General features: G+C 48.4%; 1 protein-coding gene across 1 annotated transcript; it reads right to left on the reverse strand.

Moving 5' to 3' along the window:
* Nucleotides 1-9,705: 9,705 nt before the first annotated feature.
* On the reverse strand, nt 9,706-93,649 carry FAM78B (family with sequence similarity 78 member B). The gene is made up of 3 exons (XM_088016833.1): nt 93,387-93,649; nt 19,041-19,965; nt 9,706-9,749 (listed from the first exon to the last, which is right to left on the reverse strand). The coding sequence occupies exons 1-2, from the start codon at nt 93,647-93,649 to the stop codon at nt 19,443-19,445; spliced, it is 786 nt and encodes a 261-aa protein (XP_087872959.1). The 3' UTR covers nt 9,706-9,749; nt 19,041-19,442.
* Nucleotides 93,650-144,179: the final 50,530 nt, after the last annotated feature.

Genomic DNA, 144,179 nt, shown 5'->3' on the forward strand with positions numbered 1-144,179 from the left:
CTCCTGCTGGGTCCTCACGAAGACTGGGAGCCAAGACTGGGAGCCGGGCTGTGTACCGTGGATTCCAGCCCTGGGGAGACTCTGGCCCACCCCAAGGATCTCAAGTCCCAGGCCGATGGCGGATGGGATATGCAGGCCTGTGTACCACCTCACCAGCTCACTAGCTCGCAGATGCAGTGGGAGGGTCCGAAAAGGAATGGTTTTGCTCCAGTGTAGATGCTCCCTCCGTGAGGCTGCAGTAACTGCCCTCAGAGCACTCGGTTCTAAGGAAGGCAATGATCCTAGAATCTCCTATTCATTCACCCAGTGACCCTCTCTTCTGAGGCCCTGGACTTATGGTATTGCTCCTGACCTCAAGAAACTCACAATAAGCGAACTGCCGAGCAGCCAAGGTGAGTACAGCGGTGTGTGCCAGCAGCCGGAACGACTGAGCCCTGCAGCAGGAGTGGGGGCAAGAGCGGTTGGGCCTTCGCACAGGGGCAGCTCGTGCCCCATTGCCAAGAGACTAGCAGGACCTGTTCACAGTCCACGGTCTTGCCACAACCCCATGTGTCCTATACGTGCTTCTCATTATTTCCTTCCTTCCTTTGCCCAGCACGAACTCACCTCCATCAAAGACCCAGGAACTACTGAAGAATTTTCATGGGGAGATTGCCTACCCAGCCAGGACATCCTCGCCTCTGATGGAAGACCAGTGGGCAGGGCCAGTTCAGACGCAGTAAGGCACTCAGATGAGTTCCTGGCAAGCTGGGTCTCGAAGACAAGGCTCATTCCACTCTAACCCCACTGGGCTTCTGTAGTTCCTCAATCATGTCCACTTCCTGTTCACTCCAGCCTCAGGGCCTTTGCACTGCCGGTTTCCTCTTCCTGATAATCTCCTTCTCTAGGTGGTATCCGCCTGACACCCATTTCTTTCAAGTCTATGTTTAAATGCTACCTTCTCCTAAACCTTTCCTGACCCTCCTATTTGAAACCCATCAATCTATATTTTCATTTCCTGCTATATTCTCCTCCAGAGCACTTATCACTAACATAGCCTCTATTTTGGTTACTGATTTTACTACTATCACTCTGCAGCCTCCAACTAGAAGTAAGCAGAGTTTTGCCTGCCTTGTTCACCACTGGGTCTCCCACCCCTAAAACAGTGCCTGGCACAAAGCAGGTGTGCCTGACATGTTTGTTGAATAAATAATGAAGGAATGGGTATTTCTGGGGGCTGAATAATTGGACTGAAGGGAGGCTCATCTTGCACCTCTGCTGAGGGGTGCTGCCTGGCCCTTCCCTGGTTGTGGGCCACAGGAGAAATCACTGGGAAACTCCAGTGCTTGGTTTCCAAGCCCCTGCCCCCTGGACTCTGGGACCCATGTCCTCTTTCATAGCAGATTCACGCCCCCCTACCAGACTCCAGTCACAGGCTTCCTCGTGGGCTCACCTGGGGGCTTGGTACTAAAGAGGGTGTCCTGCTCCTCTTCCCATCCCCCACATAGCAGCTACTCCTAGTAGGTTTGTTCAACTGAATGGGCCCTGTTCTCTGAGGGGCCACCTCATCACATGCAGTATTTCCCTAGCGTGACTTGGCAACAGAGGTGTTAAATGGGGATATAAGAATGTCCTTATTCACAGCCTCTGGTTTCTGCCTCTGTGAACTCACCAGCAGGGAGATCTCTCCCTAGAGGGGAGGAGGCAGTGTGGAGTTGGGGTCCCTAGTCAGCTTTGGTGCTGTTTCTCCCACTGCTTTGGGAGGTGGCCTCCCTGCCGCTGGGATCCCAGGCTGTGTGGTTACTGAGCGACTCAGTGCCCCAGACCCACCACCCCCAACTTCTATTTCCTACTAAGGGATACTGCTCCTCCTGGGGTGGGGGAAGCTCTCAAAGACATGGGATTTGGGGGGCGGTCCTTATAACCATCAGTTTAATACATTGTAATTCAGAAGATAGCCCAAGTCAACTCAGAAGTGCTCAGGGACAAACTCTCCACCTGCAGTGTTTGCTGCTGCCTTGTGGACCCCTCTGTTTGGGGTGGGAGCGGTGTGTTAGGAAGGAAAGAACAGCTCCCCACCAAAGACCATTTTTCGCTCTCTCAGAATCTTAACAAAAGATCACTACAGCTTCGGTTGGAACCCATTTCTCTCTGTCTTTCCTCAGTGATAGGAAAATAATTGGTTCCCATCATCCTCACTGTAGATGCTCTCGCTAGAGTGAACAATTGCTACACCTCAGACGGCGCTACTGGGTGGAGACACAGACACGTTCCTGAACTTTGCGGATAGATTCTATTTAAACTATTTTGTGTCTTTGTCAGGCTATGCACATGAAGTTTTAGTTTGGAAACTATGATCATTGTGGTTCTAGCTTCTCCCACATGCTTCTTGCTTATTCTGGGATTTGTTTCATCTTCTGTCTGGGTTCATTCTCTATCCTTCCCCATGAAAATGAGGCTTGCCCACTTCCTTCATGTTGACCCTGGGCTTATCAAGTATCTTTGTGTTTTGGGTGGTTTTGTCCCACTTCCCTTGGCATCTTGATGGTGAGAAACCGCAGAAGCAGGAAAGGGACACTTCTGCACACCCTCCAAGCTGGGAGGATGGCTGAAGAGGCTACTTACTGTCTTCCCTGGTTGTTCTAAAGTCTCTCACCCTGACCGTGGGGAGAGGAGAGCAGGCAACCTCCGGCAGCTCTACGAACCATTTTGGAAAACAGAGTATGCCTCTTGTCTTAGTCAGTTGGGACCGCTAGAGAGAGAACACCATAAATTGGATTGCTTGACCAACAGACATTTCCTTCTCACAGTTCTAGAGGCTGGAAGTCCAAGATCAGGGTGGCTGCATGGTGTGGTTCTGGTGAGGGAGCTCTTCCTGGTTTCCTCACTTGGGGGAGAGAGAGCGAGCGAGCGAGCAAGAGCGAGAGCAAGAGAGCACAAGTGAGTGAGCTGGGGTCTTTTCATCCCTTTATAAGGGCACCAGGCCCACCATGGAGGCTCCTTCCCCATGACCTCATCCAAACCTGATCACCTCTCCAAGACTAAAATACCCCCCAAACCTAATTACCTCTCAGTTTCCAAATACCATCACTTTGGGTGATATGCATTCCACATAGGCATTTTGGGGGACACGCTCAGTGCATAGCACCTTCCTGCCTATAGTTTTTATCTTCTAAGCTTTCCCAGAAGCTGAATTCAGTCTTACTTACTAGGTTAGACTCATGGGCTCAGGACCAGCTGCCTTTCAGGCTAGCTTGACACTTCTTTCTTCTCCATGGTGGGCATTCTCCAATGGCTGAGATAATAAAGGGAGCCAGAGGCCTGGGATGGGACAATAAATCCAACTGCTTGTTTGTTGCCACACCCACACCCCTGGGATCCGTCACACGAATGTCCTTTTCTCCACACAGAGTGCTCAGAAGCTCCTGGCAAGGACCATGTCCCAGTGCTTCTTCAGCACATTTTGTGTAGTTATGTGCATGCTTTCATAGAGTACCTGCAAGTGGGCTTGCTCTGAATCCAGTTGGAATCAGATAATTAGTTTATAGACACAAAATATATACTGTTTTAATTTCTCCAACTTGAGTAAGGATTGCTTTGGGAGTTGTGTGCAGCATGCTGTAAAAATAAGTCCTTTTAATTATATTTATTTCCTTAATGAATCACACCGATAGTAGGTAAGTGGAGTGTTGAAGCAGCCCACGGGGTTGCCCAAAAGTGTCATTTGTCCCATGCCTTCTGATTTATAATGTAATTTCACATCCAGTCTTATCTTCTGTTTGCAGGGAACTTTTCTATGTTGCATACACCTAGTAAGAGGGAATGCTGGGTCTCAGTTTTGAATCTTTGGGCTTCATGTCTTGTGCTCTTTCCATGTGCATTGGGAACATCATACAAGGGAGTCAGGAGAGCCTGACTCTTAGTAGCCATGTGGCCCTTGGGGGCCACTTGACCTTGCTCAGCAGCAGTCAGTGAAGGCTCCACAAGTTGCCTGAGATAGGAGGTGATCAACCTGAGACTGCCTTGGAGAGAGTGAAGTGATCCTTCCGTGGCCCAGGGCGCCTCCTGGTGCATAGGTTAAATGGGAGAGGGCATGATTACTATTGTTATTAGTAAATGTAATTGGCAGATGCTTGTTGGCATATGGCCCAGATAGAAAACCACCTGGAAGCTGATCTTCCTGAACTCTTGATCCCCCTTCTCTGTTCTTGTCCCTTCCCATTGAACCTCTCACCACATAACATAAAATTTCCATATTCATTATGTCTATCACCTGTCTCTCCCTCCACTAGAATGGCAGTTCCAGGAGGGATGGGTTTTTTTTCTGTGTGATCCTGAGGACTGCTCAGCATCTAGAATAGTGTCTGGTACATGCTGGTCACTTAATAAGTATTTGTTGAAATAAATAAATCTCTTGCTCTGCAGATCACTCCAGTGGTCTCCTTACTTATACAAACAGGGGCTTCAGGGAAGGGGTAAGGCAGAAGTGGATTAGCTTGCCTAGGAGACCTGGGCCTTTCTGTAAGTCAGGGAATGAGAGGCAATTCCCTTTCCTAGGTTTGAAGTTGGGACATCCATGGGGATCTCCAAGGGACCCATACCTGGGCTCAGAGAAGGAAGAGTGCTAAGGTCACTGACTTGGGTGGGTGGACAGGGCTTTAGGTTGTTGAACTGGGTGTAACATAGAGGCTTAGAAAGTTGTGAGGAAGGTGGTTTCAGCACCACATGGGATGGATTTTAGAAGGGCCTCTGGTTCCCAGCACCCTTGGCATCGTTTCTCTTTGAGAACAGTGACTGAGCAGAGCGTGGTGTCCAAAGCCGTACCAAGGTGATAACTTTTGTCCTGGGCACCCCAGCAACAGTGAACTGCTATCTTCCCTCAGCTGGTGGGAAGGGAAGGCAGGAATGCATGAACATGACCGTGTTCTTTCTGTGTGGTGTTTCGGCTCTCTTTGGGATGAGTTCAGGACACAGCGTTCCTGAGAAATTGGGGGTGGGTGGGTTGAGGAGCCTCAAGAAGGGATTACTGAACTCTCTGCTAACAGGGCCTAAGAAAGTTCGGGTAATTAATTTGAAAAATAAAAGAAATATGATCATATTTGTGCCATAAGTTGATTAGGCAGGTTGTACCATTTCTTCACATAGGTAGCAATAAATATATAGTTTTTGTTTGAATATTCTTTGTTCCCCCAAATTTCTTCAAGTGTATGTGTGTGTATATATATATTTAAATCAAATACATCATTGTTTCCTTTTCTAAACCATTATAGAGTTTAACATAGAATTTTACAGTTTCTTTTAGCGAGAAAGAAATACCACTTATTTTCAAGTTTGCTTCAACTGTCACTATGTTCCCAACCCTCATTTATACAGTTGAGCTTTATACATGTACACACACACACACACATACACACACACATACTCGGTGTATTCAGCCATCACCAGGGCAGTGTTTATTTCTTAAAATAAATGAATTAGGAAAAAGTGCCAATTGCCCTTTCACACAGGATATAATTCAGACTATGCTTTTTACTGGAGAAGATACAGGAATCCCGTTTCTGAAATGTGCCTGTAAGGCTGCTTCCCACAGAACTGTGCATGTCCTGCTTGGCTCACTTGGTGGGGGGGGTGTCCTAGTTATAAATACATATGTTTAAAAATGTACCACCCTCACCCCAGGAGATACATGATAGATAAATTTTTTTTCCCCACTAGTGGAAGCCACTATTTACCATTCTTTGAGTATCTGGGTCTCCTTCTTGCTTTTCCTCTTTTGAATGGTGAGAGAGAGAGAAAGAGAGAGAGAGAGAGAGAACAAATATGAATTTTTGACTCCTAGCCCTCTTAAAACTGCTGACCCCTCAGAAGGGTCCCATCTCTTGTGGCAAACAGCCATGATAGCTCTGAATAAAAGGTCCAGTAGAAAGAACAGCTGTTAGCCTGATGACTCCAAGCACTTGCCAGCCAGGTGCTTACTTCCAGCAGAAAAGCAGGGTGAGGAGGAGGTAGGAGAGGCAGGCGTGGGGTGCGGGGGGGGGGAGTGCTGTGGCTGGCCAGGGCTGGAGAGCTGTGCTCCTCAGGTCCTTCCCACCTGCAGAGTGTTCAGAGTCCACGAGCACGCCAGGATCTCCATCCCAACTACACTTCCCATTGTCACCCAGATAGGTCTGACCATTAAAAAACATGACTCGAGGGAGAGAAGGTGATATCCCAGAAGGCTTATCTACCTTTGGGAGCTCAGACTCTTCAAGTTATCTTGTTTTAGTAGAATCCTAGGTGGCAAGTGTTGAACTAAGGGGAAATCATTTAGCAAAGGCAAAGCAGAAACTGGTCAAAGGGTGCTCTAGAGAGGAGTAGTGGTGGGGAGGGGATAAAGGGCAAGGTTTGCCCTCTGCTTTTCTAGAATGTTCTCCTCTCCCCAGTTTCACAGCACTAAGTTGGCCTTAGCCCACTACTTGTCCTAGTGGTCAGGACTCTTGTATCTGCCCTCTGTACGTCCCAGAGCTGCTTATTCTGAGGCCTCCCCAAGGCTTTAAAAAAAACAAAACAAAACAAAAACCAGCCGCTGCATCTTTAATGACCAAATTAAAGAGAAAAGATACTTTGTTGCTGTTGAATACATACTGTATTTAACTTTTTTTAATCCCAGAGAAGTGAAATGCAACATCTGTTTGAGTTTATGTAACATCCAAAGACTGACGACTCAGAATTTCCTAATTAAAGTCATTTTTAAGGCACTCTGCAGAGCCAGCTTTCGTCTCTTCCTTGGGTGGCTTTTTCTCCAAACTGCAGCAGAATACCTGGTTTCTCTTTCTTCCAAGAGATACACACATGCTCATGCTTTTCACCTGCTCTTTGTCCAGACAACACCGAAAAACAGCACAATTCCAAATGGGAAACAGTGAAGGAAGGAAATACATCTGTTGGAGGGCATGGGGGGAGGTGGGGCACAGAGAGGACACTTTTGAGTAAATTAACTGATGGGGTGGTAGCAGAAAAGAGAAGGAGCCGAAGGGAAATGGAACAGGGTGGGGTGGGCCAGGTGGCTGGCAGCCAGTGAAATACAGGCTACATTTCCCAGTGAGGTTTAAATTAATTTAGCTGTTCCTTCTTCTTTTTCTTCTTCTTCTTCTTTTTTTCTTTTTTCATTTGTAAAGTTCGGGCCAGTATAAGGGAGGAGTGTCCACATTCTGGAAAGTGTACATAGGTAAGTGTGCTTGCTTGTGCTCATGTACTTCTGAAGGGTTGATCTTAGAGATAAGTATGGCTGGGGGAGGGCTCTAAAAAGCTCCCCTGATAAAAAATAATCTCCCTTACTGGCCCACTGCTGTGCCTGAGATACCCACCATTAGAGCCACTCCTTCGGATTAAGGCATTATCTGTAGCCCCAATTAAAACATGAATGTCACCTGGGAGGGGTAACCCTCAACTCTTTAGCACCCACTGACTGAACTGTCTGTCACCTATCAGAGAGTAGGACCCTGAGAGATGGGACATAGGGCAGGGACATTCTGACTAATGGGGAAAGAAGGCTTGGTGGTATGGAATGCAGGAGGGGACAGGCTGGGCAATGGAGGATGTGTGTGAACTAGTACTAGCCCCAGGAAATTACTCAGATGAGGGAGATCAAGTACTAAAAAAACCTCTTCCCACATCCCAGGTTTCCCTGGACTGTGTGTATGTGTGTGTGTGTGTGTGTGTGTGTGTGTGTGTGTGTGTGTAACAGTTTTGTATATATTACAACATTCTTGTGTATATATCTAATATGGAATTCACCTAGGCCCATTTAGGAACATGGTACATCTCTATGGATCTCGATGGTTTGTATGCAGCTGATGCACATCACACACATACACACATTCATACATGCATTTACTCACACTCAGTGGAAATCTTGTAAAGTGTGAAGGGGGAGATGTCTCTTCTCAGCCATTTGGGATTTGGATGCTTCACAACTGTTGGGGAAAGAACTGGCTTGGGGTAATGAGACTCCTTCCTCTGTTACCAGTCGACCCTCATTCAATTCAGGTGGCTCTGCAGAAATAGCCAAGCCTTGGGTTATCAAGACTCAGCACGGGCCTTCCCATCAGGATTGGGATTTGGAGACATAAATGTCACCCAAGTGCCCTTTAAACCTTTGGAGCTGGGGAGTCTGGGGCAGATGGAAAGAGAATCTGGTGGGGAGTGGGTTTCTATTCCTAGAAAAGCTGGACACCATTTGAGAGCCCCCGGGCTGGGTGTAGGCACCAGCCTCAGGGTGCAGAATGGTGGGACCTGCCAACTCTCCAGGGATCCACTCAGGTTGGTTGACCTGATGGGTAAGGTTGAGTGAGGAGGAGGGGCTGGAGAAATGGGAAGAGAGTCCTCATTCCCCAGTGGCCACTCCCATTCTTGGCAAGGCAGAAAGCTCCGGAAATAGAGGATGAAGGATGTGATGGGTGGGAGGGATGAAGGGAAAAAACACTAGAAGTGCTTCTTAACCCTAGCCTCACATTAGGATCATCTGGGGGTACTTTTAAAAACACCCATGCCCAGGCTCTATCCCCAGATTCTGCTGTAATGAGTTGGAGAGGGGACCAGGTATGGATGGTTTTTAAGCTCCTCAGGCATCTCTGATGTGCATGTGGCCTTCAGAAGGTGGCACCAGAGCAGAAGGAAAAATCTAGATCCGAGGTGGCCAGGCTGCAGCTGACTGCCCCCCGCCACGCGCGCACACAGAGCAGGGGAGGGGTTATGCTGTGACGGGGAGGAGAGGGCGGGATGCTGGGACCTTCTACTTGGACAGTTGACCCTTCTCTCTGCTGATTTGTATGGCTTTATCGTCTCACTAGAGCTGGTGGTTTCTAACCCGACTTCTGGCTGAAAATCTGGTTGGGGTGGAAGTATTTGGGCAGAGAGAGAGAAATCCCCCCTCTGTTTTTTCTGTGGCTTCAGAGAGGAGTCACTCACTGTGCTCTACGGGGCCAAGAAGACAGATTCTGGGGCTGGACGCCTCAAAGATGGGAGTGGGTTTTCTGCTGTATAATAAATACATATTTCATAAATGAATCAACCAGTAAGGAAGCCAACCAATAAACCAATAAATAAAATAATGCACACCAGTTTTGCCCTCTTAGGGTGGCCCTCCCCTCCCCCCATCAATCCTGCTGACATACACTTTGCCCTTGGTCACCTGAAGACACCCAGCCTGGTCATGCCAGGGAAGCAGGACTGCTTTGGCCCTAGCTCCAAGGATCAGAGAAATCTCAAGAGAGTATCCACGTTGGCCCCCCATGTGGAGAAGGGAGGAAAAGGGGAGATATGCATTCCCGCTGTTTCAGACCCAAAAGCGTAGGGAGGGAAGGCAAGAGTTTGGCAACCAAGGCCGGGCCATGTTAGGTATCTGAAGTCCAGGCTGACCAGCTCTTCCTCCCTGGGCAGCTTCACTTTAGAGGGTCGGGGATGGACTTGAGATCTGGATGGACCCAATCTTTCCACACAAAAAGATACAGCAGACACAGCTCCCACTTCAGCACAGCCTGCCAAGGGCCGAGCCCAGCCCAGCCCAGCCAGTCCATGGGGAGTGCTGCATGACCCGTGCTTTGGTAGGAGGGGTACAGCTCACGGGATGGGAGGATGGCGAGGAGACAGGGAGAATAGCGCTCGTTTTAATGGGAAATCAGCTGTCCAGGTCTTCAGCTTCTAGAACCACCAGCCATGGCTCATTTCCTCCTCTTTAGTCTCTGCCATGTGGTTCTGCTTGCTGGACGTGCCTTGTCCTACTAGGTGACCTGTATGTGGACATGGAAACGTGTAAATAAGACGGGCATGAAGACAGTGACCAAAGAATGTCATTCCTTAAAAGCAGACGGTTATAATCTGGGCTTTATAGATATCAAGGGGACAGCAACCCTGCAATTTTATGCGAAGTTATTGGGACATATTTACATATCCATTTCTCTGTAAAGATGGTCTATACTGTTTATGTGGGTCTTAAAAAATGATTAAAAACTAAAATAATATTAAGGGATTCCAGATCATCCATAGGTGTTACCCACCAGCAAGGCACAAAGGGATCTAAAGAAATGGGTGGGAATTCCAGACCCTCCACAACCCTGCCTTGTTTCTCAGCATCTGAAGGCACAAGGAGATTTGCAAGACTCGCTGATTCACCAGAACCCTGTGGCTTACCCCATAGTCCTGTGCCTGGGTGCACTCTCCAACTGCACTAAAATTTCTCGAGTGTAGGTCTATACTACTCAACTTGAAGTTGTCAGTCAGTTTGTCTTTTTAAGACAACTTGCTGCCACTATTTTTGTGTGTGGGTGGGTATTTGTATATATCACTTTATGTAATAGTTATGGTCCTAAAGAAGGGGGTGAACTGAATCTTTCAAATAAAAAGAGTACTTTTGAATGCATGGAAGGAAGAGTTGCTCCGAGGTAAATCCAAGCACCAGGCATCCTCCTCTTTCTTCCCTGATCATTTTTTCTGCTTTGTGTCTTTGGATTTTTGATATACTGGCTTTGCTTACAGGGATGCACAGCAGAACGAGTTTTTCCAACAACGAATGAACACCGTTGTGTTTTCAGAATGTCTGCATGGTTTCAATTTCAAGAAGAAAACAAATCCCTAGTTCTTACAGAGGTTGTCAAATAAACTTGTTCCAGTTGTTTGAAGTTTGCAGACAACCACATTATATGTACAAATGGGGACTTAATAGCCTATAGGCCATTCTAGAAACGGATCCTCTATACACCCTGTACCCTAGACTAGCTGCTATGCCCTAGTGTCCACAGTGCCTTTCCCCGCCCCCTGTAGTGAGTGAGTGGTCAGAGGCACTGATGGTGCTAGGCTCTGCCGGCCCTTGATATCGTGCACGGCACAGAACGACAGATGTGGGGGATGATGGTGGAAGTTGGGACATGACGTGGGCACTTGTGTGCAGTGCAGAAGCCTTGAGACAGCCTCGGAGGCTGTGTGCTGCTCATGGACCATACTGGAGAGAAGCCTGTGTGCAAAAGTCACATCATTGTGACAACTGCTTTATATGACCATTATATTCATTATTATAATGTTCATATTATGTTAACTGTATTCAACTTACTATACAGTATGGGTGCCTTTGGGTTAGCATAATTTTGATACAGGAAATATTTTAACTGCATGGTTGAGTTTTATCTCTCAGTTTCCCCCAGGGAACTCTGCCAATATGTTCTCACAAGCTTAAAAATTTTGGGGGGTGACTGTGGCACTGAGAATAGGCCTTCTTCCCATTTCACAGATGGAAACGTGAAGATGCCTTGCATGAGACCTGCATATTAAGGTCCATTCAAAAGGACTGGTCTCCTGGTCCCTGACAGCATCCTGAGCATTTGAAGGAGGGAGCTGGCTTGGGAAGTGCCTCCTTCTTTCCTGAAGAGGAAAGGACAAGATCATTTTGAATCCAACAGAGTTTAGAGCTGCTTATTCTCTCGCAACAAAGGCCCCTATTTCCTTTCTGATGAATGTGCCCAAAGAAGGCATTTTCCTTTGTTTGATTTTGTGCGTGCTCTTGGGAGCAGGGTTTTTTTTTTTTTTTGCTGTTTTCAGAAGACCCATGACATTCTTCAGGTGAGACAGCAGATGAGTCTTCGTCCCTAAGGCATGTGTGTGTGTACATGCATGTGTATATGTGTGATGTGTACATGCATGTGCATATGTGTATGCACGTGCGTGTGCATGCACGTGTACATGCATGTGTGCATGCATGTGTATATGTGTGTACATGCATGTGTGTGTATGTGTACGTGTGTATGCACACACACACTGCACACGAAGAACTAGGTGGTGTAGAGCCTAAGTCCCTGTTCATCTGATATGCATATGCAGGGCGCTTCTTTCTTTCCTAATTAATGAGAAGTAATAGCTTTCTATAGTTTCTGGTACGTGAGGGAGTGAAGTGGGAAATAATTTAATTGGCTGTCTTGCTTTCAAAGCCCAGTTTAATGAAATAGTTCTCAGCCTGAAGTGCATTTATTATCTTTCCTGTTATTTTTCCAATTAACATTTCACTGGATCGTGTCTGTGTGGAATATTCTAATTGGTTTGGGGGTGGGGTGAGGGGACAAGAGCAGATGGAGAGATAACCAGCTGTTTCTCCTGTCACCAGAGCCCGTGTATGTGTGGATGAGGCTGTAGGCTCTCCCTAGTGCCTTTCCTTGGAAGAGATCAAACAACACGACAGAATGCTGCTTGTCACCTCACCCGTCCTTACCAAGTCCTCGGGCCAGAAAGGCGTCTTACCCTCACAGGCAGACTTAGGGAGCACTTGCTAAACTTCTGGGGTTACTTGTGATGTATGGCACCAAAGGAGAGGATGACTGGTGCCCAGAGCTTCCTGTGAGCATCGTCTCCCTCTGGGCAGGGGCTCTGTTTAGTCTGGCACATAGGAGATGCTCCGTTTAAACACTTGCTGGGGGAATGAGTATCCTGAGGGATCTCACGGTAGCCACCCCCACCCTCCCTTCCTGTGAAGAAAGCAGCATGTAGACGGTGGCACAGAGAAGGGCTGGGAGCAGGGTGAGGGAAGCCAGGCATCCAGGGCAGACACCACGGGGCGTTCGTGCTCAGCAAGTGCAGAGTTGCTCTTTGCACAAAACTGCATCAAGGGCCTTCTGAAATTTTTGCACCCTGGTTGGTTCACCTTCATCCTGAGCCTGGCCTGAGGCAAAGTATTCTGTCCTCCTTCCTGTCTCCTCCCTGTTGCCAGAGACATGGGGCATCAGCTGGCCTGAGACCGGCCCCCCATGCAGCCATCTTGCTGTTTGAATGCTTCACATGCACTGTCAGAGCCCCCCATGGTCCCCAGGGATGTCCGAGGGCAGCTGGGCCACTGCTCTGGTCTCCCCTCAGTGCTGTAATGCTATAGCATCTATTTTCCCTTCTCTCGGCATTTCTGACCCACACTCAGCAGCTTTAAGGACTGAGCCACATGTTCTGGGTTAGCTAAGGACCCCTGGGAGCCTGGAGGGAGAGGAGAGGCTCCTGCGTGTGGCCATGTGGCCCGCTGCCCAGAGGCCTGGCTTCATATTTATCCCGGTGAGAAGAGCGGGTGGTTTCTCTTCTGGACCACTCCCCAGTTGGGCCAGATTACCTCTCTCCTCAGAGGGCCCATGGTGCTGGGCTCGGCTGGGGAGGGGTGCAGCGGGGTATGTGGGGCCAGGGGGCCTTGGGAAGCAGTCCTGAGGCAAGCTGCGTGGCTGGTCCAGGTGAGGCCATGTGGAATGGGGCCACAGCAGGCAGGGTGGGCAGAGAAAGGGGCCATAACCACATATGCCTGCCAGGTGGTGGGACAGCCTGGGGGGGTGGAACATTTGAAGAAACATATCCTTTTATTTGCATACTCAGAGCCAGATCTGTAATGCGACCTCCAAACTGTGGTGTCCTAGCCAAGATCTGGGGCATCAGAAACTGTAGAGACAGGACAGTGGGAGATCCCCACCCCCAACACTATATATATATATATATATATTTTCCCCTCTGTATTAGTGGAAACCCACAAAAAGGTGTGTGTGTGTGTGTGTGTGTGTGTGTGTAAAATTATTATTATCACCATTTTCTGCCTCTGTATCTCTTGCCTGAGCTCACAACAGGAAAAGGACCCCTGCCCCTGGCTGGCTTCTCTAGGTGGCTTAAACCAGGCAAAGTGTGCTGGGATTTCAAGTTTGGCCCAGATCTGATGTTCAGCCTCCTTTCCTTTCCAAAGGCTTCTTGGAGTTGCAGCTACAAATTCTGCCCAGACCTGCTTCCTACAGGGCTATGTATCCTTTCTTTTCCTGACTGCCAGTATCCAGGCCTTTCCAGCAAGGTGTCTGGGGGCAAGGGGAGGGGTGGGGAGCTCAAAGCCCACCACCGACCACTGAGGCCAGGCTTACTTGGTGGGCAGAGTGGGTTTCCCTGAAATGGTTTTGGGCTTCCCAGTAGATGGAACTTGAAATCGTGCAATTAGCTCTGGGCCCTGTGATTCCACCAATGTGACAATACCTTACAACAGGCAGCATGTTAGACATTTTGGGAGTGTTTCCAGACATCATCCCCCTGTGTCTTCCTGACTGTGATATTGGCTGGGTTGTATTAGTGGCTCAGTTAACAGAAGAGGAAATGGAAGCCCATGTGAATTAAATGATTTGCTCAAGGTCTAGTTCACCAGCTGGATCGCAAATCACGCTGAAGTCCTGGGCTCTGGCCTCCAACCTTAGAGCACCCCAAAGGGCTTCCCTTCCAATGAGGAATAGGAGAGAAATCACCTGAAGGCACAGAGCCTGGGATAGCTGAACCCAGACTCTTCTGGAGAGCTAATTCTGTCTTAAAGTGCATCCAGGGATCAATCAAAAAGGATCAATTTCTGCATTCCTGCAAAGACACCCCCTCCTACTTAGTCAGCCCTGCTCAAGGAACAGCAGTGGCTGGACAAACAGAGAAAAAATGCTTGCATTGAATGAAGGAGAGAATGTTCCATGAGAATGGAGTGCAGGTATGCAACCAGAAGACTGAAGCTCAACTCCTCCGTGCACTACTATTAGGGTGACCTTGGACAGGTCACTTGACCTTTCTCCTCAAATCCTTCATCTGTAAAATAGGGACATAGGGCAGCTCTCACTGGATGGTTGAGACAAAATGACAGAATCTGTGTCTGTGCTGTGTACAGTGTAACATACTAATCAGAGGGGAGTCGTTGCTGTTAATAATAAGAAGAATAGAAAGATTAGGCCAATACTAAGATTTCCTCTCTTCAACGGAGCTCTTTTTTACTCTATGTAAAGGATAGGAAAAACCCTTTGCGAACTATAAAGCACGGTATGCCTGGAAGGAATCGTTAGCAGGACTGAGGTTAGCAGTAGGATGCATCGTGGGAGGGAGCACGGCCCTGGCCCTCAGCTCCCCAGACATATTCCTGTAAAACTGTTTGAGGATGGCCAAATAACCTTGTCTGTCCTCTGGCCACTGAGCTGGCAAGTCTCCTGCAGGCCTTCTAGAGGCAGATGTCCTACCCGGGAAACTGGAACCAGATGTACTCAAGATCTCAAAAGAAATTAATGGCAATAAGACTCTGGGGTAAAAATATCTGTGTGCACTGAGCTTGCTCACTCAGCTCCCTTTCTATCTGAGGATCATTTAGGCTTAATTATAGAGTTCAGGCGTTCATTGGGTTTTTGATTAATTTTCTTTTCAGCTTGAGGAGTGTGTGAGTGTGTGTGTGTGTGTGTGTGTGTGTGTGTGTGTGTGTGTGTGTGTGTGTGTTTACATCCTTCTTTGAAACGCAGTTGGGAGCTGGCTCTGGCAGTGTCTAATTGTGCCCTCAGTTTTAACAAGAACGTTCGATGTGCCAACCAGAACTCCAAAAGCCGTTGTTTGCACTGCCTCCACCCCAGGGGCTGCTCCTGCCACATCGAGGGATGGTGGCTGGCAGGGTCTCGCTCAGCTGGGACCTCAGCTGCGGAATGCCCGCTTTCCTCCTCCTTTTGTGCTTATGGGTTGTTGAAGGGGCTCTGAGACCAGGAGAGCCGACTTCCTCCTCTACTAATGACCGGGGCTGTGCTGAGAGCTGCCAGATGACCGCAGCTCCCCCACCCTGCAGCCTCTGACAGGCATTCTTGGGGGGGCCAGTCTCCCTGAGGATTACAAGGTTCTCTGCCTAAGAAAACAGTGTTCGTCCTCTTATTTTTAATACATCCACTCAGTAGTTGGTAGGGACTACATGGCCGTGGAGGGGAAAGTGGCATGCTTTCTCCCTTCCTTCTCTTTGGGTGCCCTCCAGGCAGGGAACGCGTGGGGAGGCTGCATAGTGCAGTGTCCTAGCATGGGATTTGGAGCCAAATGGCCCAGTTTGAATCCTAGCTCCTGACATTTCCTGTTTGTGAGCCCTTGGATAAGTCACTTAACCTCTCTGGATCTCAATTTATGGTCTGTAAAATGGAGACAATAATGTCAACAACAAAATTACACTCCCTGCAAGACTGTCTGAGAAGAGGCATGTAGAAGCCTTTGGTAAAATACTCTATAAGTCACAGTTCTCTTATTTTACTGCTCAGAATTGCTGCTCAGAACGTGATTTTGCCCTATGCCCTTATTCCTAGCATGAGGAGACAGGGTTGTACAAAAGCCCAGGGAACGGGAGGTGGAGAGAGGACTAGCCTCCAAACCTTCCCATGGGCTGTGGACCAAAGCACTGACCTGGGAATATAAAGTCCATGCTGCCAAGGGCCAAGATTAAGAGTTCAAGCTCAAACAACTGTCATGGGTAAGAGGGAGTCTGGAATATTCATTTTTTGACATAACAGTAACAAAGATTTCACCCTATTTTTAAAAGGGGGAATTCAATTGCGTCTAGTGCTGGGAAGGTGAATGGTTCAGGGCTAGACATGGGAGAGGACAGTGGGTCTCAGGTAAGTGTGCCCATGCTGTGCTTTGAGATCTGGGAGACCCAGGCTCTTCTCTTGGCTCTGTTGCTAATTAGGTCTGTGACCCTGAATAGACGAACTAATTTAACTGGACCTCAATTTCCTTGAGATTGCGGAAGAAAAGATCTCAAAGGTGACTACATTTAAGATCTATTACCTGACAAAATGCTCTTTCCCACAAGGAATTAAACGGTCTTGTGCCACCAGAAACCACTGCATTATGTGTGTTTAGAATTAAGTATAGTCCTAAGACCACCCAACTAAAACCCGATCAAGGCACTGAATGAGCCTCTCTAAACTGATGGCCTCTGGCATCAGACCCCAGGGGCTCTTGGGGGAAGAAAAGCCTGGTGGGAGGATGGGGTGACCCCAATAGAGATTTCAAGGTGAATTCTCTCTTGCTGGAGAGCCTTTCATTTGGCAATATCCTGACTAAGCTGAAAGGTAACGATCTAAGGATCACAGAAAGAAAAGGGACTGTTTCCTTGCAAAACCACTTTAACTTTAAAATAATCAGCTGTGGGGTGATGGAGCATTCTTCCCGGCTCATTCCAGAACCAAGAGACCCAACTGCACAGCTCGCAACAGTATCACCAACAATAATCATAATGTATATTTGCCCAAGGGCTTTTAACTTTATAAGCACTTTCCTCTCTATTTTTCTCATTTTGTTATTACATAATTTTCCACAAAACTGGCCAGGTCATTTCTTTTGAAACTCCGAAAAGTGCGACTTTTCAGCAGGAACAAATCTAGCTATGTATGCTGCCCCTTGCTTTTTACAGATATGCCCTTGAAGAAGTTATGTTATACGTAAATGTGATTGTGGAAGTCATATCTTGGGCATGAGGAATTTAAAAACAGAAATCTTGTACAGGATTTTGTAATTCAATGATCATTTCTCATTAATCAGTGGTTTGTTGCAATTTTGGATTTTTAAATATCAGGTTTTCTTAGGATAGGGCCACATGGGTTAAATTCCAGGATTGGTGTCCTGGCATCCCATCTAATTCAATCAGAGGGAGAGTTTGTTGTTTCAGATATCAGAATGGAAAATAGGCAGGTTTATTTCAGCCATGGAGCTCTTTGGAGCTCCCATAAAAAACAAGGAAGCATGGGAAGGACAGTGGAATCCAAATGTAACGGCTAAATTATTTTTAAATGGAATGTCTCTAGGTCTTCTGTGAGTCACTGATGTGTCATTAATGTGCTATTATAAATAGCTCAGTTTGCCATCAATAACTAATCTATAAGAGAGTAGCTGGTGGTTGGGTGTGAGGTTAACATTACATGATTTCAAGTGGATCTGTTAACCCTCTCTCGTAAATAAGCACCATCCCCTGGGACTAGAACCTGAAAGAAATTAGACTTAATTGCATTTTAAATAAAAGTAATAAAAAAGTCCTCCTGCTTTTTCTTCTCCACTCTCAGACTGTGGTAGAAGACATCATTGAAGCCAACCATAGGACTGTAATAATTACTCTGAATGTCAACTCTTTCACCTGAAATTAGGCTGCCGGTGTCCATCCACAAAATCTACAATGACATTGTGACAGTTTTAAAATTATTTTGCTTGGGGGATTTTGAATGAAGAAACTGTGTGTGTGTGTGTGTGTGTGTCACAATTTGCATGATTGAGAATAAAAGGAAAGGCTCTTTTCTGGGTGATGTAAGCTAGAAGAGCTGGAAAAGTCCTTATTGTAAAGACTGGAAACTCTCTAAAACGTTTGATATTGGCCTGACTAAAGGAAATGGTCTCTCATCCTTGATGGTGGGATCTCAGCCATATAGTCTTGCACAATGTGAGCAGCTCAGATTTTCTTTAAAGAGCTCCGAAGTTAAGCATTATGAGGCACTTCCTCACAAGTGCTCATGCAGTTAAAGTTGAGCTTCTGTGAAATCAAGCTCAAGTAAGCATATATAAAGTGTATGTACTGGGCTACAAGGACATATGTAGGGACTGCTGGCACATGTGTTGGTCATGCTACCAGCATCCTGGTGTGTATGCTTGCATGTGTGCATGTATGTACATGTGTGCATTCTGTATGTTGACATCCTTCAGAAGCTAAAAAGACCCCAAAAGAATGAAAATAGTATTCTTATTTGTTAAAATGTTCTCGAAATCCTACATGGATTCCATGGTTTATAAACAATTACGTTTTTGTAAATTTAGGGCTGGTAACAGGAACAGGATAAGCAGCTGTAAACAAAATCACAATTAATGTTTCACCAAAAAACATGGTGAAGTCCCCAAATATCATAGCTTCTGCAGAATACAGGAACTGTCTATCCAAATACTGTGATTAAGGATACACAGAACAATCAGATTTTGGAAAGAGGTGGGTAGATGGAACCATTGAGGCACCATCTGTCTGTTCACATCAGAACCCTGGACAGTTCCCAGGAGGCTCCCCCTTCAGAATGGAGTGAATATCAATATATCTCTAGTTCTCTAAATGTACCTTTCATTCCACTGAATATGTTGAAGATCTGATTGTCTACTAATAAATTCATAGGTATTAATTTGTAGTAACAACTTATTTCTCCTTCTCCCCATTCTTTTTACCACCCAACTTCCATTCCACCCCCTTCCCCGAGCACCCTCCAGTCAGACAGTGGGACTTTCTGTCTTACAAACACCTGGTGTGGATGTTTTCACTCCCACTTCTAATTGGTTGGGAAGCAGCATTTGCCACAGGCACTGTTTAATTTTGTTTCCATCCCCTGCATCTCACAGGAAAGAAATGGTCAGTAGTTCAGATAAAAGAATCATCCTGGTCAGCTCCAAAATATGGCTACTTGCATGGTAATCACAGCAAGTCTGTCAAATCAGTGATTTCTTTATTCCTAAAAGGAAGGGACTTTTCCTAAGGATTATGGTTCTACCACCCAAGAAGCAGCCCTACTCTTCATAAGTGGCTGCAAATGCTGGCAAACCAAGTGGTCTGCTTTGGCTCAGAAACTCAGTTTGGCTCCTGCCACCCCTGGCAGCCTCACTGCATGTCATAGCGTCATGTGCTCCACACACAGGCCAGTCTGCTTCTACTTAGGAGGGATCACAACCAGAGGTGGTCCTCGCTTGGGCCTCCACATGAGAACCTGGGCATCGTTGGCATTGGGTTTCACTAGTGCATTGGGGGGGATGGGTTCCATCCGGCTCAGGATCCGGGGCTGCTCCTGCTGAGTCCTGCCCACCAGCCGGGCCCGTTGCCCCAAGAGCTGAAGAGGGTCCACCTCAATGTCCACTCTCATCCTCCACTTGATGGTCTGTAGAATGATCTTCTCCTTCGTGGTGGTATTCATGGCCACCAGCCAGGTAGTGAAACTTTGGTCCCTCTTGATCCTTGTGAGCAGTGGCACATTGCTGTCACTCACTGGCACTGCCCATGTCACACTTGGGTAGAAGTTGTCATTCATGCTGACGGAGAACCTGGAGATCTTGTTGGTGGGACCAACCAGGGTCACAGTTTCTGTGGTGTTCCCGTACCAAGGGTAGCTCACCCCATCTGAATCACTGATGGCTTTTACTCTCCCTTCCCTCAAGTCAGGTAGTTCCCAGCTTGACCTGGCAAAGCAGAAGAGATGCACAAGAAAAGAAGAGGCTGAATGAATTTTTCAAAAGCTGGAGAGGTGCCCACCACTTACTAACACCGTCAACTTGGGCAAAATGAGAAGTTCAGAGGGGAATTCATGTCAGAATTCTATGAATTCAGGTCAAGGTTCTATGCTGTGCTGCTTCAGGATTAAATAGGGACAAATCAAAACAACACAAAGATTAAAAAGCAATACCAAAGCAAGTTAAATAAAATCACAGCTGGTCCAACTGGAAACAGGAAGCTCTGAGAGGCATTTGTGAGCCCCACAGAGGCATCAACTAGTTGGGATGGTGAATTGTAATCAGCTGGTTAGAGGCATTCCATTTCAAGAACCACTTTCTTGGGAAGTATGAGTGTGTGTAAGGTTTGTTGGCAAGAGGTGGTGACAATTTGATGTACTTAGAGGGAAGTATCAGGTGTAAAGGAGGGCAAAAGGAGGCAAACTTTCCCAGGAAATCACAGTGGTAGAATTTCTACTCAACAAAGAAGGTTGCTTAAATTCCAGTCATTGGCCAGTCTAGCACTTGGCAAACAGACGTAGAAACTGATAACACAAGGAGATCATGGTCACCTTGGGAACCACCTTAATGCAAATGTTGTGCTGTAGGCTGGCATATGTAGTCTCTAACTACGTGCTGTTCTCCCACTGACTTCAGGCCCAGCCTCGAAGTCCCATTGCTCAGTTTAGTAAACCTGCCATTCTGGACACTTTGCTATTCCTCCTGGCTGCACCTGACTTTAGCCCATGTCTTAGCCCATGTCTCTCCCCTCTGCTCACCACTAACACCACCACCACCACCACCACCATCACCATCATCATCATCATAGCTGTTACTTATTGAGCACTTGCTCTATTCCAGCAACTGTCCTAAGTACTTTAACTATGTTATCTCAGTTAACGTTCAAAATATTCCACAAGATAAATGAATTTCTATTTCCATTTTACACATGAGAGGGTGGAGGTTTAAAGATGTTAAGGTCCACACCAAGGGTTCTACAGTTTGTAAGAGGTGGGAATTGGGAATTATCTGCCTCCAGAGTCTATGCTTTTAACGACTGTAATTTACTACCTCCTGGTTCTGGAGAAAGCCAGAATGGAGGAGACTCAGGCTGTCTGTGTGATTGCAGCTCCCAGAACAGCCACAGAGAGCTGGACTGAACCCAAATAGAAGCAGAAGTTTAGTCAGCAGAGCCTGGCCGTGCATTCTCCATATATCCACTGCTGGGACTGGGAATGATTCTCAGTGACAGTGCAGAAGAATTTAATAATTAAAAAAAAATGAGATGCTCCACTCATCAGCTAAGACATGGTATCCTTGTTTGATATAAAGTTCTTCCTCTTATGAAGTGACAGAAGATCCTACAGGGCTTTATACGAATGGCTTAAGAGAGGGTTGCATTGTCAGGTTGATGCTAAAATGTCTCAGCATCCTTTACCGTCACACGGGGACATGGAGACACTAATTGCTGCCCCTGGCTGGCCCCCACAGCACCCCCTGTGCTAGTCAGCCCCAGTCTGAAAAGAAGGGAAGGCCAGGCTGCCTGGGGAGGAGGTGGTCCCACAGCTGCAAGAACCTTTTCTCTTGTCTCCATGCCCCTGGTAACTGCTGGGCATAACTGCAGTGTATCATGATTGGCAGAGTTGAAGAAGAGGAAATGCCCTCACGTAGAAAGTCAGTGAGAGCCCATTTTGCTGCACATGCTCATTGTAGCTGCGCCGATGAGTAGCTCTCCATGATAATGCTACAGCCCCCCAATAATGCTACAGCCATTCCTTACTGTACAGAGGGGCATAAATGTTGTTTGAGTGGGATATAATCATATACGCATCAGAGGTCAGGTGAGACCCAATCTGCTAGTTGGGTTTATGAAACAGACACACTGGAGTCAGCTTCTTGCCCCCAGCCAAAGTGTGGAGACAATTATTAAGTCACCAGGCATTTACTTTCTGTGTTGCCTCAGCTCTGTTCTCCATTTAGGTTATAGTGACCAGGCCTGCTTTGGGGTCTTTTTTTCCTTTGTGGGACGGGAGGACAAGCATTCTCAGCAGTATAAAATTGTACCTGTTCTCCCGTCTAAGACACTGTGCCAACTGTGGCACATTGGTTGGGGAATTTTTCATTCTGGTTGATTCTTGGTTTTTGATTCTGTTGTAACACTGTCCTTTTCAGGACTGGCTATCTTGCTGGTCGATTAAGATATGTTGTCTATAGTCTTCACAGTTCATATTTTTGCCCCCACCTTCCTGCCTAGAGGTATGTGAGCAGACTTAAGCCCAGGGTTCTAGAGGTCAGTCATGTGAGAAATTTACAAAGCTTAGTTTGGTCCCAGATTTTCTGCAAACAGAGATAATACGATAAAGTTGCACTCTTTTGCCTGTCTTGGGAGAGAAGGAAGATACCCTTTTCTTGTAGGATTCTGTGGAATAGAGAAATAAAACAAGCTTCTTAATCATCACATCAAAGCAAAGGCACCTGGCTGAGTCTAGTGAATGGGCGTGGTGACCTTGGGAAGCGGTGTACTCAGTCCATCCACATTGCTGCGACTTCTGACACTGCTCTATTGGAAATCCTTTGGGTCTTAGGCATGTTCTCTCCCACAGCCCCAGGGACTGAAGGACTCCATCATTAAGGGAAGGTTTGATTTTGGGTAGCCCAAAATTCATTGTGACATAAGTCTAGTGAATAGGTTTCTTTTTCAAAAATATCATATTTTTATTTATTTTATTTTATTTTATTTTTTTGCATTCTAAGGTAGTGGCACTTTTTCTTTTCCCCCAGAAAGAGTTATGCCTATACAACGCATGACTGGTTTATGTAGCTGATAAACTGGCTTTGGTAATGGTTTTCTTTTCTTTTTTTTTTTTAAGAGTATTTATTTATTTATTTGACACACAGAGACAGAGAGAGCACAAGCAGTGGGAGCAGCAGAGGGAGAGGGAGAAGCAGGCTCTCTGCTGTGCAGGGAGCCCAACGCAGGGCTCGATCCCAGGACCCTGGGATCATGACCTGAGCCGAAGGCAGATGCTTAACCACTGATCCATCCAGGTGCCCTGGTAATGGTTTTCAAAGAAGTTCCTGATAAATTCCAAGCGTGATAGTACCCTGGAGTCACTCTGACCATTTAAGAGGACTACTTTGAATGGGATGCTGGAGGCACTTCAAATTCCACGTGTCCCAAAGTGAACGCACCACCTCCAGCATACACTTGGGCCCTTTCCTCCTTCTCTGCCAGAGGTGACCCACTGCTCACCCAGTCTTCTAGGCCAGAAGTAAGGGTTATCTTTGGCTCTTCCTATGCCCTCCCCTAGACTGTTTGAGGTATTGCATCACTGAGTCCTATGAATTTTGCTCCATAAGTGATGCTTGAATTTATCTCCTTTTCTCCATCCAGCTGTCCCTGCCCTCATTTAAATCCAAGCCCTTAGCATCTCCCACCTGGTCTACAGGGAATGGTCCATAACTGCCCTCTCTGCATCCAATTCTGATCCCTTTCAAATTGATCTTTTAGCTGCACTGGTGTTCAAACACACAGACATGATTCTGTCCTTTTTACACCTAACACCCTTCAAAAGCATCATTGGCATCACCCACATGATGGGATTCAAGTTCCTTAATATACGGCCCTCCATGGTCTGGCCTCCCTACCTCCACACACCATGCTGTTTTAACCTCTTCCTTTTTGCTCATGCCATGTCCGATGCCTAAAGCACTCTTTCCCCTGCTACAGTCTCACTGGATCTAATCACTCATCCTTTGAGAATCATTACATACATCACCTCCTTCAGAAAGCCTTCTTTTCCATGCTCCCATGGATATATCCAGCTCTTTACAGCTCTCAGGTTATATTATAATTATTTATGTGTCTGTTTTCCCCATTAGATTATGATTTCCTTGAGGCTTGGGATTGTGACATTTTTGAATCATTAGTATCTCACACATTGTTGACATATAGTAGATCTTAATACATTTTTGTTGAAGGAATAAATATTTTATTTGAATCACTTTCATGCCTGTATACCCGGAGCTTGGTAGAACTTGTATACAACAAAGTGCTTTATCACAGTTTTACCTTTTATATATTCCCTCACCTTTAAAAAAAGACTAACATCTACTATTCATGTATTCTATTATGAGAATAGCACCGTGCTTAACACTGAAAGTTATTTATCCTTGAGGGGGAGGCAGACAAGCCACACACAAATAAAAATGAATGAACTGGTGAATATAAACGTATTTAGTGACTGTTCATGCCATTATATACCTACATACAAAAGTGAATGACACAGACTCGGAGTGATACAGGATGTTGGAGACATGGACGTCCATGCTGGCTATAGGGGGAGAGCTTTGTGGAGGAAATGGGATATGAGCTGTGGAGAACAAAGAAAGGCACACCCTAGTGGGAGGTTCCACCATGGGCAAACATGTGGCCTTAAGCATGAACATGGAGTGTCCAGGAAAGAGAGGGCACCTGGGAAATAGAGACAAGGCTGGGTGGGCAGGGCAGAGTCAGTCTGTGAAGTAGCCTTTAATAATGGGCTTAGGCACTGGCTTTCATTCCCGGGGTGGTGGGACTTTTGAGCAGGAGATGATGTGCCAGGAAGAAGGGTGATGTAAGAAGGAGAATTAGAGGGACAATGGGAGGGAACCTGCGATGTTCAGGAGCTTTTGCAACACTGTAGGTAATCTTTAATGAGACTTCCAGCTAGGCTGGAAGGAACGGAGGGGAGGGGCTACGTATGAGAGATGCTGCACAAGTAGGTAGTCTCTGGCTCGGTAACTGATTGCCTATCAGAGACAAAAAGAAGGGATAAAGTAAAACAACCAGAAGAGCCACACACAGTTGACTGGTGTGTGTAAAATCATTCTCAGAAGTAACAAGGTGTGGTCTCACTGCCTCTGACATTCCACATATGTCCCTGGACCCACCCACAGTGGTATTTCAGGGTGCAAAGCCCTGACTCCTCCACGAGGGAGTGAAGATGGAGTCACGTTTGTCTTTGCATCTATGCCCAGAACATGGTGGCTGGCCCAGGGAGCACACATGTGACTCCTGTTGCCCCTTGTGTCTCATGAGCTCTTCCTCACCATCCTTTGCTGATTCTGCTTCATCTCTCAACCCTTTACCTTTGGAAGGCGCCAGGTCTTAGTCTTTGGTCCTCTTCTTTCTGTCTACTCACATTCCCTTGGTGATTCCAGTCCCATGGCTATTAAGTACCATCTACATCCTGACAACTTCCAAATTTCTATCTCTAATCTGAATTGCTTCCCTGAGCTCCAGATCCATAGACCCAACTGCCCACCTGCCAACAACTTTGGAGTCACTCTTGACCACACTCTCACATTCCATGCACTATTGGCAAATCCTGTTGATGCCATCAAAATCTATCCAGAATTCATCTCCTGTCCATCCATCACCTCCATTGCCACTACCCTGATCCACGCTAGAGATGTCTCTCCTGGATTGCTGCCCTAGCCGCCTAGCCAGTCTCCTCCTTGCTAAAACCTCTGTTCTGCTGCCCTGGTCCATTTTCAACATGGCAGTCACGGTGATCTTGTGAAACAAATGTGAAATTATGTCAGTCCTCGACCCAAAATGATTCCACAGCTCCTAAGCCACTCAGGAAAAGCCCAAGTTCTTCAAAGGACCTATGTGGCCCTACATGATATGGCTCTCCATTTCCTCTCAGCCACCATCAACTTTTCTCTCCTTCTTGCCCATTCTGGCCTCTGTGCTGCTCCCCTGAGCATGCCAGCCAAACTCCCACCTCATGGCCTTTGCACGTAGTCTTTATTTTATCTGAAGCATTCTTCCCTCAGGATCTTCAGGGCTTGCTGCCTTGCCTCCATTATTCCTGGCTCAAGTATCATGTTCTCAGTGCAACCTTTCTTGTCAACCATATTTAAAATTGCAACTTCCTGCCCCAGCACTCCCCATGCCCTGACTCTGCTTTATTTTTCTCCACTGTCTAATACACTATATTACTTACTTTGCTTATGGTCTCTCTCCCCTCACCCTGCAACTCAAAGTTAACCCCAAAGAAGGTAGGGACTTCCTGTTTTATTCACTGCCATATCTCCAGTACCTAGAACAGTGCCTGGCACACAGAAGGAGTTCAGAATCCCTTGTTGAATAGGTAAGTATTGAAATGATCTTAAGTGAAAGATAGGAAGACATTGAGTTTCAACTGGGAGGTGCAGCTTTTGTGGAATTGCAGAGTTGGATCGAGAGCTTGGGAGAAAGGGCTAGAGGTATAAATTTGGCAACAGTCTGCATGGAGAGGATTGGCTGATGGTGATGGTGAGACCACGGGGGATGAAAGAGACACCTTAGGGGGCTCGTTCAGATGGCCAGGAGACAAAGAGGAACCTATGAAGCAGAAGAGCCAGCAAATGGGGACAACTCGCTTCCAAAGTCAAGAGAATTTCAGGAAGCCATCATTGCCAAAAGTCACATGAATTGAAGAGAGTGGGGTTAAGGAAAGACTATGAGATTTATTAATTATCAAGACAGCAGTGAAGATATGCTGGTGGAAGTCATCCTGTAAGCGGTTACAGAAGGAATGAGCAAGCACAAGAAAAAACTGGGAGTTCAGGTAATTCCTTCAAGAAGTTGGGCAACAAAGGGAAGGAGAGAGCGAGGTGGGGAGCTGGTTGGGCAGAGTAGCCAAGAGCAGGATTTCTGGAGCCAGGCTGCCTCAGCTTGTAAACCAAGTGCTACCACCTACTGGCTGTGTCAGTTAGGCAAGTCACTTGCCCTCTCTGCACCAGTTCCCCCACCTACAAAATAGGACACAGTAATAGGATTTACTTGATGTACTTGGTGTGAGCATTAAATGAGATAATGGATGCAAAGTATGTAGCACTGCATGTGGTACAAGTGAGATCTGACTTTAGGTGTTAGTAAGGAAGAGCAATGGGGACAGTGTTGGGAAAGAAGGAAACTTAACAGCCACTGATCCTTCCGTGGGCAAGCACCCAACAGCAACCGTGTGAGGCAGATTTGATGATACGCGGGTCACACACAAGGAAAAGAAGCTCCAAGCAAACTGTGCAAAGTCCTACCAACGGCAAAGGGCAGCACCGGAATCTGAAGTCAGGTCTCTCTGACCCCAAACCCTGCTTTCTCTCCTTCACCACGCTTGTGGAAAAGCTCCTTAATCTTAAACTTAAATGAGTTCTTCATCTCATTTTTTCTCTTTGCGCTCAGTGGTTTAGGTGTCAGTCCCAAGGTGACAGCTGGCTGGCCTCAGACAAGCTGCTCCTGTCAGCCTCAGGCTCCTCGTGGGTAAAATGGGAAGGAAAATAACTCCAGGCTCCTTACATATCAGAGCTGTTACAAGGATCAACTGGAGTGATGGAATGTGAGCAGACACTTTGTAAACTATAACAGGCTAGATCCACGTTAGTATCTCGTTCCCCTCCTTCTACAATCCTCTCCTCATGGTGATAAACACAGTGTTTTCATTTTAGACACTCAGTCATTGACCAAAGGTCACAGCTAATGGACTCACCAATGGGGCTAATAATGAAAACATCGATTATTGCAACCTTCATGCTTTCTGCATCCCATTTTTAGAAGAAAAAGGCAAATCTCAGTTAAACAGGTTCATGTGAAGCATTTCATTCAAATAAGTGGTCCCTGGGTTGAGGTCCAGGTTCCAGCCAGTTCTCCCAGTGCCCATGAAGGGCAGAGCAACCTCTCTGAAGGAGCTCTACTTTGCTCCCCCTGAAGCCTTGCGGTCACCAAGGGGATGGGGGGCCAGTAGCAGCATTCTTGAGGACAGGGATAGGCCAGGTGTTCAGGGACACTGATGTCCCCTGATGGATGGGTGGTTTCAAGCCTGTTTCAAGCTCCCAGGTAGGCTTTGGTATCCAAGATGACACTGCCCCTCAGCCGAGGCGAGAGGAGCCCCTGCTAGTCTTATGCTTTAAGGGACCCACTCTGGTATCTTCTGGCTATGCTGTTCCATATTGAGCAAGGGCCCTGTGGGGCTAAGAAGACATGCCCACCTGAAGCCTGTTTCCCTCCTTCTAGACCACAGTCTGGGTATCTGGGATCTCAGTATTCCCAGCCATATGGCCCCAAACGTGCCACCAGGGTCAATGCAAGCCTTTTCCCTGTTCTGTCTTCCTAAGGGCAGTCTACTCCACCTGTGTGGGCCAAAGCTTGGCTGTTTGTTGGGGGTGCACATGGAGTTTGGACATATGTGTTAAGCATCCACACGCATATGTGTGATTGTCCATTATCTCTCAATATGGTAACAAGCCAAGGTGGGAAGAGGAGTGGGGCCAGCTGGGGGTCAGCTATTCCTGCGCTGCTACACTCTAGCACAGAATTTTGAGGAGTCCAAGAATTCTAAATCTGAACTTTGCTTTCTAGGTTGTTATAAAGGTGTATCTATCAGGGTAGGAAGGCAGAACTGATGTGATTTAGCACTTAGTCTGACTTACACCCTTAGCTTTCCATTAGTTGACTTAGAATTAAAATTAATATTTAGAAATTAACTTAATATGTGGGCCTTCGTTTGTGTTCTCTCTTTGGACCCTACAAATAAATGTTGGGGACAGGTGGAGATCTGGAGCGCCGTGGCTTCGGAACCCTGGACAAATCAGAATTCTCTTTTGGTTTGTGCGCTTTTACTCACATCTGTTCAGTCTTAACATTTACAAAGTACTCTCAGAAATAGCTTTGCACCCACTTCTTACATCAATCTCATGAAGTGGGTATCAGTCTACTTTCCATTACACAATAGGGAGCTTGCTCAAGGTCATACAGCTAGCAATGGGCAGAGCTGAGTTGCGAATCGAGGATCAGATTCAAAACCACATGCTTTCCTCACAGTGACTCCCTGGTACTAAATTAGTGGTCCAATGGCTCTGAAAAAATAATGATAATAGTCATGGGTGATATTAGCTGACAGACACTTGCTATCACCATACCAGTTGTTAAAATATTGAAACATTTTTTTAAACAACTGCTAAACCGACACCCTCCACCGTTCCCAAGTGCCTCCTCTCTAGCTACGCAGGTTCCTGCCCAGGGCCCTGGATCTCTCCAAAATCCACCAGCCAAAGGGTTAATGCAGGCAGGACAGGGGACCTCGGAGACCCCCACTCAAGCTCCAAGGCTGGATATCAGCCCTGATCATATCACAGGCACTGCTCTGAGAGTCTGTGGTCTGTCCACCTTGCTGAGCCTGCTCCTACAGGAAATTGGCTGCTGTGTTAAGTTCACTGTGTTCTGATGCTGAGAAGGGACTCCCGCCTTCTCTCTTCATCTTCATCCCTCAAACTGATGGCATTACCACTCAGAAGTATGGAAAATTAAAGAGAATGTCATGTTTTCTGAGGATTCAGGCTTTTCTCCATCTAGTACTGGGACGAGCAGTCATTGCCACATCCCAGAGAGTCTGCGGCTCAGGGTCACTTCTGATTCGGCAAAGGCAGTGCCCAGCACCTTCATGCCCCTAAAGTCCCTCCACACGAGTTGCTGGAAGCAGTGGGTGAAGGGAGATGAGAGGAGGAAGAGAAGCCCCCTTCTAGGAGCAGGTGGGGGCAGGGCTCAGGGCTGGGGAAGGGGCTGTGGTGGGAGGTGGGGGGAAACAGTTCAAAGCCGCTGCCCTGTGTCACCTGGTGAGTCCGGACGCCCACGGCCTCTAGGCAGCCTCTCAGCCTGTTCAGACACCAGTCCCAGCCCTGGCATGGCTCCCGAGTCTCAGATGGTTTGCACCATGATTACAGAGTAAGTTTTAAAATTAGGCTTTTCCTCATTCTGCACTGTTTATGTCAGACTCCAAGAAGCCTCCCACCTCCTCCTCCGCCCCTTCCTTTCTGACCACATCCTTTTTTCTTGGCACACAGGGAGGTATTTTTTCCCACAGCAGAAAAGACAATTTCCAGTGTTTTTAAAGAGCCTTCCGTGTTGGGAGAGGCTCCATGTTTAAGTGAAAGGTTTCTCTTGCAGCCACACTCATGTTCTGTTTAGACTGGGTTTCACTAGCATTAGAGACAACTTCTTATTACGTATTTATCCTTCACGCCTGGGGGGTCAGTTTCTCTGGCGGACCCCCTAGCCCAGTGGGGTTCTCAGAGGCCTCTGCTGGCTTGTTTATATTTGACATGCCTGAGGTCTTGGGTCAGTGGCCAGTTTTCTGGGTCATGTCAGGATGGTTCACCTCCGACTCCAATTCCGAGCTTCTCGGAGCAAAGCGCCCTTCCCCACAGACAGCTGCAGACCGGGGCAGCGGAAACAGCGAGTGCCCTCACTCACGTGTGTGGGGCAGGCACGCAGGCCCACGCTGTGTCCCGAGGGAGCACGGTGTCTGCTGTTTGGGCACAGGCCCTGTGCTAGGCATGGCGGGGGTCTGTGCCCAGCCTCCAGGGGCTCACTGCCTACCTGCACTCAGAGGCTCCTCACCTCCTCCTGTCCTTTGGAATGAGGGTTCCAATCCTCCTCCCAAAGGCAGCTCCAAGGACACAGCCTTGAGTTGTGCTGTGGTGCTAAGACCATCTGGCTGGTTCACAGGCACCAGCGTCCAGAGTTGCACAAAGGTCAGTGTGAGCCCCCCATCCCCAGCACTGCCTCCCTAGGTCAATGGCAGCCACCCCTCAGCCTACTCAGCTCTGGTCCAAAATGCCTCACACTCATGATTTGCAATCCTGTTACGTAACTCATCACTTCCTATTACAGAATAAATACAGTTGTTTTTTTTTAAAGTAGTTCTCTACACCCAATGTGGGGTTTGAACTCACACCCCAAGGTCAAGAATTGCATGCTTTTCCAACTGAGCCAGCCAGGTGCCCCCAAAATAATTATTTTTTAGAATATGGACAAAATAAAAATAAAGGGAAAGACCCATAATCTTGTGATCATAGGTAACTACTTTTAACATTTTGGTGAATCCATCCAATATGGATGGATAAAATTTCTCAATTTTAACAAAGCATCTATCTGTAGTAGCAAAATTCCCAAATGAGAGGAAGAAAACACATGTCCACCTTCCCTCTCCTCTTGTCTATCATTTGTCCAGCTTCTAGGGATGAAAGCAGACGATTCAGTTGACTACCATGGCTGGAGTGTGCAGCCCCCCTCCCCCCCCCCCCCGGCCCTTCCAGCCTCTTCCAGTGCCTTGGGGTGGAGCTCATGGACGGTGCTGTCACATGGAGGCACTCGTGCTGATGGCTGGTGGGATTTTCAGGGCCTCAAGAGGGGAAGAAATCTGATTTGAGAAGAAAGAAATGCAGTGGGTATTCGCTCAGGATGAGCTGCCCCTCCCAGAACATAGGATCGACCCAGTTGGTTTTCCTGGGGCTCCAAAGACACTGTGGGGACTCAGGCTGGCTGCCCTGGATCTAAGCTGGGCCTGGGGCTCCATTCACTCTCCCCTCTAATCTTCCTGATTGAGTCTCTGGTGCCACCTGCAGCTGGGGAGCCACCACGGCTCCTGACAGGTGGTTCTGATCTGCTGGTCGTCATGCTTCCAACCTGTGTATTCGGGATGGAAGGAGACATGGCTCCCACCTTCACCCCGCCTGGTCCCAGCCCCAAGCCAGCCTTCCCGAGGCTCCTGTGCTCTAGAATCCAGCTCCTGTGGTGATGACAGGCCTCTGACCCTGTGAGCACCCAGAGTCTTTCTTTGCATTTGTTCCTCCTGTTCCGTCACTGACTGGGGGGAGGCGTGGCTGGCTTATTTCTTTTTGTGCTATTCAAGTGAGATTCCTCATTTGGAATCTTTTGGTGGGTCCCTGGAGGAGGACACCATGGGGCCTTCCCATTTCCCCAGCCTTGGGGAACTGACAGCTTGGCACGGTATGCTCTGCAGTCTCATTGACTTTTAGCCCAGAACATCTGCAGCTTTTACTGTTGTTTATAAAGACACAACTGGTTCTCTGGGGGCTGAATCTAATGATGGCACAGGCATCTGATAGAGACGGGGAATCCTGAGGATGGCTGGCAGGGGGCCGCAGGCAGCCCCGAGGAGGAGATAGCCTCTCTGCCATCCCACCGTGACATCTGGACCCAATGCTGCTGGAGGCTGGGGCCAGAACTCTGAATTCTTCGTATTTGCTGGTCTAGGTAGTAGTTGTGATTTCTTCCCATCTGGTTTGGGAATCATTATGGGGGACAGTTCCTCAAGGTCAAGATCACATGATGGCTAAATCTTCCCCAAATGAATAGGAAGTCACTAGATATTTACAATTGAATGAATGAATGAATGAATGCACCAGAGCAGGAGTTCAGGGGCACCACCACCCACCAGAGTTGACTGAGCCTCTCTGATCCCAGCCAGGGGAGGAGAGATTGCCACTTCCCAGTCCTGCCCACCCCATCAGCTAGCCCGACAGAACAGCCTACAGGGCTCAGGCCCCTTTGGGGGACCAGGACTGGGGAGGTAGGTAGAAAGGCCAATAGACCAGGGGAGAGGCTGAAAGACCCTGCTCTGGGCCACCAAGCCAAGGGTGGGACTCAGGAGTGACCCGAGGGTCTGGGTACCAGGGGTGGGGGGTGTCAGTGTAGGGTCTGGGGTGCAGGCTCCTTGGCCTCAGGGGTCTAGTGACTAGAAAATGAAGTCAAAGATCTGTTTATTGGAGGAAGAACAAGACCAGAGGAGCCAGACTGAGCACAGCTATGGTGACAAGGCAGAAATCAAGGCAAACAGTGGGGACTCTCAAAAGTCAAGTATTATTAATACTGCTATTACCCGCAAGAGTGGCCAGTATTTACCGGGGGCTTACTGTGTGCCATTCTACTAGATACTTGATACAGCAACCTCAAAGTAGGCACATGTTACTCCCCTCTACTTTTTTTTTTTCCCAAATAGGGCACTGAGGCTCAGGTTAAAGCATTTGGTAAAGTCACCAAGCAAGCAGGCAGCCGACCTGATACGAGCCTGACTCTCCAGCACCTGTACCCACTTGTGGCTCAGAACTCGAGGCTGTTGGCAGCCGGTACTGACCTGAGTGCCCTAACCTGCTTCCCTCTCCCCTGCCCCGCCAAAGCACCGGTTCTCTGTATGAGTGCTGAGGCATCGCCCCAGGGGAGGCATGGCGGCAGAGGGAAATGACTGCCGGGTGCCGGGTGCCGCTTGCTGGCTGCGGGGAGCACGTGTCTCTCACGGGCACCGGGCAGGGTGTGGGAGGGAAGGCGGACAATGGGGACGTGCCCGTGCCCTTTCTCCCAGCCGCCAAGCACTTCTGCTTCTTCTTCGGGGAGATCCCCATTCCCACCGGTCATACCCAAGCAGGGAGCGGAGAGGGTGGGGAATGGTCAGGTTCCTGAAGCACAGCAGGAGAGCGGGGTGCACACAGGGACACAAGGGGCGAGACTGAGGACGGAAATGGTGTGGGCCAGCGGCACCGACTCTTAAAATCAGAGTTTATTGTTTTCATTAACTTTCCACTGTGTGGTCCTCACACGCCGCATTTCACTGCATGCTGAGTGGGGCAGCAGATGTGGGGGGTTACCAGCACAGCTACACTGGGGGCAGATAACATGCGGCTGCCGCCGGCTCAGCATGTGTCCTGGTGACAGGGCTGTGAAAATGGTTTATTAGACAGGTCCCTGCTTAGCACACAGAAGGGGTGCCTGTCTGCAGGGATGCAGAGGTGGACACATTTGTGAGCACAGAGGAATTCACATAGGTATTACCAACCTAGAGGGGCAGAGAGATTCCAGAACCCGTTCCCCCAGCACTCGGTCCAGGGCGGGGGGGATGCCCTGCAGCTCTCAGTGAGGGACATGCTTCACACACCTGCTCTCACTGAATCTGTAACAACGCTACCAGACGGTTTCTATTATCACCACCCCATTTGGCAAAGGAGGAAACTGAGGCACTGAGAGATGAAGTTACGCTGGAATCAGGCAGCTGGTAAACCATGGAGCCAGGATTCACACCGTGGTCACCTCTGTGGCCCCCAATTCTCCAGAGATGGGAGGAAACTACCATCTCTTAAGCTTCTACTATGCCTACCATTCTCGGTACTTTCTTACGAGTCAACTCATTTGGTCTTCATAACCTCCTTGGGAAGGAGGCATCAGTAGCCCTGACGTACCAAGGTGCAACGCTGACTGAGAAGTCAAGAAGCTTGTCTGTATTCTCCCAGTTGGGAAGTGGCAGAGCTGGGATTTAAACCCAGGAGAGGCCCCACACTCTTTCCCCTGCCCTGGGTACCTCCCACTTGACATTGTGTTGTGTTTTCGATTTTAAGAAGTTACCTTATTTATCTGCCCCACCCTGTCCCCCCATCTGCTTTCCTCGTTAATCGATTAACTCCTTTAACACATAATTTTTGAAGTTGTTCTGCGTCCAAGGCCATGTGTGGGGAGGGGACACACCGCTGGCTGTGGCCTGGCTCCCGGCAGGTTTTCGCTATATGCACATGACCTTGGTGCAAGGAGGAAGATGAGTAGTGCACTCAGGCCAGAGAACGTTCTGGGGTGTTGGGGATGCCGGAGAGCACCTGTTCCTCGGTATTTTAGTCTTTTTGATGCTCTTGTAAAATGGCCTGTTTTCCTAATTTCCTTTTGAGAGTGTTCAATACTCATGCTACCTAGAGACACAGCTGATTTAGGGAGTGTGTGTCAGCTGTTGCATCCTGAGCTCTGGGGAAGGTGGCTCTGAAGTCAGCCTCCCCCAACGAGGGGTCCAGGCGGCAGACGCTTTGAGCCAAAGCTGCCCAAGCTGTTGGTCACCTCATCAAACCCCTAGGGGCCTGGCTTTTACACCCCTGGATGGATCATCTCTGCTCTCAAGATTCTGGCATCAGCCTGAGAGCCAGCAGGGGAGCTGACTCACAACAGAAAACCCTGGCACCTCACTCTCTTCAGATGTTAAGTTGAAATCTGGAGCTTCATGACTCTTCCTATCTTTGGGAGCCCATCAGAGCTGTGTGAACCAGAAGGAGCAGTGGATCACCCCTGCACGCCGTGCCCCCCTCTGGCCTCACTCTCTTCCTGGGGGAATTTCCCTCTCCTCCGCAGACCCTGCTGGCGGGGTGCAAAAAGCGTTGGACTTGACATCGGAAGATCCAGGCCTGCATCCCGGTCTGTCCCTCAGCTGCACAACCCCCCGAACAACACCCTGGCTCCCCTCTCCCTGGGTTGCCTGAGCCATAAAATGCAGATAATAATGCCCCTTCACGGAGCCAGGAGCCACCGTGCAGGTTACACAGGAAGTATGCGGACCGCTAGGTTTTATGCCCATTACAATTTCCCGGCTTTATTGAGTGACATCCAGCTATGGCCAAGACATTTCCACCCCACAGTCCTCTGGGAAGTGCTTCTTGACCATCCCAGCACACCTGGCTTCTGGAGGGCTGTGTCACCTTTTCCCCCAGCCCACAGCCACCCAGTTGGGGGGCAGAGGAGGCAGACCCTGGCTTGGCAGCCTCCCCAGCTTGCGACTGTTCCTATTACAGGTAGAATAAATCCCAAGCCCCTCACTTTCTCCACTCACCCTGCCTAATCCGGCCTCTGGCTCTCCCCGAAGCTTCCTCTCACACCACGCTCCCCTGTGCTCTCAGTGCTCCATCCCCACCCACTCGCCTTGTAGTCCTGAAACATACCAGACTCTGCCCTGCACCAGGACCTTGGCACATGCCATCCGGGAAGCACTTTTCCCCACTATTTATGTGGGTAACTCGGAATAACCCTTAGCTCTAAGTGCCAGTGGTGTTTTCTCTGGGACCTTCCCTGATCTGCACACACCCTCCCTTCCAGAACGCTGAACTAAACTAGGTTTCTCTTCCAGAACCCTGTGCTTTTTATGATTCACGGAATGTATCACCATTTGCAATTACATAAATGCATGAGTGTGATTGTGCTTTAACGTCCATGTCTTCATGTGGGCTAGAACACGTGGACTCTGGCTACCACCACAGACCGAATACCTGCCACACTCGAGCACACGGTGGGATTTCATAAGCATGTGGGGTGGGGGGAGTGAATGTCTGCAGGAGGCAAGAGGAGGGAGAGTACTGGAGAAGGAGTGGTAGGGCTGACTACTGAGAAGGGAGGAGGGGGAACGTGGTGGGGTGGGCAGGGAGAAGGCAGAGGGCTCAAGAGATGAAGGAAGCCCAGTGGGAACACCAGAGAGTGACTGATTGAATTTAAGATTTTGAAAGAGCAGAGTGAAGGATGGTCTGTTTTAGGGCTCCCAGAAAGGGTAGGGGCTGCCTCCAGATGGGGTGCAGCCAGGGCATCCAGAGTGCCCAGGGAGCTTGAAATGGACCCAGAAGGAGGACAGGGCTCCATGGAGGGGCCCGTGTTACCCACGTCCCTGTGGCAGGGGTGGCCCTGCCCTCCAGGCGTCTGAGGGATACTTGGAATTTCATGGGGATCCCTTGGATTCTGCAGGAGGGAGCTCTCTGGGAGGCACGGAGCTCTTTGCACATAACTTGGGGATTGAACAGCAGCTTTTCCTCATGGGCTGGAGCCCTGTGGTCAGCAGCGCTGCGTGGACTCAGCAAGACTCGGCTCCCACAGTTCCTGAGCCGCACTGGGGCTCTTGGTCCTCCTGGTAGCAAGGATAAAGCTGAACAGCAGAGGCAGCGATGGAAAGCCACACGGGAAGCTGCTAATAGCCACTTGCAGAAGTAGCTCTTTTTAAATACAAAGTTTCGTATGAAAGTCAGTTATCCAAGGCTCCTCCTGTCCCTCCCAGACCCTCCCATTCCCAGTGCCTCCTTTCTGACCCCGTGCACTCCTGTGGGTTGAAAGATGTCAACATGAAAACCAAGGGACTGAAAATCCTATCCCGCATGTGCCACTGCTCAGGGCTCCATTTTCCAAGTCAGGACGCCACAACCATCTGCCCATTCACCGATACACAAACCAGCCCAGCCCCTGGCCGGGCACATCAATGCCCAGCCACGGAAACAGACCCCTTATTCAACAGGAAGACTGGGCTTAACACTAAGACATAGGGGAAGTACGTGCCATGAGCCAAAGGAGGTAGCTGTGGCAATGATGGCAACGGAAGAGCCTCCCAGCATCGCAGGTTAAGTCCATCCTTCTCCGACTACACCTAGCCCCGCCAAGGGAATGTTACCCCGATCAAAATCAATAAGAAAAACTGCCTCAAAGGTAGGGCTCATTTTAAATTTAGTTCCATGATGTCTTGAGCACTTGCCCTGTGCCTGGCGCTGTCCCTGGTGCGGGGGACACCGAGACTTAAGACAGGGCTGTTGACATCCCAGGCAATGTTGATGTTATTTGGGGAGGACAGGCTTAGAGGCAGATCACTTCAGTGCAGTGTGGGATATTTGGGGACAAAGACATGTCATCCTAGGAGAGGTAGGAGAAGCGTGAAGGCCAGCTGGGGAGAGAAGCAGGTGGTGACGGCAGTGACAGCCAGCGCTGATCGAGGGCCTGCTCTGCACGGGCATCCTTCCCAGTGCTTCGCACGCATTCACTTATTAATCCTCACCACCACCCAGGGAGGTGGGAAGTAGCGCTGTCCTGTTTTAAAGGGGACCGTGGTGTGGGAGGTGGATGACCTAGCCTGGGGTAATGTGGGGTTTGAACACGTCCCGCATGGGATCCCGGAAGAAGACTGAGTGGCAGAGGAGGAGGGAGCATGGCCTGGGGAAGAGAGGGCGCAGGAGATAGCTTCTGAATGACCTGAACGTGGAGTTGGGCCAAGAGTGAGGGAAGACCGGGGCGCCTGGGTGGCTCAGTGGGTTAAGCGTTGGACTCTTGCTTTCGCCTCAGGTCATGATCTCAGGGTCTCAGGATCGAGCCCCAAGTCGGGCTCTGCCCTCAGAGGGGAGTCTACTTGGGATTCTCTCTCTCTCTCTCCCTCTTCCTCTGCCCCTCCAGCATCTTGCACTCTCTTGTTCTCTCTAAAATAAAATAAATCTTAAAAAAAAAAAAAAAAAAGAGTGAGGGAAGACAAGGTGGGAGGGGACGATGGTGTGGTCGGGTTGATGCAAGGAGGTGGGCTCTCAAACATAATTTTTTGTGGGTCCCCCACCTTCTGCTGCCACAGAGATGCTCTGCATCTGTGACTGACCCAATGGGAAAATCACCATAGCCAAATACTGGCTTAGCACTTTACACTTCACAAAATACTCCTTAATGACCCCATTTAATCCTCACAACAATCCAGTGAAGTTGATGGTATGTCCTCCATTTTAGAGTCAAGGAAACCAAAGCTCAGAAAGGTTAAGTGATTTTTCTTAAGGTCCAGCAGTGAGTAAGTGACGGAGACCTGTCTCGAACCTCCATCTGCATTCTCTGTGCTGTCTACCACACTCACCCTGCTCTCATGGAGGCAGGATAGCTGGAGAACCCAGAAACTGGGGTCCACATGGTTGAGCTACCATTTTTTTCTGAAACACAAAAAGGGTGGGAGCCTTATGTACCAAGATTCTATTTTTCTGACGAATTTTCCAGAACCTGGCTCTCAGGGAGAATATCTGTCCAAACTGCCTGTAATACACTTAGTAAACATGAGCCAGAAATAATTAGGTAATAAGCTGCCATCAGTGCTAATTATCTGTGCCAATGGAGGCGAGCACTGGTGTGGAGAATAAAGAGCATTGGGCAAGTGTCCCTCTGATGGCAGGCACAGCCCTGCTCCTCCTCCCCGAAGGGGATCCCAGGCTGCCCTCGGTGCAGCCTGCACTCCCAAACCTGTCCGGTGCTCTCAATCCTCCTCAGCAGACACCCCTGTAAAGGGACCCCTCGGGGTCGTAAGTGCTCTCCACCACCCCTCTACCTTCTCCTTGCACCCAGGTAGTCCTGCTCTGCCCCTCCCGTAGACCATCCATCATGGATTCAGGGCCGGTTCTCTGCCTGTTTGCTGCCTGTTGGTCTTCAAGCTTCAAGCTTCCTTAAGCCTATCATCTAGGACAGAGATCTTGGTTTTCCTTTACTCCATGCTCCTCAGCTGCAAGCCAGCCTTGCCCCCCTAGAAATCCAGTCCTGGCCCTTGGAGCCCTGGGGAACAGGCTCCCCAAAGGGAGTTTTGTGTATGCAGCATAGCTTTGATTATAGGCCCAACCGCCCCAAACATCCTCCCTTAAATCTGGTGCCGTCTGATTATTTTTGCTTGCTAAGGTGAGAGTGAAGAGGCCCTAAGAAAAGTCATTCTAATCCACATTTTTGACGAATGAAGGAATAAGTAACTAATCTTCCAGTGATGCCCATTTTACAGAGGAACACACTGGATCTCAGAGACCTTCTAACTTGCCACTAAGCAGCCATGCCAGGACTAAAGCCGGGCCACTCCCGAGCCCCAGACCTTCAGGTCCACTTGCAAACTTCAGCCGGAGTTAAGATATGCCGAGAAACAAATATACTGGGGCAGCAACTCATTAAAGGAGCCTTGCCGAGAAGCATTTTGGAACTGAAAACTCTTGGTGTACAATACAAATGAGCACCCATTCATTTTTCCTATTTTACAAGTTTCTTTAAAAATAGATACTCCCGTTTTTTAAAGTGGGGCATGTCAGTTTGTAAGGAAAGACCCAGAAGAGGTATTGGGTGGAAAAGGGTAGTAGGAACACACAGCCAGGTGGTGCCTCAGGTCTAGTTGTACATGGCCATTGTGAATGGCAGCACAAACATGCAGATGGTCATAAATTCCAATTTTTATGTACCTGTTCCAAGCACCTGCCCTTCCCATTTTACCAAGAGAAAAGGGGTCCGATCGTGCCCTTTTTTCCTGGGCCAAAAGCAGAAGGAAAAAGAACCAAAATATCATGACATGCCAGGCCCTATAGGACCCCCACTTTAAAGCAAAGGGCTTGCTTCCTTTTACATAAAATGTCTTTCTGTCCCTTCTCACATGCTAAGCCTTTAAGACATGAAATCTGTGCTAAATTAATGGAGGATACACATGAGAGGAAAGTGTGTCAGAGCAATTCTTTGCAAAATAAGGCAATCCTGTTCAGCAGAGACCTTGCAAGGGCTGGGAGTCGGCAGGCAAGAGGGTCACAAGGAAAGTGTTCTTTATTATTTTGTTAAAGAAAGCAACAAAATTAGCAGACAAGATGCACTGGAGGTGAGGCAGGCGTTGATTTTTAGGGAAGAATTGATGCATCCTGATTGGCTGGGACGATACAAGGACAGGGCTGCTGGGAAGGGAAACTGACTAGTCCTGGGAACAATGGCAACTCCCTGGGGAGAGAAGGGGGCATGGGGACCAGGGGAGAGAGGTCCTCGGGGAGTGTGAACGAGTGTGTGTGTGTGTGTGTGTGTGTGTGAGAGAGAGAGAGAGAGAGTTTTGAGGCCACACTTTACAGAGCCAGAGGCTGGAGAGGAAGCAGGAGGTTGGGATCAGGGCTGACCTCACACAGGAGGCTCTGAATGCGGCCGCAGAGAAGAAGCTTTCTGGGGGGGGCGGGGCCGAGGAAAGAGCCTGTGGTCACAGCCAAGAGGAAAACGGTGGCGGCTGAAGAGCAGGACCAGGAGTGCTGGGACTCAAAGCCATGTGGGCCCCGATGGAGTCGGGAGCTGGGGGACAGAAGCAGAAGGCCCCCCGCCCTGCTGTGGAGGGCAGATGCGTCCCGTGCTCCACGTAGGGACCCACCTCCACGCGGTGGTGGGACCTCCCCACCTGGGCGAGCGTGTCCACACGGGCATCTGCTGACAGAGCGCGGCCGTGGGCATTTTCCAATCAAGGTGGACACAGCACAGCCCTTGGCCATGCTGCACTGGGGCTGAGATTCTGGCCCCATGCTGTCCTGTCCTGAGCAGACTTCCCTCTGCTCCTGTCTGTACCTTCCTTGGAAGGCTGACGGTGCAGGGGGGTCCTGCAGATGTGGGGGCCGAATGTGCCTTAATTCTTCTGCCGTGAACATGTTGGCCCTGTACGGATGCTGCTGTGAATCAAAATGGCTACATATTCCGGAGGGAACCCTGAGGGTCGCTGAGGCCTGTCGGGGCTGGCCGAGGCTGACGAGTGCAGGGAGGGACCAGACTTCTGTGGCAGTGACAGCAGTACTGGCTGCCGTGGCTTATGCACTAGGACATGCCAGACGGGGTAGGGCGTTACATACGCTTAATCCCCACAGCCACCCTTCTGCACATTTAATATATAAGAACACGAGAGCTAAAACCACCTGTCCAAGGTGGCCAAACTGGCAGGCCGCTCTGACCGCCCAGACCCTCCTGGCCATCCTCAGTAGGCACGGGGCTCTGCACCATCCCCCTGCACCCGCCCTCGCGGGGCTTGCAGGAGCTAGCTGGCTGGCACGCGGTGCCGCAGGTGGCCGCGTTTCCTCCTTCCCAAACGGCTTGCCAGGCCCTGTGGGCAGGGCGGCTTCCCGGGACAGGGGTGGGGGAGGCTTCCTTTCCTTTGAGCACGAACAACTCAATGACAGGCCCTCCAACTGTCCCAGTCCCACAAGAGGTGGCAGGCCAGGGCAGCTGGGGTGGCCAGGCCAGAGGGACGTGGGTAGAGGCACGCCTAGGTGTCACAGGTGCCGGCCCGTGGTGTGGGCCCTCTCCCTGGCTTCCCAATGCTGGGGCATGGGCCATCAGAGCCACCGGGGGAGGGTTGCAGAGGGGCTGCCCCAGGAGGAGGGCCACCACCACCGTTTTCCAGCGGAGCTATACAACCTGGACTTCCATGCACACTGTCGGGGATGCCCTGCCCCTGGCCCAGGGCTCCTGAAACCCCAGGGGACCCCCCAGACCCCCTTAGTCATGCCTCTCCTCACCCCTGCTGAGAAGGGGACATGGGGAAATGAGCAGGGACCCACCCAAGTGACAGATACAGTGAGTGATGCACAGACCCTCCCAGGCAGGAGACAAGTCTCTGGGGCTGGAGCAGGGGAGCAAATTAGGAACCGCTCTGGGGGGGGTGACACTCCCCGAGCCGAAAGGAGTAAGATGTGAACTTCTGAGGACCAGTGACAGAATCAACACAGAGACGATCAGACCCTAAATGCAGCAAGCTGCAGTCAGAAATGAAATGCCCCAGCTGGGAGTGGCAACACTTAAAAATACGGGCTGTGGTTCTCACAGGAATGCTCAACGGCCCACGTTCAATGGAGAATGGCTTCTGGATTATGGGTTAGAGTAAATAAAGAAGATCATTGAAGTAACATAACCATAGGTTTTTAGCTTAAAATGACATCTGGTACCAACATATTGTCTGTCTCTAAGAAACTCAAATTGCCAGTCGTCCTGGGAGCCTCTGCTGTTCTCAGCAAGTTTTCATCCTGAGTTGCTCTGCCTGGTAAGAAAGAGCACAAGTGTGGACTTCCAGCCCTGCTTTGGGCCCCCGAGTCTCTGTGGTGACCCCAGAGCCGCTGCTGGGGACAGGCGGCCACCGAGGGCCCACCTGCTCCCACCTGTGGGCTGGAAGCCCCCACGGCCCCCACGCGGGTCATGCGCACCTGTCTCCTCTCCAAGGGAAGCAGCTTCAAGCGCTCCACTTCCCCACGGTTGGTCAGTGGCAGCGTTGGACACTTCTCTGGAAGGAAGTTAAACCCACCCCATGATTGATCTAATTCCTGGTTCTCCAGGGTCCACGCCACGTGACCCAGGGCGAGTTACTTCCCCGCTTTATGCCCATTTCCTCATCTCAGATGGGGACTCAGGAGAAGAATATTTCCGACCGGCCTGAAGTCGCCCAAGAGGCCTGCTTTCATGTTCTCCTGCTCCTGTCCTCGCCCCGGGGCCTCCCCCCGCCCCCAGTACCACTGTGGCAGTCGGCCTGCACCCCACCGCACGCTGACCTTTGCCACGGGAAGTCAGCCCAGTTGCCAGGGAAACCAGGCTGGAGCCCTCGGATCCAGAGAAGATGAAGAGCTGTTTTCAAAAGGAAACGAGCAGGGCTTTATCACTGGCCCTGGCCCCGGGGGTCGTGAAATCCTGACTTCGCCGCCTCCTTCAGCACAGCTGGGCATCTCTGAAGAGTCGGGCGGTAAGAGACCGTGACTACTCTCTTCCTTCGGCTGTTCTGGACACTGTTCATTATCTTCTCTTCCTGTGGCTGAGGCCAGGGCAAGTGGTGAGCAATCACAGGCCTTCCCTCCCCTATGCCTCTGCCCCAAGCCGAGCTCCTCATTAATGCTCCCACTCCTTTCTTGCTCGGCCACTGACGCGGTGAGCAGATGTCACAGGCACATCGGCTGCTGGCTAGGCGGGCATCAGTCACCACAGACTCCAGGACACTTGGAACCGAGTCCCACAGAAAACCCAAGGAGGGAGTCCCCAGTTTGGGAAAGCAAATTGCAGCCCCCAACTATGGGAGACATGGCTTCTGACACCTCACGTAGCAGGGCTCGGGGATACTGTGAAGACCCACTGGGATGACACTGTCCTAGGACAGGCGCAAAGTCCGAGGGCCTCTGCACACAATACTGGGCGTTCTTTGTAGGGTGAACGTGCACTAACACCATACAGTCATGCTTTGGAAGGTCCTGTGCCCCTGGAATGGGAGGAATGACAGAGAAACCTGCAAGACCTCGCTGAGCAGTGGAAAGGTCTCTTTCCAGTGGAGAGAGACAAAGTCACCGGTGTGAACTCTGACGACCAAACCTGGACGGTAGAAAGTTAAAGGCCTCCGTGGGAAGACCAGTTACAGGCCATTGTTGACAGGGTTCTCCTGACCCTCCCAGAAATGGTGGCCTGGATCTGATCCTTCTCTTTCACATGTCCCCTGGATCAAGCAACTGCAAGGTCCAGGTGGCTGGGATCTGTCCAAGGAGGGCCCTGCCCGGGGCACCTGTTGTTCTCTCCATCAGGACGATCCCACATTTATGCAGTTCATTAGAAGTAGGACTCTCTCCGAGACTGATGGACAGAGTTATAATGGGTTCACATTTGCTCTCTGCACCCCAATAAATGGGCCTCTGCTTTCAGAGGTTGGCTGTCAAGTGGAGACACTTGATAGGAACGATCTCACCCCTGCAGAGAGATAGCCAGAGAGCTCAGACATGTCCAGGGCTACCTGTCACAGAGGCCCAAATAGCTGGCAGCCAGCAAGGACGCACCGACTGTGAGGTTTATGTACAGTGTCCCTGCTGCACCTATAGTCTGTTCTGGAAATGTACTAAGTCTCCTGCTTTCCTTACAGGTAACTGGGACTCACTTCTTTTTGGCCACCTGCAGTGGGGGAAAATTCATACTCACAAGGTCCAAGAAAATGTCTTTACATGTCAGACAACTATCAAGTGGTTCCTGGTCTGGGAAACCTCCTGCCCAGAGCTTTTGAGGGGACCCAATGAATGCAGGTCATTAAAGTTTGCAGCCCAGCTCCTGGTACCTAATAACTACTCGGTAAATGTTCACTATGATCTAATTTCCTGTAATATTTGAAATAGAACCAGCCAGAGAGCAGGGCTCTTGGCTTCCCAGAGGCTGGTTCATTACCTATGGCTTACCATTCTTTATTGCTCTCTGGCTAAATTTCCACCCAGGTCATAGAGATTTTGCCTAAGAGACTATAAATTGAGTTCAGGAAGTTGCATGATCCAGGTTCTCACGGAGTTGATCAATGTCAGGAGACAGGGCTCAGTGGCCTGGCCTTCCCTTGGCTAGAACTCTGCTGTTCCGGGCCTCCTTGGCACCATTCCTTCTGCCTCACTTCTTGGGGTGACTCCACTGCCTCTGCAATTTCCTTCCAGCTGAGTCATTCCCATCTTCGGAAGGTATTCACGAGGGATTAGTTTTCTTAGTCACTGATCCCATTTCTATTACAATTGCATTCACAAGGCTGGTCCCCAGACAGACAAAAAACAGAGGCAGGTCGAGGGAAAATACAGGTGGGAGCCCAAAGCTGGGTTCTGTGGAGACCAGCCTGTTGCTTTGCTTCTCCTCCTCACCTCACTTCACCCAATTTCTAGAAAAGCATGGATCTGGTTTCTCAGGCCCACAGTCTGAATTAGCCGAGGAGAGGAACTGTGGAGCTGGAAAGGGCACTTTTCCCTGAGAACCCTCCCCCTGCTGCAAGACCCAGCTCTGGACCCTCGTGGCATCGCCTCCACTGAGGGAGCTAAGGAAACACTGTGAGGGGGGCCCTGTGTCCTGGAGCTCGCTGATGAAGCGCCGACTAACCCCCCAGCCTGCACTTCCTGCTGCAGGCGCCCCCCTCTTCAAGGGGTGGCTACAATACCCCGGCTTCCCTGTCCCCCAAGAGGCAGGCGTTCCCCAGCTCCTGCCCTCAAACTAAGCAGAACGGGGAATGCAGCACTGAGTCCCCAGCCTGCCCGAGGTTCCACGAGTGCTTCCCACGTGCCAGGCCCTACGCTTAGCACCTGGGACAGGCACCTCATCTCTCTTTGCAGCGATCCTATCGAGTACATAGTAGGCTTACTCCCACTTCACAGATGTGGAAGCTGAAGCCCAGAGAGGCTATGTCATTCACCCACAGCCCTATCACTAACAGGTGCCAGAGCTGGACTCCAAGTCTGTATTCCTGGGAAGTCCGTTTATTTATTTATTTACTTGCTTTTTTTTTTTTATTTTAAGACTTATTTATTTATGTTAGAGAGTGTGTGTGTGTGCACGCAAGTGGGGGGAGGGGCAGAAGGAGAAGGAGAGAGAGAATCCCAAGTAGACTCCCCGCTGAGCAGGGAGCCCGATGCAGGGGTTCGATCCCAGGACCATGAGATCGCGAGCTGAGCTGAAATCAAGAGTTGGACGCCCAACTGACTGAGCCACCCAGGCACCCCTAGGAAATCCATTTAAAGTGCACTGTTAACCTGGCTAAGTTATAGAGATGAGAGATTAAAAAAAATGTTTTCTACTTAAAAAAATAACACTACAGAAACTAACTGTAGTGAACCAGGCTCAGCTGTGTCCCCTCCGAAGGCCTTTCAGGCCTCAGATGGTCAGCGGCCCCAGACCTGCCTTGTCCTGGCCATGGTCGGGAGGAAGGTGTGGGCACCGGGGCCACCGTGAGCAGGCTGGCTGTCACTGTGGCCCTCCACCTGTTTTGCTGTCGGCAGCGGGATGCACCTGCAGTGGGCCCTGAGTTCACAGCCCTCCCCCAGCAGGTCCTGCCCCCACAGCCTTCCCAGGAGACTATGTAGGGCAGCCAAGGGAGACCCACTCTGCAGGGTGAACAGACCTCCCTTATTTGTCGCTATATGCCCAGATGACGGCACTGCTCCAGCCTCAGTCTCATGAGCTGTGAAACAGACCTAGAAGCTATATTGCAGAGTTATGAAGATGAAATTAAATGTGTGATGACCAAAGCTATGTCAAAGCGTTATACACACTGGCAATTAAGTATGTAACTGAATTTATTTTCATCAGGGTGTGAAGGACCATTAGGATTTACCCTCCTGCATTTTTTAAAAAGATTTATTTATTTATTTGAGAGAGGGAGAGAGAGCATGAGTGGGGGCAGGGGTAGAGGGAGAGGGAATCTCAAGCAGACGCCCTGATGAGCGTGGAGCCAGATGCGGAGCTCGATCCCACGACTCTGAGATCATGACCTGAGCCGATGTCAAGAAGCAGACGCCTACCCGACTGAGCCACCCAGGCACCTCTACCCTCCTGCATTTTAAAAGAGGAATTTGATCAAAACAAATGACACTCCAATGAGTGGGTTGTGATGTGGCATCAGAAAATCCTTCCAGCAGGTGGGAGGACTGGACTCATCCCCCACCCCCGCCCCCAGAGTCTCTGGCCCTGTCCTGCCGTTCAGGCTGGCCTCCCCTGCATGCTCACTCAGGTGTGCTCCCCTCAACAGCCCTGCACGGAAAGGAGCTGGTGTTTCCGGCACAAAGGGCTGCAGGATGGGGGGACAAGGAGATGGGCCCATGTGCGGGTGGGCACGGCTGTGAAACCACATGCCAGGCCTTTGTCAGCTCTGCCACGCCACCTCCAGCAGGTACACTGTCGGGATCCAAACTGGGTTGAAAGCATGAAGCCAAACAGTGGCCAAAAGGAGGCAGCCCAGCCGAGCTGGTGACATGGTGCCCATGATGGGATCCACCAGCCCGCGGGTACCTGCTGGCATGCGAATTCTTTATAGAACAAGATAACTAAATCAAATAGACCCTATTTATCCCTTCCACGTTCGCCACAGGCCTCCTCTGTGCACACTCTATGCTGGGCACCTTTGGGGGTACCATGTATGCTGATAAAAGGGCATTTCTCTTGCACATTAGAATTTGGGAGGTGCTCCCATCGGCATGATCGAACTGGATTCTTGAAACAGACCTGTACCAAACATAGTCTAATGCCCATCTAGTGGTCGGGAAAGTAAAGTTCAGGGAGGAAAGGTGTCCTGGGCCACAGTCAATGGCACAGCGAGGGTGAAGAGCCACTGGTCCATTCGGTCACTCAGTCAGTCAGTCACAGAGTGGTTGGAATTTTTTGGAATTGATTTTGCTATAGATCTGCCACCTTTTAGAAAAGTCTGGACATTGAAGCAGAGGGTCCAGGGCTCTAAGAGAGGTGCGGCCTCCCCAGGAAAGCGGCTTCTCCTCTGAGGAGATACGGAAGGTAGAAAAGGGAACTTTTGCCTCCTTCAGACTGGTCCTCTCCCTTCTGCTCAGCAACTAGTAGTCCGGGGTCTGCTCACACTGGGCACTAGGGAAACCGAGGCAGCCTGGCAGCCATCAATCACCCCGGCAGTGAGCTGCCACTCGATACTCTCATTTCATCTCTGCGACAGGCCTGTGAGGAGGTGCCAACACCTCCCGCTGCACAAAAGGCAAAAGCAGGAGGGGATCGGGAGGCTGAGTCCTGCTCCCTGCGCGGCTCTGCAGGTCACCAGGAGCGCGGACGGCTCTGGGCTCCGCCCACCGTCCAGCCCCTCCCTCCCGTCCACATTCCCCCTGTCAGTGCTCTGGCTCACCGAGACCCTGGTTTCCTGTCTCGTACAATACTGCAATCGTTCCGTTTGACATCTGTTAAAAATACATACGTCTATGTATGTGTATTTTGTGAGCACCAGCAGTGGTCTGGGCTCCGTGCTGGACCCCGGGGAAGAATGACGAGCATGACCCAGGGCCTGGCATGCTGGTTTGGAACAGGACAGGAGGACAGGCATCCCTACCTCGCAGGGGCGAGCGCTTCACGAGCGCATGGCAGATGCATCTGGCCCAGCCGGGGAGGTGGGGGGGGGAGGCGGGGGCCGCGGTGTTCAGGGGTCAAGGGAGGCACGGGACCTCCGTGACGAGTTCCAGCCAACCAATGTCCTGATGACCCCTGTTGAAAATGAAAATCCAACCAAACCACGCCTCTTCTCAAAACCTTCCCATGGCTCCCTATCACTGACAGAAGGAAGGGACGGGCTCCTTAGCAGGCCCGCCAAGTTCTCCCACTCTGCCTATATATATATATACCTGTCTCCTCCATGATGGAAGCACCCAGAAGGCAGGGCCTGGGTCCAGTTTAGCTCTTCAAATCCAGGGCCCAGAACAGGGCTGCTAGATAAGAGGCGCCTGAGGAATTTATTACAAAAGAAAGAATCACTTCTGAGGTCTGAGTCATGGTCCCCAGAGAGAAGGCCAATTCTGCTTTCCCTTGGGTCTCATGGTAGGAAGGGCCCAAGCCCCCTGTAATTTTGGTCAGTGAGGGGAGAAGAGGAGGGTAACAAGGAATGAGATGCAGCTTCGGCCCCTCTATTTCCTGTGGAGAACCTAGGAGGCCTGTGGACAGTTCTTCCTACCGCTTGACACAGAGGAGTCAGTTTATAGGTCCTCTGAGTGCAGAGTCCGAGGAAACGTCTCTGTATGAACTGCCCCTCCCCCCAGTCCTTCACATTCCCTCCCTAGGAGCCCCCAGCCCCAGTGCTCTGCACACACCAAGCATTTAGCAAGTTTCCGTGTGAAGGGTGGGCCCTCTGCACTTCCCACCAGGATGGGGTTCATAACGGAGACAAACTCCCCTATACTAATTTTCAAGGAGAAAAGAAATGCACTCCCAGCAAGAAAATTGGGTATCTGGGAAGACTTCCAGCTAGGACTTGAAAAAACCGAGTCCATCCTGCATTACAACAGAGTGGGGGTGGGGAGGTGATCTTTACTCATCCTTCCCCAGCTCTGTGCTAGTCACCTCCGAGGACACAGAAGAGGCGACATGGAGCCTGACCAGGAGAACAGAACAATGTGGATTCCCTCTCTCCTAAGTATAGTGTGGCTTCTTTGCTTTTTCCTCCCCAAACTCCGTGCTGGCCAACATCTTAACAGTTAAGACTGTGTGTCTGACCCATGTCTATACCAGGGGCTCCTGACTCCCAGGGAGATAGTCCGATTTTGTACCAGTGGTTCCCCTCAGCCTTCTTCATTTGATAGCATAGAGATGGTAATTTTTTAAATTTGGGGAGGAAGGATGAGGAGTGAGAGATTTAGGAGGGGGATGCAGTACTACCCTCCTCTCAAGATGTAGCCAAAAACAGCTTTTGGTGCCTTAACATGATGCACATGGATTGTTCATTCATTCCACAAATGTTTACTGAGTGGCAGAGACTGTTCTACGCTCTGGGGGCTCTGGACAAGCCAGGCCACCCCGCACTGCCATTTGTCCGCATCCACGAGGGGGGGACGCTGTGCCCACAGAAGCCAAGCGAGGCTCTGACCAGAGCTGCGTTTGTCTGTAGCAAGAGGCACTCAGCTGGGGAAAGAGAAGAGCCAGCACTCTCTATAAAGAAGGTCCATTTGGGAGGAAATTGCCATCAGCAGATGGGCACGGTCATAGTTGAACACCAAACGAGCCGCCATGAAGTTAGAATGAAGTGCATGCCACGTGCCCTGTTCCCGGGTTAAAGAGTTCCTCATCTCCAGGTCCCCTTAGGAAGAGGAGTGTTCTTTCACTAAGCCCACAGCTTGACGTATTTCATCCCTGGTATGTGTTTTCTGCTGAGTCGTCCTCCGGTAAGCTCCCCTCCTCACCTGGATCGCCCATACCTGACTTATGAGTCAAATACTGCTTTTGTTCTATCACCCGGAGCACCCCTTGGGTCTCAAGACTATCTGGAGAAAGGGGGGTGAGAACAGTGGCCCCCAAGGTCCCATGACCCTTGGTTTGTAATGGGCGCACCCTGCCATCTCTCCTGGCTGAGGATCTACCGTGTCCCTTGGATTGTATCTTGACCTCTGCCATTCTGTGCTCTCCTTCTGCCTCCCTCCCCAGTTTAGGGAAAGACACATGTCCCTGGGTAGGATTCTTGCCTAATTTTGCATTTTGTGAAGACTGCAGCTTGCTCCTGGGGCTCCATAATACAAACAGAATAAAAGACCCCCCCAAATCGCAAGTTTGCCTTTGTTCCTTTAGATGATGAGCGCTTGTGGTCTCGGCACCCCCGACATCACATTTCCTGGTCAGCGCAAGCGGCTGCTTCTGCCGTGTGCTAATAACATAAGTATCCATTTACTCTCACCTGAGAAGTGCAGTTCCGAGGGCCTGTTTCATCCCAGTCTCAATGGCACTGATTTTTCTACGGATATATGCCTTCATGAGCATAGATTTCTGTCGAGAAGTCAGTTAGCATCTGAGGTTACAAGGACGCAGCGTCTGCCTTCACCGCTGGAGGGGCTTGGGCAGAGGGGGCTGCTGTCTGAGACGACCGGTCCTTTGCAGGCTATGGATCAACAGGGCTCAGGAAGGGGGAGAGGGGCTTCCAGCATGTGGGGCGGGGACACTCTGTGATCCCGAACATCCCTTGGAGCACCCAGAGTCTGACAGTCTGTGAAATTTTTATCAAGTACATCCCAAGATAGTTATCTAAAGTATAATTTCAGTTAGTCACACAGCAAATAAAAGAACCAACAATTTCATATTCTAATGGGTTTTATGCCTTCATTAAATAAAACATATAACTTTATTAAGTTAGATAAAAGCTTATTGGATATGTTTACTACCTTGACTGTGGTGATGGTTTGTTTTCATGAGTGCATGCAGATGTCCAAACTCAGCAAATGAAATATGAAATAGGTGCAGTTTTTAATATATCACTTATATCTCAATAAAGCTGTTAATTATCTTTAAAAAAAAGAAATATTGTGAATTTTTAAAAAAAGAAAATCTTAAAAAAAAAAGAAAGGGGGTGCCTGGGTGGCTCAGTCATTAAGCGTCTACCTTCGGCTCAGGTCATGATCCCAGCATCCCGGGATCGGGCCCCGCATTGGGCTCCCTGCTCAGCGGGAAACCTGCTTCTCCCTCTCCCACTCCCCCTGCTTGTGTTCCCTCTCTCGCTGTGTCTCTCCCTCTATCAGATAAATAAATAAAATCTTAAAAAAAAAAAAAGAGAGAGATTCTACCTCCCAGGTTCACACATACAAATCCTACCAAAAAAAAAATTAAGAGAAAAAAAAGAACCTCATTGGTTCTCTAATCCAGGACCTAGGGCCTGCGGCCTGTTTTTACAAATAAAGTTTTATTGGAACAGCCACACCCATTCATTTACATATGATCTTTGGCTGTTTTCATGCCACAATGGCAGACTTGAGTAGTTATGGCAGTGACCATATAGCCCACGAAGCCCCCTATATTTATGATCTGTTTGCCACCCTTCTATCTAATCCAATCTCCCAATTTATAAGTAAGAAAACTGAGGCTGACAGAGTTCAGTGACTTCCTTTAGGTTGAGTGAATCAGTGGCTGAGAGAGGACGAGAACCACAACATCATGCCGGGTGCTCATTTTATAGACACAAGGCCCGAGGACGGAGGTGAACTCTTGGGCCCAGGATCACTCCCACCACGTGGCCGGCCGCAGGACAGGGCTGACTCTCTGAGTTCCGATCCCACAGGGCTGGCTCCCAAAGGCTGTTCCAAGAAGGCTGAGGCCTTGGAGGGCAAAGAGAGCCTCTAAGACAAGAACTCATCTGGCTCCCCAATTCCCTCTCAGCATTAGCATTCACCTTCTGTTAGCCAACAAAAGGACACATTTACAACTGTCTCGAGTTCAACTTGAAAACCCTTTTCACAGGTTTCCAGGGAAATTACTCCAAGCGGCCCTGATGGGTTAAAATGATTTTAACACACCCAGTTGCTTTCAGTTCCTTCCGTGGCATCTGCTACAAACAGCAAAACACATGAGTACCTGATATTTATCTTCTTTTGAAATAGGAGATTCCAAACGAGAGAATGCATGGGGGAAAACCACCCTATCTGCCCACAATCATATTTAAAAAGAACAAACAGTCGGAGGCCCAGGTTGGGCCTCTGTGTTCTGTGTGGGAGATTTCTTAGAGCTACGAGATCAATCAACTGCTCGGATGATCTACGTTTGTCCAGGAGAGTATCCATGGGAAGCCGACCCTCCCCATCTCCTTTCTCCAGCTGCGTGTGTCCCCTCAGAGGGCTGTTTTCCTCCTCCTTACCATTTACAAGCCTTTACATTGTCCGCATTTACACTTCTATCACACATCTCTCCTGGACAGAGAGTGATGAATATTCCTCGGAGAGATTAAAGAACGTCAGCATTCTCAACATAAGTGGTCAAGAAAATAAAGTGCGCACTGTCAAGAGCCACGAGAGACCCCCCCAAAGCCTTGCCAAGGGGATACATTTCACAGGTGCATGGTTCCCTGGGCCCACAGAGCTCCTGACCAGCTCAGACACGAGCTTGAATTTCAAGGGTGCCATTTCCCAGCCAGGGGAGGAAGGCCAAGGACCAGAGGGAAGCCAATCACCAGAGGCAGCTTTGCATGGGGTTCAGCCAGTGCATCCCCTGTTACTCATGGCTCTGAACTCAGCATGCCCTTCTCAGTGGAGTCAGCTCTTCACAGCTTACCGAAGACGACAACCGACAAGTGTCACACCAGCCACTGGGGGCAGTGCTGACAATCAGAGATGGAGAAGGTCCTTGTCTTTACACTTTTTGAGAACTGTGCTGCGGCTTTACCCGTGCCGCTTATTTAAATCCTCACACAACTCAAAAACCCGCGTTTTATACACGCAGCATCCCTAGCTCTGAGAAGCTAAGCAGCTGGTCCAAAGACACACAGAAAGGAAGTGAAGGAGCTGGGCTTTGAACTCATGTGTGTCCATGTGCCCTCCATCATACTGTGCCTCCTCCAGAGTCTGGGGACTGTCTTTCTCTGTGGCTACTGGCCAACGGTGCCTCACCCTCTCAGTGGGGTGCCTGGCGGCCGCAGGAACACAACAGACACATGGGTGCATTGAATGTGCTGCATATCGTGTTGAAATGAGGGTAAGTTGGAATGGCGAAGGTCAACGGAGAGGAGAGGCAGACGAGGGAAACAAGGAAAGAACAAACCGGATTTGTTGGAAATACAATTGTGTATGTTGGTGTGAATTATTGGGATTGATCTGGCTCAACTGTGCTCACTCAGGCCCTGGGGGCTCCTGACGAGGGGGGGGACATCCCCGAGGGCCGCGGCAAGGGCTGCCAAAGACAGCAAAAATGCAAGATTCCAGCGGCACCTGGAGTGAGGTGGGTGGGTGAAAACAGGAGCTGAGAGCTGTTTCCAAGAAGAGGGGCAGGCAGTGAGCGGAGGACCTCCACCGGGAGCTCGCGGGTAACCCGGATGAGTGGAAGCACGCTCGGGGCAGAGGGGTCAGTCTGGCTCCGGAACCCCCGGCTGTATCTGCAAACACCGCTTACCTTGTTCCTTACAGCTAAGTCTCCAGTACCTCTGCCTTCCATCTGTTTGGCCACAGTTAGCGGAGGGAGGAAGTGAGGATGGAAATCAACACAGCAAGGCAGACACATCCCAGAGCTTCGGCTCCGAGGAACTGCTCCTGATCTCACGCCTCACCACGATTATCACCACCAGGCCCACCGCGAAAACGTTCAGGGTCTGGGGCGAGAATAAAAAAGCCCACACACCATATGAGTAAATATTTAAAAGTTATAAATCAAGCCTACAAACTGCTAGGTAAAAGAGATGCTGTTCTCCTACCTTGGCTACCATATGTCGTCCTATCTGGAAGATCAGATTCCAACTCAGAGTTTTCAGACTCCACAGAGTACTGTGTTGGACCATGGTGGCAAGGGATGACACACCCGTGGACGTGGATCTTACGGTCAGGGAGGGGCCAAACCCACATGGTGGGAGAGCGAAGTCCACGGTCCGGGCTCCACCCACACCCTCACCATGCACCGGGGGCCTCTGAGGATTCCCAAGGCAGTGGAGGCCACCCACAGGAGGCTGACCTGGGGCGAAAAGCTCCCCATGGGTCCTGGAAGCAGTTTGAGGCTGTTTTAGCAGGGAATTCTGGGGTCCTGGGGTCGCTGAAGCATGGCCTAGAAGGAGGAGTACGGATGCATGTGTCTCCTTGGCCCTTCAGAACTCCATGCCCTGTGGAGCACAGGGCTCTCGGCCCAGGACCCAAGAGTGGTAATGATCTTCATTGATACCCACCAAGTGCCACCTACTAACAGGTGTTCCAGGCATTTTACATGGGCTAATTTATTTAATTCTCACAACTCCAGGAGGTAGGTACTATTCTTGTCACCATTCCACAGCTGAGGAACCTACGACAGGCAGCGGGAAGCCACGTGCCCAGGGTGACAAGTGATGGATGGAGCCAGGTTGTCTGGCTGTGCTATCAACTACCCCGCGTCCCCTCCTCACATGGCCGAGTTCACCTGCGGCGCAGGTAAAGCTCATGCAGTGGCCCCTTAGAGAGACACAGAGCCCTCAAGGCAACTCCCAATCAGGCACGATAGAGCGCCTCCTGTATACTTGTGGCCAGAATGTTTGTGACGACTCTCTGCCACATCCCCATCTCTCTGACTGCTTTGCTGAATCACAGATTAATTCCCAGACCTGGGAGGTAGATTTGCTGAGGCATCATTGTGAAGAACGGGAAGTGAGGTAGGCGATGGGTTTGTGTGTGTGCCTCAGCCAGGAATAAGGAATGGAACCATCCTAAGGGAGAGGATAAGCCCAGTCCGAGGGCATCTGTGGGCTGATGCCATAGCTGAGCTGATATAACCGGGAGAAGGCTGCTCTGTCAGGACACAGATCCGCCCGAAGTGTGAGCAATGGAAGGCACGGTGGATGAGCAAGGTTTCCAGCAGTGGGGGATGGTAGCTGCCCTTGAACCGGGGGAAGGTCCAAGCCAAAGAAAAGGAAGCCACTGCATCTCATCTTAGAAGCCCAACCCACCTCTACCCGAATCAGATAATAAAGGGGAAGAAAAAAACCCCAGGAGCGTGGTATTTACAGATGTTTGTAAGGTGTGTCGTCCCACATTATGTCGGCAGGTTCCCCATCTTAGGTAGTAACAGACGTCAGAACAGAGACAGCTGGGACCCACTGTCAAATGGTTAAAAAATCGGTCCGGAGGTGAGAATCATCACGGATCTGGGTTCAAATCCTCCTTCTTTCCCTTAGTGGCTGTGTGCTCTCGTGTGTGTCATCACACCTTCCTGAACCCTGGCATTCTCCCCTGTAAAATGGTGACAAAGGACCTACCAGAATTACTGTGAAAATTCAGTGAACCAACATTGCTAAAGCCTCGGGGACATAGAAGGTGCTTGGGCAAAATGCCATTTCCCCCTTGAGGCCATCCTGGGAGCCTCTGTCCCCTGCTGTGTGCAGGAGTCCGGGCGCAGGCTGGTCCCAGCTGTGGGAGGCCCTCTTCTGCATGGGGGATCCGAGGTCCGGCCCAGAGCCCTGGGAGGAAGGTACAGAAACAGCAGAGGGCAGGGTCTGCTTTGATCAGGAGCCGCTCTGAAGGAAGGTGGGAACCCAGACAAACACCTTTAAAAGAAATCCCTCCGTGGCTGTAACAGCGGAGCCGTGGGGGCCGCACCCAGCCCCGCGGTGACAGTGAGCACAGCCCACAGGGTCTGCTGCGCAGCGAGGGGGTGCGGGGCGGGACACGGCGCCTCTCACTGCCTCTGCTAGCTGCCCACCTCCTGCTTTCAGGCCTTGACTTTTGAGGCCAGGCCAGGCCTCGCACACACCCTAGGCCGGTCCAGGGACCCTGGGAGGCCCGGACTCATGGGCGGACACAGCTGACAGGCTGCTCTTGGTCGCCTCGGTGTTTCTGGGATCGGTCTGCCTTCTCTGTTCTGACTTCAAGTCATCTCGACACCCAACATGGGGCTCGAACTCACGACCCCAAGATCAAGAGCGGCATGCTCTTCTGACTGAACCATCCAGGCCTCATACTTCTCTCCTGGACTTGGGCGGCCCCTAAGGGGGTCCTCTCTCGACTCTTTTTCTAAGTCACCTTCCACGGTGCTATCAGCGTGGCATCTCTCAAATGCACGGCCGACCCCAATTTAACACTTCAATAGCTCCCTCACTGCTCAGGCTCCTTAGTGTGGCCTATTAGTCAGGCCTGTTTTATTTGCAAATGTCACAAACCAGCTTGAGAAGCTTGGATTTTTTTCTTTTTCTTTTTTTAAAGGGTTTATTGGCAGGATACTGGGAAGTTCACAGCACAAAAGGAAGAACGATAGGAACCTGGGCAGTTCTGGGATCTCAGGGGCCAGCACTGGGGACTCCTCCAGGGGGTGGGGCCTTCAGGCGCCCCGGAACCACGCGTCTCCAGCCACACACCGCACAAGGGGCAAGCTGGACTCCCCAGCCCGGCTCTGGCTTCGGTGGAAATCCCAGGGGCGCTGTGATTGGCCAGCTTGGGTCACATGGGCACCCCGCGCTCACTCTGTGGCCCGCGGGATGGGGGAGGTGCCCGGTGCTTGAGCTCCACTCCCGGGCCTACCAGAGTGGGGAGAAGAGTGGGATCTGCGCTAAAAGAAGTCAGAAGGGTAAAGTCAAAAGCCCCCCGTGATCTGACCTCATGGTCAGCTCAGCACCTCACTGCTCGGTGTCCCATCTGGAACCTTACATCATAGCAACACCAGTCTCCTTGCACTTTCTAGCACACGCCATTATGTCTTGCTCATGGTTTTCAACACCCCTTTCCTGGGACGTCTATACCGTCTTTGCTTGGATAATGCCTACTCATCCTGCTAGATTCAGTTCTTGGTCACCTCTTCCAGGAATCCTTCCTAGAGCCTTAGGTTAGACCAGACGTCTTTCTGAGCACCTAGCACACACCTGCACATCTTTACTGCACTTAGGACACAAGGACACTACCCAGTAATAATGATGGTAATGAAGACAAACATATAATGTTTACCATGTGCCAGGCACTGTTCTAGGCAGCTGACACACTTGAATTCATTTGCTCCTCACCACAACCCTACGAGGCAGGCACATTACTAGTCCCCATTTTATGAAGCAAAGAAACTGAGGCACAGAAGCGAGATCACGAAGCTAGCAGTCAGCAGAGCTGTGTTCAAACCCAAGACCCACGGCTCTGAGTCTGTGCTCCTAACTACTGTGTCCAGAAATGGCTCGAAGGGCCGCAGGCTGCCCTGCTGGGCTGTGAGCCCTCAAGGGCAGGGACAGTGAGAGTCACCCTCACATTCCAGGCGATGACAGAGTCCGCACTCACAAAATACTGTCTGACAGAATCGAATGGAACTGTCTCTGTGGGGTGGCAGGAGGACGAAGAGGGAAGGAGAAAAGACTCCTTGAGCTGGATTTTGCAGACCTGCAGAAGGCATGCGGTCAGAGGCCAAGCTGCCCGTGTCCGGGCAGACCACACAAGCTGGCCAGAGCCCTGCTGCCCACCGGCCCTTTCTGCAAAATGCCTCTGGCTAACTCTGCCACACTTCCTTTCTCTGCAACTTGTCTCCGTATTCTTGAAGCAGACTTGGCTTTCTCTGTGGTTAACTGAGACTTGCCTTGTGGCACAAAAGGAGGCTTCTACACTGAGCTCTCACAGATGCGTTTTTTTCCAACATAACGTGATAAAGCCAGCATTGGGGTGTGCAGCGCTGGGGTGATTTTCACCTGGAGCTGCGGCATTCCTCTGTGTAGCTTTGCTTTCCTTCGGTTGCTGGCCCAGTGGGCAGGCAGGCCTCTGACTCATCGCCTTTCCTAAATAAGCTATCAAACGTTCCCTGACTTGATTTCTCCAGTTGTGTATTGAAGCTGACTCTAATAATCTGCCTCAGTGGGCCACGGGGCTCAATAAAAGGGCCTACTTGTTTCTACTAGGAAGGCGGGGGGCAAGGAGGGACTGCAACCATCATGACGGGTCATTAAACATGGCACGTGCTTCCCTCCAGTAGGACCCGAACCCAAACTACACCCCAGCAGCAAATTAATCAATACTAAGGTCAGATATGATGAGAGCGACCTTTTATTGAGTCCTTCGTAGGGGTCAGGCTTTGAGCTAAACTATTAACAACTCCTATCTAATTTAATCCTCGTAAATCTGTGTTGATCCTTTCAACGGTATGACAAGCACCTGTTCATGCCAGACGCTATAGTGGGTCCCTGGGACACAGCAGTGAACAAAACAGACAAAGATCTTTGACTTGTATACAGACAGCAAGCAGTAGACATAATACACAAGTACAGTACAAGGTGAACCACAAAATGGTTAGGGAAAAAATGGGTAGAATAGTAGAGCGGCTGGGCGCCCTGGGGGGATGGTCCCCATTGAGAAGATGCTATTTGAGCAAAAATTAGTTGGAAGTGAGGGAGTCGGCCATGTGGATATCTGGGAGAAGATCATTCTGGGCAAAGGGAATGGCAAGTGAGAGTGGCCTCAAGGCGGGACCGTGCCAGGGGTGCTCAGGGATGGGTGAGGAGGCAGGAGAGGCAGGGGAGGTGTGAGAACAGGGAAGATGAGCAGGAGAGGCAGCGAGGGGCCACGTCGTGCAGGCCCTCACAGGTCACAATACAAGCTGCTTTACAGAAGAGGAAACTGAGGCAGAGCAAGGTGATGTGACCTGTAAGTATCAGAGCTGGGACTGACCCCAGGGGCTCTGCATCAGAGCCTAGGTGTACATCCTGATGCTAGATACCCCCTCCCCCCTACACACGGCAAACCAAAGCTGCGGCTGCTGCTCTCTCTCGTTGTTTTTTAAGATTTATTTACGTGTGAAAGGGAGGGCACTTGTGTGCACCTGAGTAGGGAGAGGGGCAGAGGGAGAGAATCTTCAGCAGACTCCCCGCAGAGCATGGAGCCCGACGCGGGGCTCCATCTCACGACCCTGAGATCATGACCTGAGCTGAAACCATGAGTCAGACACTTAACAGACTGAGCCACCCAGGTGCGCCAAACCAAAGCTTCTTGATGTCCTCCCAGGTCAACCAAGTTAGGTCTGATGGGATCCAAGACTCAGAAATTTCTGATAAGTACTGACAGTTTCTCTTTCCTGTCCTACCTCCTTCCCCAGCTTCTTGGAGCTGCAGTCATTGACAACCCATCTCTGAGCTCAGTCCTGCCCCAGATGGGGACGGGACATGTACCAGTAGGCTCCATTCAATCGCTACCAATCCATGGGGGAGCTGGGAATTTTCCTGGGACTGTGGAGCGTCACCCCCTCATCTGTCCCCACACATGGCAAGTCCACTTTCCACACAGGGGGCCAGAATCCGGTGCCCTGGGTGTCCCCAACCTTGAGTCTCTACTGTTCCTCTTTCATTGGCTGGGGCCCCACTGGATGCACTCAGAGCTCCACTTAAAGCATTAGACACATGTTAGGTGCTCAATGAATGGTTGTCACTGTTGTTACTAATAGTACAATGGGATTTGCTGCCCCCAAAAATGTACTGGACAAGTCATGCACTGCTGTGCACCCCAGTCTTCCCCTCAATATGGGGTTAAAACCCATGCCAGTTTCCGTCATGGCAACTGCCTGGGCTACTATGGATGAAAAAGCCTGGGCTACTATGGATGAAAAAGCTACTATGGATGAAAAAACTTTTCATCATTTGCGAAAAGCTATACACACGGAAGCCACTGTTTTTAGGCATCAGCTGGAGAACAGAGAGGTTTCAAGCTGGATCCCACTGCCCACATCCACAAGCCAGAGCCTGGGGGACCTGGTCCTTGGGCCTCTCCTCCCACTTTCCCACTGGGAGCAAACCAGGCACGGGGCTGTCAGCCAGAGTGGCTGAGGCAGGACCACCTTCTTTCCTGTGGTGGCCCCACAGAGGCACGCGGCATCCCTTTGGCTGGTTAGCAGATAAATATTAATGACTAAATATGTATGTAGGGTGGAAGATGGATGGGTATCCTGGGAGCCATCGCTTTGATTGTCCCTTCTTAGATGCATTTAAGGATCTCAACGTGATAATTGTAGAGAGCTGGAACGAAATAATGAAAAGCGTGGTGGGGAGTTAAAGCGACGTCCAAGGGAGGAAAAATAAAGCCGTCGGGTCACCTGCTGAGAGGACACCACGCAAATGTGGCTGGTGGCCCTGGGAGGGGAGGGCAGAAGCCTTTGGTGGGGACACCCTCTCGTGCTCCAAGAGTCCTGGGCTCTGCCTTCCTGCTGGGGGTGTGAGCAATGGCAGGAAGCCCAGGGGTACCAATTCGGGCTCAGAGCCCCTGCTGCGGGCACACGCCAGTGTATATAGACTCAGAGCGTCCCGGTGTATTGTTAGAATATTCGGAAAAAACAGCATATGGCATATGCTTCGCATGCGATTCTGCTCCTGCTGTTAACTTAGTTAATTCCAAACTCGGATTCTCTCTGCTTATAAAAAGGTGCTTTGCACAGGGACTAAGGCCCCAGACTGAGCTTCTTTTCTTCTTTCTCACTGAGTGTTGTTTTTTGAGGGTCACATAGATCATCCTTTAAAAAATTATAACTAGATCTGAGAAGCCCGTCCGCACTGAAAAAACAAAGCATTGAGCCAATGAGTGCGTGTCTTTTCCCACAGGAAGCGTGGGAGACCATGCCTCTGGGAAACCCGCGTGTTTAGTGCTTTTCCCGGGCCCCCCTCCAGGGCCCAAGGTTCCTGATTCCTGGTCCCTCCTTTGCTCCTCCTGTTCCATTAATGGCCACGTCCTCCTCAGGGATCCAGATTCCACGTTTTTGTCCCTCTGCCTCCTCCCCACCTTCCTTCACCCCTCGCCAGTCCTGCTGCCTCTCAGCACCTCTTCTTTCATTCATCCTGTGCTCCCCACTCCCATGGCCGTCACTCTCGTTCAGGCCCCCAGACACCTTGCACTGGCCTCCTCTCGCTCCAGTCCACTCCAGACACTACCACCAAACCACCCTCCAAACACGGCTCTGACCACGGCACTCTACTGCTCAGATAGCTCCCATGGTTCCCCCTTGCCAACATTAAGGGCAACTGGCACAGCTCACATTCAGAGCCTTCAGAAACTGGCCACCAGGTCTTATCTCTGGCTACCTTGTCCTCTCAAGCTATGTCCTTCTCTGCCCTTCATCACACTGCTCCTCTGCTCAGACCACCCGCAGGCAGCTTCTGCCCGGCTGGAATCCTCCTCAGCCCCTGCGGGCCTATCCCCAGCATCGGCTCTCCCAGGAAGCGTTTCCTCTCGGCCACCTCTTCACAGCTCTCAGGTATGCGCGCCCTGCATTCCAGTCCTTTCTGTGCTGAAAAATTCCTCCCACTAGAATTTATCACCCACGAAAACAGGCACTGCTACTCATCTTTTTGGCTCTTCACTTCACACACAGTAGATATTAAACACATTAAAAGAAAGACACTTGGATTGCGTGAAGTGAAAGCACAGACATATCGAGTTTCCTGCTGGATCACATAGGGGTCTGGTTTAGAATACGCTGTTTCTTCTTTCTGCTTCTGCATAATTATGGTCAGATCAGAGGAGACCCAAATGCTGAAGGATGCTGACGGTGGCCCCCATGGTGTGTCCTGCCTGTGCACACATGGTTATTCTGTGTGTTCTGGTAATCCTAGGGGTTCATGCAGTGGCTCCCGGCTGGGGGGTGGATTTTGCCCCCCAGGGGACGCTGGGCAATGTCTGGAGATACCTTTGGTTGTCACGATGGGGAGGTGCTGCTAGCATCTAGTGGGCAGAGACCCAGGATGCTGCTAGCCATCCTACAATTCACAGGAGAGCCCCCACAACAAAGAATTATTCAAGCTAAAATGTCAGTAATGCTCCTGTGGAGAAACCCCGAATTATTGTTAACTCCGTGATGACTGGGCCAAAGAAACCAAGGCACAAACAAGTCAGGTGACTTCCCGAAGATAACACAGCCATTTCAGTGGCAGAGATAGGCCTGCCCCCAGGTTCTCTGATTCCCAGCCGGGTCCCTTCCCCTAGGTTATGCCTCCACCTGCATAGACACACGCCACGGCAGCAACTCAAAAGTACCAGACCTGACCGAGATCACTGTTATTAAGCCTGGTGGATGTTCAAGTGACCCCAAGGGCGTGGGCCAAGGTAAAATAATTTGGTCTCTCAATCACTCTCCTGAGCCGGGATGCTTTCCCCGAGTCCCTCCAAATTAAACAAGCCAGTGGGAAGCAAAAGCAGAGAACCCCCATCCATGGATAACTAAGTCCTCCAGGACACGGTGGCTTTGCTGAGACCCAAGAGCATCAAGGCTGGCTTTCTCTGCTCCAAGCGCCGCCGTGATGAAGCCCGGGAAGCAGCCCAAGGCAAGCCACACTGGGAAACCCGACACCACCTCGGTTCCTGGATTCCTTGACTCCAGAGAGCAGAAGGGCAGCATGCTGGCACGGAGGGGGAGGAGGGGCCCGACAGACACAGATGCCACTTTTTCTGAGCATTTGGGCCCTGTCCCAGAACCTACCATCTGTGGGAGAGAAGCGGGCTGTAGAAGACTGACAGGCAGAGGGCACTTGGGGGCGCGAGCGTTTCCTCAAGTGACTACAGGGCCACCATGCGAGAAGATGCTCTTGGGGGCTCTAGGGGGCGGAGAAGACACCATGTGGCAGATTTGGGCGCCATGTGAGGAAGAATAGGGACAACGGTATAACATCACATGAGGTTCCAAGTCCCCGGGATCCAGGGTAAGCGGTTGAAGTTCCTAACTTGATACCTCCCAAATCCTCTATGTCTGATGGAGGAAAACGCAAGCATGGTGGCTGGGTGCTAGCTGTAGGGCCGGAGCCTGTGGTCTCAGCAGCATGCCTGTCTAGGACGGGGGACGGGACCCGAAGAAGCCCAGCCCCGCGGAGCAGGAGATGTTCAGCTGGATGCAGAAGACCCGTCTCACGGCGACAGGGACACACAGGCATCGCTGTCGCTCGGATCAGAGCCGTTGACTTCAGTTGAGAAGGTTTCTGCTCCAATCCGAGGCTGAACGTCAGGAAGGCCATAAAAACTCCTCTAAGTACAGCTTTCTCCAATTTTTAAAATTTGTCAGCAGATGTCTCTACAGTAAGAGCAACAGGCTATGAAGACCGGGCATGGAGTAGCTGTCGCTGGGAAGTAAAGCTCACAAAATGAATATGGTACATTCAGCGGTACTGTTGCTTTTGTGTTACATGGGGGTGAAGCAGTGCTTGGCTTTTCTGTTCTCACTTTGCCACGTAGAGGGGTGATTCCAGACCTTTTCTCTCCCCCCAACACTCACGGGGTGAGGAGGCGGTGACACCGGCATTGACTGACATTCAAAATCTGGCACTGCCACTGAAGTGTGGCCTTGGCCAAGTCATTGAAATTTCACGTTGCGGTTCCCTCATCTGTCAAATGGGGATGCTGCTACTAGCACTACTTACCTTTACAGGGTAAGCGTCGAGGATGAAATGAGATGTGTGTAACGCACACGAGGCAGGGGATGTGCACGCTAAGTGGCTGGCGGATGTCAGCCCTCACTACAAAGGGCTTCCCCATGTGTCATCTCTTTCCCCCTTGTACCACCATAAGGTGCAGCAGCAGGAGGCTCCCCACCCCTCCAGGGCCTGATTCTTCACCCAACGGTTGTTGTGCCCTCTTGCCAAATTGTTCTACCTAATTAGGCAAAGACTCTCATGTTAGGATGAAGGCACCAAGTTCTTGCTTCCAGTCGTTTTCTATAAAGGAACCACTCATATATATATATATATATATATAGCATCAACTACGTGACCCAGTAAGGTCAGTTTCGTTGCTAACTGCCCAGAAATATTATGAGATAAGCAGTGGCTTGAGTTACAACGCCAGCTCTTTAGTGCGATCAAACAATGCGTCGCGATATCTGCTGGCTTCCCAACATGACCCCTGACGAAAGCAGTAAGAGCAGTTTGTAGGGGTGTCCACAGTACTACTTATGCCTTCTGGGATATGGAAACAGTCTCTGGGGCCAATGTCAGGTCACCAGCAGTGCTGGGAATTTGTTGGAGAACTTTCACTTCCAACAACGAGGGAAGGTATGGATGGTTTGTTAAACTGGCAGGATCTTGGCAGGACAGGAGGTATTGCTGACTCTGGGGATGGCCAAAGTGGCCCTCTTCTTCACTTGGAGAATAGATATCTGCCGGAGGCTGCACCTGTGTTCTTCTCTTGGCTTTATGTATGGGGACCAAGGCAAAGCTCTGCGGAGCTGACTGATCCAGCAGCTGCGTGCGGTGCCTGAAACCCCTAACAATGCCCCCTTTGGTCTTCCGCAAAGGCAGGTTATGAGAACTCTAGGGAGAGGATGCTTGTTATTTCAGAATTCTAGGTTTAGAGAATTCTGAACTTTCCCAGAGATGCCCGTTAGAAGAACAAGGTCTTTAATGAAACAAAAGAACCTGCAATTTGCATATTTCGCCAGCAGGTGACAGCCATGTGACCCAGACTCGAGTGTGGGACCCAGCAGTAGCAGGTGTGCTACTGCTATTTCCACGGATTTAGTAGAACGCATACAACTTTAAAGCAATATGAATCCGCCAAGCTGAGAAATCTTAAAGAAAGAAAAAAAGAACCGGGGATATAAAGGGGGACGCCAAATCTGATCTTTATTGGTTAGAAATGGTTTCTGAGGCAAACCTCATGCCTATCTAATTGCAGTGGGTTTAGTGCTGCTCTTTCTTCAAGCTTGCCACCCTAGTCACCCTGGATCAGAACCCCTGCCTCCCTTCTGTGCACACTGCGATGTACTGAGCACTCACTTTCTACCAGGAGCTGGGTAAGACTTCCTTCCGTTCACTGCCGCCTCGCCACAATCCCACGAGCTCCACATTATCATCTTCATCTTCCCAATGAGGGATGGACTCAGCTGGTGACAAAGCCACATCCAAACTCAGACTTGCCGGACCCCCACACACCGGGCTCTCCCCTGCTCACGTCGCTCATTTCCTCTACCAGGCTGGAAGAAAAGGAAGATACCAGGGTTTCCCCACGCTGACAGTTCTTTCCTGACACTGTCCTTACAACGTTCATTTCCTATCTGAAGGGGGAAAGTCCTCTACTTTATCCTTCTTGAAAAATAAGGCAAAGCAAAAGAACAAATAATCTAATCAAGAATTGGGCAGAAGACATGAATAGACATTTCTCCAAAGAAGACATCCAAATGGCCAACGGACACATGAAAAAATGCTCAACATCACTTGGCATCAGGGAAATACACATCAAGACCACAATGAGGTACCACCTCACACCAGTCAGAATGGCTAAAATTAACAAGTCAGGAAACGACAGATGTTGGCGGGGATGCGGAGAAAGGGGAACCCTCCCACACTGTTGGTGGGAATGCAAGCTGGTGCAACCACTCTGGAAAGCAGTATGGAGGTTCCTCAAAAAGCTGAAAATAGAGCTACCCTATGACCCAGCAATTGCACTACTGGGTATTTACCCCGAAGATACAAATGTAGTGATCCGAAGGGGCACCTACACCCCAATGCTTATAGCAGCAATGTCCACAGTAGCCAAACTATGGAAAGAGCCCAGATGTCCATCGACAAATGAATGGATAAAGAAGATGTGGTATATATACACAATGAAATACTACTCAGCCATCAAAAAAATGGAATCTTGCCATTTACAACGACGTGGATGGAACTAAGGGTATTATGCTAAGTGAAATCAGAGAAACACAATTATATGATTTCACTGATATGTGGAATTTAAGAAACAAGGCAGAGGATCATAGGGGAAGAGAGGAAAAAATAAAACAATACAAAACCAGAGAGGGAGACAAACCGTAAGAGACTCTTAATCATAGGAAACAAACTGAGGGTTGCTGGAGGGGTGGGGGTGAGGTGATGGACATTAAGGAGGGCACGTGATGTAATGAGCGCTGGGTCTTATATAAGACTGATGAATCACTGACCTCTACCTCTGAAACCAATAATACATTATATGCTAATTAATTTAATTTAAATTTAAAAATGGAAAAAAAAATAAGGCAAAGCAGTCCCCCATTTTCTTTCTTTCCAGGCACTCTGAATGAGTGTGCAAATCGTATTTATTTATAGGTTCCTAGAATTTTCCCACCCGTGGGACCTCAGGGGAGCTTTCATCCAACTCCCTCTCTTTGTGATATGGAAAACGAGGCAAGAGAGGGGCAGCAACACCCCAGGGTCAAGCAACTAGTTGGCAGAGGTAGGATTGGAGCCCAGGGGTTTCCTGCCTTATGGCTGGGCTGTGGGACCCCCTACGTTTTCCAAATCATTTCAGAGAGTTCTGAATAAGTGGCCAATTGAGAGAGACCAGAACATCAAAATAATAATAATAATAGTAGAGATTAAACTGGTTAAACTGGCTTAATAAGAGTGGAGCATGAGAATTTAAAACACCTCAGTAGGTCAGACCAGCATTCACCCCACCTTACAAGGCACCTCTGACAGTGGTATCACAGAGGGTCATGGGAGAATATGGGAGATGCATCTAGAATGTTAACATTAAGCATTTTGGAAATGTCCCCGAAGTTCCATTTAATAACCCCATTTATATCTGTCATCCACGACTCTCTGAGAGTTCATTCCTGGAATCTATTTATAATTTCAGCCCATACTGTTTCTCGGAGTAACGATTTTTGCACATTTACTACCTACAGCGTAAAGTACTACTTCCTTTTATTTGGCCTAAAACTATCAAGCTCTCTGGCTCTGCTCAGCAGGGCAGGACGAGAAGTCATTAACATCTTTCACCTGAAGAATTATTTTTAAAGAAGCTAATTAAGTCTACAATGAAAACAGGTATATTACTATGCAAAAACATTAATTAGGCCAATTTTGAGGTTCCTACAAGTGCCCTGAAAGAGTTCAGTCCACCTACGGGAGCTTATCTTCTCTGGAAGACTTCCAGGTAGAACCTACTTTTAGTAGGATTTTTCTTTAGACACCTGTGTGGTGGACACGATTTATGGCTGCCCCAGAAGAAAGAAAAAAGTCTGTCGAGGGGCGGAATATATAATCTCTAACGACAGTGTGACAGCAATGAAATCTTTAAAATACATCCTTTTGTTCTCAAAGTCCAAAACTCTGAGAACAATTCCTTTCTGAACAAAAGGTATATTGGGAATGACTCCAGTAGCTAAGGCTGGGAGATGGGCTAGCAGGAAACACCATCTCGATGGAGATTCAGGTCGCATTACCTGAATCCTGCTGGATCAGCATTTATAATGAAAGCATGCATCACCCCCTGTCTGTTTGTTTCACTATCAATAAGGGATAAGCTTTCATTGCTTTTGTATTCGGGCCAATAGTACAGGACATGCTGGCTGAAGATATTCTCCTTGAACATTCAAAGAAAGGGCAGATGGATGGCACGGTCTGAGTCTCCTTCTGTGGCCAGGCCAGGAAAGAGATGGAGAGGCACACAAACCAGGGAGAATTCCAAATGGAACAATTTCCACTGTGGTCCCGGGCTTCTGGGACCAGCTCCAGCACAGGCCCAGACATAGTGCTTAACACCACGGCACCTGTCAATTGGGGGCGTGGGGGGGGGGGGTGGTGGTCAGTGCCTAAACGAGTTTCTCTTTCCTCTGGAGAGTCACGTTCTGTGTGTCTTCTGCAAAGATAGTGCAAAGGTTAATCACCCAGGGTATTTTAGAGTCAGTACAGACCAAACCCGTTTTCTGAAAGTTGGTTTTGATACACTAGGGAGAGTTCTAGTCTCCCAAGACCACGGGAATCCCCAGGGGTTCCCACATTCACAAGACAGAGCAGGAAAAACGAAGCCACATGGCAAGCCTCAGCACTCAATCTTCTCAAACAGCCCTTTGGGGGAGACGTGCCATTCACCAGTATTTTTAGGTAGGCGAAGTACAGTGTCTTCAAACTCTGCCAGTAACGTGCTTGTCTATGGGACCAGCTGGGAACTAGCAAAGGACACGGAGGATGTAAGTACAAGACTGTAAGGATCCTAAGGCATGGAGCGAGGCAGAGATTTGATAAGACTTGGATCCTCTACCAATGTCCGAGTTCACAGCATGGCTTTTTCCAAGAAGCGCCACGTGCTTTCTAGAAGACACGTTAATCTTCGCAGAACCCGGGGAGGGGAAAGCCGGAGGCCGCGGGGGCAGGGTGGGGGGCTGGGGAGGCAGACGCCTCACCGTGCGCTGCCCGCCCCCCCCCCGAGAGCGGGTCCGCGGTGCGGGGAACAGGACAGTGGCATCCAGATGTCCTTCTGCTCTGACTGCCGTCCTTGCTGCCCACTCTCCCTGCCCGTGTTACTACCACCGTGACCCTTCTCTCTCTTGCCAGCAGCCTAACTTTGCTGATAAGCAATAATCCCACATAAAAGACTCCAACAGCAGATGAGAGAGGAAAGGGGCAACTGGCTGATCTGCCGGAAGAAAAGAAGTCAGGAGCTCAGGGAGCATGAGCATCCCGCCTTCTGTCCCAGGCTCGGGGCTACCCTGCCCGTAATTGGGGCTGGAGCGTCTGCTCCAGATCCGGAGGCCTGGCTGCCTTCTCCGCCTCCGCGCGTGAGGAGAACCTAGATGTCTGGTGGGGGAGTGCTCGCGTCGCCCGCCTGACCACGTACGAATGCGGCTCGCCCCTGCGTGTTAGCACAGCGCCTGGCGCACAGCGCATGCCCCGAGTGTCTGCTACGCGAATGCGCTTGTGCTGAACCCTACGGGTTAGAAAAGCGTTTGCGTACTCTCTCCCCTTCACTCCTCAGAACTTGCACATGGCAGGGGCCGTTGCACTCTCTCAAAACACGAGGAGACGACGAGCAAGAGAAGGCACCTGAACCCCGAACTTCTTCTCATTCTGATACTCTACATATCTCCAGAAAAGGGAGGTTTCAGGCTGAGCTGGTGGAAAGAGGAGAACAGGTTTCTATGCCCAGGATGATAAGAAAAGAACCTGGGGATCTAGTGGAGGGATGGCAAGCAATTTCATTTTATGTGCCAACTCTGATTTTCAGCAGCAGCTGCTGGCTCCGGGAGGCAGGAGGACCCTGGGGCTGCTCGGTGGGAGGGTGTGCTGTGATCGATTAGCTATGTCTGCCCCAGGCACGGAAAGGGCTAATGGGACCATGGTGTCACCATGATGTCACCTATGGGCAATATTTTCTTTCTCGTACACCTATTTATTTTGTAGCTAATAAAGTTTATCAGAAAACTAATGCATTCTACATGACACAGCTGGACCATGGCAGAGCTGAAATTTTACTCTAGGACTCTGAACTCCAAGTCCAGTACTTTGTTCACTATGTCATGCTCTCCTGGTCCTAATACCAGTCACGGCTCCATAAACATGGACGAATGAGTTCTCCCCCAACTCCGTTTCTTCGCTTGCAGATCGCAGGAGATAATTCCCATTTTCTCTATCTCACAGAATTACTGGCAATCAAATGAAATGCCAGAATCCGAGAACTCTGAGCTCGCGGCCGCGTTCTTGCTGCGGAACCACGATGCTATCAATAGATGTGAAAACACTGAGAATGCAGAGCAGTAGTACGGGAAGCAAGGAGTCTGAAGCCCGAGATTCTGCTTCAGTTGCATCTGCTCCACACCTGGTGGCTCTCTCTCTCCAGCCCCACGTGCAGGAGCTCAGGAAGAATGAGAATGGAAGAGAACCAAGGCTGACAACAGAGGCAGCCCCCAGCCCCCCGCGGGCAGCTGGTTCCAGGGATGTCGCAGGAGAGAGGACGTGGCTGGAGGCAGCAGCCGCATCTTCTCGTAGCCCTCTCACCCCTCCATCCCGCTCTCCGGACGGGTGGCTGTCCCAGACCTAGTCACTTCACATGAGCTGTGTCGCTGGAACCTGGGCCACTGCAGCTCAGAAAAGAGGATGATGGCAGTAGGGCCTGGGGAGGGGTGAGGCTGGGGTCCTGCATCTCGAGTTGGGGGCTCCCCTTTGTCTCCTACTTCTGTTCGCTCATCAAAGGCTCCATCCTTACTCCTACTGCTCTCCATCCTGTCTCTCCCTCCTCCTGACCCCCTCATGGGTCCAACCACGTCACCCATCCTCTGGGGTCCTCTTTCTTCCAGCCTCAATAGCACGGCAACCTCAAGGAAAGGCAACCACCTCTCCTGCCCCACGAACATGTTCCAGCAGGGGGTCTTGGGGCCACGCATAAAAATAGCCACTGTATCACCTCATCACTCCTCATAGAGTGGGAGTTTCTGGAGAGTGGAGGTCATAGTTTGGCCTAGAGGTGTCTGAATAAAGAGAGACCACTCATCTTAACTAGCCTCAGACTCACAGGATTATGAGGCCGAAAGGAACTAACAGGGTCATGTTGTCTAACCAGCCATGGAAGTCCTGAAAGTATCCTTGAACACAGAGACCTGCCTAGCTCCCAGGCAGGCTACTGTGGGGTTCCAAGAAGCTCCTACCCATCATGTTTATTTTTTGATTGTCTCCACTCGCTAGAATGTAAACTCCACGAGGGTGGGGATTTTTTTTGTCTGTTTTATTCATTACTGCATCCCCCTTGCCTAGAGTAGTGCTTGGCATATGGCAGGTGCTCAATAAATACTTGTTGAATTAATTAATAATTGGTTTAGTTTCTAGCCTTTGGGGTCTTTCAAAAGAGTTTAAACCTTTTTGCCTTCTATAGGATGGTGCCTCAAATAATTCAAGACACCTGTCACGTCTTCTCCCTCCCTGACTGAGCTCTTACAGTCCCTTGAACATTACCTGAAGAATATCCAGACCCTTTGCCACCTCGGGATATTCTCTGAATTGCTCCAGAATCACAAAGCAAGGAGGACACCTGAAATTTTCCCAGCTAGCCCAAGCTCTCATTTTACTTCGGACACCAAAGCCCGGATGCCTCGCTGCCTCGTAAGCAGAAGTAGCTGTGTTAGAGGGGCATGAAGTGTTCCCAAGGTGCACGCCCTCCTCGTGTGTGGGCCAGCGAGCAGAGGGAGCACTCACAAAGGGCTCACCTGTGGTGGTCCGACAGGTGACTTCTGGGGCAAGAACATGTGAGATGCACAGAGACGGTCTCTGACCTCAGGGTCTCCAGTGGGACAAAGGGGTAAGTCAACATGCAATTACATCCTAGCGAGCCAATGGTTGATGCGGCAAGTGCCCCACCAGGAGCACACCAGAGGTTTGGAAACGTGCCAAGTCTCTGTGGGTTTTACTCCAGTGACAGCAAGACATTCCTCTCTCTGAACACCCTCAGAGTATTAAGCAACTGAAAGGAAGACAGTGGAGTATTTCTACCTGTACGTTTTTGACATCATTTTGAAACTCCCTAAGACAGATTTCCTGAAAGCTGTTGTAACTGTTTACTAGGTGTTGGGAGCTGGGCCCATCATAGGTCCTCAGCAACTGTTTGTTAGACAAGTAGATGCAGGATCTTCACAAAAACTCTACGAGCTAAGCATGATTATCCCCCTTTTACAGAACAGGCAAGTGTGTTCCTGCCTGGAGGTGATGAGAGGTACATATCTACATGGGGCCCGGCAAAGGGTGGCCACAGATCGCTGGCAGCTACGGGATGCACAGCTCACATTGTCTTTTGCATGTGCTGACAGATGCAAAGCTGCACATGCCAAGCACGGTCGTACGTGTCCTGGCCTCTGGAGGAGAGAGACTGCTCTGGGCTGGATTGCATGGAGATGCTGGGGGAGAGGCAGGCTTCCGGGTGCTGGGCTGGTCCTGCAAAGCCATGGTGCTCTCTGCTCCTCAGCAGGGTATACTGTCAGAGGTCCCAGTTTCCTTGCTCTGGGCACAGTTCCCCTGTAATCAGGCAGGTTGTGAGGGTGAGTGGCATGCTGGCAGCCAGTTCTGCTCTGACCTGAGGCATGTTGGCATCGAAGGCCACCACTGCCTTGCAGAAATCTCTATGAAGGTAGCTCACTAAGGGACACTGTGCAGTGGAAAGTCATTGTTGGGGGGGGTGTCAGACTATGCTTAAAGAAGGTTCTAGAGTCCTGAACAACTTGGGTCTATTGCAGTTTGGGGCTCTGCTTCCAGAAATCCCCTTCCACCCAGGGTGGATCTCCCAGATGCCTGATTCCTTTCAGTGACCTCTACCATCCAGACCTGGGAAGAGTGCGTAACCGTGGCCAAGACACAGGGTGGCCACAGAAGCCTTGAGCTCACAGAGAGGCACTTAGTCCCTCTCTTCAAGGGGTCCAGCGGGGACAACAGGGAGACTCTATGTCAAGACTGACCACAAATCAAAGAAACTGGCTTTGTTTGTGATTTGAGGAATCGTTACCATGACTCTAGGTTTGTGTATAATCTTGTTTATTTCCTCAACCGAGTCACAAGCTCCCCAAGGGTGGAGGCTTTGTCTTCTAAGTCTCTGACCCCATGGTTCTAACGCTGAGAAGGCATTCTGGGCCTATTGTGGAGTGATGGGTGGGCAACGGGCCGCATCATGTGGGTTAGTCTTAAATCTGAGCCCCACAGGCCCAGAAGGAGGGATTGGCTGAAGGGTTAACTGAAAGGAGAGGTGCTCTGACCCGGAGCCGGGCAGTGTGGCGGCTTCCAGGATTCAAACGTGTAGCACACGTCTTCTTCGGTCAAGGAGCTCAATCCAGAAAGGGCCATGGTTCGATCAACAGCACAGGAGGCCACAGAGCCTGGTGGTTACGAACGCAGACTCTGGGGCCAGATCCCGGGTTCCAATCCCAACTCTAAAGAGCTGTGTGATCCTAAACAAATCATTTCATTTCTCTGTCTCAAGTTCCTCATCCAGAGGTTGCCATAATCGTAACAGCTCACGGGATCGTTGTGAGGATCACATGAGGGGAGATTTATGAAATATCAGGAAGCACATACGTGCTGGCTATGAATGTGCCGTAGAGGCTGGGGCGGTAGGAGGGAGGGAGAGCGCATCCTGACTTGGGGTGGGGGGGGAGGATGCCAGGAAAGCTCTCTGGGGAGATGCACAGGTGTCTTCCAGAAGGGAGGGGGACCCTGGCTGGGGGTGACACGCGGTGTGCTGCAGCTCTGGTTGAGGCCCCATGGAGGGACGGCGGGACGGCAGACAAGGCAGGTTAGATGCCCACCCCCCGACCCCCCCAGCAGACGTTTGGCAGTACTTGGTAAGGAGTGTGAATTTTACTGTGGAGGGCATGGAGAACCTTAGGAGGCTTGTAAGTAGGAGGATGAGCTGATCAGATGTATAGGCTGAGATGCCCGCTCCGGATGCAGACAGGTGGCAGAGGGAAGGGCATGGGGATGGGAGGCAGGAAGGCCAGATGGGAGGCAGCGGTGCAAGTGAGAGGAGGTGGGGCTTGCATGAGGGGGCAGGGATGGGAAGAAGAGGGTGGGCAGATCTGACAAAGTTTATGTTAAAGGACGACTGGCAGACGTCAAAACAATATGAACGATAATTCGTGGGGTGCCCTTAACAGGAGTCAGGCCCTGTGCTGAGCACTGGGCTCGGGCTACCTCATTTAGTCCCTCCCCCAACCCTCCAAGCCTCCGGCGGGTGGGGTGGGCAGGGTGGGAGGGACTGGGGGCCCTCAGGGGCTGCAGGACAGATGAGACACATCCTGCTAATTTACCTTTGATGAGAATAAAGAAGGAAGGGGGCTTTATGAAGGAACGAGTAACAATGAGGCGAAATCGCTGACAAAAGGCAGCAAAGAAATCCTGAACCCAAATTAGTGGGTCCGGCAACCGGGGTTCTCAAGGGATAAAGGGACTGGGGAGTGCTGACTTCTCATTATTCAGGAAATGAATACTAAAACTCAAAACTGCCTGACAGTCTGTCGGACGTGTGCGTGTGCACTGTGTGCGTGTGTGCGCGTGCGTGTTTGTGGAGAGACCGAAAGGGGGGGTGGGTGAGTGACTATGTTCTCACAGACCCAGGCACGCTCAGGCACTTAGATGGGGGAAAGTGCTGAGTAAGGGAAGGGTCTAGGAATGGTTCTGCTCCTCTTTATGAATGATCTTGATGTGGGTGTCATAGGAATGAAATCAACAGATGGCAATAAATTTGTAGGAAATGAAAGAGACGGATTTAAATGCAGGATCACAAAAACCCTTGAACTGCTTCTATGCAAGAGAGGCCTATGAACATTAAATATTTCCTAAAGGGTTAGCTCAATTCCCAAAGGGGGGGAGGCAGGGCTGGGGAGGAGGAAGCTAGCTGTCCTCATGGGAGGGGGAGAGGGGGAGCAGAGGGAGGTCTCCCATTCATCTGAGCAGTGCTGGCTCTTGACAGACAGGGAGTGGGCGGCTGTTTATCTCTCAAACCTCAGCCATTTTCTTCAGTAACAAGGTGTAAACTAACTTTCCTCAGGGCAGAATCTTCAGCTTCAAGGGGGAAAGAGCACATCAAAGGTAGAGAGCCCACAGGCAAAAGAGGGACTTGCCATTTCTTTATGGAAGAAACTCCCTCTCTGTTCTCCCCCACGGGACCTCACCCAGAGGCTGCTCTGTGACTTCATTCATCTTCCCACCAAAAAAAAAAAAAAAAAAAAGCAACCCTCTCTTCCTGCCCCTGCCTATGAAAAGGAGTAGTTTTGAGTTTCTTTGAAAAAGCCAGAGATGGGGAGAGCAGTGGGGGCACTCAACACCACCTCCTAGACTGGACTATCACTTCAAAGGCTCACAGCAGACTTTAGTTCCTTGATTCTCCAACTATGCCAGAGAAGACAAGTGGTAGGGGGCCCTTTGGGGTTGAATCTGTCTTAGTCAAGGTAAAGGAGGTGCCACTTGGAGGGGCCCTGGAACAAAAGAAGGTGACCCCTGATAGCCACAGACTCAGGAGGCCAAGGACTGCAGGAATGGCCACTCCTGTCTCAGCCTCTCATCTTGTCCATCAAGACTGTTTCCAGCATGTTCGTTTTTCCAAATCAGAGGTGTCACCTAAACATGGAACCCAGGCGAGACTTGACATTTTGGATGTGTTCCCACCTGTCTCATTAACCGGTCTGAAGGGCAAAAAAATTGTCCCAGAGCACGTCTGGTGTCCTGCCTTCCAGAGCATTCTGCAGGTCGGGTCCAGATGCCGTCCCTGAGGACAGTTCACGGCACCAGCACTTTGCTCAGGTTCTCAAGGGGAAAGGATGGTTTTCAATGGGCAAAGGTGGGTGTGTGTGTGTGTGGAAGGGCCTGTGTCGTACAGGACACCCACCTGCTTCTGGGTTTCCTGGGGGAGAGGGAAGGATGAGTCAGATGTTTTCTCAAATTCCCTTTCAGCTGCTTTGTGTCTTTAAGAGAGGCCACAGAGCATTATCTTAGCAAAAGTCAGCAAAATACCCATCTTAGATCTGCATATTGTCAAAGACAAGCTCAAGTCAGACACATTTCTGGCACGAAATGGAGCCCATCTCTGCAAGTTTTCCAAATGAAAGGTGACTGGCTCTTCTTGGTTGGCTGCCCATCAGGCTGCCGCACAAATGCAGAACTCGAGGCCTGGAGGGATGGCAGAGTGGACAAAGCCTGCCTCACGAGTTAGAAGGAGCTTGTCTGGTCATATCCCTTGCCTTCTGGCGTGGGATGTGTCACATAACTCTGCTGGGTCTTGGTTTCTTCATTTGCAAAAAAGACATGATACCTCCCCACCTTCTTCTTATAGCTACAGTGAGGAGCAGAGGAAATGTTATGGGCCAAAGCACTTTGTAAGTTTCTATTACCAAGATGAAGGATGATTATTAGTAACATGGCGCGGAAGGTCCAGAATCTTCCCTGAGGACAGTTCACAGGAATGCTCTGGGCCTTTAGTTCAACGGACTGACATTTCAGTTACTGCTATGGCCACTTTGTTGAAGAGGCTTTTGACCCCCAGGGCCAGTGTCTACCTTCTCCACTCAGGGTTTTATGACATCTGGGACTACAAAGCATTATGTTTATTTAGGATCCTGTCTGAATCGCTTTTTGTTATCTCTGAATTAAACGTATTGATTATTGGGTCAGGGTGGCACATTAGGCTGATGTTCCAATTCAGAGCCCAGAAAGCCAGGAGGAGGGTAAAGTGGACAAATCGTGGGGAATGGGTCTCAGGGGGCATCTCTGTCAACCTCGGCACAGGTAAACAGCCTCCCAAGCATTAGCATGCATTTCATTCTGGCTCATAAGGCCTATTATCCTGAGCTTCCCCTTAGAAGCTTTAGGTCCTTTGCCTTCCTCCGTATTCAGTGCTCAGGCTCAGTTGATGACTTTTGGATAAGGACCCTCTACTCTGTCTTTGTAGGTCTCGTCCCCAGCCAAGGCATCAGGGTTCCTAAAAATTCTGAGCTCATAATCTAATCCAGGGGCTTTGAGCTCTGGGTCTGGAGTTCAGGAGACAGCAGATCCAGGTGGAGATGGTCAGAGGGAAATCCGTCCTGGGAGAGGCGGTCAGGAAAGAACCAAGTGCAGCCTAGGAAGCGCAGCGATGGACAGGGGAAGGGAAATTTGCTGACAACCAGGACGGGGAAGGCAGGCTCGGCATGAGGTGAGGATGGCCAGAAAAGTCCTAGGGGCTGTTGACGGTAACACCTGACTTCTTTTACGGGAACACTGTGGTTCTGGAGATCCAAGCAGGCACGGGGCCGGGATAACAATGCCTAGATGAAAAGTCCTCCTGTGGCTGCTACTTGCTCATGAAGACCTTCTCTGGGAACAGAGTCCCAAGGATGAGCAAGTTTGAACCTGGTAAGGACACTTTAGGGAACTGGTATAATTCTGCCTGGAGAAAAGGCAACTTGCGGTCTTTTAAGGGTGCCTACCAGTCTATCGGGTTCCACCTCCTCCAGGCAGGCCTCCTTGATTACAAAGCCCATCGTGGACCCCGCAAGGTGCTAAGCATCCAGGTGCTTAATAGCACCAACTGACTGATTTAAAAGGGCTTGTACACAACCACAAGATTTTCTGCACAGGATGAAAGATTTCCTAGCATAGCTCCTGGCACATACCAGGTATTCAATGAATACTTGTCCATTTAGTTATTTATTCACCCATTTTTTATTTAATTTTTAAAGATTTATTTTGAGAGGGAGAGAGACTCTTGAGCAGACTCCCTGCTGAGCATGGAGACTGATGCAGGGCTCCATCCCACTACCCTTCAATCATGACCTGAGCAGAAATCAAGAGTCAGACATTTAACCTGAGCCCCCCAGGCACCCCTCACCCATTTTTAAAAACATTTAACAAAATCACAGGGTGCCCGCAATGCATGAGGCACTGTTATAAGCATGTTGTAAATGTTAACTCATGTAATCTTCCTAACAACTTTATGAAGTAGGTACCCCCTGTTATGGGTGGGGAAGCAGAGGCACAGAGAGGTCCCTGAACTGCCTGAAGTCACACAGCTAGTAACAGTTACGTACGGAGCTGCGTACATAGCCCGTGTAGGGGGGGCTCAGAGCCCATGCTCCTTCATGCTATGTGGCCTCCTGTCAAAGAGGAGGTAAGAGGCCGGTGGTTCTGAGCCCCGTGCCCTTCTCCACCGTGGCGCCCTCTGCCCAGGAATCTAATGCTTCAGCCGCCACAGTGACAACGAATCTCCAGCCCCACCCCACTCTACCACATGCAAACCTCACCTGAACGCAAGGTGCCATGTGAGGGGTCCAAAGAGCTATGCACACAAAGAGCACAAGTCTTTGATAATTTTTGTTTAGAGTGTTTTGTTGGCTTTCGGAAAAATCCTGACCTCCCTCTCATGTACGTGCAGTTTGGTAAGAATGTTTGCAATGGTTCTGTGATCACGTGTTGGCATCTTAGGGTTGCTTTTCCTCTCTTAGGTCAGGCAGTAGTACTTAGGAATGCTGTGCTGATCCTGCTGGTCAGAAGCATAGCTTTGGAGTCCTTCGAACCTGGTGTTCAATTCTGGATCCAGCACGGGTGAGTCTGGGCAAAGTACACGATTTTGAAGAGCCTCAGTTTCTTTGTGTCTCACGGAGATAATTTGAATTTCAGCGAGTATTAACAAGACACATTTGGGTCAGGTTTGTCCTGCGCCTATTGGCTGGCGAACCAATAAACGAATGGATGACCGCATGCCAGTCAGATGGGGGAGGTGCAGCTCAGATCTCCAACGGGCACCCCTGCACCTGAGGGAGGAGACAACTCATTCTGCCCCTCAGAGCCTGGAGGCCCAGCTGAGAGGGGAGGCTCAGACCCTGCGCTCCCGACACAGCGCCTGTCCAGGTGAGGTCATTCCTGCGGACCGTCACTGCGTTATGGAGTGTGTTTCTCTGAGGAATGATAAGCTTGCATAAAAAATTAAATTCACAGAATTGTTATAAAAACAGACATGTTTGACAACTCCATCCTTGGAGGATCTCAACTGGTCTGCTGCTCAGCTGTTTGTATGACCTTGACCTCTTTTCACACCTGTGCTATTGTTGCACCTGAGAAATAAAGCAGTCGCACTGGGGAGCTCACGGTCTTTCCAGCTTCTAAAGTTCTATCGCCTTTTCTTTTTCTACCATCAGCTACCGAGAGGGAGCAATCAACGTGGAGGTGGCAAGTGTGGCCACCTCCTGACCATGTGAACCTGACAAATCACTTACGTTTCCCGAGCCTGGGTTTTCTCCCTTGTCATATGGACAGCGACGGCATGAGCTCTAAGAGCAAGTCTGAGCCTCAGCGGAAGTACCTAGAGAAGAGCACTTGGTAGATGCTAAACTTCCAACCTCTCCTTTTGTCACTGGATTCTAGTTTTATGTGACCCCCCCCACTGCCTTGAGATCTCCACACCCCAGAGCAGCTGGACGCAGGGAGTCCCCAGCCCCGTCCCCATGCCCCGGCTAGTCAGCGAGAGGAGTGCCCAGGCAATGCCAGGCATGGGTGCCTTCCCGGGGGGCCCCTGGTTACGCCTTTGAAATAGCAGCCAGCGTTGCCTCCCCGCCCCTCTCTCCTCCTGTTGGTCCTTCTCAGAACCATCTGGAAGAGAAGGAGGTACACAAGCTCACCACCTGCCAAGGGCCGAATGCCAGGGCAAAATGAGCCTCGGGGTCAGGCCCAGGGAAGAAGAGCAGAGCAACCTGGAGCAAATCCTTCTGAGTCGCTGATGCTCTGGAGGGACACTGCGGATGGCTGTGCTCAGACAGGGCCTCCAGAGCTTCCTCTCCAGCAGAACATTCTGGGTCATCAAGGCAGACTTAGGGCCCTGAAGTGTGTACAGATGGGGACCAATGCACAGTCATTGGGCATAGTCACAACACCACAGAGAAACTGAGTCACTGAGACAGCAGTATGCTTTCGTCGGCTGTGGCCGGTGCATGGTACGGGTCTTGCCAGACTCCCTCTATCCAAGATCCTCACCATGCCGTGGCCCCTCTCTCCACTCCCAACGGTGGGCGTGCTAAGAAACCTCAGCTCTTTTTACCAAAGGGCCTTGCCTTGACAAGCAGCTTGCTTTGAAAGATATTCCTTCAAACCAGAAAAAGTAGCCCCTAAAAGCTTATTTATTTTTTTGCCTTACTTTTGCCTATAGTTAAGGAACAGAAGAGCCAAGTAAGGAGGTCCTAATGTAGTTAAATAAACGTCTTGAAAAACCCTCCATTACAGATCTCTTACGGAATCCGTGGTTGAGCTTGCAAAACAGATTCCCCAGAGGCCAAACATGAAGAGGAAGCAAAACCAAAGAAGTAGGCAGGCTCAGCCTTGAAATGTATAAAGCAAACTTGAGTACTCTGCAGGAAGAGAGTCATGAACACACCAGCATGGAGAGAAGTTTCAACAGATCTTCTCAGTAACGAATAGAGCAAGCAGATAAAACTTGGCAGGAACACAGAACATTTGCACAACACAACTAACAAGCTGGATCTTATGGACATAAATAGTGAATATTCAGAAGTTGGATGGAGTGACCCAGAGCTAAGATGCTGAGCTTGTATGGAAGTTGATTTTCGCCAAGGAGCTAAGGGTCAGGGCGATCCACCTCAGTTCCATCCTGGATCATGCACGTATCAAAATGTTGACAAACAGGGATGGCAGGACGGAAGAAACTGAATCATTGAGACTGGAAATGATTGCAGGTAGAGCCGTAACAGCTCAAGAGTTCGCTGTTACCCTGTCAACAGGTCTGTGCTCTTGAACTCTGGACATACTTAGCCCTTGACCTGTCCCAGTAAAGACAGCCTCACCATCTATACCCACTTCCTTCTCTCTGCCTACTCTGCTTCCACTTAACCAGAGATGTTTCTAATAGAATATTTTTTCAACGTCTTTGCTCTTTTGGAATAGCATGAAAGCATTCCAAAATGCTTTTCCTTTTTTTTTTTTTTTTTGTGGCAAGTCGTAAATACCAAGGTGAAATTCTAGATCCTAATTCTGATGCCCAGACATTTTAAGAAGCACCAGATGCTGAGAGTAAATCTTAGAAAAACCCCTCTCAGCATCCAAGTGAGGATGGATTTCTTTCTTGGAGTGAACACCTAAACACACCCGTCTGCTGATCCAAAAGCATCCCTACTCTTCTTGGCTCAGTGGTGGTTGTTTGTCCAGCCTGGGGGTACCTGGCCTCGGACTCCTCCATCCTGAGTCTGAAGAAACGGTGGTGCAACATGAGCAGAGAGGAAACCATCTGAAGCCCCAAGTGCTCACCAGCCATCCCCAGAGGGTGCGGTGCCCAAGTGTCCTGGCTTCAATTCCTGGGCCCACGCAACCCTTCAACCATTTCGCTAAAGAGAATTGGCTGCTTAATGGAAAAGTCTGCACAGATCCCCAGGTTAAAGGTGGACGGCCAAGGCTTCTGTGAAAACCTTATCAGGTGGCCCAGTGCTGCATCGCCCCTTCCATTCTAGGCCGAGGGCCTGGTGGCTCCTGCAGGGGAAAGGGGCCCTTAGCTCCAAATCTGCACAATGACCCCTTCTAGGCAACCTTCAGTTCTGACCCTTTGTCCCATCATGCAACAGTCCCATTTCTGGGAGTCCTTCAGTGGCCCCCCAGGTACACCCAGATGGTGAGATGCTCTGGGGTACCCAGGCTCTGAAAAGATGACCTCTCTCTGAGACAGCTGAGAGAAGCAGAGACAGCGGCCAGTGCAGGAGGACGCACCTTTGCCGCAGTGGGGGCCGCCTAGCCCCAACCCTCCCTTCCATCTCAGGGACCCCTTAGTCGGGGCCGCTCGGCTCAGCTACCTGACCAGAGACTGTTACCCTGGGGGCTTTCAGCAGAGAAGGCTGAGGGGGGCTGTTCTTTGGCATTGGGTTGGGGGTGAGATCAGCGCCAGCCCTGCTCGGGTCTCCCAAGTTCACCCCCCGGGAAGGAAGGGCCGGACTAAAGGTCAAGAGTTTGGCCTCGCTGGGCAGGAACCAGGCTGTCGGTGGCTTCCCTTGGCCCTGTCCACACCCGATCAGTCGTCCTCTTTCCCAATCTTAGGGTCTGCTCTTGACACCCAGGCCCTTCTGACGGCCGCCGCCAAGGGCAGTGAACCATGTCCTTCAACTTCTTTCATTACCCCATCTCTCTGCGACAGACCTCTGTGAGCGGCCTGGCCCTGGAGGCTGGAGCATCAGTCCGCCCCCTCCCTGGCCCACCCGCTCTGTAACGTCCCAGGTCCTCTGGTTTGGCCCGGGTTCCAGCTGCCTCGCCAGACTTCCAGAACTCTAGTTTAGTTGCCCCTGTAAGTCACAAACAGTTTTCTTTATAAAAATTGTTCTGTGGCATTTGAAACCCGACTGGCCCGAGGTGAGCAGAGGGCCAGAAACCAGGCAGGGAAATGTTGACATGGACAGAGAGATGGTGCACGTGGTAGACAGGGACAGGGACTTGAAACTAGGCCAGGAGATCTGAAGGCACCTCCTCCTCCAGCGAGGGCTGGAGGTGGGTACCCGCGCAAGTTTTGAGAGAGAGACCCAGGCTGGAACAGGACCGTGTCAGGGGGAGGCAGACCACTTGATGTTGTTCAGAATTTCCAGAGGCCTCACGATGGGCAGCCTGCAGTGGTGTGAAGACAGAGCTTTGGAGCCACCAGATGGGCCAAGGTGATAGGCTGCTCGGAGGCACACATGGCCCCCTCTGCAGTCCTTCCTCTAGACCGCCCTTAAATCCCACCAAACGGTGTGTTGACTTTGACCGGCTTGCTTCTCTTGCCCTCTGTCCCTCCCTTCTTGACTGAGAGTAAGCAGCCAGCACACTTAGATCATACCCTGTGCTAAAAGGCTTCAAGTGAACAAAATATAAGAAACGAAAAACGGAGAGAAACCCAACTAAAAGCCACAACAGCAACACAGTCTCCAAGCTGCTAGGATATCCTTCTCAGACCTGCCCCATCTGCTCTGCTCCCCAGGAGCCTCCCAGCTGAGCCCTGCTGTCAGGGGAGGGCCCCTGGCCCCTCACAATCTGTCACCTTTGACACCACTTGGATCTTGTTTCTTCTGGACCTGCCAGGGGCCATGTAGCTACCTTGCCTGAGCGTGGGCAGCGGGCCAGGGGGCCCACGTATGGCCCTGAGCGCGAGGGAGGTGGGGAGGTGGGGGAGAGGGTTTCTGAGTTGGGGGGCACCCAGGCAGAATCTCACATTCTCCACACAACCCTCCTCCCTCAGCTGCCAAACCCTCCCACTTCCTGCCATCTGTGATGGGTATCTCTGGGGAGACCCTCTCCTTTCCTGCGTGCTAATCACTGTCTATGGACACTGGGAATGGGCTGGTCTCTCTGCTCCTGGCAACTGTGTAGACATCCCTTGGGCTGATGTGAGTTCCTCCCTGTGTTGCCGAGGGCCAGGCCCTTCCGGGACTCTGGGCTGCTTCCTCTCTTGGGCATCTCTGCCCAGAAACCTGGACCGTCAGCAAACAGGGAATGGGGCAGTGGGGGCAGGGATGAAACAATAGGATGTGGTGACCCAGTTACTACTTTACGGACTAAGGGTGCCCGGGGTCGGAAGGACTTGGGTCACTGGCTGTGTCACAGCCCCTCTCTGGGCTTCGGGGTCGCCGTCTGTTAAGATGAGCAGGGGGCTCATGAGTTCCCACATTGCCTTAACATTCCACGACTCATGGGTGATTCTGCTGACCCACTACCTGCACTTTTCTGGGTGTTTCTCTCGAATCTAGACTCTACTGTGACTGGTAGCTGGTAGCTGGCAGGGTAAAGAATGTGAACTCAGGTGCTGAGAGGGTCCCTTGGGTCCGACCCCAAGACCCCGGTCTCATTAATGTCATGTCCTGCCCAGCTGAGCAAACCAGCTGGGAGGCGAGGAGGCTGGCTATTTCCAATCTGATTAAACCCTTTTTGTTCCCCAGGTTTGCTCAGGAAGGGCAAAAACAAGTGCTCAGGCAATATCCTGAACACCCCCTATCCATTCATTGGTTCATTCGTTCTCTCGCCCCTTAATGAGGCAGCATAACGTCACAGAGTCTCTGGAAATTTGGTTTCTAATCCTGGCTGCCACTGATTAGCTGGGTAATGCCAGGCAAGTTAGTCAACCTCTCGGGCCTCAGTTTCTTCATCTCTAATTTGGGGAAATTAACATCCCCACTTCACAGATGTGCACATGGCACATTTAGCATGAAACTCGTGTTCAACAAATGGCTGAGTATCGTTGACTAAGCTGCTTATGGCCTCATGGGGATACAGACAATAGGCAAATACCTGCTCCTTCCTTAAAGCCCACATGGGGCCCAGCACCAGACAGGCTCCCTAGCTCCAAAGGCCATGAAGAAATCTTGGGAGTGTGGGTTTAGTTTTCTGACACAAATTTCTTAACAAAATGTGAAGGTTATTCATGAACGTTTGAAACAGATTCTCAATTATTTGAGTCCCTTTAAAAAAATCTGGTTTTGAATTGAGTCCCCCAGCCGCAGGTGTGGAGGCTGCCATTGGGAATGGAGGCTCAGCTGGCGGCCCTCAGGAGGAGGAAGACAGGGCGGCATCCTGCTCTCCCAGAACCAGCCTGAGCCCCCTTCCAGCCTCCTGGTCCCCACATACCCCAGCAGCTGACCCCGGTCCTCTACCCCCATGCCCAGAGCGAAGCCACATCTCACTGGCCTGTTTCTGGCCATTCCCAACTTGCCAAGGCGTGTCTCGGCCGCCACTCATGCCCAGAAGCCCCGACCTCCTCCGCCCGCCTGCCCTTCAAGATGTTGACCGAGGATGCTGGTTTATTACTCCCCATTAGCCAGACCTCTGACAGCCTCTGAGCACCCCAGCCTGGCACAGGCCCAAAACCAGCTTGGAAAGGTCAGGCCCCAAGAGAGAGCGCCAGCCAGAGGCTTTCTGAGGCAGGCCTGTCCCAGAAACCCCACTGAGGTGCCATCAGACACCACGGTCTTATTTATTTCACTTTAATCTGACAGCCTGCACATTTCTCTTCGCTTCTATTGAATACACTGGGATGTTCCTATCTGCCCTCTCTTGTCTTTAGAGGCCACAAATCCTGACTGGCCCAGAGGTGCCCAATGTGCACGGCTCTAAGGATGACCTCTCTTGTCCCCAGCTCCTGTCCGGGGTTGGCCGACTGTGCACTTGGCAAAGGGAGGCACTAGGGAGGAGTTGAGAGGCCTGGGCCCCAGGCCTGCCCCACCCCATGCCTGCCAGGGTGATCTTGAGCACAACTCTTTCGTCTCTTCGGGCCTCCACTTACTCATGTAAAATGGGAATGATGGTTGCCCTAAATATGTTTCGTGATTATCATCCGGTTAATTATGTGAAGACTTCTTATAAAGAGACAAAATCATTTTATATGGAGAAAATAAAATATATTTATGACAGCAGACATTAACAATAATTTGGATGCAAATCATTTCATTGGTCCTATCTGTCCACCTGGGTTGCGAAGTCTTGCAGCTTACGGCTCCTTCCGGAGCTGGAACAGCATGGCTTACACGCTCTAGAATCGTCCCCAAGTACTAGGCTTCTCATCTGACTGACACTGTCACCTCAAGAGGGCCCGGGACAGGGTGGGGAGTCCCCGCAAGGATGTGGCTGATTTGCAGGCATCCTGTCCAGGAACTGGAAGTGCTCAGGGTCCTGCATGCCGCCCAGAGCCCACAGCTCAGAGCAGATCTGGGAGGGTGACTTCTGGGTGGGTCAAGGGGTAGCCACCACACACCCCTGAGTATGTGCGGAAAACAGCCCTGGTTCCCTGTGGGCAAAGCCAGCCTTTCTCCTCCCCTCCGGCTAAAAGCAGGGCTGGGGAACAGCAGCTGAGCCGTCCGGGACCCATCCATCCTCAGAGTCTGAACGCCTTTCTGCCCGGAAGCCACAGGGCCACAGCCGTGACCTCCCTGTTCCTTGAGGCTGACTGAGAGTCATCCTCTAGTGACAAGAGTCGCGCTCCATCATGATAACAATAATGCGTGCATAGCACATTTCAGTGTGGAGAGCTCTTTCACGGTCTTTACCCCGAAGTGACAGCGACAGGACAGATCTCATCGCCCAGTGACATGCGTGCAAAGCAGACACCGAATTGTTAAGGCATCTGCCAAAGGTCACGTGATTGGCGCTCGAACCCAGGTCTTCTGCCCTGAACCCCGGTGCTGGGGAGCCAGTGGCTCTATCTTCAGCTGGCACCGTGAGCCGCTGGTTCCATCTGGCTAGCATCCCAGAGCCTAATGAGGGAGAAGGGTCCACAGGGCTAACATGGTGGCCTGAGGCGGCCTTGGGAAAGGAACAACAGTACCAGAATTCCCAGGAGCCAGAGGGATGTCGGTCCTGTGAGCCAAGAGTCCTTCCGCCACCAGAAGTGGGTCTTCTTTCTCTTCCCGATCATCTGTCCAAACAGCGATGGTCTGGAGAATCTGAGGGACGAACAGACTCTGAAGTCCAGGAACTGAGGGGTCTGGGTGACTATCTGCTGGTGACCATCGGGGCTGACATGGGACCCCCCAAGGAAGCTCCTGGAGGCGGCGGCCCAGGGCTCAAATCTGCAGCCCAGACTGGCTGGCTCGGGGTGCCTGAGAGCTGGGGGCTGCCTTCTCTGTCCCCCCGCCACCCCCCAGAAAGAGCCGCTGTCGCTGCGAATGTCTACCGCCACTCTCAGCAGGACCTCTGAGACGTCCACACCCCCGACCTCAGAACAACTCTCTCCATTTCCGAAGGAGCGAGGAAACACATGAATTGGAGAAACATGCTACAGCTAAGACCGTTTTGGAAAAGACTAGGGAACTGTAGAGGGACAGCGATATTTTGCAGACCGAGTTCTGAGCGCCTCCTTCCTAGGAGTGAAGGCAGCGGGTTAGAAAGAGCAGGGGGCCGGGGGTGGCCGGGGCCTGGGCTCCTGGTGGGGCTGCTGGCCAGCTGAGGCCCCGGGCCAGCTACTGAACCTTGCTGCCACAGGAGCAGCACCCCTCGCTGCTGAGATGTCCTGGGGGGCCGTGTGTGGAAAGCACCTGGTACACAGACCTTTCAGATCATCTCCTCCGCCTCCCTTTGGGGCCCTTCGGTAGCGCACCTCCCAGACTCGGGAGGCTTTCCTGGATGCGGACGAGTCTCCCGCCACCTGGACACAGGCACCCGTCTTTCTAAAGCCCACTGCAACAACTCCAGGGTACCTCGCTGATTTGGGAGGCCCGGTGAGAACGGCAGGGAGCTCCCCCAATACCACGTGGGGATCTTTCTGCGGCTGGCGTGTGCGCCCCAACCCCTCCCAGGGACCCCGGCTCCACGGGGGCCCTGCCTGGCTGGGAGTGGTCACCGGAACGCTCTGTCACCGCTGACTTCGCGTCATTTCTCTTCTTGTGACAGCCATTCATAAACGGCGGCCACTTCTCGGGGCCTGTTTAGTGTTAACACATCAGAAAAGGCAGTGCCTCTGTGATCGGCGACCCAAGTGGCCGCACGAGAGGAGCTACAGCATCAGTGACCCAGGGCCATGGGGCAACCCCGAGCCCCTCCTCAAGGAGCACTGAAGCACCAGGAGGCCCCAGGCTGCAGCAGCCATAAGGGCGAGGTTTTCTAGTGCTGCTGGGAATGGGGTCTGGCCGGTCCCCACCACTTCCGGGCCTAGCCGTGGGCAGCACACAGACAGGCAGGGTACAGGGTCCGAAGCCAGTCCCCGCACCGCCACCGGCTAGGCTTGTGCCCTCGAGTCCTCTGACCTCCCTGAGCCTCAGTTTTTTCCTCAGGAAGATGGGCACACTGACAGCATGGAGCTCCCAGGGTCGGAGGAGGGTCAGCCAAGATCCGAGTGCTGGACAAATCGGAGGGCAAGGGATATTTGGGACCTCGTGCCCCGCACCGGAGTCTGCAGGCCCCTACCCAATCGCCAGCTTTCTCTCTTCACGCGGAACACGAAGCAGCTGCAGACAGCTTCTGCCTCTGCTGCCTGGTGGACGTTCACTGACACCCTGCTGTCCCCGTCCACCCAGGGCCCGGCTGAATTGTAGCATCCAGGTTACACGAGCTGCGTTTCATTCTTAACTCCCCTCCTAACCCTTGTCCTGACGTCCTCTCCGGGCCCTCCCATCCCTTCCAGCCCCAGAGTTGTGCTCTATCTCCAGGGAGCTTAATGCTTCCTGATAAGACCTGCTAATCCTCCCCCACTCCTCCTCTCCGAGACGGAGAAGATTAGAGGCAAAGGGTGAGGCCAGCTCCCCTTCAAGGGCACTCAGGACTCTCATGAGGGAAGTGGATCCTGTTTCTCATCTCATGCTCTAGACTGGGAGTCCCCGACGTTTCTGGTAAAGCGCAGCTCTAGCCCCTTCCTCCAGGTCATGAGCCCCCGATCCGGGGATGTAATGGGAATGGGGGGAGGGTGGGTGTTGGTGCAAGTGGCCTGGGGGCTAATCAGATGCCTGAAGGAGGCATCTCTATAACCGAGGAGGGCCACACTCAAAGCCATACCGCACGTGCAGGCAGCACGCAGCCGTGGTCACGAAGGGAAGTGCTAGCTTTGGGGGAAATGGCTCGGAAGAGCAGGGTACTAGCACCCACAGTCCCGAGATTCAGGCCACGAGTCAGTGATGCAGGTGAACGGTGCTATGACACGGTCTCCAGGTTGCCTCTCCTTGGGCAGACGCCGAATGCCACTTGATCACAGGTGACGCGAAAGTGAGGCTTGGGTGTTTGCTGAACACCGCTCCTCGTGCACAGACCTGCATGGAGGCAGAGGAAGTGACAGACGGGTGCTCTGCGCTGAGGAGCAGCGGATCTGCTGGGGCAACACAGAACGAAATGATACAAAAAGCATAGTGGCATTACACTGTGTATGTGCTAAGCGATGGCTGGGACGTCTAGAGTTCAAGAGCTTAGTTGGGTTAGCCTTGGGTGTGATAGGAAAAGCTGATTTTGAGGGGTCCCCGGGGGGCTCAGTCGGTGAAGCATCCAACTCTTGGTTTCAGCTCAGGTTGTGATCTCAGGGTCGTGAGATCAAGCCCCGTGTTGGGCTCTGTGCTCAGCGCCGAGTCGGCTCCGGACTCTCCCTCTCCCTCTGCCTCTCCCTGTGTCCTCTCTCTCTCAAATAAATAAGTCTTTTTTTAAAAAAGCTGATTTTGAAGAGAGACATGATTTGTTGAAGATGACACACACTATTCGAGGTCCGAAAAAAATGGCTCATTTATTTTTCAGATGTTTATGGAGGACCTGTTAGGAGCTAAGCACCACTCATAGGGCATAAAATGGATACAATATCTGCTTTCATGGGGCTTACATTCTAGCAGAAGGGTCAGGTGTTAAACAAACATACAATTACATTCTTACAAACTATAACAAGTAAAAGAATAGTGTCTCATTCAAGAGAACAGAAGAACCTTAATTTAAACTGTGAAATCCGGGTGGCCTCTGAGGAAGTGGTGGTTCAGGCCTGAATAAGAAGTAGGAATGTGCTAGAAAAGGGTGGGCAAGGAAAGCATTTCAGACAGAGAGCAGCACAAGGAAAAGTCCTGAATTGGGATAAAGAAGCTATTTTGTTTGTTTGTGTTTGTTTTTGTTTGGTTTTTTTTTTTTTCAAAAGTGGAAGGAGGCTGACATGGCTTAAGAACAGAAAATTCAGAGACCGGGACGAGGCCTTCACATTTCCTACCTTTTACAATGAAAAGTCAGTAAAAGAGTTTAAGCAGGAAAGTGATAACATTTACGTTTTGAAACTATCACTTGGCCACTGTGTGGGGAAGAGACTGGAGGAAGGGCGAGAATGAAGGTGGGAAGTTTGGCTGGAAATCCTCTGTTGGAGCAGGTGATAGCTGACGGTGACCTCCCTGTGAGGACAGGAATGGACACAGAGTGGTGGCTGGATTACAGAGCTATCCCAGAGACGGGACCGGCAGGGTGTGATGATGGACTGGATGTGTGGGAAAATATCTAGGATGACACACAGATGGTTCAGCCTGAGCCCCTCAGGGGCTGGAGGTGTTCTTTACCAAGATGGGGCAAGACCGGTGGAGTTGCAGATTTGGGGAGGGAGCTGTAGTGGCAGTCAAGAGTTCCAGTTTGGGTACATTAGGCTTGAGATGTCTCTGAGACAGCCAAAGGGGAAATCGTACACTGACACACAAACACACGCGTGCGCGCGCACACACACACACACACACCTATGCCGCAGGTGACTGTGCATCACACAGAACATCTATTGCCATGGGGAAGGGTAAAATTACCCAGGGAGAGGATCAAATGAGTAAGGTCCTCATGAACTGTACTCTGAGGTAAGACAGAGAAACAGCTAGAAAAATGCATCAAGCTAAAAGATGGGAGTGATTCAAGATGGAGGAAGCTGTCAACTATGTGGACTATTGCTGAAATAGCAAGTGTCTCTCAAAAGCATCTGCTGGATTGGTAACATGGAAGCCACAGACTGAGCCAGAACAATTCTGGAATGGACAGAAACCAGCTTGGATTGGACTGAACAGGCAACAAAGGTGGGCAGGTAGTGTCAATGTCTCGTCAACACTGACTCTCAAGGAGGAAGAGAGACAGGCAGGAGTGAGCTATGACCTCCGCAAGTTTCACCCAGGCCAAGGGTCTCCCAGCCTTGGGCTGACCACAACTCCCGTACAGCTCTAGAAGATGACGCACATGGGCTCAGAGAGAGTGGGGAGGGCCTTTAGCTATTGCCTGTCCTCCCTCTGACCTCGGCTTCACCTCGTTCATCCTTGACACATGAACCCCATTCTGTGTTCAAACCTCACTCAGGAAACCTCTTGGGTGGCATACTCTAGCATCTAAAACTGTTCCATCACAAAGGTTTTATGTCTCTGTTGAAAAGCCCCTGCATGCCCCAGAGGTATGAAGAAAGTAGGAAGAGCCTCTGCACACTGGTTCAGAAGACCTGACCTCAACCTTCTCCTTTCCAGGTTGTATTGTCCTAGGCCTTTCCCAACAGACCCTGGCCTGCCTTCGGACCCCACCTCCCACTGGCTCTCCTACTTGAAAGCTCTACTCCGGCCTACTTATGCTCTCTTAAGACACCTTATATTTTCCTGCCCCCATATATTTGCTGTTCTTCCCTCTTAGAATGAGTCCCCCTCCTTGTCTAGCTGAATCTTATCCATTGCTCACATCCAGCTCCAGTCCTTCTGCCTCTAGAAAACCCTGCCTGGCTTCCCACCCCTCTTTCCAGATTTCTCCTATACTGCCTGGGAGCAAAGGCTTGTTCTGCCTGTGTCCCTCCCTCCTACACTGAGGAACTATGAAGCTGCCTGCTTGGTCCTTTGCTTTCTTTGCTGGTGCCCAGACCTGAGAGGCGCTTGATAAATATTTTATTGATGGGATGACTGACGAAAAACCAGAGGCCCTTCATTCCCAAAAGATGAAGACTTGGATCAGGGCTGCATTAGCGGGGTTCACCAGGGCCAAAGGAGAAATAAAGAGAGGACATAAGTATTCACCAGCCTGGGTTCTATGCAATCATGTGAGGATGTTCCAAGTCACTTGAGTTCAAGTTCAAATTAAGCTCCGGGCGTCAGGATCATCAACTATTTCAAATGCTCCTTCAGAAACCTACTCCTTCTTGGAAATGTTGAAACTCTAAACCACAAAAGCTCATGTTTTCTTTTAAGCCTGTCACTAGAAGTTTCTTGCCATTTTAAATTGTGGATTTCCTCTGGCAGTCCCTTTTAAAATGTTGAAAAGGCAGCTTTCTAACCTACACCCTCTGGTCATACCATGCTTCATGTAACAAGAGCATTGCAGAGGGGTAAAAATTCAGCCTGTGGTGTTTTTTACTCAGGATACTGGCTAAAGTGGGTAATAACCAACAGACCATGAAGACTTCCATGCAATATGAGGTCCCATTAAAAAGTTTGTCCTGGCTAAGTTTTCAGGGCATACACATTTTGTGGAGATGGGTTCAATCCAATTTGGGCTCCAAAGTATGCTTAAGCATAGCAATTATTGTAACCATGAAAACAGGTGGACTCTGGACCCAGATCTCCAATAATATGCTTCATGGTATCCTGGGCACTGTTTTGCTTCCCTGTTCCCTGCATCAGTATGAACACTGAGAATCTTAACATACTGATAGTAGCAGTTGAAAAGCAAAGCTCTTTTCCAAGCCCCAGAGGCAAGAATTCAGCAAGGAAAGGTCAGGGAATAAGTGCCCCCAGACCCAACACCAGTTCATCCCCATTGAAGCTGGTTCCACTGTGGACACAATGTCCCCCAGATTCAAGGACGTTCGACTACTATGTCTGTTTATATCTCAACTCGGCTTTTCCTGAGGTGGGATATATTTTCTTTTACAGAAAGAAATTATTTATTTGTTTGCTTTTGATTTACTGATTCACAAGAGATACAAAGCAACAGAGAGGCCTTGCTATGTAGTCTGGGGAAAAGTGAGGCTGTTTCTGCTCAGTCCCTCCTGGCCTCCTCTGCATCCGCCCCAGACTGCAATTACTTCCCCGGTCCCCGCCCACCCGGGCAAGGTGCACACCACCATCAGGGCCAGCACAAAAGGGAAGGCCTTTGCCTGGTCTGGGGCTTGCTCTGACTTCGCTGGAAATAATGGGTTTCTAAAAGAACAGCTTTAAGAGACCCATGTATTCAGATATAATCATCCTTTGGAGGGTGTGTCTGTTTTTAAATGGCATGATTCACCCAAAGTAATATGTCCCCCATTTCTTAGATCCAGCTGTCTTCCAGCAAGATAAGAACACAGTGAACAGAGGCATATAGGAAGAAACTAGGCTCTCGCACATCTTCACTAGGAATGAGCTTTCTCCAGCCCTGAGCTTTTATGCTTAAAGAGAAAAGTTCAAACTCTTTGAGGGGAAGGCAGGGAGAACAAAACAACCTGTCAAAATCTCTTTTAGCACCCATGACTAGTGTTAACTTACATGCTCTCTGAGTGCAGTAAAAAGCCTGCAAGCTGCCATTAAAAAAAGATCGTTTGGCCTTTCAAAATAGAAACTCCCTTGTCCCATATATTCAATGGATGAACCTTGGGAGCTCCAGAGTCCCCGGTTAATAAATGAAATAAGGCTGGATTTCCAGAAAAGGGTTTCTCTAGAGGCCGCAGGCTAATTAGGGTGCTCCAGACCAGCACCGTAGCACAGGTAGAATGCAGGCCCCAAACCTTTTAGCCACTGTGGTCGCCAACCGCTCAGAGTCGGCTTCTGCAAGGAGGCTGGCGGGGAGTTAAGAAAAGTTAGTAACTAAAAAGTCCCGACGCGACAGCCCGCAGCCTGCGGCTCTGGGGCAGGCTGCGGGCTCCGGGTGGCGGCCGCGGAGTCGCAACGGTCCTGGGTCTCCCGGCAGCCGCCCAGCCCGGCGCGCACCGAGCAGCGCTGCTGAAAGAAGTTGGAGAGCTCCCAGCTCGCCGACTGGATTCGCCGGTGGGCGCTGGGGAATCCCTCCCGGCGCTGTAATTACTAAAGTTCTGGAGCAAGTAAGGACCCTGGACGGCCAGGAGACGTGTACTTGCCCGAAGCACAAGGAAAACCCCGCGCCGCGCCAGCCCCAGACTGCTCGCACAAGGTGCCTTCCCGCTCCCCACCGCCGCACAACTCGTCCAGAGGGCGCCGGGCCAGAGAGGCGGCTCCGCCGGGCTTGCGGCGGCTCCGAATGGAAACGCCTGCAGCCTTCCCGGCCTGGGGCACAAGGGCTCGAATTCAACAGCGGAGGGAACAAGGGCAGAAACCAGCCAAGTCCCTCTCCGACGCCCGGGACCTTCTCCTCCAAGCCCTCTCGGGCTTTTCCAAAGGACGCGTGGCACAGCCGGTGCGCCCCCGGCGCTCCACTCCACTCCTCTCTCCACAGGTCCCCCCAAACTCTTCCCGGGAAGCCCCATCAAGCCCAGACGGCGCCCCGAAACTCCCAGGGCCCTCGCCAGCCACCCCCACGCCCGTCTCTCGAACCCTCCTTGTCGCGTTCTCGCCGCCCCGCGCCGTCCTCCTCGCGTTCACGGGGAGTCAGAAGCAAACCACGAGAAAATGCCTTCGCGAGGAGCCTCCCTACACCCGCCCTGTCACTGAAACAAAAGCGCAGGGAGGAGGGAGGTGGAAGAGGAGGCGGGAGGAAGGTTTAGAAAGAGGATGGGGAGAGCGCTAAGAAGGAGCTGAGGAGGAGGGTCGGGGTGGGGAGGAGAGACGGGGCCAGGGACCCCGCTCCGGCTCCGCGCCGCCGGTCGCTTACATGCCCAGGTCGCTGTAGGTGTTGAAGAACTCCATCTGGTTGCACGCCTGGATCCAGCCCACCACCCAGGTCTCGTGGCGGGGGATGGGGGGCATGACCACGCGGGCCGAGGCTTTGAAGTAGGGGGTCTTGTAGCGCAGGACGATGGGCGAGGTCTCCTCGATGCGCGTGGGGCACTGGTCGATGGTGGCGCACACATCGTACACCACGATGTTCTCGCGCCGGATCCGCGCCTTGCAGGTGATGCTTTGGATACAGCCCATCCTGCCACCCGGCGCCGGCGCGGCGCGGCGTGGGGCAGCGCGGGGGCCCGCGCGGGCAGCCGGGGGCGCCCGTCACGCCGGCATGGCGACGCGCCGCCCGCTCCCGGGCCGGCTCAGCTAGCGCCTGGGAGCGGGGAGCCGCCGCCGGGCATCCTCCCGGGAAGCCCCCTCCTCCGGCCGCCGCGCGGGGTCCCCGCCGCCCCGACGCCCGCCCGCCGGCCCCCGCCCACGCCCGCCCCCTCTCTCTCCGGCAGGGCGCGCGGAGCGTGCGCTCCTAGGAGGCGGCGGGCGCCCCCGCCGAGGGCAGAGGGGGGAGCAGCGCGGCGCGGAGCGGTGCCCACCCGGGGCCGGAGCCCCCCGCCCCTCGCCGGAGAGGAGGAGGAGGCGGAGGCGGCGGAGGCGGCGGCGGCGGCGGCGGCGGCGGCGGCTGCATGGAGCCGGGGGAGGGCGGCGGCGGCGGCGGCGGCGGCGCCCGGTCTGTCTGCCTCCGCGGCGGCAGCAGCAGCAGCAGCAGCAGCCGCCGCCGCCGCCGCCGCCGCTGCATGAACCTCTGCACCGCGGCTGCCCCCCGCGTGCAGCGCACCCAGCGGCGGGCGAGCGGGCGGCCCGAGCGGCAGGCGGAGGCGGCGGCGGCGAGGGCGGCAGCGGAGACCCGCGCGGCCGCCGGCCCCGCCCCGCACTCCCCTGCCCGGCCGCTGGGGGCTGGGGGGCGCCAGGGGGCTGCGGCCGGGGAGTGGAGGGCCCCCTCAGGCCGGGCTGCCCGGGACGTGATCCGCGGAGGAGACTGGCTGTACGCCATGAGTTTTGTCCCTCTCCGGCTGCCGTCCGGGTGGCGGGGGGGGCCGGTGATGTGTAAGGGTGGGGGTGTTTAAAGGGCCGCGGGCGCCGGGGTGGGGCCCTGCACGTGGGGCCGGCGCGGGGCGGGGCTGCGATAGGCGGTGCCGGGGTGGACGTGGGGGCTGGGGGACCCGGCGGGGCCCGGGTGGGGCCGGGGTGGGCGCCGCGCTCCAGAGTCTGGTGGGAACCTGGCAGCGACCGTCTGGGGCAGCCGGGGCGGGGGGGCTAGGGGAGCAGCTGTATCTTAGGCAGGTCGGTTATTTGTAATGTGGTTTGTTAGGTTAGAGTTAGGCGTGAGCTCCCGTAGTACCCTACCTTGAGCCTCCAGGAGCCGCTCGAAATGCGGTGGATTTACGTCTTTCCCCGACTGGATTTGCTCTGGAAGCTTTTCTTTCCACCACCACATGTAGGGAGGGTACCCAAAGAACCCCCACCCCGCATCCCGTGCTCTAACACCACGTCGCCAAAATGCCAAGAGTTTTGGTTGTAGCATGAGCTCAGCTTTTACTCATCTCCTGCCTCCATCTAAATTTTCTCTTTCTCAGAAAATGCTCTTTCAACAAAACCCCACACATTGGGGAATTAGAGCAGTGGTGGACTTACCTAAACACGGCGTTTTGAACGTACCTGCGGGGAGACAGGTTGTGCCCAGCACGACCATCTAGCTGGACTGGAATGCTCAGCAGCCTTCTTGGGGTTACCGAGGGTAACCTGTGACCTGCTAAGTACAAGGGGAACTTGAGAACATTTTTGGAACCAGGCTGAATTTAAATAGTAACTGCTTAATGATACAAGTCCAGGACACCGGTTCGTAGTAAGCCATCTCCCTCGTAGAAAGCCTGGAATCTCAGGGACCCACTCTTGTCCTAGCTTCTCCAGAGCACAGCACGTGGGGGCTGACCAGCAGTTGTCTGTGAATGAATGAAGGATTAAAGAAAGAACAGCCTCACTGTCATCCTCCTGCGGTAACTGCCACCGTACATATTGGACATTGTGTGCAGTATGACCCAAGCCATGTGTCCGGTATTGTGGTCTAATGTACCAAACAGGAAACAATATTTAGCAAATGCTCTTACTGGGCATCTTTTTACATTTAAAAGCCCAATAGCTTTTCTTTAAGTATTTCTTCTGTGATCATTGAACATTTTGCAGGATCTGGTGCCCAAGTGTGAAACATTCCAACAGGCTACAGGAGGCTGACTACAGTTAGTCTTTAGCTAGGACAGATGTGATGAGTAATTTAAAAGTCGGTTGAGATAAAAGCATTCTTCATCCTTGTTTTAACTTTTCTGGTACCTTGATTCACTTTGTAGTTAACAAAAAAGCAGTTTTTGCCTTTGGATAGCATGCTTCGGTCATTTTAGCACATCGCTACAGATCTCAATCGCAGGTCCTTTCATTCAGGAGATGCTCACTGACTTCCTGGCAGGAGCCAAGCATTGTGCTATGCACTAGGATCCAGAGTGAACAGGAGCTCATGGATCACTGAGGATAAACCTGTTAACAAATTATTAGTGTAAGTTGTGACACATGCTTCATTAGTGGTGTGTATCCAGTACTGTGGGAGGCCAGATAGAAGAGCCACTGAGAGATGTATCCGTGGCTCTCTTGGAGTAGTGACATTTGAATTGGATCCTGAAGGTATTGTAAGAGGCTCTCGGAGAAGAGGAGAGCTTTCGGACAGTGTAGGAAGAGAGTTGGGCGAATGAGGAATACATGGAGGTATGAAAGAATGCAGCATGTTCCAGGAGATAAACAGCTCACAGCCAAGGTGTTTCTCAGTGTTAGACAGTGGGATAGGACCCTATCTTGATCTTCAGTGAAAGCCAATGAGTGCAAGATTTGCATTTTTTTAAAAAGATTTTATTTATTTATCTGACAGAGCGAGACACAGTGAGAGAGGGAACACAAGCAGGGGGAGTCGGAGAGGGAGAAGCAGGCTTCTTGCAGAGCAGGGAGCCCGATTCCGGGCTCGATCCCAGGACCCTGGGATCATAACTTGAGCTGAAGGCTTAACGACTGAGCCACCCAGGCGCCCCGCAAGATTTGCATTTTAAGAAAAATTACCCGGTATCCTTTTGGAGGATAGAGCAAGGATGGTTTCGAGGCAGGGGGTCAGGGTATTGTGATGACAGATGATTTGGCCCTGAGCTAAGGCAGTGCCATGGGGCTGGAGAGGCCTGGCTGCATTTGAGAGTCATTTAAGAGGTAAAATCGATTTACTTGGTAACTGATTAGATGTTGGGGAAAGAGTCTGGCCAACTCTGAATTTCCTGGCTTCAGCAATAAATACATTTGATTTAGTAATAGTCAAAACAAGGAGAAAGAATTGGAAGCAGATTGAGGTTGTGTGTTGTCATGCTGTTTGAGGTACGTGGAGGGTGTTTGGGGGAGGGGGCTAGAGTTTGAGTTTCAGTGGTTATTGGGTTCCAGGAAATAGACAAAGAGAAAAGCACTCAATTGGGGGAATGTAGTTAATCCTTGTTGGTTTGAGTTACTTGTCAGGCTGCAGTGTCGTGGACAAATATCATCCTTCGTCTTCTGGTAGCACGTGCTAAGCTTTCATAAACAGGGCAGAGTGATGGCAGCTACTCCAAATGGCAGGAAAGGCATATAAAGGAGAATATACCTTCTTTCCAAACTTAAAATGAGGCCTTGTTATATCCAGTAGAGAACCAATAAAATATAACTCATTATTCACAGACCTGGACCCCTGACATTCTCAAAGGGTTCATCCATGACTTTCATGAGCCTCCAAAATCATGGATGTCACCATGACATATCATTTCCAGTATAAAAAGCAGTAAAGTGTGAAAAATGTAAGGGACCCTTTTAAACTCTTAATGGTTCTATAAATAGGGGACCAAGGTGATTTCTAAAGAGACTTAAATAAATTTTGTCATTAAAACGAACTCCTTACTTCATTACATCTGTACCTCATTAACTCCGTATTTCCCTGGCTCTGCAAAGAAAAAGAAAATGTTAGCCACAGTGGGAGCATGACTACATAGATGTCAAGGAGAAGAGAAGAGCTGAGCTGTGTGGGGACATGAATGCCAGCCGTCAGGTGTGGTCCATTCACGAGCTAAGTGGCCGGCAAGTCCACTCTGGCGTCCTGGCAAGCCATTCAAATTTGTGTCTCAGCAATTACCTCATGGCAGAGACCTTTCAGATCATGCAGTGGAGACTGTGTTCATCCATGAATATTCAGTCTGCAAATGCCAATGGACTACTCCATGTAGTACGCATGAAAGTCCTCAGAAGTGCCACGATGTCTCTGTGCTGTTCTTCTAAGCTCCTCTTTCTCTCTTGGCGTAGTGAGTGTCCCTACCCCGTGAGCATCACCTACCCGCCTCTCTTAGCACCTTTCGTGTTGTGTCACAGTTGAATGCTCACACAGATCTCCTTCAGTAAGCTGTTCACACCTCCGGGGAATGTGGCATCATGTCTTGTTGCCCAGCCCAGGGCCCCCCACCTAGGAGCTGCTCAGTAAATATTAGAATAATTAAAATTATTTTTAATATGATAAAATATTATTTCCCATAACTTAACTGTAAGCTCTGTCTCCTTACCTACAGCAAGCATATATTTTTATCCTAATTCTTTCTGCATGGTACTTCTTTGTCCTCCCAATCTTCCCTCACAACGAGCCTTCTTGTTGGTAAGTGATGCCTTTTGTCTCTGAGCACCATATACCATCTCAAGGGTTATCCACTCTAGGCACCAAGAAAGGGAAAGAGTTCAATGACGAGATGCTGATGACAATCATTCCTTGTGAATAACCTCATTCGGGTTTATTCTCAGGGCACAGCACAAATGCTCCTTTGTACGTCATGCTTTTGATGGCCCTGTGCATGACAGAGACCCTCAGTTCCCCCAAGTTAGAGCCCCAGAGCACATTCCCCAGGATGCTGGCCTCTGCACCTCCTTTACAGTCCACTCTCTCAGCCTCCGATGACCCCATGCTCAGTCTTTCCAGAAGCAGGGCGATCTCTGACTTTATTTTTCCTATTGGTTGACTCATTACTCAATTTGTCAAGTGTGCTTTTTAGAAACTCTGGGTTACAAGGGCCTATTTTCTAGTTGACCTGGGCAAGGGTTTTCAGAAACTGTAGAACAGATTACCACAAGTTGTTGCCTCTGGAGCTGTTAAAAATGGAGATAGATTTCTACCTAGCTTAGATGTCCTGAAGACAGGCAAGAGGGTAAATGAATCCTCAAGCTCCAAGAGTTCAGGGTTAAAGAAATAACTTGGCTGTTTGGTGTGAGCTCCTCCTACCACCACTTCAAGTCAGAGAAATCAGGCTAAGCTCAACAGGAAGTGGACTGTGGCCATGGACTCTTCACAGAAGGCATTCAGCCCAAGATGTGACAGCTGATTCGTGTAGCCAGTATCTATCAAGCCTTTCCCACCAGCCTCACATTACCTTAGGCTGCAAAGACTGTGAAGAAGGATGCCCTAGTTGCTCAGCTGTCCTGTTGAAGGTCACTCATGCCTATCTGTGCCATAGTCAGGTCCTTTTCTAGGTCCTTCTCTATAGGGTTTAATTCTCTTCTCTTCTTTTAATCCCATGATTCTGCAAATCATGATTCTCCTCCTAGCTTCTCTGACTCCTCTTGCTTCCCCATCTCCCACAGACTAGTATTCCCAAGGGTCTCTCCTCCCCTACCTGAACTCTCTCAGGGCATTTACTGATGCTACTGGTTTTAATTATTATTTTCCATGGATGTCTTCCAAGTTGGTCCCTCCAGCCCAAACATTTCCTCAATTCAAGCCCAGCACGTTCATCTGCCTACTAGATGTTTCCATTCAGAAGTCCTGCCATCTTCTTCATACCAGTGAATTGGCACCTCTCTCCCTGCAAGCCAGTGTCTCCTCCTGACTACCCCACTTGTGGCTGAGGGTTCTTCCCTCCCCATCTTTGCCACTGTCATCCAACACCTCAAGCGAAAACAAATTTTGATCATGATTCTCCCTATTGCAGAAATTTTCAGGGTCTTCTTGTCGCATATTCACCGCAAATATCATGGGTTGGTGTTGAAGTGCTCCATGATGGCACCCCAAGGCTTTTCAGCCTTCTTAGCCTCTGCTTCCAACATACCCTGGGCCTCAGCCTGAGCAGACAACTCACCATTCCCTCAACAGGGCTCCACCCTTTCCACTTCTCCGTCTTTCTTTAAGCTCAGTCCTCGACTACATGTTCAAAGCCCGCCCTGCTCCATGACAATGATAATGATGGCTACCGTGTATGTCTCACTGAGTCCTTACATGAGTCTGGGAGGTGGGACTGTTATCCGCCTTTATGGATGGTGGTGCAAAGCAAGAAAGGGACCACCCGCAGGCCAAACTAGTAAGCGGCTGGGCCAAGATTCAGTTCTCTGCCCACACACTGTGACCCTCTGACTCATAGAAACTGCGAGCACTTCAGCCAGAAATGATCTTTTTCACCCCTGAACTCCTACACAGAACACACACTGGACACTGAGTAACTCACACATGAATGAACAGAATAACAGGATTTTATAATGGCTTTATGGAAAGAGCAAAGGAGAAGGAAGAGTTAAGGATAAATCTAAGATTTTCAGACGAATTACTTAGAATGATAACACCAGTTTCCAAGTGAATCACATGAGAAGAGGAGAAGGGGAGAGTCTGGTGGGTTGGGGGCTATAGTGACCTTGATATCAAGACATCCAAGTGTTCGAGTGGGGAAGTCACCGGTGGGTGCATCTTGTTTGAGTTGTCATTTTAGAAACTATAGCTTAGTGCAATTCCTTCCTTCTCTCATTTCTCCCTCCTTCCCTTTCTCTGCGTTACCTTCCTTCCTTTACTTTCTTCCAGAAATATCATCAAGCCTTTTCTTGGTGCCTGGTATTATGATGCTGCTTGGAGACAGTGAGGCATATGAGATACTTCATCCTGTTCTTACTTTGTTCATAGCACTCACACTTTTAAAAATACTATTTATTTACATGTCTCTCTCATGAATACATTATCATCATCTTGAGTTTGTGTCTCATATTTAATTAGACTTTGTGTCCTCAGTTGTAAGCACAGTGCCTGGTACGTTGTAAATTCTCAAGTGATGTTGAGTCAAATTCTCAAAGTGATGTTGAGGAGTAAGAGAAAGGGCATTTTCAGGCTGAGACCAGTGCTCCTCAAATTATGCCTACAGACCCCCTGAGGATCTTGATAAAATGCAGATTCTGACTCAGTAGGTCTGGGTGGGCCTGAGACTCTGCATCTGTGGTGAGTTTCTGAGTCCTCATTACTGCAAATGGGATCTGAGGACCCTCAGCATTGGCATCCAAGTTCACAAAGCATGATGGAGAGAATGGTGTGTAGGAGGCAGCTGGACATAGCACATAGGGATATGGGCATGGGGATTGTGGAAGCCAAAATGGGGAGCTGGGACCAGGGCCCGCAACTCCCAGGGTCTACATGAGGCAGAGGGAGATACAGTGAAACGTCAATGCAGTTGGAGTCAGACATACCTGGGTTCTAATCTCAGGTTAGACAAGAACTAGCTGTATAATTTCAGTGTCCCTTAGCTTCATTTTCTGTGTCTATGAAATAAGAATAGGGAGAACACGATGTCTACTTCGTAGGGCTGCTGTGACCATTAATTAAATGTAAATCTCAGGGCGCCTGGGTGGCTCAGTCATTAAGCATCTGCCTTCGGCTCAGGTCATGATCCCGGGGCCCTGGGATCGAGCCCCATGTCGGGCTCCCTGCTCCGCGGGAGGCCTGCTTCTCCCTCTCCCACTCCCCCTGCTTGTATTCCCTCTCTCGCTGTGTGTGTCTCTCTCTCTGTCAAATAAATAAATAAAATCTTAAAAATAAATAAATAAATGTAAATCTCCTCATGCAACGCCTGGTGCATGGTAGGTGTTCAGTAAATGGTAGTGAGCATTAGCCCCATTTGAGAGGATGCCAGGGTCAACCTGGGCAGATGGATAAAACAAAATCCCTGCCTGTGGGAACTTCCAGAGTGGATGGATCATCGGTGTGGATGGGCTCCTGGTATAGCCTCTCCATTTTCTGTTTTGCTGTCATGACTGGAGGGGATAGGCTGTACATTGGCTGCACAACTTGAGGCCCCAGGTGGGATGACCCCTTGCTGATAGACCAGGTCAGCGAACAGCCTCAGCAAAAGGCAATTGCCTTCTCTGGATTTGCTTTGGCCTCAATCACAGTTCTTCCAGACACCTTCCCTTCTTCTCCCTTCTCACCTCCCCGTCAGGTTATCCCGCGAGGCACCCACTCCTGTTGGGCGAGGCGTGTTTCACCCCGATTCCTCCGCGTGGGTCAGAGCATGGAGTTTGGATTCAGGGAGTTGGGGCGGCATTTCAGCGCCAGTGTGTATGCACAGGTGCTCCTCCTCACCAGGGCTGGCCGCCCCAGCTCTCGCGCCACATGGAGGGCAGAGCCGCCGCCTGTCCCTGAGGCTGCCTGTCCTTCATTGCTACCACCGCCACCGTCCACCTGCATCCTCTAGAGCGCTGCTCTCCAAAATGATCTCCACTGGAGCAGAGGAAGGAAATAGTAGAATTTCTCTTTTCCACTTTTCCTGTTAAAATTTCTATTTTTTAAAAAAGATTTTATTTATTTATTTGAGAAAGAGAGAGAGAGAACGGGGGAGGGGGTGGAGCAGAGGGAGAGGGACAAGCAGACTCTGCTCTGGGCGCAGAGCCCGATGTGGGCCTCGACCTCACAACCCTGAGATCAGGACCTGAGCCGAAATCAAAAGTTGGAGGCTCAACCGACTGAGCCACCCAGGTGCCCCCAAATTTCTATTTTCATGTATCTGGTATTAATGAATGTATAAGTATCATGGTGCTCACATGTATAATATATAAATAAGTAGATAAGCAAACCTACGTGGCCTCTATTGAACCAGACCATTGCAGCTTCTAGCTGGTTTGCTTGTCTCAATCCCTTCCTTGACGTTACACTGAGAATTATTTTTCCAAAACGCCCTTGTCCTTGTTCACTGGCCTGTCTGAAGCCATTCGTTCATTCATTTATTGTTTCATTCATTCATTCATGGGCTGAGCAACTGCCATCTGTCAGGCACTATATGCAGGAGATACAAAGTACCAGGATATTATGCTCCTCCTGGTGATGAAGAAGACTTTGTAATCTGCTCCTTTTCTACCCCACAGCATAATCTCCAGCTCTCCCCCTCACCCAGAGGAGCCACACCGAGGCCCACACAGTTTTTGTGTGCTTTTCATTTTCACATCCCACAAGCACACCAGCTCCATGAGAGCAGGGAGCTTTGCCTTTTTGTTCACTAATGTAACCCAAATGCTTTGTGTGGTGCCCGGTATACAGTAGGCACCTAATAAATATTTATTGGATGCATGAATGCTCAGCACTTACTTTTCTCTCTCTCGTGAGTGCCGTTTATGTAGCCAACTCATCCCTTGGGGCTCAACCTAAATGTTCTACCCCCTCAGCAGCGCTTCCCAGAGAGGGCTCACTAGACTGCATTTATAAAACCCCTCTACTTCTTCCTCACAGCCCTTATCACCATAGGAATTACCCACTTCTGAGATTATTTAATTATGATCTCTCTTCCCTGCTAGATTATAAGCTCCACGAGTGTGGGAACTATATTTAATTTTTTTTATTGCTGTCTCCCCAGGCATCAGAACAATGTCAGATACATATATGTTGTTCACAAATCTCTGTGGCATGAGTTGGGGGCCTTGTCTTGGTAACCTGCCCAGTATCCCAGTCCTTCTAGAGTTGCTGCCCTCTCTCACCTGAGCAGTCCATCAGGCCTGGGGTGGGAGAGAGATTGGATTCCTGACACTTGCTCACAGACTTCCATCTTGCTGCCTGCCTTGTCACTGCTCCTGGAATTGCCCTGGTTTTGTCCCCGGCCAGGAGGCATGCGTCACTCCAGTAGCAGCTCTGGGGCTGAGGCCCGGCCTTCCTGACACCATGCTGTCCCTGGGGGACCAGGCACGTTTCTCTCAGCACCTGCTTTGGGATTTTCATGTTAAGCTCCAAGTCCCACCCCTCCTGGATTGCCCCATCCAATCTGTGGCGTGGACATGTGTCTGAGATATAGCAGGAGGTTGTGAGGAGCTAGTGTGGGGATCCCCAGGGACTGATTGTGTAAGGAACTCTAGTGTGTGTGGTGTTTACTCAGAAAATTCAGCCTGGGCCTCAGTCCAGGCTAAATAAACACACACACAAGGGTACAAATCTCTGTGAGCATTTACCAGTGGAATGAGAACTTATATCTATTACTACTGGAACCTATTGATATACGAATGGAAAGCAAGTCCAAATCACATTATAATAAAGGGAATAAGCAGTATAGGAAGAAAACAATACAAAAAGGAAGGAGAAAGCCTGAGAATCTCTTTAAATTGGGTATTTTGTTTACTGGAATAGGAACTAATTCTATCTGTATCGCTCAGTAAGTACTACACACAGTGAAGCAAAATAACATTAGTGTTTACACTTCCTGAGGCAGTTAGCAACACCCACAACCCTGTAGCAACATGAGACAACCATCCAGCAGACCACACATCACAACTTCATTTCACAGCCCCCCCCTCCATGGAGCTGGGTGAAGAGGACCATACTGTTTCCCTAAAATGTTCAAAGTACAATTGATTGTATCTTAAAATAAGCTCACAGCCTGGCACAGGGAGCTTTATTGGAAAGTTATGTCTCTGAGGCTTTGTGTCTTTCAGTTAATGGAAGATTGGAAGTGATATCAACTCACTGACCGTGGGCACATAAAGCCTTTGAACCTCAGTTTCCTTGCTTGTACTGGGAATTCAAAAAGATGATCCTCATGGCTATCTCCAGATTTCCACCTGTGTTTGTTCCGGGAAACACCTTGATAAACTGCTTGGGGCAGAAGATGAGAATTCTATGACAAGGAGCTTGAGACCTGGTAAAAAGATGTTGGTTGGTTCTCCCACAGAAATGAACGTGAATTTGGTGGATGGGAAGAGAAGACAGGGAAGGAAAGAATGGATGGCCTACTAAGATGGGTAGGGAGATTCACCCATTAGGTCAGGGAAATCTGATGTCCGGTTTTAAAAGGATTGTATTAATTTTTTTCATGTAAGACCCACTCTTCTGTGTCTCCAAACCTTTAACAGAGTCTTCCTTATTTATGAAGACTGTGTGTGTGTGTGTGTGTGTGTGTATGTGTGTGTGTGCAAATTAAAAAGTAATGCTGAGTTCCATATGTGGGTCAATCACAAGGCAGACAACTGGAGTTGAGCAGTAGTTGAGACGTGACATGAAGTCAGAGTCAGAGGAGGCTTTGAGGACATCAGCCTCCTGGAACTGCAGAAATCTTGCAAAAGCAAATGAACTTTCTGAGGGCATGGGTTAAGCATTTGAGCTAATCCAGTCTTTCTTTCTCAAGGAGAAGGAGGACCTGAGAATGCCAGGTCACATGGAAAAAGGTGAAAATAAACAGAACACAAGGGCAGAAAGCTTTGTGAGCATTTACCATCGGACAAGTTTTTATTACTGCTGGAAACTGCCCTGCCCTGCTCACCTTATATGGTTGTTAAGGGTTGAGAGTGTCATCAGTCAGAGAGTATGAAAAGCTTTACCAGTGTCAGATATTGTTACCACTACAACTATCTTAGGGCTTTAAAAGCCCTCTCTGCTTGTGTCCCTAAACTTTGTGACTCAATGTCCAATCTGGACAGCATTACACAAGGATTATTGTCTGTTCTTCTTGGTTGTTGAAGATCAAGAGCCACTCCCTAGGGAGAGCATCTTTCTAAGCATGCTATGGTAGTAACTAAAATGACTGCAAAACAGGGGCACCTGGGTGGCTCAGTTGGTTAAGCATCTGCCTTCAGCTCAGGTCATGATCCAAGGGTCCTGGGATCAAGCTCTGCATCAGGCTTCCTGCTCAGCAGGGTGTTGGCTTCTCCTCCCTCCCCCTCCCCATCCCCTGCTCCTGTTTGTCCTTGCACACACACTGTCTCTCTCTCTGTCTCAAATAAATAAATAAAAATATTAAAAAATTAAAATAAAATGAATGCAAAACAATAATTCTGCAGAGATATAAGGAGACTAAGCCATTTTCTCCTCAAAAAGGAAGAGATTAAAATACTACATTAAACAGATGAAAAAAAAATGATCGGGGGAAGGAATTCAGCTCTTTTTCTACATAGAGAGTGATGAGACCTGAAGAGGGGGGATGGAAAGGAAATTCCCAAGGTGAGAGGTAGAGGCAAAAGCAAAAGAGATTTTATCTACGTTACCCAAGTTTCACGCGGTTGGGGACACAACTGAGCAGAATATGTAAAGTTGAAGATAGATGAGCAGACATGGTAAAAACCAAAAGACCAACTAGGGAGATTAGTGTGAGAAGATATGTGTCAAACAAGAATAAAGGGACCACTCTTAGGCATGTGGGACTGGCCAGTGACCCCCAGCACCCCAAGGTGAAGACTCCATGGCCGTGGAGATGGCTGAATGTGTCTGGGTGATTCCGTGATTTCTAAGATGTAAAATGGGGAGGCTCACTGGGCTATTGGCTGTACCTACTTATCTTCAATTCAAACATACTCTCTTTTCCATTTTTATTAGTGTTCTAAGTGCTTTGCTAGAGATAAGAGCAATGCCCAGAAGGTCTAGAGGTCAAGGGGCAACCAGGGTTGCTACCAGGCTGGGGACACCTCCAGTACCTTACTTAGCCTAGAGTGGGAATCATCCAGAGGGCAGGCAGTTCAGAACTGCAGATGGGATGCCTGCAGTCCAGCACCAAAACCTTACTAATTCTCACTTCCTTCAGATCGGGGTGGGAAAATGTGGCCTGTGCTCAAAGGAGAAGACAGGGTGGGGTATGAGCCCCCTGGGAGGGGGTCTCACTCTTCTGCCACTACCTCACTCCATAAACTTAGGTGAAAAATTTGTCCTTCCTCAGCTCCAGTTTCCTCCTGGAAAAATGGGATTAATCACATTTTCCTTATTGCCCTCAAAAAGAATATCATATGTATAAATGCTTCAACATGGTGGGGCTCCGAACACTTGTCAATTAGATGATGTAATTTTGAGTGGAAAGATGATGTGTTTCTTTTTGGAACGCTTCCAATCTCTGAGGCTCATTTCTTCCTTGTGGATTAGTTCCCTCTGTGCCGCAGAACACTAGGCTGTATCTCAAGTGACTGTCAACTATTCTCTATTAAAGTGTCTATTGATCAGTAATTCATGAAGGGTCTCCCACGTGGCAGGCACTGTGCTAGGTATTGAGGACTCAAAGATGAATTGGACACCATTCTTGTCCTGATGGAACTCACAGTCTGGGAGGAAAGTCAGAATTATAACAGAAGGTGAAGTCCTATAAGACAGGTCCCATTGGAGTACTGTGGAGAGATAGGAAAGATGGGGAGGAAGACCCTGAGGCTCAAAGGGGAAGGTTTCTCAGAGCACAGGAAGAGATCTGTTCTAGGATATGAAGGGTGAATAAGTGTCCCCAGCAAGAAGGCTAGAGAGGACAGTGTTTGCAGGGGAATAGCATATGCAAAGGCAGGAGCATACAGAGATAACTTTATATATTTAGGAAATGCTAGGAAGGCTGTTACAGATAAATCCTGAGTGAAGAGTGGAATGGGGAAAGGTGGAAGATGATATAGGATGGGTCACTGGAGGCCAGGTCTATTAAAGGGATTTGGAACAGGTTGGAAAAGAAATGGAATATTGAGCCATAATAGCTTTCCTGGGTTAAACCCAATCTGGTCATGAAGCATTATCTTCTTTATATATTGTTAGAGTAGATTTGCTTAAATTTGCTGATGACATCTAGTGTTGTTATTCTGTGGTTTATTGTAATGTCATTGTCTTGTTTCTGTATCAAGATAACGCAGGCTTCATAGGATGAGTTGGAATCGTTCCCTGTTTGTATTATTTTTCTATTGCTGCTGAACTAATGAACACAGATTTAGTGGCTTGAAACAATAAAAATTTATTATCTCACAGTTCTGGAGGTCAGAAGTCCACAGTGACTCTTACGGGGCTAAAATCAAGGTATTGGCAGGGCTGACTCCCTTCTGGAGGCTCTAGGAGAGTCAGTTTCCTTGCCTTTTCTGGCTTCCAGAGGTTGTTGGATTCCTTGGCTCACAGCCCCATCTTCCTTCTTCAAAGGCAACAGTGTAACATCTTCCATTCTCTTATTTCAACTCTCTTGCCTCTCTCTTTCACTTGCAAGCACCCCTGTGATTACACTGGGCCCACCAGGATAATGCCAGGTAATCTCTCCATCTCAAAATCCATAGTTTGGTCACATCGATAAAGTCCCTTTTGCCATGTGAGGTAACACATCCATTGGTTTCAGGGATTACGACATGGGCATCTGTAGAAACCATTATTCTACCTACCATACTCTTCTTCAATTTGGGGGGAGAGTTTGTGTAGAATTGGTATCATTGCTTCCTTAAATGTTGGGTAGAATTTGCCAGAGAAGTTTTCTGGGCCTGGAATTTTCTTCATCCAAAGACTTTTTAGGAACAAAATCAATGTCTTTAACAGCTTTAAGACAATTCGGGTTATCTACTTCTTTTGGTAGAGCTTTGGTAGATTATGCCTTTTAAGAAATTTGTACCATTTCATTGAAGTTGCTGAATTTACTGGCATAAAGTTGTTTATTATACCCTTTGTTATCCTTTTAATTCTATAGGATCTGTTAGGATAACCACTCTCATTCCGATATGGGTCATTTGGGTCTTCTCTCTTTTTTATTCATGATCACTATGTGTAGAGGTTTATAGATTTCATTGACATTCTCAAAGATTCGGCTTTTGGTTTCCTTTTTCTATTGTTATTCTTTTTAAAATTTTATTGATTTCAACTGTTAGCATTATTTCCTTTCTTCTTACACTAGGGCCACCAATTGCACATATCTTGATTTCTATTGATTGATTTTTCTCCTCGTGAGAGAGCATACATATTTTCTTGTTTGTATGCCTGATAACTTTTCATTGGATGCTAAGCACTTTACATTTTATGTTTTTGGGTGCTGGATTTTTTGGTACTCCTTTACAGGCTTTTGTGCTTTGTCCTGGGATGCAGTTAAGAAAAAAAAAAGTGGGGTCCTTTGGAGGCTTGCTTTTGAACTTTGTTGTGTGATACCAGACAATCTTCGTGTGGAGGTAATCTGGCAATGGTCTTTCAGATATCTTTCTGAGATCCCACATATTTCAGGTTTCTCTGCTCTAATTATTGCAAACAATTCCCAGTTCTGTGAGAGCTTTGGGAATTGTTTCTCCTGCCCTTTTCTGGTGGGTCTTTCTCCTGTCTCAGCTAGTTTCCTCACCTGTAAACACTAATTGGTATTCGGCCAAAGATTCCAAGGGAACCCTCTGAAGATGTCTGCAGTTTTCTCTCTGTGCAGGTCTGTTTTCACTGACACTTGGCTCTGTGAACTCTAGCTGCCTTGGGTTCCTCAATATTCCAACAGCATCTCCCAACTCAGGGAGACTCTCTTCTGGGTCTCCCCTCTCTGTTCTATGTCCTAGAAACTCTTCCCAGACGTCACTCTGGGACACCATTGGGCTTCCCTTGTTCCTCTTCTCTCAGGGAACCCTATCCTTTACTGCCTGTTGTCCAGTGTCTGAAATCTGTTGTTCCAGAGATTTTGTCCAGTTTTTAGGCTGTTTAAGGAGGGAGAGTAACTTCGGTCATTTTGACCCCATCTTGTTTGGAAGTGGAAGTAGACATAAAATAACTTAAAAATGAGATTGCTTAAAATCTTGGCTTTTAAGAAGCCTCAGATCCAAAAGAATGGGGCCATGGTCATGAAAACTTAGAGCATGGACACCTGGAGTATGGTAAGGAGCCAGAGATTAATCCCAATATGCCTAAAATCTGGATAATCCATTCTACACTGCCTCGGATCAGAAGTCCACACTATACCCTTCTGAAAGCTTAACTAAAACAAGTTATGGGAGCCCCATTATCACTGGGAGCTGGGGCATTGACCTTACCCTTAATTCTAGTGAACCCACTCGCCCCAATCTGCTGGATGTCGCTGAAGTATGCGGGCAGTGTTGGGTCTGGGCCCCTGGTCACAGTGGATTTGCTTGGCTTCCTTGAAGATTCTTTCTGCCTGTGTTTCCAGGGAAACAGGCCATAGCCCCATGGGGCCTCCTAACCCCTCAACACTAAAACTCAAGACTGAGAAGTGAAGCCATCTGCCCAGGGCCTCACTTTTGCCCTTTGGGATCACAATGAACTCTGTGGCAGAGTTGTGATAAATCACTTTCTTTCCCTACAGTGATTCAGATCTCCCAGGTGGAGTGGCTCTGCTGGGGTAAGGAATAAAAGTTGGGCAGCTCCCTGTGCTGCAGGAGAACCAGTGGCATGGATGGTTGAGCATCCCTGAGCATTCCCTCTCAGAAGGACAGATGGAAACAGAGTTATCAGTGGGTTAAGCCTCTCCCCCAGGCCTAGAGTCCTCATTTCAAAGACTAAGTGGCCTACAAGGTCCTTTTCTTACATGACCTTGGAACTCAGTACTTCTTCCTTCTGGGTTTCTTTTTATTGAGGAAAAAATGATACCAATTCTACACAAACTTTCTATTTATTTGATAATGCCCTCCCGCACTCATAGAAACCAATGCAAAGTAGGGGCAGCTGGGGTGGCCATGCCAAAGGAGGCTCTGACCTCCCTGAATGACGAAGGAAGGCCGCTTTCCCAGGGCAAACTGTGATTGTTCCTATAAGGATGATGGGTGACCACAGTGATGACAAACGTCAGGCGGCTCCCCGCGTACTTCGCACAGAAGGCCCAGTGACCGCACGGCGTGAGCACACGTGTGCCCAGTACCTGTGCTGGGTCAGCTGCGGTACCCAACACAGGTCAGGACACACAGTAAGTACGTGGTGGATCCTCACCGAATGAGTAAGCCCAGAGAGTTCTATAGTCATCGTGGGCTTGGAGACAGACACATTTATGAGCTCCTCCTGGGTGTGTGGCATCAACAATGTGGCACACAAAACCGAAAATCACACCTCACCTGCCACGGGGAGTTTTCCAGTCCGGGGAAAGAACTATCGTATAAAGTAAAGAATTGCAATGTCTACAAAAGCAGTGATTCGCAAAGCCCAGGAGGAAGAGATCACTCAATTCCAGCTTCTTCTTCACACGGTAGCCCTCTGGAGCTAATATTTGTCTGTTTCCTAATCACATGCTCTAAAACCCCTCTTATGTATGGGGGTATTTTCTGCAACACAAGCCTCCCCTCCCCAAGGGGAAAAGGCTTCCCGGCCTGCCTTATAGCTGGGGTTTACTCACAGATCCAAGTTCTGACAATCAGATATGCTGCCTGGAGACTTCGATTAGGAAAACAGCGGACCAAGGATGCAGGCGCTGGAATGTGCTTTCTGTTGAGGGAAACTACGAGGCACTGGGCTGCTGGGGCCGCAGAATTTGGGGCTTCCAGGGCCAGGGGTGTGAACTGTGTGCTGTCATGCCCCCCTTCCCAGTGGGGTCTCCTCAGAAGCCATCCACAGTGTGGTCCTAGTCCGACCCCGGACATGTGGCCCCCAGGCCTAGCCCTCCCGCTCTCCTGGACACTTTCTGAGCTACCCAGTATCCTTTAATAAATTCATTTCCTGCTTATGGCGACCGAAGGGGGTTCCGTTATGGGTACCTGGAAAGCTGACTGAAAAACCTAGGGCCAGCGTTTCCCGCTCATGTGAATGCAAACAGGACTCCCTCGTTCTGTGACTCAGGTGTGACTTTCTCACAGTAGCTGGGTCAGAATGAGCGAGCAGGTCCTAAACCACCCTGCAAGGAGTGAGCACACATCTCACTTCCGGAAGCTTCCTGGCAACATCTGCACTTTAAACATACTGTTAAAAACAAAATTCAGCTGAGAACATAAGAAAGAAAGAAAGAAAGGAAGAAAGGAAGAAAGGAAGAAAGGAAGAAAGAAAGAAAGAAAGAAAAGAAAGAAAGAAAGAAAGAAAGAAAGAAAGAAAGAAAGAAAGAAGAAAGAAAGAAAGAAAGAAAGAAAGAAAGAAAGAAAGAAAGAAAAAGAAAGAAAAGAAAGAAAGAAAGAGGAAGAAGGAAGGAAGGAAGGAAGGAAGGAAGGAAGGAAGGAAGAAAGAAAGAAAAAAAGAAAGAAAGAAAGAAAAAGAAAGAAAGAAAGAAAGAAAGAAAGAAAGAAAGAAAGAAAGATAGAAAGAAAGAAAGAAAGAAGTAAAAGAAACCAAGCCCAGAATGGTGTCGTTTGCCCTGATAATAACAAACCAAGTCTTAATTAATTACAGTTTTAACCTACCTCAAGGATGTGACCTTTTAAAAGTTAATCAGAAATTTCCTGATCAGCACTAGTGAGGTAACCTGCATGAAAAAAATAAAATAAAAAACGCTGCTGTTGTGTGTCAACTATACTTCAACAAAAATATGTATATTTTAAAAATTGTTTTTATCCATAGCAAAAAGAAAGAAAGAAAGAAAGAAAGAAAGAAAGAAAGAAAGAAAGAGAAAAAAGAAACTGTTATTTCCTTCCCTGAAAAAAAGATGTCATGTCCTGAAACGATCCTTTCTCTCTCCCTCTCTCATTTTTTTTTCTAATAACTACCTTGCCCCACGCTCCTGCCTGTAAACACCTTCCATTTCATACAACTCCTTGGAGTATCTCTCTACTTGCTGGGTGGGATGCTGCCCAATTCATGAATTGCTTAATAAGGCCAATTAGATCTTCAAAGGCCCTTCTTTCTGTCTGCACCGCTGCTCCCCCAGCTTGGACCTTCGTCCACTGTATATGTCTTCCCATTTAGTTTCCTGCCTCCAGCCCCTTCACTTTGAAGACCACCTTCCATGCCACCAGATTTAATCAGGTCACCCTTCTTTCTAGGATAAAACCCTTTGGTGGCTCCTTATTCCTTGTGGACTGATGTCCAAGCTCCCTTGTGATCTTGCCCCCAGAAAACTGGTTTAAACTCACTTCCTGCTCCTTCCTCGTCACCTCCTGTGTCTAGCCACCCACCAGTCAGCAAACACCAGGTGCTCATAGCTGCCTCTGACACACACTCTTCTCTCTTCCTGAAATGTCCTCTGTCACATTATGTGTTTGGCATACTCCTACTCAGCCTTCAAGATTTAGTGAGAATGCCACCAACTTTGGGTAATGGTTTTTGCCATTTCCAGCAAAGTGTAGCACTTCTTTTCTGTGCTCTCTAGCCTTCTGATGGAGCACTCACCACATTGCTGTGGTTCTTGACTTACCCATGTAGCTTCCCGCTAGATGGTGAGCAGTGAGCGGCAGTGCTGGGGTTCCTCTGTTCATCTCTGCATCTTCAGGGCCAAGGACAGTGCCTGGCACTTAGTAGATACTCAGTTGATGCTTGTGAATTAACTAACTAATAATAAAAACGATTGCAGGAAAGAACCTTGAAAGTTATCTAAAACATTGGCAACCTGTATTCCCAAATGGAGGTTGTCATTAAAGCAGTAAGATTCTAGCCACTCCGGCCACCACCTTTCCCTCTCCAATGGGCCATATGCATCTCCTGAGGGGAATCTTTCTGCCCTGGCAGCCTAAAGACAGACCCAGGGAAGGAAATGAAGCACCTGCTAATTTTCAAGCACCTAGGAATTTGGAATAGTAATTAACACAAAGCTCACTAATAGTTAGGGAGTAATTAATAGCTAAATGTTGGCAGTTAGCAAAATGATGTTTTTCCCTTTTTCTACCCAAGCAGTGATTTTAAGTTGAGGATGCTGAAAATGGCTTGAAATGGGAGGAAATCATTCCAGACACCACGTGTATTTAAAAGGCAGTGCTACAGGTGGGCGTCCTTCATTGCTGTCAACCACAACGGCAAGTGCAAGCATTTCCTGAGCCCCCGCCAGCCAAGGCAGAGGTGCAGAACTGAAGGCAGGCCCACTTTCGCAAAAACCTCTCCAATGAGAACGAATTACACTTGCAAAGCAAGTGAATTTAGAGGCAGGCAAGGTTATCATTCACAACCCAGAAAGACCCTTTGCTATACAAAAGTGTCTCCCACAGGGCTCCTTTCAATAGGGAACTCCTGGAAACACTTAAAATATCATCGAGTTTATAAAGAATCAATTAAGAACTAATTCTTTCAGCAACCATTCTATGGCACAATGGGGGTGTTAACTACCTTTAAGAATTGCTGCTCTAACCTTTGACTTGCCATTGACCTTTCCCAGCAACCAATAGGCAGCAACACTGTGTAAAAGAAAATACATGGAAAGGGTCAGGACCCCTGGGCTTGAGCCTGGCTTTTGACCATGCTGGCTCAGCCTCAGTGTTCTCATCTGGAAGTAGGACCAACAGTCTCGGGGGTAAGAAGTAGAAAAGATAATCAGTGGAAATGGCCCATAACATAGGTAGTTGTTCACTCTTGTATTGTTTTGCCAGGGCCACTGTAACCAAAAGTAGCACAGACTGAGTGGCTTAAGCAACAGAAATGTATTGTTCTCGGTTCTGGAGGCCAGAAGTCTGAGATCAAGGTGTTGGTAGGGTTTGCTCCTTCTTGCTCCTTCGGAAGGCTGTTCCATACCTCTTTCCTAGTTTCCGGTGGTTGGCTGGCAATCGTTGGGGTCCTTAGCCTCTGCTGCATCACCATGATCTCTGCTTCATCATCACAAATCCGTTCTTTCTGTGTGCATGACCCCATCTTAACTAATGGCATCTGCAGTGACCCTGTTTGCAAATAGGTCACATGCTGAGGTCCTGAGAATTAGAACTTGAACACATGAATTTTGAGGAGCCACAATTCAACCCGTAATAACTCAATAACAAATTATTGTTCTGGCCCTCAGTCCCTGAGATGACAGACAAGCTGTGTTTTGTTTTTGTTTTTTGTTTTTTTTTTGGTTAGATATTTTCCTTTTCTTGGCTAGGATGTTGCCAAGTAAAAGACATTTTTATAGAAACAACAGCAAGCCACAAGGAGAAGATTTGAAACATGGAAATCAAGACAAAAGGAAATGTTAGCAGAGAGCAGATTAGGGCAGCCGCCCCAGGAGCACTTTTTCTTTCTCCTGCCAGGTTCTTTTATTCCTTCCTTCTCAGGAAAGGGAGTGCGCTCATCAGGGATTTGGTCACATTCTCCTTGCCACACTGACGAGTACGAGGGAGGTCTGGCACTCTATTCTTATCATGACTCACTTTTTACAGGAAGAAGATTTCTCACACCCAGTGGAACCATCCTTCTGTCAGATGGAGATGACTCTCTGCCTCCAGAGTTCTGCCAAACCAGCCACAGGAACAATGAATCGGTCATTTCCTCCCAAGCTTGGTTTCCAGTAAACTCCAAAAAAAGCCAACTGATGCTGTTGCCCCCCAGATCGTATTGCTATTGGTGGAGGTTTGGAGGTCAGAGCTGGAAAGTCGGTGACACACCTGTTTTGTGCTCTGGTCCCCAAACAGTGATCCTTGGCTCTTGGAGTAGATTGATTGTGGTGATGACCACATTTGCTCCCACCTCCTGTATCCAAGCATTTGATAGTGCCCTCCCATGCCACTGATGGCATAGCCACATGTCTTGATTTGACTTGAAAAATACCTGTGCGCTGAGGTTTCTCCTCTTGCTGCCCTTATGACCTCAGCAGCTGCAGCCAACCCATCAAGCTCAAGTTAGCCTGCTGGAGGTAGAGACATCACATGGAGCAGAGGTAAGCCATTTTAGCCAGGCCATGATGGACTCACAGATGCATGAGTGCCCAGCTGATATTAACAGAGTCTGGCCCAAGCTGGGAGAGCCATTCAGCTGTGGGAGGCCCAAATTGCACACTCTCCAAACTGCGAGCTACAATTATGTTTTTTTTTTTTTTTGCTTTTCGCTTTTCATTGTTCTTGTAGGCCACTTGGTGTTGAAGTGCTTTGTTATGTAGCAAAAGCTCCACAGATATTTTCCTAAGGGTTCTCCTGGAGTCTAGTACTACTGATGAAATCATGTGTGATGGGATTTTAGGGACAGTTTTCTCTGCAGCCAGGTGTAATTTGGGGAATGTGGGCTAGGAGGTAGGATCTGTTATCAATCCTGCTCCTCACCCTTTGGGACCACAGGCTTGGAGCCAAACTGGCGTTGATTCAAATTATGGCATGGTGTCGTTGTGGTGTAACAGCTGTAAAAACAGGAAAATCTCAGTGGTTTCACATGGTAAAGGTGCATTCCTCCCCCATGTCACAGCCCATTTATATATTTATATATCGGGTGTCTCATACATATGTGAAAATCTGCAGAGCTGGCTGGGGCTGGCTAGTCTAAGATGCCTTGGGGGGGATGGCTTATCTCTGCTCTGTGTAGTATCTCATCCCCTGATAGGCTAGCTTGTGTTTCATCACACTGACATGTATCCATGTAGAGATGCAGGGACCCAGGCTCCCTGCATCTAGTGCCTCCTCTGAGCCCTCCACGGGATCCTTGGCATCCAGCCAGGAGAAAAGAAAAGAGAAAGAGCATGGAGCATCTGGTGGGACTTGTTGTAGGGGGCCAGGGCTTGAAAGGGGCATAAACCACTTCCTCCCCTATTCCAGTGGCTAGCGCTAGTCACATGACCCCCACCTAATGCAAGGGGACTGGGAACATGATCTAGCAGTGTGCCAAAGAAAGAGAGAAGACAGATGTTGGTGAGTTCCAGAAGTCTGTCTCATGTAGCTACTTATTAACTAGGTACTTGGGCAAGTTATTTGACTTCTCTGACAGTCAAACAGTCCCATGTGGGTTGTGCAAAGAAGGTGCTTGCTCCAGTCTGTGTCTCTTCATTCTGGTGTGTGGTCATTCAGACTGGGGGAACTGAGGTCATTTGGTGCTATATCCCTATGCTGTTGTTTTCCAGAATCAGGCTCTGTTGGGCATACCAATGACAAGGCAGTGGGAATGGTTCACTCTCGGTTTAGGTGATAAGTCGGTGCATTTTCTTTTTTTTTTTTTCAAGATTTTATTTACCCATCTTTCGGGGGCGAGGGGCAGAGGGAGAGGGAGAGATTGAATCTTGAGCAGACTCTGCACCAAGCTCAGAACCTAATGCAGGGCTCTATTCTAGGACCCCAGGATCACAAGCTGAACCAAAACCAAGAGTCCAATGCTCAACCAACTGAGCCACCCAGCCACTCCTAATTCAGTGCATTTTCTATGGATACTTTTTAAATTATAAAATGAACTGGAAGTTGGCCTATTTTGTATTATCATCATGTGCCACCAATAATAATAAAATACTCCTTCCTAAATAAAAATTTTTATCTAAGTGCTAAACAATGGTGGCATTACTATTGAGATTTTAAAAAATTCTTTATGTAAATTCTATTTATTTATTTAATTTTATTTTTTTAAGGTTTTATCTTTATTTGAGACAGAGAGAGAGAGAGAGAAAGAGCACAAGCAGGGGGAGCGGTAGGCAGAGGGAGAAGCAGGCTCCTCACTGAGCAAGGAGCCAAATGCGGGACTCTATCCCAGGACCCCGGGACCATGACCCGAGCCAAAGGCAGACGCCCAACTGACTGAGCCACCCAGGCATCCCTATGTAAATTCTATTTTGTTAGGATATACCATATTATTAATTTCAGTGGTAGAATTTAGTGATTCATCAGGTGCATATAACACCCAGGGCTTCATTACATCACATGCCCTCCTTAATGTCCATCACCAAGTTACCCCATCCCCCAACCACCTCCCCTCCAACAACCCTCAGATTGTTTCCTAGAATTTAACATCTCTACAGTTTGCCTCCCTCTCTGTTTTCATCTTATTTTATTTTTCCTTCCCTTTCCCTGTGTTCATCTGTTTTGTTGCTTAAATTCCACATATGAGTGGAATCATATGGTATTTGTCTTTCTCTGACTGACTTATTTCACTTAGCATAATACCCTCTAGCTCAATCAATCCCATTTACAGTGGCATCAAAACCCATAAGATACCTAGGAATAAGCCTAACCAAAGAGGTAAAAGATCTGCATTCTGAAAACCATAGAACACTTATGAAAGAAATTGAAGAAGACACAAAGAAATGGAAAAACATTCACGCTCATGGATCGGAAGAACAAATATTGTTACTATTGAGATTTAATGATATACATAGCTACAATTGAGTCCTAATGCACAAGTTCCTGCCACACACTTTGGATTTCAGAATATATTATAGAGGCATCTAGATTTCAGATTCATTTAAGCATATTTTCAAACAATCACTCCAGCTACTGTGTTTCACTGTTTAAAACTTTTAAACATTATTAAAAAACTCCAAGTGGTCACATAGAGTGACAAAACAGAAGTAACTCCAGTTCTGCTTTGTTGTCTTCATAGGCATTGTTAATTTTTACTTTATGGTTTTAATGCAGGAATATCTAGTACCATGGAAAATGGAGACACAAGCTGCTCCCCAGGAGAGCTTGAACTGTTCTGAACCACTGTGAGCTTACTGGGAGTTCACCAAGTTCACTTCCATGTAGAATACAGTATCTATTTAAAGGGAAAGTGTCTTAGTCAGCTTGAGCTGCTAAAGTAAAATACTGTAGACTGGGCAACTTAAACAATAGACATTTATTTTTCAAAGATCTGGAGGTTGAGGATCCAAAGTGAAGGTGATGACTATTTGGTTCTTGATAAGGGCTCTTTTCCTGGCTTGTAAATGACTGATTTCTTGCTATATCATCACATGACAGAGAAAGGAAGCTCTAATCTCTCTTCCTTTTCTTACAAGAGCACTGCTGCCATCGTGGGGGCTCTAGCCTGGTGACATCACTGCAACCTAATCATCTCTCAAAGGCCCCACATCCTGATACCATTACATTGGGGTTTGGGCTCCAACGAATGAATTTAGGGGTAGGACACAAACATTCAACCCATAACAATAAGTAATGACATTGTGCTTGTTTGAAGATAATTTGGGGGGAAGTTGGAAAATTATCTGCTTTGGATTCAAATTCACTAGCTTAGTCATTGGCCCCTCTGCAGAGGATTGGTCTTTGGTAACCTCTCCTTGTCAGCACTCTACTCTCCACTGAGGTTCCTGCGTCCACCTTGATGTATTAAGATCTTCTTAGGAAAGAGGGTGACTAGAAAGGACTCCAGAATTCCAGGTCTCAGATCCAGACATTAATTGTGAGCTGGGCCACACTGTCTACTGGCTGGTGGGGCAAAGCCATGCTCATTCCAAGTGGGCCAAGCATGGAAGCTCCTGAATCTCTCCCTTCCTCTTTCTTACATAGTCTGCTGCTCCAGCCTTTTTTTGTTTGTTTTACCATCAACTGCCTCTAAAATAGCTGTGTTCAGTTGTCCTCTTGTCCGGATGAGTAAGTCCAAATCTGGATGGACCTGTTCTTCCCAAACATGAATGACTCTCATTCCAGTTATCCCACATTCTTCCTTCTTTTTCTCTTTTTTCTTTTCATTATTTAGTATTATTATTGACACCATTATTCTCCCAGTCTCAGTAATCTTTGGCATGCTCTCTTTTATTTTCTATAGTTGACTAAGTTCTGTGATCAAGTTCTCTCCTTTCCCATCTACCCTGGTTTGGACACAGGTCAGCTTGCATGTGAGGTCATGCCTCATTACCCCATCTGCACACCCTGAAACCTGTCTGCACTCTGCTGCCAGATGAACCTTCCCAAACACCACTTCATCATGTCACTGCTCCCCCCTAGACTCTGTGATGGTTTCCTGTTGCTAATGCATCAAAACCACCTCCCCTCAGGCCTGAGGACGCTCGAGCCAGTGACAAACAGACTTAAAAATTTTTTAACGAAACATTTCAACTTTCAACTAAAGATGTTTTCCTAAATCTAAATCTAAGCTTGGTTTTTCAGGAGAGAACACGTAAATGGGGCAAAGGAGACACCATTTTCCTCTGCGCACAAGAAGGATGTGTTGACCAATGTCGGGGCTCAACAAATACTTTTTAAATAGAGAAAAGAAACTTATGGGTAGTATATGAAAATGTAACTTCCTCAGATAGTATACTTTGCCCATATTCATCCACTGATGCTGTTTTAGTTATCTATAGCTGCACGAATGAAATACTCTAAAACTTGGTGACTTAAAACAACCATTTTATTATCTTTCAAATTTCTGTAGGTTGACTGGGCTCAGAGGCACAGTTCTTTTGTTGGTCTCTCTTGGGGTCTCTCTTGCAGTTGTACTTATATGGAGGCTTGGCTGGGATGCTGGCACAGCTGGGCCCCTTCCCTCTTTAAGTGGTCTTACCTCTCCCTCGCCATGTGGCTTCTCCATGTCGTCCGCCATGCAGTCTTTCCAGAAGGAGAGCCAGACTTCTTATGTGAAAGCTCAAGGTTTCCAAAAATGAAAGAGTGGAAGCTTCCAGGCCTATGGAACTAAGGCCCTTGCAGGCATAGTGTCAGCTCTGCCTTATTCTGTTAGTTAAATCAAGTCTCAGGAAAGCCCAGTTTCAGTGAAGGAGGGGTCTATACAACGGTGTGATGCAGGGAGGTGTGGTTCATTGGGAGCCATCTTTGGAGACTAGCTACCATCTTCTGGCTTTTAAAGATTCATGTCCTTTCTTCTTTTCTTTTCTTTTTTTTAAAGATTTTATTTATTTATTTGAGAGAGAGAGAGAGAGAGAGAGAGCATGAGCTGGGGAGGGATAGAGGGGGACAGACAAGCAGACGCCCCACTGAGCAGAGAGCCCAACTCAGGGCTCGATCTTAGGACCCCAGGATCATGACCCTAGCTGAAGGCAGATGCTTAACCAGCTGAGCCACCCAGGCGTCCCTGATTCATGTCCTTTCTATGTGAAAAATACACTCACCCCTACACATCTCAGCACAATATGGCATCGGTTTAAAACCCAGGATGCTATCCACTAAATCAGGTGCTGGTGTGGATGGGACTCGCTGGGGGCAGTCTCTTATATGCACTTCCTCTGGTGCAGAGAACACCAAAAGACAAGTTATCTGCCCCTCACCCACCAGCATATAATAATGAAAGAGACAGAAAAACTACAGTTGACTTTCCTGTGTAAAAAGAGAGAGAAAGGGAAACATGAGCAGTCACTGATTTATAGCAATTTTGAAAAATCCAGCCTGGCACATGTCCCAATTTCTCTGACTCCAGGCAGGGAATGTTCCTTGATTAAGGCACAATTTTGCTTTTTAGGAATGGTTCTCCTCGGCTCCTGGTTTCATCCTCTAGGCTCTGGCTCTGAGTCATTCTTCCTTTTTCATAAGAATGGCCCGTGTTTGCAGCTATGTGGCTCTGAGCCTGCTTCTTACCTCAGTGGAAGTTACTGTCCCGGAGTGAGGGCAAGCTGGTGTGGCTAGTCTACAAAAATTGCCCCCAGGAGCCACACCTCTTTCTTCTATCCTTCTGTAGTTCCCTCACTCACTGACCCTGGGCTGGCCCTGTGACCTGCTTTATAACCCATGGACTATGTCGGAAGGGACACTGTGTTGCTAGCTCCGACCCAAGTCTTCAGAAGCCCTGGCTGCTTCTGATTTTATACTTTGGGGATCCCTGAGCCACCGTCCTGTAGGAAGTCTGGCTTCCCTGCTGCAAAGACCACAGGTAGAGTCCACATGGAGAGGGAGAGGCTTGAGACTATACCAAGAAGGCGAGGAGCCTCCATATAACTCCATTGCCATCTGACTGCAAGCACACGAGACAACCCAAGTGAGACCACAAGAAGAATTTCTCACCAAGCCTAGTCAACCTAGGGAACTGTGAGACATAAGAAGGCTGTTGTTTTAAGCCATTCAATTAGGGAGGTTTGGTATGCAACAGTAGGTAAACAAAACCCATGTGTCTATTCACTGCAAGCCATTTAACTCTCTCTCTGTGCCTGATACTGTGTTAGGAAAAGTGGAGGCTAAATTAAATAAAGCATTGATTCTGAACTCTTATTTGCTAATGAAAAATCTTTGTAGGTAGAAATACTTTAATTTTACATTTTAAAGGTGAAAGATTCTGTTTTATGAAAATATCCATGCAGGGAATCCTTTTTATTAATTAAAGACTTTATTTATTTATTTATTTGAGAGAGAGAGAGAATGTGCACGAACAAGGGGAGGGGCGGGGGGGGGAGGGGGAGAGGGCGAGAGAGAATCCCAAGCAGACTGAGCATGGAGCCTAACGCAGGGCACGGGGCTCCATGACACGACCCTGAGAACATAACCCAAGCCAAAACCAAGAATCAGAAGCTCAACCCACTGAGCCACCCAGGTGCCCCAGCAGTGAATCCTTTTGTAAAAAGGAATAATTACTCTGAGACTTCATATTTTTGATTTTCTTCACGTCAGAGTTTTTACACAGTGAAGAACACCTGAGCTTTTAATAATATAATTTAATTCAGCAAATATTTTCTGAGCACTTACTATGTGCTTCGTCTGTATATTTTTGAAAACTGTGCTGAAATTCAGGGGCCGTTTTCTACCTGATATCTATTGGCTTGCCTGGGGCTTATTGTCCTGAGTTACTTGCGGATCCTGGGGGTCCTGTTTTTGTCCGCTAGCATGTATTCCTGTTCCTATTATGCATCCCCTGGCTGTTTTCTTATTGCTTCAGCAAGAATTACGTTCAGTTGTTCAGTTTCTAAGTGACCTAATTAGCAGTACTTTTCCATTCTTTCTTTAGAATTCTCAGTCTCCAGTTGGACTCCCTCCCCATTACTCTTTTCCTTTCTGAGTTTTACTCAACATCCTGCTAATGAGTTCATGTTCCACTCCTGTCCCTCCATGGATTGCTGCCCAGGCATTTGGAGGCCTCCTTGCCTTAATTATCGGGGAAGAAGAAAAAATATCGTCTTGGTCTTTCCTTGCTAGATTCCGTTTGCTCTGCTTTCCAGCTTCTTACCTCGTATGGGTCTGTTTTTCACACAGAGACTGTAAAGCGGAGAGGAGCCCTGGAGATCACATAATTATATGAATGAGCAAACTTTGGCCAGAGAGCCAGGTGACTTGTTCAAAGTACCACAACCAGTCAGTGCTAGAGCCAGGCCAGGACGTGTACCTCCACACTAAGAAGTCCTGGCTTCACTAATGCAAAGAAGGCGCTGTCAGACCATATCACATGAACGCAAGCAGACAAACTGATGATTGATCAAGCAGGCCTAGCTATAATTACTTAATGGGTTTTACTTACATCTCTAGTCTTAGTTCTGGATTAAAACCGGGGGTGGGGGGAGGAATAAGAGGGAAGAAAAAGAAGCACAGTGGATTCAGAAGCTGGAAGATGTATAGCAGTAGTTCATAATATTTTTTAGGATTTAGGATTTTTTAAAAAGATTATTTATTTATCTGAGAGACAGAGGGGGCATGAGCAGGGGGGGTGGGGAGGGAGAGGCAGAGGGAGAGGGAGAAGCAGACTCCCTGCTGAGCAGGGAGACTGACTCAGGGCTTGATCCCAGGACCCTGAGATCATGACCTGAGCCAAAGGCAGATGCTTAACTGACTGAGCTGCCCAGGCACCTCTAGGGTTTAGGATTTTGATGAACACTCTTGAGCCCCTCATTAATTTATTCAGTAAATATTTGTTAGTATCTCCTATGTGCACACCTGTATGCACATAGGAGATACAAAAGATCACCAGATCTTCTTTTAAGGGGACACTGTGCAAAATAGTGTACAGTGTCCTCATAAATATCTGTATAGTGCATAGAATTGCAAGGTCCATGCCCGTAGCAATGTATCCCAAATTTGTTGCTTTTTTGGAAAAATGGACACAATTAATTCCTTATAGATATTTTGTCTTCTTAATCACTCTCATGCCCCCAGTGCCTAGAACCGTCTAATCCTTGTATTTCAAATGCCTTCAAGGGCCATGCAGTTAAGGTAAATAAGTGGAGTAGGCTCAGGGGTGCAAAGGGAAAAATGCTAGGGACTCTGGCAGCACTGAAACTACAATTCCCATGTAAAGAGCACAGTAGCTACTTAGCGTCAGGTGATTTTTGTCAGGTGGGAATTCAAAGGCCGGTATTTCTAGAACTTCTACCTTTTTAAGACGGCCTGGAAATCTTTATTTTATGTGAACTCTTCTGATTTTTAAAATGCTGGTGAGGGGTGCCTGGGTGGCTCAGTTGGTTAAGCGTCCGACTCTTGATCTCAGCTCAGGTCTTGATCTTACAGCTGTGAGTTCAGGCCCCATGTTGGGCTCCACACTGAGTGTGCAATCTGCTTGAAAAAATAAAAATAAAATAAAATGCTGGTGGTTAATTTTAAAAAACTTAAAACCATTATGTAAGCCAAATAAAACCCATTTACCAAATTCAAATCCTGGGCAGACAGTTGGTCCCACCACCCGGGTGTGTGCCTTCTTCATTGGCAGAGATGGCAGGATCCCAGCTCCCTGGCCACAAGACTCTCCCATTTCCTAAGAATTCTGTAAATCATGGCTCAGGAGCGGGAGGCTGGGTGGCTCAGTCACCGGCCTTCAGCTCAGGTCATGATCCCAGGGTCCTGGAATCGAGTCTAGCACTGGGCTCCCTCCTCAGAGGAGAGCCTGCTTCTCCCTCTGCCCCTCCCCCTGCTCGTGTGCTCGCTCTCTTTCATACTTTCTCTCTTTCTCTCTCTCAAATAAATAAATAAAATCTTTTTAAAAAGATAAGGGCTCAGGGACAACAGTTTTTACTCATTGACCTCTATGGAGTAAACAACCCATTCAGTGATTTGCCTGGTCAGTCTCCACTTGATGTCACTGAGAAAATCAAAGTACCTAATTAGAGGAAGTAAATGGGGAAACATTCCTCATTCCCTTCTGCTTTTGTGGAGATCCAAATATGGAATTGTCTTGCTTTTATTAGTTCAAAATGTATTGGTTATCCTAGAAATGAAAATGTAGTATTGGCGGTGTCAACCAATGAATCTGTTAGATGCCAGTTTCTACATGGGTCATGCTAACACAAACCTATACATGGCATCTCGGATCCTGTTTCTCCAAACCCAACAATAAGTGTCTGGTATTAGCTCAAACCATTCAGCTCAAGGTCCTCAATAGTCTCCTCATCCTCAAATCTAATTGCCTGCTCTCATTGCTTGTCTTATTTCATTTGCTCGTTTGTCAAATATTTATAGAGTGCCTTCAGGGTGTCAGGTATGTTTTAAACACTGCAGAGATGACAGACATGGTCTATTCTTTCACGGAGCTTATTTCCTGTGAAGGTGAGGGAGACAACAGTCAAGTAGACAAATGAATATGTAGCAGAGTTGCAAATAGTGATAACTGTTATGAGGAAATAGGATAAGAGTGGCTGAAGAAAGGCTTTACTGCAGAGTCATTTAAGTGGAGACCTAAACGTGGAGGAGTGGATAGCAAAGCAAATATACGGGGCCAAAGGGTTCCAGTCAGGGGAAACATCTGGTGAGAAAGCCCTAAAACAGGAATGGATTCAAAATTTTAAGAACCAGAAAGAAAATCTGTGACTGGAATATCTAACTTGAGTTCTTTCCCACGTTTGGCATTGTTCACAGAGCTGGTTCTGACAACACTTGCCAACATCTTTTGATCTGCTGCCTCTGCTGGTTCTCTCCAAGGTCCTGAAGAATGAGTGTGCCCTTTTTGGAGAGTTTATCCCCTTCTACAGTCTCATCTATTACCTCAGTGTTGTAGTCACCTGAGTACACTTACAAACCTATGAATTCAAGTAATTTCCCATGCATAGAAATGGCAAAAAGACTTACAGCATTTATAGCTTTCTTCTCCCTGGAACACAGAAACATTTTGCAGGAGTTCAGAGAGATAATGTCCTGAACTACAGTAATGGCTAAGGTACAATCACTGGTACCTGGTAGCCTGTTAAGATGTGTGTGTGTGTGTGTGTGTGTGTGTGTGTGTGTGTGTGTGTGTGTGATGGCAGTGAGGGGCATATTGAGTAAGGATGATTCCAAAGTGTCAGACTGGAGTCCTTGGGTGGTGCCACTCACTGAGATTCAGGAAATAGTAAGAGAAGAGGCTTCCACTGGGACTCAGAGCAGGATGACTAGGGGTGTACAAGTAATGGAAGGTAAGACTGAGTTGAAAGGGTGTTAAAAAGGAGTTCCTGAATCTGAAACTGGGACTCCAGCAAGAGAATGTCTCTTTCTGCCATCTCAGATTGGACCTCCAAATAAACCTTGCCAAGGAAACATAATTGCAATGGGAATATGGTTATATGCTGCTGTTGAACACCTTTATTCTTCTACATCAAGATACAAGAATTATATAGTTGGTCTAAAAACTTACCCACCAATGATAGAATTGCTTTCATTCAAGTCAGAATGCTACAAGTCATGCAAGTTAAAAGTTGAGGCAATTCCCTAGGAATTTCAGACCAGAGTTTTTTGGTGCCATTTTGATTTTCCTTCTGTACATTAAAAGGGAGATAATAAGGTACCTACTTCAGAGAGTGGGTGTGAGGACTGAAAATGTTAGTGTGTATTAAACACACACATATTGTTGTTTGCTATTTATTATTATCTGTTATGACTTGTTCTTTGCTGCAAATTTTGTACAAAAACACAGCCTGTTCTTGTTCAGGAAGTACAAAGATGGTTGTTTTTCTTCTTGTTGGCTTTTTCTTCCTCTTCTCCCCACCTTCTTCCCGTAATGGAAGGATGTGTGCTCCTGGTCTGCTCCTGGTCACTCTGAAGTCATGGCAACACTGAACAGAGAAATAGGCCAAGTGTCAGGCAAGGCCAAGTGATAATATAAATGGACTTAGCAGATTAGAAATATGGACAGCACCTAATGAAATGAGATTCATCTTGGGAGGAAAATGCAAACAACTTTATCTAAGAAGAAATAGTCCAATGCATATTCAGCCTGGAAGGGAAGAAGAGTGTCTCTCAGGGAGATGGACATAAGGGGCAGGAGAGGAAAGAACTCTGACAGGAATATGGCAGCATCCCTGCTCTGCACATCATGACCCCAGGGAAAGGAGATATTCCTCATAAATATCTCCTCATCCTATGGACTGTTTATTTTGCTTCATTTGGATTTTCCAATTCTAATAGAGGCCACTGATCAAGTGGTTGATGTCATTTGTTCACCAAAAATATTTTTGTCAGTTGCGTTAGCCATTCTTTTGGCAGCTTTAACAATCAAATTAGAGGCATCGCACATAGTCTGAACCACTGCTGGACACTGTGCCCTCATGACAAGCACAAATACCAAACCTAGTACAGGGACAGGTCTCAGCAGCACTGCATAGACACAGCCTTGGGCTCCAAAGCTAACACCCAAAAATACACTTGGCACAGAGCTGGTGCTGGGTGCTGCGAGGCAAGTACTGTAGTTGTACCTCCCAATCAATTGTAGCGGGAGCCTGCCTCTCTTCTCCTGGTGGGTCACATCATCTCAGGAGGCTTTGTGTCTGTAGACAGGAGAAATGGACTGCTCTTAAGAACTAAGTATGAAGCAGTAGTGGGCAGCTGACTGATTAAGCTGGGAGAGAACCCACTTATCATCCATTCAGCAAATGCTTCTTTAGTTCTCTCCCAAAGCAGCAGACGCAATGGGGGTCACAGAGAAGAGCCAGGCATGGTTCCTTATCTTGATGAGTTTACATGCTGTCAGGAGAGACAGACTGGGATGTAAATAAATGCAGGACTAAATCAAATATAATGAGGAGAGAAAAGCTGAAGAAATTACTTCCAGCTCAGAAAGATCTGAGAGCTTAGTGAAAGAAGAGGGTCTTTCTCAAGGCCTGGAAGTACAGGTAGGAATTCAGTAAGTGAACATGTTGGGGAAGCAGGGAAACAGAGATGCCCACATTCCAGGTTGAGGAATAGTGGGAATAAAGGCTGGGGGAAGAAGGGGGCTCGCTGGGGGGTGGGGAGTTGCACTGGAGTGATGGGTCTGGGAGCGGAGAGAGAAATCCCAGAAAGGAAGACATTCTGATCCTGCAGGGCCTTGCCTACCTGGTTAAGGAATTTGGACTTTGCTTTGCAGGCAAAAGAGAACCAGTGAAGGTTTCTGGTCAGGGGAGTGACATGCTTGTTGCTGTGCATGAGATAGATTCCTCTGGAAGCAACGTGCGATAGAACAGATTAGTAGAAGTGGCAGTGAGGAGAACAAGGAGGAAATTGCACACTCCCCACGTTATATTGACTAAGGTCTCAGCCAGGGCTGGGGCAGTGGGGATAGAAGGGAGGGACTGCGTGAGAAGCACATCAACCTTGTGTGGGCTGGGAGCTCGGGGGGATGACAGCCTCTCACAAGGTTCAGAATGGATCAGTATCTGTCTTGGCCTCTAACTATGACAACTTGGACAAGACCCTCAGCCTTCTCTGCATTGTTTTTTTTCCTCTGTGAATTGGGGACTATAACTCTGGCCTCTGATACAATCGGCAGAGACTGGGAAAAATAAGATGCATTCAACCTCATGAAGTATTCACAGCTCACTGGAGTAAAGGTGCCCTAAATCTACAACAATCTTAGCAGCCCCAAAGAAAGCCAATTGTTTTAAAGCAATAGGATTAATGGGTGGTACTTTTCAGTCCTTACAACCTTCTTATTGTTGAGCTGCCTCAATTTCCTTTTTAAAGAAACATTTCCTTCTTAAGGTTGAAAAGAAAAAGATCTGAAGGTCATCATAAACTAAAGTGAACATCAAGGCAAGAATGTTTCTATAAATAAGGACATCATCAACACACCTTGGAAATCACAGGATCTGTCAATAAGGGGTTTCATTGTCAAAATCTGTTGATTTCTTTTATGGGTCCCAGATTCTTGATTCACTAAAATCTATTAGACCATAATCTCCATCAGGGAAATGAACAGAGCGATCTTGTTCACCTGTCACATCCTCATCATCTAGCTCAGGCACCCAGTCACTGAAGGAGTGAATGATATGAGCAAGCTACATGGTCTCCCCCAGTGAGCACATAGTACGTTCTCCTACCAGTGAGGAGTCATAGAATCATTTCAATCTGACCTCTCTAACAGCACAAGGGAAAATGTTCAATGGACCCAAGCAAATTTTTCTAGGGGGAAACATATTTTTAAATCTGTATATATATTTCTAAAATTATGAACTTTATTTCCTGCAGACTGACTTCTTCCTGTCTCATTCACATTTTTCTTAAGGCTCTCTACACATGTGACATGCTAAGGCAGAAGGGGGTCATGATTAGCATCATCATTTGGGTCAGGGCTCTAAGTTATAAGTGAGAAAAACCTATTTAAACTGGCTCATATTATAGAAAAGTACTTGTCTTCAAGCATGACTGAATCCACATATTCAAACAATGCCAGCAGGAGTTTGTCTCTTTCCATCTCTTCATTCTTCTTTCTTCTGTGTTGGCTTAATTCTCAACTGGATTCTCCTTTGTTAGTGGCAAAGAATCCAGAAACTTCAGGCTTAAAGTTCAGGAGGAAAAAGAAAGCTTTTCTTTCTCAGTGATTCCTGCTAAATTCCCAGAATTGCCTCTCATTGGCTGAGCTTGGGTCACCTGCCCATCTCTGCACCAGTCACTGGGATTCTAACTGTGCAAGGCCAGCCCCAGAGCAAGGGAAATGAGATCCATTCTGCTTGAACCACAGAGAATATAAACAGAGGAGTGGGAGGAGGGATAGATTCCCAAAGGAAAATCAGGTGCTGTTAACAAAAAGGGTAAATGGATGCTGGGAAGACTAGATTGGCAGGTGTCACCATCTCCATCCATCTAGAATGAGGATGAGTAGGGCCACATCTGATGGGCTGTCAGAAAGAAAGTAATCAAGCCTTTTGCCACTATGGATGCTATGCATGTGCTTAATGATAACAGATGAGATCCAGCACAGCCAGCAGCTGCATAAAAGGAGCCAGCAGGGTTGGGAGTGGAAACCAAGCAGCATCCATCTTACAGCCTAAGAGTTCCCTCAAGTCTGTTTTACTACATGAAATGCCCAGACTGACTCAGGCACTTTTCAAGTTGCAAAACTTGCTCTCATGCTCAGCAGATATATTTGAAGCTGTTTTATGACCAACAGTTAAACAGGAGGAAATTAGGGGAGGAAAATCAAGGATACAGCTTCATGCATAAAACTCAGCCACACAATTAACAGAGCCCACATTAATCACCCATCAGTTAGGCCTCAGTGGTTTGATGGTTCTTCGTCGGCAGAAATACGTGGATCCTGATAGGCAAGGAGGGTTGATGCCAATATAACTGAAAAATCTAAACATGGGGCCTCTATCATTAATTAATCAAGCAATCACTCTCTTTGTGGTATCTGTGTGATGTTTGGTAATTGGGTTTTTTAGTGTTTCTCTCCTTTAGCCCCAGCTCTTTATCACACCTAGCATTCCTTTATCTAGACATTCCAGTGGAAGATGAGATGTGTTTTTAATAATAATAAAACCCTTGTATTTGTAGATCACTTTGTACTTTATAAAATGGCTCACTAGAGTCTTCCAGTGGCCTTTGAAGATAAGCAGGACAAATATTATTCTCCCAAGTAACTACGGGAGTGTCTGGCTTAGAGTCTGGCTTGAAAAATGCCAGCAGAACCCAATTCTCTTGCAGGCAGAGTAAGACATCTTCCAGTTCTGCTGGTGGAGTGTTCTGGAACCTTGGTTCAGGGTGAGGCACAGCCACCTAGTCAGAACAGAATCACCCTTAGTACTTGTAGTCTGGGGTCCCAAGGCAGCCCTACACAAGCGCAAAGGCATGAAACGTAGCTGGACTTGAACAGAAATATCTCAGGCCAACGAGCAGTAATTCCATAGACAGGGAAGAAAAACAATCACGTAGGAAATCCGAAGAGATGCATTTCATAAGATAATACAAAGATGCTCTAATGATCCTCCTACTTGTGCTGTGATTAAGAATTCTTCGTACTTTCTTGACATGCACTATCCCATTAGTCCTCAATCTCTTAGACCAGAAGTATTGGCATCTGCATGGCTTTGGGAAATCTTGAGGAAAGAGTTGAGCTCCTACAGCTGGGGGACTTCTTATGTCTTTCAGATGCATCTCTCCAAAGCTGATAAAGTAGGAAATGTACTCAGACCATGGTTCTTTGTTTTAATAAGAAAAATAGTGGCTCTGGGCGCCTGGGTGGCTCAGTTGGTTAAGCGACTGCCTTCAGCTCAGGTCATGATCCCGGAGTCCCAGGATCGAGGCCCACATCGGGCTCCCTGCTCAGCAGGGAGTCTGCTGCTCCCTCTGACCCTCCCCCCTCTCATGCTCTCTCTCTCTCAAATAAATAAATAAAATCTTTAAAAAAAAAAGAAAAATAGTGGCTCATTGAATTAATGTTGGTTACTTTTTTGCATGACCGTGAGGCCCATGCTTGGAAATACTATCCCTAAAAATGATCATTATAAAAACACTTTAAAAATCATTTACTTATTCATTTAGTTTACCAACTTTTTCAAGGCCATGATGCCCAGTTCTACAGTGGTGCAGAAGACAAAGATAAAAAGGTACAGTTCCTAACCTCAATGGCTGGACACGTAAGCTAATCATTATACTCACTGAGCACTTGCCATATCCAGGCACTGTGCCAAATGCCTTCTTTGTATTATTTCTTTTAATCCTTCCCGTTGGGGTGCCTGGGTAGCTCAGTCGATAAGTGTCTGCCTTTGGCTCAGGTCATGATCCCAGGGTCCTGGTGTCAGGCCGGCATCAGCCTCCCTGCTTGGCAGGAAGCCTGCTTTTCCCTCTCCCACTCCCCCTGCTTGTGTTCTCTCTCTGTCAAATAAATAAATAAAATTAAAAAAAAAAAACGAAGTGTTAATCCTTCCCGTAACCACAGAGGTAGGTATTATTATTACTGTCATTTTACAGATGACTAAACTGAGGCTCACAATGGTTAAGTGACTTGACCAAGCTCACGTGGCCAGTTAGAGGTGGACCTGGGAGCCAAGCTCAGGCAGTCCAAACCTTAACACATACTCTTAACTCCATACCATAAGTACATTAGTCATGGGATGAATAAATTTCAGTGGTAACACAAGGAAAGAAGCAGCAAAATATGCACAAAGGACTTGGTTAAGTATTGCAGGAAAGAGAGCATTTGAGCTGAGACCTAAACTAGCTTGGAAAAGACAATCTTAGCGCAGGGAAGAGCATTGCCTAAGCACAAAGGCAGGAAGAAGCCTGGTGTATTCTGTGACATACAACTAGACCAGAGAGGCTTGGGCATCGAGCAAAGGTTGGGGAAGAATGGGTGGTGAGGCCGGTGAAGAAGGCAGGACCTGAATACCATATCATCAATTACACAAGGTATCTGTGTAAATATCCTCAGATATGAAACAAGTACGTCATTTAATTTGTCTGGCAATTAATAGCTCTCACTGCCTGATTACCATCAGAGTGAACTTGACTTTAGTTTGCTGGGGTCCAGTCCCCTTGAAGACCAGGCTACTTTTCACTGTTACTGTTTAATGTTAAAGATCTCTTCACATAAAGACTTTAATATCATGTTTGTTTTGGACTTACATTCAATCCTAAAAGAGATTTAAAATGTTACAAATTCGGGGCGCCTGGGTGGCTCAGTCAGTTAGGCATCTGACTCTTGATTTCGGCTTAGGTCATGATCTCAGGGTCATTAGATTGAGCCCCGCATCTGGCTCTTCACGGAGTGTGGAACTTGCTTGGGATTCTCCCTCTGCCCCTCCCTTCTGCTTATTCTCTCTCTCTCCCCGCTCACATGCTCCCTCTCTTTAAAAATAAGTAAATACAAAAATAAATAAAGATAAAATGTTACAAATTATCTATGGAATCTAAACTAATCAGTTTAGAGTCATGAATTTGAATTCATCAAAATGTATCCTTACTCCATATAATTGAAAATGTGTATAAATATAATTGGTTAAAAAAGACTAGAAGAAAATATACCGATATTTTAAGAGTTGTCTTTAAATGCTGGGAAATTTTCTGTAGTTTCCAAATTTTCTATAATGATCACGGATCACTTTAAGGAATACAGAAAGAAATTTTTCTACAATGGAGACCAGACATTTTAAAAAATCAAAGTAATACATGCACGTAGTTCAAAAGGCAAATTTTCCCAAAGGACTAATAATGAAAACCTTACTTTGTCCTTCACTTCCCACTCAGTCTTACCCCCAAAGTCAACCCACTAACCCTTCAACATGTTCATTCTGTAGTTAAACAGAAATATGTAGTTCTTCTATGGTTCTGTGGGTTTTTATGCTATTTCTGATTTTGTCCATTTTAGACATTCAACTTCCTGCCATTAGATTTAGCTCACATGTATCACCTCCCACCTGTCATTCCCAACTTCTCAGTATGGTTATAACACATATTTAGTTTCTCTATTGTTTGGTTACTTGGAAATTTTAGGTAATACACGTGCACCATCATTTCCTATTTCACCAAATGTAGTCAGTCTCCCTTCACATCCCTGTGGGTACAGTGAGAACATTGGTGCTCCTAGACTTGCCCTTGGCTCTTCTTTCTCCTTCTTCAGCATTCCAATCTTAGAGCATTCAACTTGATAACATTTACATTTGGTTCTGTAATGATAATTCAATCTTCTGTGCTTCTTCTATCAGTTCATTCTAAAATTTGAAAACTAATAACAGCATTTACATTATTGTGACTATGTAAATGGTATTCACAAGGAGCCATGTAGTATTCTGTGAGTATAATTTCTTTCTAATACGTGCTTTTGTTTCTCTTGATTCTAACACTACTTTAAAATGTTTTAGCACATCAGGTATTCTATAGTCTCCTTTTTTCCCAGTGGATCTCTCTCCCAGGGCCTCTGGGTTGCATGCTCTGCAGGTGCAATGGACAGTGTGGTTGATTCTCCCAAACCCATCCCATCCCTGATCATTAGACTGAGACAACAGTCACATTCTCGGTGAGGACTTTCCTGGAGGTCTTCCCTAAAACTCCATTGCCCTTCAGCACTTGCTGTCCCCTCCTCTGCTTTGTGTACCCACCAGTACACATCACCACACAGCATGAAGGTTTTTTACATACTTGTTTGTTATCTGTTTACCTAAATCTTAACTTCATGAAGGCAGAGAGTTTTGTCTGTGTATTCTCTGCTTTATCCCAGTGCCAAGAACAGTGCCTGGCACACAGTAGGCACTAACTGGAAGAGTCAAAGTGACTCCATTTCCTTTCCTAGAAACTCTTCTGGGACTGAGTAGCCCTTCTAGACCAATTTGGGGCCATAAGATGTGAGGAGATACTTTCTGGGAAGGAGAAGCCAGTGTCTCTCCTGTTAGGTATGAACAAAGAAGCATTTGTTCAGGTTGTTTTTGGCAACCATCTCATGACCAGGAGGAAAAGCAGCTTTAGGAAGAAGCCAATACCAGGATGATGGAGCAAAAATGGTAAAGGCCTGGGTCTTTGTTGATCTTTGAACCATCGAATCTGTCTGGGAGACCTCCCTACCCGTGGTTTTTGTTTAAGCCAAAGGATTTTCTATTACTTTACAGTCAAAGAATCTTATCTGTTACCTCAGTTCTGCTGGATACCTGCTGTCTTAGGAATCCTCCTCACTGCCTTTCTGAGTCACGCTTTCATGGATCCCGTGTCTTCCTTTGTTCATTTATTCTCTTGTTTTACTAGAACACATGCTGAACAACTTCCTGAGAAGTTGTTTTTTACTAAGTCCTTAAATGTCTCAAAATGTTTTAATTTCTCCAATATACTTCATTGATGAGTTGGGTAGGTAACGAATTCTAGAAGGAATTCATAATATCTCAGATTTTTGAAAATTTTATTCACTCAAATTGCCTTTTACCATCCATTGCTGCTGATGGGATATTTGGGTGATCTAGCTTTATTCTGGAAAACAGGATTGTCACATTTAGTGAGTAAAAATACAGAACACCTGATTGAATTTGCATTTCTGATAAGGAAATATTTGGGACATATTTATTCTAAAAAAATATCCATTGTTTATATGAACTTCAGATTTAATTGTGTGTCCTGTGTTTTATCTTTTAACCCTGTTGGGAAAGTTTTAGGATATTCTCATTATCCTCGATGTCCTGGAATTTCACAGCATTTTTTAGAAGATTTTATATATTTATTTATTTGAGAGAAAGAGAGAGAGCACGAGTTGGGGAGAGGGACAGAGGGACAAGCAGACCCCCTGCTGAGCGGGCATTCTGACACAGGGCTCGATCTCAGGACCCCGAGATCACGACCTGAGCTGAAGTAACCGAGTAAGCCACCCAGGTGCCTCTCACAGTATTTCTAGGTGTGAGTCTTTAAAAAAAAAACTCATCATATTAATGCTAATTGAACCCCAAGAAAGAGGGTATGGTTTTTGTTGACATGTTTAACTGGTGAGTCACAGTTGCTTGCACGCTCCAGCCCTCTGTCAGTTTGAGTTTGAGGAAATGGAGCAAGAAAAAAAGTTTTGTCAAGCACAGAGTTTAAAAATTTTTAGAGAAAGTACTATCAGAAGAGAGGCATGGGAAGACTCCAGTGTACTCCATATAGGGCCTGGTCCTCCAGTTAAATTATCTGGTTTGCAGCCTGGCCACCCAGCATCAGTGAACAATCTTAGGAAAGGACCCAGAATTCAGGCTGAAGAGCCTTGTTTTGTAGGAGTGAATATTCTGAACACATCCTGAATTTACCATGTAATTTCTTTGCTGTGAACATAGCATAGAGATATACTATCTCCAAAGGAGAAGATGATTTGTTTGTGAGATACATATTTCCTGGGGTTATCTCTGAGTGAACTAGCCAGAAAGTAAGTGAAGAGGTAGAGAGATAAGAAGTAATCACTTTGGAAAGTAGTGGTAAAATCAGGCAAGGTAAAAACAGGTCAAAGAAATTAGGAGAGCTGTAGAGTCAAGAGAGAGGAGATTAAAAAAATAACTTCAGAATCATTGAACTGGACATGACGTTAGAAATCACCTGGGCCAGCCCCTCCTCTTACCAGTGACATTACCCAGGTTGAGGGAGCAGAAGGGGCTTGCTGAGTGTCACAGAACCAGACCAGACCAGTTCCCCTGATTCCCAGTCCAGTGTTTATTCCACTCCATTGGCACTGCCGTTTGGGACTTACTGCACAACAGCCCTATTTAATCATCTTGACAGCCTCTGAGAATGATAAACTTTCTCCGCAATGATCTGACTCAGCTCAGAGTAGCAGCTTCACCAAATGCCCCATTAAAATGCAGTCAACTCCAAGGGGGTGGTGGATTTCAGGGGGCTTGCAGAAGGTTCCCCTGACCAAAAATATTGCCTGCATCCACCTGCCTGTGTGTCTGAAATGAAATGTTGAAAATGTCTGTTGTAATGCAAATGACTACATTTAACATTTTGCTTCTATCTTTGTAGCAGCTCCTTAACAAAGATGAAGGTCTTGATGGAATGTGACATGGAAAAATACGTCTTGATTGGACAGGGGTAGAATGATTAGACAATGGCCTGAAATGTATTAGGACCCATCAGGTACAAATGGCAGCAGGTGCCTACTTCACCATCATCATTTCATATCAGAACAAAGCAACAGATTGCTTTGTGCTCTAATCATTTTCCTGTCATCAGATTTCACTTTCGGTGTCTGATGTCACAGTAAGATATTTTTGTAGACTTAGTTTCCTTGATTACTTGAATAATTCACATTTTGTATCTGAATATGGGATGTTTTCAGCAGAACAAAGTTCCTTTAAACGGCAATTTTGATTTCAGCAACAAGAATTGCTATGTCTGGACTCAAACTTGAAAATGTATTTTCCACATGTGAAGGTCATTTGCCTTCTTCTCCTTGTGGCCAGAAGTTAAGGAAGTTGAAGATTGAAAGATGGCCACTGGTTTTTGCCAACAAAGAGCAGGTGTAATAGAGTGATAGGGGCCAAGGATAGATTGCCATGCCTGGTTAAGAAGTGAATGCAGGTGAAAACGTTGGGAAAAATAATGTAGACAGCCTTTAGAGAAGCTTAACTATGGCCACAAAGAGAAAATATTTTATTGAAATGTTTGATATTAATTGATTGGTTGGTTTTAAAGGTGGGAGAGACTTGAACGTTTCTATTATCTTGGGGGAATGAGGTAGGGCCTCAGCTTCTTCAGCTGCATATTGCAGAAATGCTAATACCACCATAAATAAGTCTGTCCAAGGTCACCTAGCCAACTGGCCAAAGTATCAGGATTGAAATCCGGGTCTTTTAACAGCTTGTTCTCTTGGGTGCATATCTCTCCATTTTGCAAATGTTGGGTTTTCAGTGGGTCCTGGGAGGATATAGGTGGTTATTTCTGTACAAATACATTTGGAAAGAGCTGTTAGGTCCTCTTGGGCATGGCAGGGACAAAGAAAGCTAATACTTGGCTAAGTAAATGCATTCCATTTGTCAGACACTAAGGTAAGCACTTTACATATAACAAGTTATTCAATCTTCATAGCAACTATACAAAGCAGATAAAGTTACCATGCTTATTTTACAGAGAAAGACATTGAGGCTCAAAGAGATTAAGTAACTTGCCCAAGATCACACAGCTAGTACAGGCCAAATCAAAGAGCCCATGTCCTTAACCACTAGACTATACTGTCTCTCATGGGAATGCAGAGTAATACTGATTTATACCACAAATTAGCAAATAATATTTTAAAATAATCACAACTTAGTTTTTTCTAGGCACAGTCATATTTATTGTCCTATTTTATCTTATTTTACTTTCAGAGCAACCAGTTGTGAGACAACTAAGGCAGAGAACACCATCTGCATTTGAGAGTAGGGAGACACTGAAGCACATTCTCTCCCTCTCTTCCTCTCTTCCTCTCTCCCCCTTCACCCCCACCCCAAACGTGCGCGCGCACACACACACACACACACACACACACACACACATTAGGAAGTAATGGAGCCTGGGCTGGCTCAGTGCCCAAATTTGCTGCAGAGTTGCCAGGACCCTTAAGGGAAGAGATTCAGTCCTCTGCTGTTTTTAGCCAGTAACACCTGGTGTCCAAGGTGGAGAAAATAAACCCATTCCATCAAAATGCCAGAACATAGGCCCTCGAGCTGCTTTATCAGAGAACTAGGTGAGAGGATTCATAAGTAATAACCAAGGAAACTATTCCTAGTAATAGAAATTCTTAAAAAATAAATGTAGCATGTCTTGACCCCTTCTAGACTTCTTCCCCCTTCCAAGTGACCTACAGTCACTTGGCATCAGAGAGCTCTTTGGTGAGATGGTGATTTGCAATTAGCTTTAGGAATAAAAGAGTAAACACAAGTTGGTCCCACATGCTCTTGACACATAACATACCATTTAGAAAGGCAGTATTAATCAGTTATGGAAAGGAATCACTGGTGTGAAGAAGAAAAGTCAGCCCAGGTGTGATTTGTTGATAATTTGGAGGAAGGGCTATGTCTTATTTATCTTTGCACCCCCAGCACCCAGAACAATGTTTGTTGCACAGTCAGTGCCCAATAAATTTTGTTTAATGATTGACGAACACTAGCCAGCATATAATGATGGCCGTTCCTGCCACCATGTTCCGAGTCTCAAAAACCAATGATTATGCTTGTAAAATCTACTTAGTTGGGAAGCTGAGGCACAGAGAGGTGAAGTAATGTGCTCAAGACAATACAGCTAGAAAATGGCAGAGACTGGATCCTGTGGAACATACATGTCAATTATACAGATCTTATGTTTTAGTAGCTTTAAAATTTCCTGTCCTTAAGCTCAGATGTCAGACATGTCGTTAATTTCAGTATCTGATGGGGGAACCCAAGCAATATCATTTTCTTCCATAGCTCCAATGACCCACCCACTCCTGGGGCATTCTTCCACACTGCTGCTTATGCTCAGATGATCAGGTACTGTGTGTGTGTGTGTGTGTGTGTGTGTGTACACAAATAAATGCATGGGGAGCAGGTTTTTTGGTCACTGCTTATTTTACAAAAATGTGATCACATTATAGACAGTTATTCAATTTGTCTTGCTCACTCATAAAAACTAATGGAAATCCTTTCAAGGCCATTGTTAGGGAATGAATTCATGCTTTGTAATGGCTGCATCATATTTCATGGCATGAATGTATTATACTAATGCAAACACCCCCCTACAGATGGACAGTTGCTTTGTTTTCATGACCTTAATTGTAATTCTAATTGTAATTGATATGGTGTTGGTATGAACAACGATGCAATAAAAATCCTTGGGTGTGTATTCTTATGTCCTGGGAATTGCATTTCTGAGGAAACCAATTCAGCAGTTTTTAGAATATTTACAGAGTTGTACAATCATCACAACCCATTTCAGAACATTTTTATCACCTTGCCAAGAAACTCCATACCCAATAGTGGTCACTTTTCACTTCTCCCCAACCCTCCATCTTTAGGCAACCATTAATCTACTCTCTGTCGCTATAGATTTACCTATCCTGAGCATTTTAGAGAAATGGAGTTCTGCAATATGTGGTCTGTTATGATTGGCTTCTTTTGCTTAGCATAATGTTTTCAAGGCTCCTCCATGGTGTAGCAGGTATCAATATCTTATTCCTTTCCATGGCTGAATCATATTCAATTATATGGCTCTATCACATTTTGTTTGTCCATCCATCCATTAATGGTTCTTTGGACTGTTTCCACCTTTTAGCTACTGTGAATAGTACTGTTTTGAACATGGTGTACCAGTATTGGTTTGAGTCTCTTTTCAATTCTTTTGAGTATATACTGTATTAGTCAAGCTTCTCCAAAGAAACAGAATCAATATATAAATGAAGAGGTTTATTTGAAGGTATTGGCTCATGTAATTATGGAGGCTGAGAAGTCCCATGATCTGCTTTCTGCACCCAGCTGGAGCCCCGGTAAAGCCAGTGGCAGATTAAGACCTAAGAGCCTGATGGTGTAGATTCCAGTCTGAAGGCCTGACAACCAAGAGCACTAAGGGCAGGAGAATGATGCTCCAGCTCAAGCACTCAGGCAGAGAGCAAATTCAGTCTTCTTTGGCTTTTTCATTCTTTTCAGGCCCTCAATGAATTGAGTGCTACCCACCTGCTTTGGGGAGGACCCTCTGCTTCACTCCATCCACCAGTTCAAATGCCAATCTCTTCTGGAAACACCCTTTCCGGAAATACCCAGAAATAATGTTTAAGTGGCCATCTGGGCATACCGTAGCCCAGTCAAGTTGACACATAACATTAACCATCACATATACCGGGGAGTGGCATTGCTGGATTATAAGGTAACTGTATGTTAATTGTTTCAGGAACTGCTAAACTCTTTCCAGAGTGGAAGGTGGGATTATTTTCTTAAAATTTTTTTTGGATTGCTCATTGCTAGTGTATAGACATATAAATTATTTTTGTCAATCTTGTATACTGAAACTTTGCTGAATTCACTTATTATCTCTAATTGTGTGTGTGTGTGTGTGTGTGTGTGCGTTGATTCTTTAGGATTTTCTATGTATAACATCATATTCTCTGTGAAAAGAAATAAATTTACATCTTCTTTTTCAGTTTGGTTGCCTTTTATTTTATTTTCTTGCCTAATTGCACTGGCTAGGACCTCCAGTACAATATTGAATAGAGGTGGTGAGAATGGGCATTGTTGTGTTGTTCTTGAACTTAGGGAGAAAGTTTTCAGTCTTTCCCCATTAAGTATGATGTTAGCTGTGAGTAGGTGCCCTTTATCAGGCTGAGAAAGTTATCTTCTGTTTCTAGTTTGTTGAGGTTTTTTTTTAACCATAGAGGTGTGTTGGACATTTTCAAATGCCTTTCTCTAAGTCTATTTAGATGATCACATGATTTTTCTCCTTTATTCTATTGGTATGGTGTGTTATATTAATTAACTTTTGGATATTAGCTAACTTTTCATTCCTGGGATAAATCCCACTTTGTCATAGTATATTAATCCTTTTTATAAGTTGTTGGATTTGATGTGCTAGTATTTTGTTGAGGAATTTTGCATCTATATTCCTAAGATAAATTAGTCTTGTGATGTCTTTGACTGTTTTTGGTATGAGGGTAATACAGGCTCATAGAATAAATTGGGAAAGTTTCCCTCTTCTTTGAGTTTTTGGAAGAGCTTGTGAAGAATTCTTTAAGTAATTGGTAGAATTCACCATTAAAGCTATCTGGGTCTAGGCTTTTCTTTGTGGGAAGTTTTTTCAATTAATAAAGCAAACTTCACTTGTTACAAGTCCACATACGATGTTCAAATTTAAAGTCAGGTTCCCCTGTGGAGAACTTCAGAGCTCTCTGTTTTATGACATACCTGTCTCTCTGGGCAAAATCTCTGGGTCGCTTTTTTGGAGCTCGGGGCAGGGACAGTAAGTAGCCTGCTTCTCTTAGAGTGACTCCTGCCTTACAGACAGGCCATTGGGCAGAGGTGGTAGCTTCTGGACTTCTCAGCTTGCCTCTCCTTGTAGAACCTATACCCAACAAGTGAGCTGGGGTGGTAGTCCTCAGTTATTCTCAGCCCGCTGCATATAGGGCAGAACCTTCAGAATTTGAGTGTAGGCTGGGGGAGAAAGGGAGCCTCTGACTTCTTGGTTTTGCTTGCCTAGAACTTAACCTCTGTAATATAGACTACAGGGAGGGTAGTGGGTGGTGGTGTGAAATGCTCACAGCCTACTCTTCCTGGGTTGATACCATACCCTTGACTGAGAGGTTGAGGGAGAGAGAACCTCATCCTCCTGACCACACTTGCCTGAAATGGGACTTCCATCACAATGAGCTGGGGGCAAGGGAGAGAAGGAACAAGATGTCACTTAAGTGGTGTAGATTCTTGCTTTTCTTACCAAAATTAAGTAGATTTTCTTAAACAAATGCTCCTTTGTTTGCTCTATGCCCTTAAGACAATTTCTAGAGACTCTAAAATGTTGGCGTTTTAAAATATAATTTTTACCAGTTATGCTTGTTTTTCTGGGTAATGGGGTCTGCATAGCCCCTGATGCCAACTCATCAGAAGTTGTCCACCCTTTCCAACTTTAGGACAAGTTTCTGGATTGCTTTTCTAAAAGCCTGCAGTAGTTTGTTTCTTCCACCGGTATATGGGGGTACTCTTTTCTCGTATCTCTGCCACTTGCAGATATCATCAGCATTCTTACTTTTAGCCACTCTGATAGGTGGAAAGTGATTTTTCATTGTCACTTTAAATGTCTTTACTACTAGCAAGCTTGAGCATTTGTTTATAATCTTTGTGGCCATTTGGATTTGCTGTTCTGTATGCTGCCTCTTCATGTCTATTGCCCATTTTTCAATTGGTTTGTCAGACTTGCTCCTGTCAATTTATAAGAGCTCCTTTTATAATATGGATGTTAATTCTGTTTGTTCTCTGAATTGCAAATTTCCCTCCAGATTTATCGTGCAGCTGTTATGGGTTGAATTGTGTCTCTCCAAAAACAGTGTGTTGGATTCCTAACCTCAGTACCTCAGAACATGCACGACTTTATTTGGAGATAGTATTTTTATGGAGGTAATCAAATTAAAATGGGGTCATTGGTGTGGACTCTAGTCCAACATGACTGGTGTCTTTTAAAAAGAGGATATTTGGACACAGGCACATACAGAGGGAAGACCATATGAAGACTCAGGAAGAAGAGAAATATAATGTGCAAGGAGCAGATCCTTCCCTCACAGCCTTCAGAAGGAGGTCAACCCCTGATTTAGACTTCTAGGTTTCAGCACTGTGGGACAATAAATTATGCTGTTTAAACCACCCAGTTTGTGATGCTTCTTACAGCAGCCCTAGCAAACTTAGATGGCACCTACTGACTTCACTTACAGTATCCTTTCTTCTTCCATAAGCCTTTTCCATATATTTCCATGGTGATTCTTCTATAATGTCAGTAATACCATCACCCTTTGGCTCAAACTTCCAATGGCTTCCCATCTTACTAGGAGTAAGGGAGTCAAAGACTCTGGCCTATGAGGCCTTAAATGGTTAGGGTCACTGCTACATCTCTATCTTGTCTCCTACCCGCCCCCCCACCCCGCTCAGCACATGGCAGCCACATGGACCTCCTTGTCATTACTTAACCGGGTATCAGATATTCCTACAAAAAACTGGTATACTGGGCAACCTCCAGATCCCATGGGCTTATAAAACACTTATTTTTCTTACTCAGAGGTTAAGCCAAGCTTACCTGGGCTAGGCTGGATCCAAGCTTCAGGTTGGATGTGGACCTGCTACAGGCATATTCAATATTTCTAGGACCGGTGGCTGCTCATGCATGTTCCCTTTACAGTGACCACACAAGCATAAGAGGCCCAGCCAGACCCCTGTGAGTGCATTTAAAGCCACTGCTAAAAAAAAAAAATAAAAAAAATAAAAATAAAAAAAAAATAAAAAATTCTCTGCTCAAGTTATCTCCTCTCACAGTCTGTTGGTCAAGCAAATCATACTGCCAAACCCAAAGCCCATGGGTGGGAATGTATTCTCTGTTTTACTGTTAAGTACCGCAGAGTCACATAAAGGAGAGAAAGGGTGAGGAACTGGTGACAATAACCCAATCTATCCCACATGCCCGCTGTGTTTCTGCCTCAGAGACTTGCACTTGCTGCTCCCTCTCTCTGGGTGTTTCTTCCACCTGATATCCTCTTGGCTTTCTACATCAATTCTTTCCGGACTCTGGTCATGCATTTTATCTTTAAAAATGAGTTCTTCTATGACCATGTGTGTCATTTGGGGACCACTGGGAAGCAAAGGTCAAGACGGAAGTAGAAGTAGAAGAGATACCCAGGAGGAAGAACTGCGGTAGGCAGAAATGGGTTTCAGACTGCAATGCAGGTAGGACAGCGGTGGTGGGAGAGAGGAAAGAACGGGGGACGGGGTTGGAAGAGCTCCAGAAAACAGTACAGCTCCCAGAACATCTTAGCCAGGCCTTGGGGGACTCCGAGAACAAGGGTTGCCCAGGAGAAGGGTCCTGTGTGGGTCAGGAAGGTCCCAACTGTTGTAGCCACCCCACGCCCAGGTACGGGCTGGGAGGAGCCCGCGAAGCCGGTGGCCTCGACGTGAATACTGCAGGGGGCCCTGAAGGTACGGCCGCTGCTAATGGTATCAACTATTATAGTTGCAACTATTGCAAACCTGCAAGGTTTTCTCTTGAAGCGAGACCTGAGAGGCTGCCACCAAGGCTCTCACACCATCCTGTACGCAAGAACAACCTGCCGCTCTATCCTCACACTCAGCTTTGTTCTTTACGGTACTTTGCATCACGTGGTTTGCTATAGACGTATCTATTTGTTTATTATTTTCCCCTCCCAAGATGAGAGCTCTGTAAGAGCAGAGACTTTGTCTTGAGTGTGTAGCGCCTAGGAGAATGCTGGGAACCCGATTGCGCTCAGTAAATAATCTGTCGAATAAATAAATTTGGGCAAATATGCTTATCTCTTCCTTACAGCTCCAGGGTTTTCAGTCTTGGTTAAAAAGGTGTTTCCTTAAAAGAAGACAACAATAACAAAAAAGAACTTCTTTCCTTTCCCTAGATTGTTTATGTAATCATCTAGAGTGTTAGCAAAATTTTAATTGTCTATTTATTATTTCTGCATTTAAATATTTAAGCAATCTGAACTTTATTCTAGCATAAGGCTTAAGACCAATGTACAAAGTTTTTTTTCCAGATTGATAAATAGTGGGGCCAGCACTAATTATTAAATTATCCATCATTTTCCAATTGTCATAAAATGGATTATCATATATGATGAAATCTATTTCTGGGTTTTATATTTTGTTCTGATCTATTTTCCTCATCTCACAGAAATAGATTATTAGTTTGATTACAGTGCCCTGTCATATGTTTTGTTATCTGGTAGGTCAAGATGTCCTCCTTAGGCTGTACTCGGTCACTTTTTCCCTTTACGTAAGTTTTAACATCACCTTATGCAATTAAAAAAATTAATTGAGAT

Source organism: Eumetopias jubatus, unplaced genomic scaffold (assembly GCF_037043125.1).
Source record: "Eumetopias jubatus isolate StellerSeaLion01/CBP00866 unplaced genomic scaffold, mEumJub1_p1.0 scaffold_12, whole genome shotgun sequence".
NCBI lineage: Eukaryota > Metazoa > Chordata > Mammalia > Carnivora > Otariidae > Eumetopias > Eumetopias jubatus.

Coding starts and splice junctions, on each gene's coding strand:
- FAM78B (XM_088016833.1), bottom strand. CDS start 93,649: ATGGGCTGTATCCAAAGCATCACCTGCAAGGCGCGGATCCGGCGCGAG. Junction 19,966..93,386: donor ACCTACAGCGACCTGGGCAT/GTAAGCGACCGG, acceptor CTGCTTTGCCAG/GTCAAGCTGGGAACTACCTG.